Below are 144,179 nucleotides of genomic sequence, written 5' to 3'. Positions count from 1 at the left end.
AGACATAAAGTTGCTCAACTCTTACGCGATGTGAAAACCACAATATGATCACAGTACTGGAGGAGAGAAGGAGATGGCTTATCGAGGAAAGTGGGGACAGCTTCCAAGGCAGGGTATCATTGGAGCTAGGAATATAAGGATGGGTGAGATGTATCTCAAATGTGGAAGTGTGAACAATGATATGACTGGCAGAGGGTGTAGCATAAGTAAAGGTACCGGGGAATGATTAGAGTACAGGAAAGTCAAGCTGACCTTGATGGGGCAGGGACCAAAATATTCTGTGATTTGCTCTTAGGCCAGGTCATAGGAAGGCAAGAGGTGAGTTAAAGAACAAGTAAATCTCTAGCTGCCCAGTTGCCTAGATCTTGTTCTTCAAATGCAAAGGAAGGTCCGAGAGAGAGAGGACAGTCATTTCTATTGGGTCCTGCCCATCTACACTGGCATTGGCTCCAAAACAGGGTTTTGTGAATGTCATCTGTCTGTCTGACTGCCCTCCTGAGGGTAGCCGGCTGTTGGGGTTTGAATCATGTCCCCCACAAAAAGCAGGTTCAGGTTTCCACCCCTGGTCCTGTGGGTATGAACTCAGGTCCTCTGAAGGTGTTATGAGTTAAGGTGTGCCTAGCCTGAATAAGGCTGGGCCTTAATCCATCATGGCTGAAGTTCTGCTAAGCAAAGGAAATTGGATATGGGTGGAGAAGCCATCGGTTGTAGCCAGAAGCCTGAGATCAATGGAACTTGGAAGAGGAAGGAGAAGATGCCACCACGTATGTTGCCATGTGACAGAAAAGCCAAGGAAACTCAAAGATTGCCAGCCAGCCAGAAGATACTGACCCAGCCTTCCAGGCTTTGATATCATGGGCCAATAGATTCCTGTTGTATGGCATTTGTTTTAGCAGCTGGGAGAAAGAACACAGTGCTGAGCTCAGAAGTATTGCTTTGGACAGGGAGTGAGTTTGTTTTGATGTCCCTGGGGAGGGCTGAAAGTCGCCTCTCGTGGCCAATGTATTCTTGCTAACCAGAGCGAAGAGACTGTTGGATCATCTGCTAGGTACCACCAAGGAGACATCATGATCACAACTGACATTTATTGAGTGTTCTCCATGGGCCCTCCATGTTCTAAGTGCTTCATAAAATCTTCACAACAAACTTATGGGGTCGGTCTATTATCATGACCACTTTACCGAGGAAGGAACTGAGGCCCATACAGGTGAGGTAACTTGCCCAAGAGCATTCAACTAGTAAGCAGCAGAGCTGAATCCATTCCGTCTGACTCCAGAACCTGTACTCTTAACCACCTACCTCTATGCCACTTGACAGAGTGAAACCACCATGTCGCATTTACATTCTAGGAGGTTCATTCAGGTACGTTATCTTAAGACAATTCTATGAGACAGGAATTACCTTCATTTTAAAGATGAGGAAGCCGAGGCACAGAAAGAATAAATTACTTATTGTCACACAGCCAGCAAATTAATGGAGGAGGCACATAAACTTACATGTGCCTGACTTCAAACCTGATGTCCTTTCCATTCTACTATACTAAATCTGCAAAGCAAGAGTTGCAGCAGGACTGTTTCTTTTCCTGCCATTCAAGAAAGCGGGCATTGACAGGGCATTTTATTAGCCGTGGCTTCACTATGAATGACCACCAGGAAACTCGACTCCTTGCCTGAAATACAAGGCTTCTTCCCTAGTAGACTGGAACCTAACTCCATCCGGTCACTGTGGATGAGAAATGAATCATAAATATCTGGGTACCTTATTTGAAAAGAACGCTATGCCAAAGTGAACTGGAGTTGCTCACTTTAGAGAAGGCATGTTCATAGTCTTCTGTTAAGTAGGCAGTTCACATAGCACACTTAGCGCAAGGGTCAGCAAACATCTTCTGGAAATGGCCAGATAGTAAATATCTCAGGCTCTATGGAACATATCGTCTGTCTAACAACTGTTCGATTGGGCCATGGGAGCACAGACACAGCCTTAGACAATATATAAATGAATGTGTTCCAATAGACCTTTATTATGGACACCAACATTCACCTATTTTTCAAAAGCAAAAATTATTATTCTTTTGATTTTTTTCTCCAATGACTTAAAAATGCAAAAGCTATTCTTGGCTCATGGGCCATACAGAAGCTTGCGGAAGGTTGGATGTGACCCAGGGGCCATAGTTTGATTCAGAATATGATTTGGCTTATAAAATTTTATTATGCACTTGTTTTTAGAAAAATACTCATCAACTTTTTTTTTTTTTTCGAAGAAAAGGCTTCATTATCTCTCATGGGAATAATTTTATTTATTGTCAAGGAAGAAATAATGCCAGCTGTTGCTATTCAACTTTATGAGCAGAGATGAAAGTTGCCCAATATCTCATCTCATCATGGACATCACTTATTTTTGATAGCCTAGCGCCATTCCATGTTCTTGTAACAACTCCTTGATGTTTCTTGGAACCACCTTTCCCTAGTCTTAGCCCATGTGATTCAGATGGGCTGTCCCAACCTTGGATTTCATGGGTGGACATGTATAATTCAAATCTGATCAATCTAAACAGTTCATCTCCTTGACCACTGCAATTGGTTCAGAAACAGTCATGTTATCCAAGTTGGTCCAATGATACTCAATCCTACACATTTTACTGAACTGAGAAGGAGGAGAAGCTCCCTTTGTTGAGGCTGCTAAGCCTTGCAGGATGAAAAGCTGGAACCAGCAGGGCCTACCCCATGGAGTGAGCTAGTCAGAAAACAAACCAGTGCAAAGGAAAGAGCCAAAAGGTGGAGAGACTTGAGTTCCTGATGACATCATTTGTGCTCTTGGATTCAACTGTGCCTGAAGCTAGGATATTTCCTGGGCTTTTCAATTATGTGAAACAATAAATTCCCTTTTTTTGCTTTTAAAAAAGTGCTTCTTTTAGTTGAGTCCTCTGAATATAGCTGCATCCTAGAGAACACTGTTGAAGATAAGTTCACACTTGTCATACAAGACAGATTGGAGATGAACTTATGGTGATGTTCTGGCAATGCTGACCATTTCTCCGCAGCTTTGTTGTATAGAAACATTCTGTCTGGTGTTTTCATCGCTCTAGAAAAGGTGTTGTCTGACCAGTCTTTAGATTGACTTGCAATACCCCCCTTCACGTTGAACTCTCTCTGTTCTCACTAGAGATGGCATACTCAACTCCAAGGTTTTCCATCCACATTTTTCAGTCAAGGTTGGAAAAAGTCATTTCTAAAAGGCTGTTAAGAAGTTCTTGGAATTGCTAAGGAGCTCTTTAGGCCCTTCTAAAATCCATAAATTCCAGGTCTCGTGATAACTCAAAGAAAAGGTAAAAATTGTGTTTTGGGTGTATGCATGGGAGAAGAGCAACTCTGAAGCCTCTTCCAATACACCTTCTTCTCTCCATTTTCTGCCTTGCCCTGATGGCTGGTATGTTCTCCAGAATTCCCAATGTGAATGGGAATCCAACTTCCACAGCCATGGTGTTGCTGTGTCAGCAAGGAATCTCCCAGCATTGACCATCAGCCCCTCTCATCTCTGTTTTACTACCATTTTCTTATAAGATTCAAAAAGGAAAGAAGAAAAGCCTTCTTGATCTCTGGTGCCCCCAGACTTGTCCTGGTCCTGCTGGTATAGTGGGCTGGGCTGAAAGTGTTGAGGAAAGAGAGCTTGCCTCCAGACATATCCCTCCAGGAGCCGATCCTGGAGGACAGGGCTGGCTCTCTGAAGCATGGAGGACTGGGCTGTGCTGCTCTGGGAACTGCCTCTTCTCTGCAGAGAAGACCCATCTAGCTCATCAGCCACAGCTAGAAGGGGTCCTACAGGAGCCTGCTCTCCTGGGCATTCTGTCACTGCTACAGGAAAGCCCATGTACGTCTTTCACAAGGATGCAGCTTGGGTTTCTTTCTATACCCCCACGACCCACTCCCATGCTCCTAAGGGAGGGCTGGCCAGGGGATTTATCTCAGGTCAGAATTTGATTTTGTAACTTGAGATCCTCTCTCTTCTTGTTGCCACTCATGGCCCCGCCCTGAGGTGGGCAGTCCTGAGGGACAGGCAGGTGTGGCCTGGTTAACCAGGACAGAGTGGTGAAAGAGTCCAGCTTCCAGGTACAGATTAAGGGGTGCGGCTCATCCATCGGCAGAAGTTGACACCCCTTGGCCTCAGTTTTGCCCTGAGTTCAGGAGCAGGATATGTAGGGTGACTGCGGGACAGGGAAGGGTAGACCAAAAAAAGTGACACGGGAGGAATAGGTGAAGGGGGCATCAATGTGACAGTGTAAATTGTCAGTGGCAGACACCAAGTTCCCAGATCCTGGCTGCACGGGGTTCGTAGGTGAAACAGTCGTTGCAAATAACAGGGAAGGAAAAGCCAAATTTTGTTCTGTTCTTCCTGCCCCACTTGTTCTTCCCTCTTGACACCATGGCCTGCAGGCTGCCTTCTGGCTCTTCCCAGTGCAGGACTCCACCCAGTAGGTGGGCTCTCCAAGGCTGATCCCACTGGCTGGCAAGCTAGCTCCACCTTTGGGGCATGTTTTGAGAGATTCAAGAAGTTTCCAGTATCAGTTAGTCAACACCACAAAAACATTGTAACAACCACACAGAACTCAGTGGCTTAAAGTCACAATCATTTATTCCAGTGGACCTGCAGGTCAGCTGGGGTTGGCCTGGCCTGGGTTGATCTACATTGGGCTTGCCAGGGCCTGCTTGACTCTGCTCCACATGTGTCTCATTTAACCCCTGGGACCAGTGGACTAGCCCAGACTTGTTCTTCTCATGGCAGTGGCCAATGTGCAAAAGCACAACGATTATTGGCTAAAGCAAAGCACATGGCCAAACCCAAAGCCAAGAGGCTGGAAGTAGGCCCCACCCAAAGTGAGGAGGGCACTGTAGAGCTACATGTCAAAGAGCACAGGCACAGGAAAGGGTGCAGAATTAGGGCCAATGCCACAACCTATCATTGCCCCCAACCAAAAATTCCTCCTCCAAAGACCTGCTATTACAGCAACTGCCTTCATCAACAACGTGCTGCTGCCATTTGTAAATCTTCTTGCAAAAGCTCCGTCTGTACATTTCCTTTCCCAGTAACCTAATCTACCATCTCCTTTATGTACACCTGCTCTGAGGTTTTTGGGCTGATGGCACTGGTAGTAAATCTCTGCTATTAAAATTATTCCTTTGCATTAAAATATTGTCTGTGTGAGGCCCTTGTGCTACGTAAGGTGTTTATTCACAATTGCTTAATTCTTCGGCAGCATTAGGCAATTTGCCAGCAGACAAAGGGGATGGGGCTCAGGACAGAGACCATTTGCAGAGGGATTTGGTCTACCAGAGATGGGATGGGCCAGTCACCCTGACTTCCCCACTCCAGTGCTGTGCATTTCCCCCACCCTTATTTTCACCACTTTGGGAGAGTCTACACACACACGCTTCATCTGACTAAAGGAACATAAAATTATTTTAGGTGGGCAGAAAATTCCTCAGTGGGAAACATTCAGAAAACAGCAGTTAACTCTGTAGGAAATACCTCCCCGGCTTTTCAGTGATGTCAGAATGTTTGTGTTTTTGTGTTTCTGTTTGGGCACATGGAACCAGGCGGCGGGGTGGGCGGCTGGGTGGGAGTGCGGCGGTCTGTGTTTGTATGCCTGCGCATCGTGCTCCTGTTTGTGCCAATATGCCTGTCTCAGTCACGCTCAGAAATCTGCCTTCTTAGGCTGGAAAAAGAGAGAGGTTTTCATCAGTAGACGATATTATCTACAAATGGTTTCTTTTAAACTATTTTTTAAAAATATGAGTTAAGAGGGAAGCGGACTTGGCCCAGTGGTTAGGGCGTCCGTCTACCACATGGGAGGTCCGTGGTTCAAACCCCGGGCCTCCTTGACCTGTGTGGAGCTGGCCCATGCGCAGTGCTGATGTGTGCAAGGAGTGCCGTGCCATGCAGGGGTGTCCCCCGCGTAGGGGAGCCCCATGCGCAAGGAATGTGCCCCAAAAGGAGAGCCGCCCAGTGCGAAAGAAAGTGCAGCCTGCCCAAGAATGGTGCCGCCCACACGGAGAGCTGACACAACAAGATGATGCAACAAAAAGAAGCATAGGTTCCAGTGCCGCTACAACAACAGAAGTGGACAAAGAAGAACACGCAGCAAATAGACCCAGAGAACTGACAATGGGGGGGGGGGGGAAGGGGAGAGAAATAAATAAATAAATCTTAAAAAAAAAAATGGGTTAAGAGGAATGGACCCCTTCCAGATCCACTTAGGAAGAGGTGTGTGTGGGTGTGTGTGTGTGACTATGTGTTATGCTGTCTTGTGTGCTGTGGGTTGGGAGTGGGGTGCCAATACAGAGCTGTCTTTCACCCCACAACCTCTCAGATTCTATTTCCGCAACTCCTAAAATATGTCTGGTAAATTACCTTAGAAATTATACGGGTGTAGAAGAACTACACATCTTCATGAATTGCACTGCTTGAAATAAAACGTATCCATGTCTACCTAAACATTTTTAAAGGCTTTCCAGTACCTCGTAGTGTCGGTCCTTTATTTTTTCTGGGTTGGCGGGAGTAGGGTGGACTGGCTGGGGTTCTTTTACTCTCTCTAACGCAGTGAGTCCTCCTGTGTTTAAATTCGGTTGGAGAACATACTGGATGGATGGGTTCCCCGGAGGTATAGCATCACGGGTGCCACCCCCCCCCAAAAAAAAAAACCCCCTTGGAGCATGAATGCATAAAGGAGTCGGTAGATTAGGTGACTGGGAAAGGAAATGTACAAATGTACCTTTTGCAAGAAGATTAACGGATGGGAGCAGCAAGTTGCTGATGGAGGCAGTTTGTGTAAGAGCAGGCCCTCGCTGCCGAGCTCATCCGTCTCTGCTGTCACTCTCTCCCCGGGCTGCCTGTGCCTTCCTTTTCCTCCTCCCTCCCCAAGAACCCTGCTTTCCTGAGCCCCAGAGGCCCAGGCTTCCCAGGAGAAGGGGGTTGGGGGAGCAGCTGTTCTGGTTGTCCCATATGGCCTGGGGCTTGGCTTTTCCAAAATGCCTTTGGTAGTCCGCAGAGGCCCAGGGGTTCCCCGTGGCTAAGCCGTCCGGGAAGTGGACCGTGCCATTCTTGGCCACCGCTCCTCCTTGGCCAAATTCTCAACCAAAGTCCCTGCCCGGAAATCATCGTCTTCCCCAAACCTCTGGGGGCTGGTATTAAGATCCACTTAAATTGGGGTGTTAAGATCCACTTAAATTGAGGCCTTTTCAATGTCCAATTCTGTGATCTAGACGCAGCATCAAGGATATCAATGTTAATAGTCGATACACACTGGCCAGTGTTGGCATCTCAGAAGCAATTCCTTATACTCCTGAAATTTCCCCTCTAGTCTGGGACCCAGTGCTTCGGTTCTACTCCTCTTCAATTCCCTTCACACACACACACACACACACACACACCTCATTCCACATTCTCTACCTCAGCTTCTTCTCATTAAAAACAACAGCAGTTACCAACCCCTTCAAACGCATTCAAGACAATGCATACGAATCCACCACTTACGCCATGTTTTGGGTAATTATAAATGTTAGTAAGATGGACAAATATATGAGGAAGTTGTGCCAGTGGTGAATGGAATATGGAATCTTCCATTTTCTTCTTATCCGCCCATACCTAGAAAGTACTCGAGTCCATCACAGACATGAGATCTAGTAATACAGCTTTCATAAGTCTTGGGAAGCACTCCATTCTTTGAGGTGGATATCAAGTTTCCACTTACCAGGGCTACTTGCTAAATAAGCTAATTTATTTCTTACAGGGCAGTCAGTTTCCATTTTAGCTCCTCTAAGTTCAGGAGACTTACAAAGAGATCCCTTCATCATGCTGAGTGTGTTTAGAGTTAAAACCATCTTAGAGAAGTGGATATAGCTCAAGTGATAGAGCTTCCACCTACCATATGGGAGGACCTGGGTTTGATCCCTGGGGCTTCCTGGTGAAAAAAGAAGAGAAATCGTGCCTGCGCAGCAAGCCAGTGCCTGCATGGTGAGCCAGTGCCCCACACAAGTGAGTCATGCAGCAAGGTGATGATGCATCAAAAGAGAGACAAGGGGAGAGTCAAGGTGAAGTGCAGCAGGAACTGAGGTGGTACAATTGACAGGGTAACTCTCTTCCCAACAGAGGTCTCCAGGATTGAATCCCGGTGAATCCTAGAGGAGAGAAAATGAGGAGAGAAGACAACACAGACAGCAAAAACAGCAGGGCAGGAGAGGGGATGGGGGGAAATAAATAAATAAATCTGAAAAAAAAAAAATAACCCCAAAAAACCATCTTAAAGGCTAACTTTAGTCTACTGTTTGTTCATTTTATTGGGGAGGAGGTAGATTGTCTCTTGGCATATCCTGATCTCTGCAGTAATACTGTGTTATGAAAGATTTTCACAGTAGTTTATGTAATTGTGCTGGTAAGTGTACATTTCAATGAACTCACCTGAGTTCTGATGGGACTAAGCCAATGGACGAATGGGGATGAATGGATTCAGGTTGGTAAGGCTTTTGGAAAGTTCTAATAATCCTGTTTCCTGAGAATAATATTGCATCAGGCAACTTCTATATACCATACACTCTTTCAAGAAGCCCCCAGTAACTTTTCTTTAATTTTACAGAGGCCCGGTCAGCGACGTGCCCCGGTTGGTAAAGCAGCCATTGCCTAGTACTAGAAGAAGGGCTGACCCAGGAGTTCTGGCTGCCAACCTGGGCTCTTGAACTTGGACCAAACAGCCTTGAAGTTGGACCGAACAGCCTGTGGCCCATACTCGGTGGGTCTACTTTGCGATTTTGAAAGCACGCCACCAGGCTTGTTGTTGACCTTCGCTTTAGCCTGGCTTGCACATTTCTTCCATTTTAATTTCAGGGCGTGCAACTAAAACAACGGTTGCTGCTCTTTAACACACAAGACTTCTTATTTGTTGCACCTACCCCAGGAAGCTCACGCGTGCACTGAGACCTGGGAGCAAGCACACACACACACACACACACAGAAGTTTTCATATTAGTTTCCTGAGTTCATGGATAAAGTCCAGAGCTGCCAAAGCTCCTACTACTTTGCCATGTCACACTAATAGCTTCCAGATCCCATCACATATTAAATTCATGCGGCTTCAGCGAAGCCATCTATTTAATGCAATTCGCTAAATGCCTGTGCAGCCCCACTGACAGTGACATATTAGTTTTGCAGTCTTTTGCAATCTGATATCTCTGAATTTGCCACCGTACTAAAGATTTGATTAATGTGGTTCCATTTGGATGCAGTAATTGGCTGCGACTGTTGTAGAAAATAATCAGGCTTTCATTCCTTACAAGTGCACGGACATGCTAATGAGAGAGTGGGTTAATTAAGCCCGCGGCAGAAAGCGACAGTTACTGATGACTGTTATGACAAACCACCGACTCGGCATTTGGGAGCAGGACAGCAAATTTGCACTTTATGAAATTACAGGAAAACTAGGACATAAGGAATAAATAGTTACATCTGTTTGGTGAAAGGGGGAAAAAAGGGTGGGGAGGGGAAAAAAAAGAGGGGCTCAAGAGGAAGCAAGAGGAGAAAGTGGAGGCGGGTCTCCCCAAGAACAGGCCCAGGCTTGCAAACTTCAGGAGGCCCTGGGAGAAGTGGGCGCTTCGCATGGAACTTGTGATGAACGGTGGTGCTGGGGAGCAGTGGGGACTTTTTGCAAAAAGACCAGGCAGGAGCTCGGTTGCCTAGAAACAGAGCGATGTGGGACAAGAGAGGGGGAGAGAGGTGGGGAAGGGAGTGCACCTGCTCAGGACCATTCACCTGTGGCCAGCACCGGGCGGGAGCGCAGGTCTTGAGGACGCTTGGCAGGCCATCTGCTCTGCTGGGCTCTCCTCACCTGAGGAGCGGGTCCTTACCTGTCCAGGGCGAGTCAAATGCCTGGGTCTGATTTATTGCCTCTTCAACTCAAGCTCTTCCCTCCAAGGGATTCCTCCTCCCGGGTTTGAATATCAAGTCAAATGCAGACTCCCTTATTTGGACTTGGCAGAATTCTGCCTCAGCACCCACATGGGCCCTCAAACACCTCGGCTCTCCCCAGCCCAGGGACCCAGGCCCAGCATTAACCTAATACTCTTCCATCTCAGTCTGCACTTATCCTTTTCATTTTGTTCTGAGCCAACCAGCATTTATTAAGCACCGACTAGATCTAAAGCACCGGGCGGGGTAGTGAGGAAGAAACAAAAGTGAAGATAACCTGATCTCTGCCTTCAGGAGCTCATGGACTAGCAGGGGAGAAAAGTCACATATTCAAGCCACTAAGAGTAAAAAGTACCAGGAAAGAAGAAGAAGTGAATGCCGGGGAGCTCAGAAGGAAAGAGAGAAACTTCTGCCTGGGCACAGAGGAAGCTTTGTATGAAAGGAAATGAAGGAAAGGGCATGGTAAATAAAGAAGGCAGAAAGAGCCAATGGCGGGGATGGGGTGGTGTGGATGTGTTTGAGGGGGAAATGGGACTGGGCTGGGCAGGCCACCTGAGGCCAAGAGTCTTAAGTGGGGAGCAGATGTGGCTCAAGCAGTTGGGTGCCTGCCTCCCACACGGGAGGCCCTGGGTTCAGTTCCCGGTGCCTCCCCAGAGAAGACAAGTAAGACAGCGAGCTGGTGTGATGAGCTGGTGCAACAAGATGACACAACAAGGAGACACAACAAGAGACAGGACAAGCAGGGAGTGGATGTGGCTCAAGTGATTGGATGCCTCCCTCCCACATGGGAGGTCATAGGTTCGGTTCCTGGTGCTTCCTAAACAGAAGATGAGCGACACAGAGAGCACACAGTGAACAGACATAGAGAGCTAACAGTGAGCACAAGCAAGTGAGGGATAAATAAATAAACAAATAAATAAACCTTTTTTGAAAAAGAGTCTTAAGTGTTCACTAAGGAGTTCAGATTTATTCTGCAAGGGATGGGGCATTGCTGACTATTTTCTTGAGTCTAGAATGTTACAATCACAACTGTGCTTAAGGGAGACTCTCCTTTTGTGTGATCTATGTATCTTTTTAAAAAAAGATAATAATAAAAAAAGAAGTAGCCTGTGGGGTAAACTGGAGAATGGGTTTCTTTTTTTTCCCACAAAATAAATTAGTATAAGTGAGAAAAAAAAAGGGAGGTATAGGTAGAGGTATAGGGAGGAGAGGAGTGGGAATAACCTGGACCCTGGAGATAAGGAAGGAGGCCACTCAAGGGGGCAGGACAGGAGCAGGGGCTGTGGGGATGATGGGGTGGTCCCTCCTCCACCTGGTGACATGACGTGCCTCAGAACAGCTGCCCTTTCAGGCTTCTCTTGAGCTCAGAAGTGGGGAAGAGGGCTCTTGGAGGACGTTTCCAAGGGAAGGTCAACTGGGACCCAGCCAATGACCATCGCTCTGGTGGAAAGTGTCCTCAGATACATGAAAAGCAAAACCTGCATGGAAACCACAGGAAGCCCTGTCTGTTTCATGCTTAGGCAAGGCAGCAGAAGGCTCACTGGGTGGAATACAGTTCCGTTCAACAGAAACCAGGTTCTGAGTAATGGTCTCAAGCAACTTGTTGTTGCTCGGTGGGAAGGGTGTGTCTATGTGGTTAAGTCATTCTTCAGCGTTTACCATCAGCTGTCCCACCTCTTCATTGCTGCCCTCCCCAACTCTACCAACAGTTAGCTGAAGCCATTTCCACATATGAAATGTGCTATCCAACACAGGTCGCCACAGGGGAAGAAGGAAACTTTGTTTGCTGAGAGCCTACGGTGGCCAGTACCACACAGACATTATTTATTGCAATTCCTACTTTACTGACGAGTAATCTAAAGCCCAGAGAGAAAAAAAAAACCCCAGAAGTCCAAGGTCACATAGCCAGTGTGGGGCAGGGCCAAGTTTAAAAACGGAATCTGTCTGACCCAAAAGTGGTGTTCTCGATTCTTGGAATCCTTTTTGTAATAAAAGGGGACTTATTAAACTATGCTTTTCTTGATTAGGTGGAGCAAATGGCTACTCTTGGGCTCTGGTGTGTGAAAAGCATAACAAAGATGGCTGCCCACTCCTCTGCCCAACCCCAGCCCCTCTTCTCATAGCCTCCAGCACAGCAGGTACAGACTGTCTGCGGTGGCATTTAAAAACATGACATCAGTGATTTTTCCAACGTGTTATGTTACAGACTTAAAAAAAAATACTTTTATTTTATTTTTTAAATGCTTTAGATTACATAAATGTTACATTAAAAATATAGGGGATTCCCACATGTTGCACTTCCTCCCTCTCCCACACTTTCCCACATTAACAACATCCTTCATCAGTATGGTACATTTGTTATAATTGATGACCACCTACTGAAGCATGGCCACTAAGTGTGGAATATAGTTCACATTATTTTTACACTCTGTCCTGCACAATTTTGTAAGTTATGATAAAATATACAATGACCCATATCCATCACTGTAACGTCATCCAGGATTGTTCCAATGTCCCGAAAATGCCCCCTTATTACATGTTTTTCCCTTTCCCTCCCCTCAGAAGCTCCAGTGAACTCTGCCTCCACATTAATGGTAAAAGTTCTTCTATTACTAGAATAACAATAAGGCTATAGTAGAATAACTAAGTCTGCTCTAGTCCATCATTCATTCCCCAATCTGGGGGATTCTGGATGGTGATGCCCACTCTGTCTCTAAATGAGAGGGTCTTAGATCCCATGGGGCAGATGGATGGGAATCTCTTGCTTGCAGTTGCAGACTGTCTCTGTTCCTTGGGATGGTCATTGTCCACTCCTTGTTAGTTGTCCTGGCTGAGTCCAATGAACTGGGGAGTAAGTGTTACAGCTCTACTGAGATTCAGGGTCCAACTGGCACATGGACAGCCCAAAGATTTAAGTATGTTATAGGTTTTGAATTTTGCCGGGTTAAAGGGTTCAACCATCCAGCCACATGATATTTAAAAATAGGTTTCACAGGGCGCAGGTGTGGTGGGGTGGCCTTTGCTGTCTGGCTAGAAGGAGGTGGGGAAGCATAGACCCAAAGAAGCTGACTTTAGCCAACAATGGGGACATGTCATCTGCGAGGCTTGTAGTTTTCACATTTTCTGTGTTTGAGCCACCCTTCTGTGAGAGGGCCCCAGGGAAAGGGGAGAATGTACAAGCAAATCAGTCTGTCAGCAAAGCAGGTGCCTAGAGAAATTGCAACAGGCCCCTCTTCAATCATTGGGAAGAATAATCGGTCATTTGTCAGATTAGCTGGAGACTCCCAAACCTGTCAGCCTCCATCGGGGAGGTTCTGCAGCCTGAGCACGGGGCCTGCCTGGGAGTCAGTGATTTAGACTAGAGGGTTTTATGGTCTGAAAACGGCTTTAAAATTTGTTTTGAATTACCCAGAGTACGTTTTAAACACTTAAATGGCCATCTTCGTATTTTTTTGTATTCACAATTGACCTCAGCGAAACTCTTCTCCTCTCCTCCCCAGAGCTTGACCCCCTCCTTGATCTTTCCCTCTCGCTCTTTGGGAGGGCTTCTCCCAGCAGCCCACTGAGCCTTCAGAGAGGAAACCCGGGGAAGCTTCCACCAACTCCGTTCCTCCACGCTCCTAGCTAAGGGGATGATTGGACTCAATCCACCCACTTGCAGCCAAAGGCTCTTTTCCTCTCTTGTTTTGCTGTTCAGTCCATATTTACACCCTGCAGCGAGGCTGTAGATCTGACATCCTGGAGCTACCAGGAAGAACAGATTAATTCAACATATATTAAGTGCCAAGCCTCTTCATGAACTAATGAACGCTTTTCTTCTTACACGAAAGAGGCACCCAACAAATGTTTGATGTTCCATTGGCCCTTATTTATTTATTTATTTAATTGTAGTTTTCTTGAAGATACATAGATCACAAAAGATGTTACATTAAAAAATATAAGAGGTTCCCATTTACCCCACACCCCACTCTACTCCTCCCACACCAACAACCTCTTTCATCACTGTGGCACATTCATTGCATTTGGTGAATACATTTTGGAGCACTGCTGCACCACCAGGATAATAGTTTACACTGTAGTTTACATCTCCCCCAGTCCATTCCGTGGGCCATGGCAGGATATATAACGTCCAGCATCTGTCCCTGCAATATCATTTAGGACAACTCCAAGTCCCCAAAATGCCCCCATATCACATCCCTTCTTCCCTCTCCCTGCCCTCAGCAACTACCGTGGCCACTTTCTCCACGTCAATGCTACAGTGTCTTCCATTACTAGGCACAACAGTTCCATAGTAGAATACCAGTAAGTCTGCTCTCATCCCTATTTTATTCCTCCATCCTGTGGACCCTGGGATGGTGATGTCCACTCCACCTCTAAATTGAGAGGGGGCTTAGATCTCACATGGCTGATGGATGGGATTCTCCTGCTTGCTGTGGTAGGCACTCTTGGGTCCCTGGAGTGGTGGTCGACCATCCCCACCTCCCTCTTAGCTGACCTCCGCTTTATCCACTGGCTCTTCGGACCCCGTCTCCCCAAGTGTTGGGAACAGGAGCAAATTGGTGGTTGGGTTTCCAGCCAGTTCTAGCTCCTCCCCCTGTCCTTTGTGGCACCAGCAGGTTCTGCGCCATCCTCCCGGGCCTCGCCTCTGTCTTGCCACCCGCGGCCTGGCCTCGCCCCCCACCCCCTCCCCCCTTCGGTAACTGTGGAAGGCCTCGCTCCTGTGGGCTCTTAGGGGGTCCTGCACTTTTTATACCTGACAGGACGTCTCCCAGAAACCCCGGAGGGAGGCACCGTTAAAGTGTTTTATGTTGGGGAATCGGTTGGTTTCTGTGCAATAAAAACCAAAGCCGTGGAGCGCGCAAGCTCCTGGGTAATTACTGGGATGGAGGAGATAGTTTCCATATGCCGGGTGGGTGCGTGGAGGCCGGAGCCTGCATCTGTTCTCTTTGTTCTGCCGGAGAACAGAGCGAGGGGGGGGGGGGTCTGACCTCCTGATAAACCCTGAGCCAGCACCCTCTGCCGAGCTTCAGGGAGAAGCGGGGAGCTGGGGGTGGCGGGCGGAGGTCAGAGGGCAGCCACACGGGGCAGAGGGAGGGGCGGCTGGGGAGGTGGGCGACGGCAGTGGGGGAAAGGGGCCGGGGTTGGGGGCGCTGCCCGCGCTGTAACCAATAAAGGGACCTACCAGGAGAGATCAGAGAACCATTCATTAACGAGCTCGTTAAGTGATGGATAGGCTTAATTTTCCTGTCAAATGTGGACTTCCCTTGTAAACATGTCAATTGAGGAAAGTTCAAGCTTGTCACTTGGATTTATGGCTGGAATAACATGTAGGTGGAAGAGAGGGGCAGGTCCCCAGTGGCCGGTGCTGGCGGCCGTGAACCGTGCAGGCCAGGGCGCCCAGGTGCCTGGGGTCCCTCCCCTTTCCTCCTCAGCTGACATAACAGAAGCAGCCCTGAGTTCTCGCACAGCCTCAGAGGAAGGCAGGAAAAGGGCCATCCCCGGCCCGCGCCCGCCTCCGCCAGGGGCTTCCTTTCCCACGGTCCTTCATTCATTCGCTCGCCTCGGAAGCGTGGGGACAGCCCAGTTTCGGACAGGCTCGCCCAACGTGTGGCCCTTGGAAACCACATCTCCTCCTTCTCTGTCTAGTTGGCCTGAAAGATCAAGAGCGGATGATCATCGAAACCAAAAACGCCGTGGGTGTGACATCAGCAAGCTGTCACCTCCTCAGCGAGCTGGAAAATTGCCGGTGGAAGTTGGGGGACAGGTTGGCAGGGAGGTGGACACAGGGGGAGAGGACGGCCTGGAACATGGAGGTGGGGAGCGCGGCGGCGGGCAGTGGCCTGATGGGTGGCCCTGTGGGACGCCCGTTTCTAACGGGCTCTGTTTATTGCTCTCTGTTAACTTAGCCAAGTGCAGCTCCTCTCCCCAGATGTGGGAGAAGCGTGGGCACGGTACAAGCAAGCATCTGGGTAATTGAAAATAGCATTTAAAACGCTATAACCCTTCAGCGTTCTTCTCACCAGGCACTGACTACCTGACTCGGGGTCTGCTCCAGCCCGCGCGGTGATGGCATTTGGGCTGGGAGATGCTCTGCCTGCTTCAGTGATAAAATAGAGTCGTTCTTGTCTGACGAGCTTTCCTCTCTGGCGTGACTGGGGGTGACCTGGGAGCAGGGTCCCATGCTTTGGAGCCTCTGCGTTTCCTGTGACACCCGGGAGAGGGTCCGAGGACAGCAGCTACTGTCCCCCCGAGTGCTGATGGGCTGGGCAGTCCGGGGACTCGCCTCTCTGGGATGGCCTCATCTCTCAATAGCCTTGTGTTCTGAGGCACCAGGGCATCGTTGCTGGGCTCCTCGGCGTAGCGAGAGTGGAGTGGGGGAGGCTTTAGGGGCCAGATTATCTCTAGTTGAAACCACTTTGATGGAAGCGGATGTGGCTCAAGCGATTGGGCTCCCGTCTACCATAAGGACTCCTGGTGAAGGCGAGCTGGCCCGTGCAGAGAGCTGGCCCAGGTGGAGTGCTGCCCTGCGCAGGAGTGCTGGCCCACACAGAGAGCTGCTGCAGCAAGATGACGCAACCCAAACAGACCCGGAGAGACAATAAGAGACACAGCAGACCAGGCAGCTGAGGTGGCGCAAGAGATGAGCCTCTCTCTCCCACTCCAGAAGGTCCTGGGATCAGTTCCCGGTGTCACCTTAGGAGAAGACGAGCAGACACAGAAGAACTCACAGAGAATGGACACAGAGAGCAGACAGTGAGTGCAAAACAACGAGGTGCAGGGAGAAATAAATAAATAAACCTTAAAAAAAAAAAAAAAAGAAACTGCTCTGAAAGCCCGGCCCCTGGCAGCATGTGTCAAATTGGTGTGTGAGTGTGTGTGTGTGTGCTAGGGACACGGGGCCAGGTGTCTGTGAACTACAGCCCTCCTTCGGCCTGCCTGGTTTCTCCTGCTGTAATAAATCATTCCTGGTTTGAAAACGTGCTACACGTGGAAGTCCACATACAAGTACAAACTTCTGCAATGACACCAGATGTGTCACAGTCAAAATCCTAACACAAGGGGGTAAGCAACAATTTCAAGCTTCCCTGGGAGCTGGCCCTGCTCTGACGTTCTTCTAATTTTTCTTCCTCCAGAGCTGATTTGTACAGGTTTGCTTCCATGCTGATATTCTCAAAACGGGACAGTAACAACAATGATGACAATACTGGTAACTCTCTCTCTTTTTTTTTTTTTAGCACTTAGCATGTGCCAAGCACTCTGATAAGTATTCTGCAAACATCTCCTCTAATTCCACGACAAGCCCACGAGTCATGCCCGGCATCGCGCAGGTGTTGGGGGTAGAGCCGGGCCAGTCATGGGCTGCCGGACTCCAGAGCCTGGGGCCACTGACCGCTCCGCTCATTACTCTAGAACGTTCCAGGGCCAGGTTCATTTTGTGCAACTGCACTGCGTTTGGTGTGTTGGCTGTCAATTTGTCTCCACGGCAAGATCTCGGAGCACCTAATGGTAGGGATTTCCTGAAATATCTTTAGGTTCAGACCCACAGGACCATTTTTCTTCCTTCCCTAAGTGCCGTGCATAATAGGAGCTCTACTATTACTCTAATGGTCTCTCGAATTGAGCCTCTGGAAAGATGCCAGGGCAAGTTTGGACACAAGCACAAACCCAGGTGGAAAGAGTCTTGCGGGGGTGGGGAGTGGGTGGCTCATCCGTCACAGGGGGCCTCCTCTTGGCAGGTGACCAGATCCTCACTTTTCCTTCATGAAGTCAGGGCCGTTGAATCCCTGGATGGGTTCCCCCATGTGCTGGAACATTCTAGTCTGCAATGATTGGTCATCATCGTCATCATTATCACAGTCATGGCCATCATTTATGGAGCACCTACTACGTGCCAGCGACGGCCCTAGCTGCTTTACGCACGCTCTTTATTAATCTTCACAATGACTCTATTGAGTAGGAACTCCTGATATTCATGGAAAAAGAAACTGAGGGGAAGCGGCTGTGGGTCAATCAGTTGGGCTCCCGCCTACCATATGGGAGACACACGGTTTGCATCCTTGTGAAGGCAGACTCGCTCCCAAGTGCCGTGGAGTGCCGCCCAGCCTGCAAGCACCTCGGAGGGCCAACTCAGCAAGGTGACGCAGCAAAAAGGGAGACAAGCAAAAATGCAGAAGAACACGCAACGAACAGACACAGAGAGGAGACGGCAAGCAAGCTGCAAGGGGGGGGGCACGGAAATAAATAAAAATGAATACAGACACAGAAGAACGCACAGTGAATGGACGCAGAGAGCGGACAGCACGCAAAAAGTCGTGGGGAGGAGGGGGATAATAAAAGCAAAAAGAAACCGAGGCTGAGAGAAGGACCCTTTCCCAAGGTTAGGAGGGAAAATCTGCTCATGCCTAGAGCCGGTGCTGATTCTACCAAACTCAGCGGCCTCCCGTTCTAGATCGTGCCACTCCCCCATCCTCTCCCGTCTCCACGATCCTCTTATCCAGATTTTCTCTGCAGCACGGGCACTGCCCGAAGGAGAAACGAGCACAGAGCGCAGCCCCCCTGGCTGCTTTTCCCTTGGTAAAGGGGCCTTCCATTCTCTGACTTAGTGTCAGAATGCACAACACGCGGTCCTGCTCGGACAGGGCAGGAGGGGCCCAGGGCATTCCTTCTCTCCCACGTGGCCAAGCAAGCGGGCACAGTCCTGCCTCACTTACAGGTTCCTTCAGCCGGGGAGGCACCTTGGGGCTTCTAGACACACAGCCCTCAGGGCTCTCTGAGAGCCTGCTGGTCCCTGGCTACCACCCTCCTCTCTCCCAGCACCTTTCCTTCTTGAGAGACCCCCGGGATCTTTGCTTTTGGAGAAAGAAGCAAGAAGGTGTGTCCTGCGGTTAGCAGGAGACAGCCGTCAGCCCTGCTCGGAGCTGTGTCCTTGAGTCCTGGCATTTTCGTGGTAAGGAAGGCTTGGATCACTGGGCCCATTTCAAGGAGGCGGGGAGGTTTTTGAGCTTGCGTGAAACCCTGCGCTGGAAGCTCCCTGCTCCGCCGTGCTGGCACGAGCCCCTGGGAACCAGCGAGTGAGATGAATTAGAGGCCTAGAGCAACATATCTGGTTTCATGCAATTTGGTTGCTTTCTATTACTTGCTTAAAGTTCTGTGGAACAATTAAATCTTGAAAGTGCCTTGTGAGCTCTGTAGGTCCCCTTCTCCTTCAGGTTTGTTGATGAACTTCACTCATGAGAGCAAGACTTTTAAAAAAATTTTTAATATTTAATAAGACCATTTGGACAGGACCCAAAACAGAAAGGAAAATTGCAGAAAGTGGGAGAACACCCAAACCAGGACAATAGGCCGTGTGGGTGGGAACCCTCCCATCAGTCCAGGAACAGTCCTTCTCTAGGTTGTCTTTGAATCCAGGGAATTATAATGGGCCTGGTAAAGAAACACCTACGAAAGAAGGCTGGTATTTCCGAGTGCCACTGGATAAAAAAATAGACTGCCTCAAACAAAAAAGGCTTGAGGACCCTTTAAGAAGGCAGAGGTAAAAAACAAATGGACATAAAGATTGTCTCGGGAGAGGATGTGGCTCAAGCAATCGGGTGCCTGCCTCTCACACGGGAGGTCCCGGGTTTGGTTCCGGTGACTCCCAAAGAAGACAAGCTGACCCAACGAGCAGATAAATGAGCAAACACAAAGAGCAGACAATGAGTGGAAACAATGAGCAGACAGATGAAGGAACCATCTCAAAGTGGGGGTAGGAATCTTTTTTTTTTTTTTTAAAAGGATCCTCTCCCTCCCTTCCCCCAAGCACAGCTACCGATGACGGACTTCCCAGTACACATTGGCAACACAACCTTGAATGTGACTTGTAACTTTCTGTACCAGGTAGTCAAGCTGAGTGTCTTAATCAACTCTGGAGATTTCCGGAGTAAAGCAGACACCGAAGGGAGAAAAACACCACCAGCAAGTACTTATTTCATTTTTCTGACCATCTCTTGGCAAGTCGGTCACTCATTCTTCTAAAGATCTGGCTTCTAGAGAAAGGCCTCTGCTGAGGAGACCCTGAGGGAATTAAACCAGGACTGCTGCCCGAGCTGCTTTTATAAATTCAGGTTAAAAGGTGCTTTAGAATAATAAACTAGGAGAGCCGCCTCCTGGCTATCCTGGAAGATGGGCTACCAGTCCACTCCGTTTCAGCACAGAGGTGCCCACAGGACCTCAGAGCAGGTGCTTTAGGACGGAGGGGGAAGCCGAGGGAACCAGGAGAAGGTGGAGGAAGCAGCAAACCCTGAGCTGTGATGCCCTTACATTCCCAAGCCCTGAGAAAGAAGAATTTGAGCTGCAGCCCTCAATACATACAGAGTAGCGATACGTGGTGGGGGAACGTGGCACATCTGCCTTTTATTGGTTTGGAATGAAAAATGTCTTTAATTAAGGAGTGGAATTGGGCCCTTCAGTCTAGCTACATGCTATGTACCTGTCAAACCTGCTTGATGGAAATTTCGTTCTGACCTCTGACCTTGCCTACATTAACCAAAGAATCCCTGGGAGAATTCAGAGAAACCACGAGCACCTGGGGAAACTGGAATTGCCACTTCTGGGTACCTACTCCTCGTACAGAAATACCGGGATGCAAAAGACCCTTCCATCCTCCCCAGCCAGCGTGAGTAACTTCCAACACAATCCCAAGCAGTTTGGCTCAGGGGTGGGAAGGAAGTGTGTGCCGGGGTCATTGTTGAGTGTGGCCTGAGACGTGAGCTGGGAAAGCCTGATGACCCAACAAAGCTGGAAAAACAAGGAAAATAGTAAACGCTTAAAAATTAAAAACGAAGAAGAAAAAAAACAAAACTAGACAGGAAAGCGCTGTTGAAATACTCCCATTTAAAACAACCCTCCCCCCCCACCATGGGAAGCAGACGTGGCTCAACTGATAGAGCGTCCGTCTACCATATGGAGGGTCCAGGGTTCGATTCCCAGGGCGTCTTGACCCGTGAGGTGAGCTGACCCACGTGCAGTGCTGGTGCGCACAAGGAGTGCCGTGCCACGTGGGGGTGCCCCTGCGTAGGGGAGCCCCACGTGCAAGGAGTGCGCCCCACAAGGAGAGACGCCCCATGTGAAAAAAGTGCAGCCTGCCCAGGAGTGGCGCCACGCACCTGGAGACCTGACGCAGCAAGATGACGCAACCAAAAAAAAAAAGATGCAGTTTCCCAGTGCCACTGGATGATGCAAAGCAGGCGCAGAAGAACACACAGTGAATGGACACAGAGAGCAGACAATGAGGGGGCGGGGAAGGGGAGAGAAATCTATAAAATAAACCTTTAAACAAAAACAAAAAACAAACCTCCCAAATGAAATCCCCCAATGTGACCCCTCATCCCTTACAAAAAAAAAAAAACAAAAACCTTCTGTAAAGGGTGTAAAGGAAAGGAAAATCCTTCTGTTGAGGTGACAGCTCTCTGCCTGAGACACCAGGAAGCAGTGAGGCTCGAATGCATCTTTATGGAATTTTACAAGTCAGAAAAGAAAAAGAGTCCTCATATGAAAACACTTGTTTTCTCCTGTGACATGCTAGCTATATCAGACCCTGAGTTGAGTTTCTGGGCTTTTCCCATTTTTTTTTCCAAATGCCTCTCAGCTATACAATAAGTTTAATAACTGAGAAGAAGCTGGTATAATTTAATTTGTTCAGTAATTTTCTGAATTAAACTTGTATTTCTTTTATGATTATTTGCAGGAAATTGTTGACCGATATTTTTCTCTATCAAATTTGGTACCAGGCATCACATAATAGCCAGTAGGACTAAGTGCAAACATTTACTGAGCCCTTACTCCGTGCCACACACTCTTTCTAGCACTCTACATATATTAACATATTTACATGATACAATAAACCTATATGCCGCTTAAATTTGGTTCAGAATCGATCCTACCATCTTGCAGGGCAGTAAATAAAAATTTCATAACGTCATAAAAGCAGATGGGTAGCGACACAATTGGGAAGATGGGTAGAAGCTGCAGGTGGATTGTGACATAGTGACAGAACGTATATCGTTCACACAATCATCAATTCAGTTGATGGCCAAACAACCAATGGACATTCAGATTCATATACATCCTACCTCGGGGGAAAATGGGGTCCCTTTTCATCACTGTGGTGTCAGAGCCTGGCCCACATCTCAGAGAGAGAGTAGGCAAGAGCAGAAGCCGCCACCTTTGCTTCACCCAGATTCTCCATGCCTGGTGGAAGTGAGCCATTACAGCCCTGTGTTGATCGATGGGCCACAGAGATGAATGCGGGCCTGTGTCTAAGGAGTGATGACACGGCAGCTTCCGCCACTGGGCTACTGTGAAGGAGGTTTATTTTGCCCCCTGTTCTATCTGTTCTCCTTGGTCAGGTATTTTTGCTCTTAAATCAAAACATGAAGGGCAAAGGATTCGTCGAGTCAAGGAGGCTTTGATAACTCACTCTCTGTTCCTACACCAAATTAAGTTTTGGAGACGATGGGAAAGAAGGAGGATCAAGAACTTTGGTGTTAATTGTCTTTGGGCTTGGCACAAAGTAGGACCTTCATTCAAGTTTGCTGAGTGAATCAGCACATTTCTTTCTAGTCTACCCTGGCATTGTAGTAGCAATTTGCTATCTTATTATGTAGGTTCACACCCTGTTAGTATTTCTTTTAGTTAATATAATGCAATTAGAGTATAATCGTATCCGCAGCTTCCAGATCATGTCAATAAAATAAAAATCATCCGAATGCCAGAGCTAATGAAAAGTGATGGAAAGCAGTTTAATGCGATGAAATGCTTGGCTTGAGGTAATGAAAAAGTTGGGGAGTGAGAAGAATAGGAGAATGGGAGAATCAGATCTTTGACTTCTTCTGAGACTCTGGTTTAAGTGCTCATGGACTCAGGGGTGCCTTACTTCTGCAGTGCCTCTGAAGAGGCTTCATTCTTTTACTGTTTCTCAAGACACAATTTTCCATTTGGGTGCGTCCAAAAAGTGGTCTTGGGGTTGATAACGGGAAGATGGAGATGGAGATCTAATTCCAGCCCTTCTCTAAACGGCTGTGTGTCTTAGGCAAGCCTTCGAACCTCTCTGAACACTTAGGCCTCACCTGTAAAACAAGGAGGATGCTTTGGATGATTTTAAGGGTATTTGGGGCTATAGTTAAGTTTCACGATACTACGATTTCCCAGAGCTGAAGCCAAGCTCTGAGGCATGTAATGTGGCCCCCATTTTTTTTTTTTCCGCCTGAAGCAAACCCAGAAGTTTCCACACAGCCTGAGGATCAACACTTCAGCACTGTGAACTGGCAGGTGCCACGCACTGCAGGCATCCTGGGAACCGGACAGACGGGGGGACGGGTGGGGAGGTGTAGGCGAATACTTGCTCCAGAGTTTGTGGAATCTTTCTGAGGCCTGGGTTTGGAAAGCGTCCCCAATTCTCCAACCCCTGCCCCAGCCTCTTGGCTCACCCTGATTTCTCTACCAGACCGGTCAGTGGGTGGGAGATGTGGGCAGGTAGAACATTCTGGAAGCGAAGCCTCACCAGGGAAGAGGAAAGAGCAGTCTGAGCTCCAGATACAAAACGGTGCATCTCAGGGGCTGGAAGGCATCCTGGTGGAGGCCCTCTTTCTGGCAGTCCCGTGGAAAGGTGCAGTAACGCCTCCAGGCCCTTGTCCAACGTTTCGATTCTTCGGTGTCTCCAACGGGGCCCACAAGAAGCCTGTTGTTTGGGACTTGTTAGGTACGGTGCTGGTGGTGCAACTCGGAGGAAATAATTAACAATTACTTCTGAGGAGATGCTTCCAGCCGGAGCCGTACCTTGTGGTGGTGCATACATCTCGCAAAGAATTGTTATTTAAGCAATAATCCTTGAGAAATTGGTCGTTACTGGCGTTAAACGACTCAGCCCATTGCCAAGGATGGTTAACGCTCTAATAAACTGGTCATTAACTGCAGTAACAATGAATTTCGAGGGGATTATTGCTATTATAAACCTTAATCAATGGTTTATAACAGCAATAATGTGGTCCTTTCTCTTAATGGTAAGTAGGGCAGCTTGCATCATCACCTTGAAAGTGCTTTTGTGGTGGCCGATAAGTCAGAGGGGAGGCCGTGGAAGGGCCGCCCGCTCTCCAGGCGCGAACCGGGGAAGGCGGCACACGTGGCGGGGGCTCTCGAATGTCTGTGCTCTCTTCTCCTCGGTCAGAGATGGAACGAGGAGCTGGGGATTCTCCTCCAACACACACCGGCTCCTCCTCCGTCACGAATGCTGTGAGGCATCGGGCCAAGCCATTGGCAAGGGACTCCCCGGCTTGCCTGTCCTTCCTGAGACTCTGGGCTGAAGCTGTGACTACGTGCAGGCCTTCTCTTCAGGGTAATAATAAGGAAGAAGAAATGGCCTCCTGCTCAGTGGAGCAGACGTGGGGGGCGGGCTATAGAACGAGCACTGGGCCTGGGTCAGCTGCAGGCTCTGCTTTGCCACTTACCTGTTGGGTAACTCGAGGTAAGTCGCTTCCCCTTCACCAGCCTCCAAAAGGTGGAGCTCAGAGTAAATGCCTCCTCAGGTACCTTTCTTTTTTTTTTTTAAGATTTATTTTTTTATTTATTTCTCTCCCGGCCCCCATCCCCCATTGTCTGCTCTCTGTGTCCATTCGCTGTGTGTTCTTCTGTGACCACTTTTATCCTTATCAGCAGCACCGGGAACCTGTGTTTTTTTGTTGAGTCATCTTGTTGTGTCAGCTCTCTGTGTGTGCGGCACCATTCCTGGGCAGGCTGCACTTTCTTTTGCGCTGGGCGGCTCTCCTTACGGGGCGCACTCCTTGCGCGTGGGGCTCCCCTACATGGGGAACACCCCTGCGTGGCAGGGCACTCCTTGCGCGCATCAGCACTGAGCATGGGCCAGCTCCACACGGGTCACGAGGCTCTGGGTTTGAACCTTGGACCTCCCATGTGGTAGGCAGATGCCCTATCCATTGGGCCAAGTCCGCTTCCTCAGGTACCTTTCTGGTATCACAACCCTCTATGGTTCTTTGAATAATATTGACATTTCCTGTTAAGTACACCGTTGAAAGAATAACAACTTACGTAATGCTTGGTGCCATTCTTAGTTGTTCACATATATTAACTCGTTAATCCTTGCAGTAACCCTACTTCAATGATAAAGGACTCTGAGGCAGATGAGAGTGAGAATCTTATCTGAGCCACAGAGTTCATCTGAGCTAGAGGCGGGATTTGAACCCAGAGAGTCCTGAGTCTGTGCCCTTCCCCTGTTCCACTCTACTGCCAATCTAGGGGCCCCTCTTCACTATCTAGTTCAGTTCTAACAACCTGAAGAAGCCCAAGTTCAGGCTCTCACATTGGTTTTACAAATGAGGAAACCAGGTCTCTCTGAGAAGTGAAGGACCTGCTTGAGTTAACACAGGGGCTTCCTCCTCCAAGAAAGGAAAGGGGGCAAATGCATACTCCCAGGGGGTGGGAATCCTGACCTTTTATTCCAGGCTGGCATTGCTGAGAACACCTGGGAGAATGGACATGGCAGTGGACTTGGGGGGCAAGGGCATTTAGGTTTCTTATTTTTAGCTTCTTAATTACAGACAATTTAAAACACATACAGAAGGATAGTGTAATGAACCCCCACATACATTAGCTTTAACGATGATCGTGCCGTGGCCCCATCGCATTTCATCCAACCATCCTCCACCTGTGTCCACCTTGGATTCTTTCGGACTAAACTCTAGACATCGTACCATTTCACCTGGTATCACTTAAGCAGGCATCTCTGACTGTCAAGCTTCTTAAAAACAACCACCCACAATACTCCTATCAGACCTTAAAAATTTTAAAGGAACAATAATTCCTTAATATCATCAATGAGCCAAGCAGAATTCAGATTTCCCAGATTGCCTTCTAAATGCATTTGGGTTTCCTTCTTCCTCCAGCTACCCATAAGCTCTGCGACCTAAGCCAAATCCCTTTCCCACTTTGTTCCCATTTGCTCAGCTATAAAATGGGACGTACAGTCAACGTCCCTCTCCTTCCTGCACTGGACGGTGGAAGTTGGGGGGGGGGGCTGGGTGGCCTTAGAAGAGCGGCATTTCTCACTAGGCCTCACGGCCGTGTTCGGAGTCTCCTCTGCAGACCACTGGGAGGAAGCTGAGAAGGGCTGCCCCCGTGGCGTGGCCTTCTGAGTTTGGCCTTCTAATCCGGCACACTCGAGAGAGCTCTGTTCTGGAGAATGGAGGGCATGAGGGCCATCCTTCACAGCAGCCCTGTCTCTCTGCCAGGCAGTCTGTGTGCAGAGCAAAGTGCATCTTTGTGACCTTTCTCTAGGCAGGGGAACAGAGAAGGTACTGGCCGCACTTACACCAGCAGAGAAGCGATCCTGCCTGGCCAAAGCCAAGCACAGTGAGAGCTGGCCTTGGGTACCCTGTGACTCCGTGCCATAGTGACCGTGGACTGAGAAGGCCTCCCCTGCCCTTGATCCCTGGGTTATAACCCCTGGGCCTCCATTTCCTCCTGTGCCACGCGAGAGGGCTGGGCTTGCTAAGCCATAGCGGGTGTGGGCTTTTTCAAATGGTATTTTCTCCTGAGATTTATATATGCCTGTGCCCATGGGAGTTACCCCTCTTTTTCTGCATTTCTTCTCTGCACCGCCCTCCTTGCCCCACGTTGGGAGTTTTAGGGCTAGAGGAAGGCCAAGTTCTCTTGACGAGCCAGTACCTTGGGAACTTGTGGTTTTGCCAAATTTGTCCACTGCCTTTCCAGCCCTGCAGGGCTAAGAGGAGGCCATCTGCTGGAGAGAGCGCGACTCCCGGGGTAAGGGATTGGCCCCAAGTGACCTCTGCTGGGGCTGTCTCATCTAGGGTTTTCGGGGAGCTTCGACTTTTTTCCATTAAATGCGTTTAACTGGGTGACTTGCCCTTTGGGGTGATTCATGAACACGATGAACCAGGACGTTGCAAATAGCGCCGCTCTAACTATGGGAGAAACCGCCAAGTGTCTGCTGGAATTTTCTGTCCTGGACTCTTAGCTGGGCTGGGGCCCAGGCAAACTGGCCCAGTTTCCTTGTGAGGCTCTTCCCAGATGGACACGACGGGGGCGTTGCCGCAAACGGCTCCCCTGGGCGCTTTCAGCCTCAGCGCCCAGCTGCCGGGGGTGAGGGGTCTCCGGGAGGCTCATAGGTTCAGGAACGGGTTCTTTCTTCCCCTAGGTGGGAAAACCTGTGGGGCTTATTCAAGGGGCATATCTCCAGCTCCCACCCCTGGCTAACTCTCCTTCCCCAAGCCCCCAGGGCAGGGCCTGGTTTGGCATGGTGGAGCCCCGTGCCTTCTGCTAGCTCCTCCACGCTCTCACCTGGCCTCCCACGGCTCCCCTGTCCCCAGCCTGGGGAGAGAGGAGCCAGTGAGGCCAGGGGCACAGGCAGGGGGTATCAAAAAAGACTGATCTGGAATCAACTGAAAAGTTTACTCTGTGCAGCACTGAAATAAAAAAGCTCATTCAGAAAGTTAATGATTTATTTTATAGTTTCATTATCAGGGTCACATTACTCAATAGCATTTCAAACATGTCATTTGTACAAACTATGGTAATTAAAATTTATAACATACTTCATCAGCAGCATATGAATCTTTTAGCCGGCACTCTGCTGTCATATAAACAGTGTAATTTCAGCTGCAATTCACCCTTTATTGGCTCTCATTTGTGATTTAACAGCCATCAATGACTGTGCTATAAAGAATAAATTAACCATCCGTAAACCTTATGATGACAGGGACAGTCAAATAGACTTAAACGCCTTCCGCCCAGCTCTCGGCGCCGACGGGGGAGCAGGTGAACCCAGGTACAGCCTCCCTCCACACCCACCGCTCCTCTCGAGGGGCTGGCTCCTGGTGGGTTCTGAGATCCCTCTGGCTGCTGCTCACAAGTGTTTTGTCTTTTCTGCTCTCAGGGTAGGGAGACGGAGGGAGAGAAGCCCTTTTGCAGACCTCCTTGGGATTTCTGTACCCAGAGAGGGACTTGCCAGCCCTGGACTGCCCAGCAGTTGTCAGATGCGAGCACTCGGGCTGTGAGGGGGCACTGCAGAGCTGTCGCACGCCTGGCTCGGAGCACCGCTGGCATATGGCAGCTGCGGCCAGAGATGCTGAACATCCTGCCGTGAAACCTATTTGTTCTGCCCCTGAGGCCTCTAGCTTCTCCACTGAAAATGCCCAGGGTCCACCGTTCTCCTTCTGCCGGGAGCAGCCTGAGCCCAGAAGGGCCTTGCCTGGAGCCACATCGGTTCTAGGGCAGGGGCAGAAGGAGAGCCCAGGACCGGCAGCCAGCTCCTGGGGCAGCTCTGGCTTGCTTGCAGGGTGTCCAAGTGAGGATGGCTTGGGGCCCCCCTTGCCTGGGGGCCTCGCCCAGAGGCGCCCTCTTGGAGAGGGTGGGCAGGGCCATCTGGCTCGGCCCCATGGCTGACACTGCGCACAGCTCATAAATGCACCGGATTGGATTTGTTACCCAGACGTCTCCAAGGAGCCTGGGTCATGCAGGCCAATAAAATTGGCCTCATAAATTCATCCTGACATGCAGGATTACTCCAGCCTGCTGAGGTCACCTTCCTGCCCGGATTTATCACCAGCCTATGGGCTAATAATCCTGTTTACTGAGTGTTTCTCTCCTGTCCCTCCACTTCCTCTCCCTTCTTGGTCAGATCCTGATCAAAGTGTCCCCCTGGAAGCGTGTGGAATAGAGGAAGGTGCTTATTTCCCTTTGGTTGAAAACAGTACTTTGGTCATTTTTTTTTTTTCCTGAAAAGTTATTTGCAGTCGTGTCAGGTCAGGGCCCTGTTTGGAGTTTTGGCTGAAGAAGGGTGGTGGGTCTCCCAAAGTCCTAACTGAGCTTGTGACATTAGGTAAGAAGTGACGTGGGACATGTGCTGGCCCTCTGGCTCATCACCCCCACTGACTGCTCATCAATGTCAGTCTCTGCTTAAGATTTTAAAGAATTTAGTGTTTCTGCGAAAAGGTGGCAGACCTCCCATCCCATGGAGTGATGGCCTGTGTCCTCCCTTCTCATGACCAGAGGGTGTTCATGGCAGCTAAAGGGGAAAAGGCCCCCCATGGCTTTGAAAGTCCCTCCCAACCCTGAGATTCTCTGAACCTGCTTTTTAACCTTTTACAAGCTTCCAAGCCTCCTGCTATGGTTTCAATGATCCAGAAAGATAAAAAGTCGAATTGGGGTTGCTCTTAAGATGTGTCCTACATGCAACAAGTAGCTGGACCATGGGGCCTCCTGGCTCGGTGTCGCAGTGACATCGCTGGGGCTAAATGCCTTAGTGAGACCTTTCTGGGGATGTGTGTCTGAGATCACATACTCAACCATTACCCAGTAAAATCTTTCCCTGCATGAAATCGGAGGCCCTGAAGCATCATGGAAATGGAACCAGGTCCCTTTTGCAGGCGAACTTCAAGGACGACTTACCCTGGGTTAAAGACCCATGGGGACGTGGGCACCTGTGTGAACTCAGTGGCAGTGCTCCATATTATCTGTCATCAAATTAGCCAGCGTTTATTGAATAATTTCCCTGTGAATTTCAAATTAGCCCGTCCCTGCCCTCCAGGTACTTATAATCAGTCCAGTGAAGGCTCGGAATCAATTATCTAGCTGATTTTGGCCTAACAATAGAGGTACAGAAAACTATAGTAAAACGCTGGTGGGAGATAGTGATTTCACCGAGGGGGAAATCCTGGCAGTGGTTTTGGAGCCGGGCATTCATTTATTCAACCATCCAACAGTTCCGAAGCCCTGCTTCTACCCTGGCGCTGGCACCCGTCCGCTTGCAAAGTTTTCTTGGCTGGTGCTTTGGGGCCAATTGCAACACAAGGCATAACCCTTTTCCAGCCCAGTGACCTTTCTCTGCTCCCTCTCTCCAATCTCTTGCCCACCCTGGGCTCTCGGCCAGCCCTGCTGATGTGGCCTGAGAGAGCCTTAGGAAGACAAGGCGCGCTTCGAGAAGCTGGGCCTGCTTCCATTCAAAGGCCGAGGAGGGCTGAGTCGTGCAGCCACGCAGCTGCGCAAGGCCTGGGCTGTCACCAGCCAAAACCAGCCCCACAGGAAGCGCGAAGCTGCTTGCTGCAGCCCAAGGGCCTGCTTCTTCGCATCTCGTGATTTCTGGCTGCGGGGTGAGTAGGGATTGTGGGAGAATCTGCCAGGCTCCAGCAGAGGGAGGAAGAAGAGATGGGGAGACTGGGGCTTTGTCCTGGGGAGACAGGCCAGGGCGGCTGCTGGTGGCCGTGGCCCCGGAGTATGCCAGGCCCCTTGAGTGCGCTTTCAGTCGCCACCTCCGTTCCTGTGTGCTCTTTCTTGCCCTCTTTCACTAAGGCTTCCAAGGAGGCCAGAAAATAAGTGGATTATTTTCTAGGGCTAGGCACCTTCACATCGGCTGCCTCATTTCCTTGTCACAACGTTCCTGAGAAGTGGCTAATTTTATCTCCATTTTTTTTTTTTTTTAATTGCTGGGGCAATCAGCTTAGGAAAGGTAAGCAATGGGGTCAAAGTCACAAACCTAAGTATTTGGACCAAGGCTGACCCTAAAATTCAGGCTTTTTAGAAATCGTGCCGGGCAGCTTCCAAACATCAGGCGTGGGAAACCGGCAATATGACATCGAGAGGCTTGGCTGGTTCCAGGCCTGGCCAGGGGCAGAACTGGTCTTGAGCTTGGAATTTCTCCCACTTGACGAGGCTGTTTCCCACCTGACCCTCTGGAATCACACTAAAAGGAAATACTTGCCCACCCTTGGACCGTCGCCTGGTGAATAAAACACTGGGGAATTTGCTTTGGGAAGAGAGCAAATAATGCCACTGTAGATTTCATGCAGACGCGTATTTTTGGGTTGGAAATAAAGCTGACTACTGTCCCTGGGTTCAGTTGGCCCAAGGCCAGAGTCATTTCCGGGCACAGCCGTGTGCGGACTGAGGTGGAACTTTAAGGCCTTGTGTGCACCTTCCTTCCCCAAGGACACGTACGGCCAGAGGGCCGCTGCTGGCGGTGGATTTTCACAGCCCTGGCACCTGCTGGTGTCGCCAGCCGAGATCCCTGCGTCCTGCGATTGCCCGAGCAGTGCCGTCGTGCTCTGGCACCTGCTGGCCTGCCGCAACGTCTGCAATGAAAGGGGCTAGGTGTGAAGAGTCTTCTGTCAAGCACAACGAGACAAAAACCAGATACAGGCAGGTGGTTTGCTTAGGCCTGGCATCCACCAGGGAAGAGTCCGTGGCTCAGAACGCCCCTCCCACCCCCACGCGTGGGCGTGGGGTTAGGACTCACAGGGTCCTGCGTGTGCTCACGCCGCGTGGGCTCGGGGGGCGGTAAAGAGAGACGGCCAGAGAGCAGGGAGCCCCTGTTGTGCCAGCTTGCTTGCCGGGAGGCTCCGCTGCACTCAATATGGAAACCGTTCCATCCTCTTGGGCACCTGCTCCTGGAGTGGGGGCTGCCTTTCAAAGGGGACAGTGTGGATCACACGGAGAGGAGGCATGAGCCAGGGGTCTCAGTTCCAGACCTAGTTCCACTGCCCACTACCACCTGCGGGACCTCGATTTCTCCCCTGCCTCGATTTCTCCACTTGTGAGTCAAGGCACAGCAAAGCTCCGTCACGATATGCAGGAAAGGCATTGTTTTTGGAGATGAGGAACCCCCTTATTTTTTTTTTTAAAAGATTTATTTATTTATTTCTCTCCCCTTCCCCCCTACCCATCCCGGTTGTCTGTTCTCTGTGTCTCTTTGCTGCGTCTTCTTTGTCTGCTTCTGTTGTTGTCAGCGGCACACGAATCTGTGTTTCTTTTTGTTGCGTCATCTTGTTGTGTCAGCTCTCCGTGTGTGCGGCGCCACTCCTGGGCAGACTGCACTCTCTTTTGCGCTGGGTGGCTCTCCTTACGGGGCGCACTCCTTGCCCATGGGGCCCCCCTATGCAGGGGACACCCCTGCGTGGCACGGCACTCCTTGCGTGCACCAGCACTGCACATGGGCCAGCTCCACACGGGTCAAGGAGGCCCGGGGTTGGAACCGCGGACCTCCCATGTGGTAGACGGATGCCCTAACCACTGGGCCAAGTCCACCGCCCCCCCTTACTCTTGTGCTCAAAGAGTTGTGCTCTTAATGGCATAGCAAAATGGGTTTGTAGTCATCTTGTTTAGAGACACCCGGGGGGGTGGGGGTTCAGAGCAGCCCTGTGGGTGGGACTGGGGCCGACTCAGGGGCTCCTCAGAGAGAGGCCACAGCCTGCACTGAAGCTGGGACCGGACTGGGGACGACGGCCTGGGTTTTGCCTACAGGGTCCCATGAGAGGACTTTCATTTGTCCTCTCTTATTTAATCTTCCCATTAATCCCGTGATGTAGGGATTCCAATTTCCAATTTACTGGCGAGGAAACTGCGGCCCAGCACGACGAGGCGATTTGCTCCCCGGCCCCTGTCCAGGTCCGCAGAGCCAGGAGTCCTGGCAGCTGCTTTGCAGAAGCGCTTTGCTTTGGATCAGCCCAGCAAGCACACTCGAGGCTGGAGCCCAGCTGCAGAGGTGACCTGCCGGAAGAGTGATTTGAAAAAAATCAATCAATAAAAGGCGCAGCACAGGGAGGGATTTCAAAGCCTTCCCCTAATCAGGACAGATAGCCTGCTACCCCTCAGAACGCAGCTCTTGCCACCAGCCACTGCCTCACTGGCTCTGAAATTTATGCGGGAATTTAGACAGAGAACACAAATCATCGTAATCTCCCGATGAAAGATCACTGTCTCTGCAAATGCATTACCTGCTTGGAAGGCGACATGTTAAAAAATACTGATAATATATGGGCACGGGGAGAGCGATTTCCATGCCCGGGCTCCTCCAGCTAAAATACGCACACCTGCGCAAAAGGCAGCAGATGACAGAGTGAGCCACCAGGGCCCAGGCGCTGCTTCCGCGTGGAGCTCTGACTGTCACTCCCAACAAAGGACTGCACAGCACCGTCCGAGCCACCCGTCCTCACCCTGGCATGGGGCATCTTGGATGGAGGAGGCTGGCATTTGATTCCATCCTTGTCACCCAGGATCAGAATGCCTCTGGGGTTCATAGCGGAAGGGCGACCTGGGGACTCCCTGCTGGAGGAAGTTGAAAGGATGAGGAAAAGGAAATGCCCATCATCTTCTTTTTTCTTCCACGCCCCAAGACTTGCCTCACTCTGCAGGGCCCCTTCACGTGGGGAGGGGACCCAAAGCCAGCCCACGGCTTGCGGGCCGCCTTGGCTGGAAACGCTTTCCCCCCATGGAAAGTCAGTTGCTCCAGGATATGGCAGGGTGGGGGAGCACGCGGGGGCTTGGAGCCAGGCCGACCTGCTTTCTCAGACTGTGGCTCCAGCTCCCTCCCCCCCACCCCCAAATAACTGGCAGTGTGATTTGGGGCCCATTATGGGTCTTTAAGTCCCGGCCTCATTCTGGGCCCTGCTCTGCCTCCCTCTCTCGGCCCCGAGGTACTTGGTATTATGGCTCAAGGTTGCATCTTGGTCTTCCACCCGCTCTCTCCTACCGCAGCGCGGGTGCAGTGCCAAGGCCAGCTTTCCTACGCGCCTCCGCTCGGGAGAGAAGCAATTCGGTGTCTAATGGGCCTGCGGAACAGGTGCATCCCTCTTGCTGTAACGATTACGGGATAAACAAAGCAGAAAGAACCCAAACCCAAGTACATTGTCCTAAAGGGGGATATAATCCTTCGGAATGGCCGGGATGTTTACCCAAGCAACGGAAGGGAGAAAGGCAAGAGGCGCAGATGCACGGGGACTTGCGCCCCCGTGTCGCGGTGGGAGGAGTGACCTCCGCTGACCTGGCTGCAGCTCCCGCGGCGGGTGCTGCAGGTGGAAAGGGGGTGCCGGCACGTCTTCTCTGCCATTCTTCCTTCTTTCTGGACAGAAAGGAAAACGAGCCCAGGAAATGCTCTTGCCACAGAAAGGCAAGCTTGGAAGCGTCTGGGTTCACGGCCATGCTCAGGGGACCCATCTGAAGGCAGAGGGGGTGTTTGTCAGAGGGTGGCCTTGAGGGGACCCCAAAGGCCTGTCTGGAACCATGACTGTGCCGGGCTGCCCAGTAACGGCCTGGAGGAGTGGTGCGGGCTTTCCAAAGCCGCCCCGGAGAGGAGCCAGCCTGCCTCGAAGGAAGCTGTGCGACAGGTGTGTGGCGCACCTGCCCCTCCCCTTCCTGGACCCACGTCCCCGCCCCAGTCATTCTCCAAAAATGACTTTTGGCTCCGTGCCCCCGGAGCATAAAGCCAAATGCCTTTTGTGGGATGGGCCTTCTTGTCACATTAATAAGCTACAGGATCAACGAACACAGCCCCTGCTCGCCCCGCTCCCCTCTACGCTGATGACCAGATGGGAAAGCGTCACCGACGATACCCACGCTCTGGGGCATCTTTTGTGCCTTTCAGTCTGGACCCCTTTCATTTTACCTTTTCCTCCCATGGAGCGTAAATGTCATTAAATAGACATGCGGATGCTAAATCCCTTCCTTCGGTGTGGTAATGAGGATAGGAAAGAGGCAAGGAAGAAGAGCTGTGAATAAAGGTAGTGAATGTCAGATCAGGGCGTGGGATGTGGGGAGGCGAGGGGCAGAGTTAAATGAAAATTCAGAACTGAATTTTGAGCAGATGTGAGATAGCATGCATGCAAATATGAGCACTCATTTATTCATCGAAAAATATTTATTGAGGGCCCATTATGTGTCAGGCACAATAGATAAGCCATAAGCAAAAAATGGATGTGTCTTTGTCCTCAGGGTGTGTACAGAAAATAAAGAATCAAAAAAACACAGGGACTGTAAAATGTTAAGGAAGAGCAGTGCCTGGTCCTGTGAGAGCACGAAGTGTTGGCATTGGATCACATCAGGGACATCATAGAAGGTTGCCTGGAGGAAGTGATAATTGAGTTGAGATCTAAAGTATCAATAAGTATTCGCTAGGTGAAATAGAGAAGGAAGAGGGTCCTATTCAGGTAAGTAGCATGTGTCAAGTCATAAGCAGCAAAAGCAAAGGGCTGGGGGAAGTGGATGTGGTTCAATTGACTGAGCTCCCACCTATTACATGGGAGGCCTGTGTTCTATTTCTGGTGCCTTCTAAAGAAGATGAGCAAAACAGCAAACTGACACAACAAAATGACACAAGGAGGAAAACATAATGAGAGACACAACAAAGCAGGGAGTGGAAGTGGCTCAAGTGATTAGGCGCCTCCCTCCCACGTGGGAGGTCTCAGGGTCTGTTCCGGTGCTTCCTAAAAAAAAAAAACACCAGCACACAACAAACAGACACAACAAATGCAAACAACAAGGGGGTGGGGAGAAATAAGTAAAGAAAAAAAATCTTAAAAAAACCCAACAACAAAGGAAACATTTAAAGCACTCTTACAAGTCAATTAGAATAGCACAGATAACCTCGTAGAAAAATGAGCAAAAGACACAGGCAGACATTTCATAGGGAAGACAATATACGGCCAATGAGCGCACATAGAGATGCTCCACGAAATTTGTGATCAGGGAACTACAAATAAAAAGTCATAGGGAGATTTACTTCCATTCGATTGGCAGTGCTGCAAAGGCTGACACTACCAAGTGTGGCAGAGCCTGAAGGACACAGGGTCCCCTTCAGCCTTGCTGGTGGGAGCACCGACAGGTATAACCGCTTCGGCAGTCAGCCTGACATGATTTCCTAAAGTCAGACATTCCTTTCCCTTAGAATACACACCAAGGAAAAAAGGGAGACGATGTGATGAGTGACCAACAGGAAAACTATGGTGAACTATGGTGAACTATCATGACAGGTGACAATACGGCTGAAGCTGAGTAATACTATGTTAAATAAAAAAAAGCAAGTCCCCCAGGAATACATGCAGTATGAGGCCGTATTTCAAAGTTAAAGACAACTGCGTGATTTTCAGGAATGCACACATATGGACTAAAACTCTATAAACAGTAAAGCCAGGGAACGATGCACCTCAGCTTCAGGGTGATGGGTGGGAACCAGGAGGCTGAAATGGGGGTGACCATATGGTTGGATGTAGAGTCATGTCACATCCTGGCTCTTGTTTCAGTAGTGGGTTTGTGAGTGCTTATTATGCTGTAAAAAAATACTTACGGAAATAAATGAATGAATAAAGAGCCAGGCCATGTGGGGCCAATGATGGCAGTGGGTCATTAAGTCAATGTTATGATGGATCCAATTCTGTGCCTAGTATTTAGAGAGATGATTTTTTTTTTCTCTGGACACTGGGAAGAAAGCTGTGTGCCTTGAATGCAGAGAGAGATTGGGGTGTGCGAAGGAAGGTAGAGCAGGATCTCACAGGATTTGGGATTTATGGTTAAATTTATACTTATATTTCAGAAGATTCATTCTGGCCGCACTGTGGATATCTTATTAGAGGTGGTAAAAGAGAATGTGGGGAAAGTCGTTTGGGAGGCTATGAGGTTATGCCATGAACTGAGGATTATGACTAATTCAAGTTAAAAAAATGCCTGGCCTTTGGAGAGACCCTGAAGAACGGGTGCACCCCTGGGGTACAGAGAGGGGTGAGTGCTGGGAGGTGAGGTGAGGGGTGAGGGCTGGAGAGGTAACAGATCATGTAATGTAAAAAGCCGCTTGGAGTACTCATGGACGAGTCTATGTGTGGACATGTGCTTTCACTTCTCTTGGGTAAATAACTAGGCATGAACTTTCTGAGGTCTAGGGTAAATGTAAACTTTACAGGACACTGCCAACACATTTGTCAGACCGGTTCCATTATTTTCCACACTCATCAGCAATAGGAGGGTTCCAATTGTTACATGTCCTCACCAAGACCTGATGTTGTTACTCTTTTTAATTTTAGCCTTTCTCTTTGGTATGTAGTGATATTTTGTAATGGTTTAAGTTTTATTGCAATGATGACTAATATATTAAGCATCTTCTGTGAAGTCTCTGGTCAACTAGTGTTTTCTTTCATTGGGGTTTTTGTCTCATATTATAGAGTTGTACGAGTTCTATATATATATTCTGCATGCTTTTCCATATATAAATATATATATGTAATTTTCTGCCAATTAGGTTAAAATCTTTTCCTTTTCATTTTTTGAATGGTGTTCATCTAAGAACACAAACTTTTAATTTTGATGAATTCTAACCGATTAAGAAATTTTTATCTATTAAGATTTTCTCCTAGAAATTTATAGTTTCAGCTTGTACTTTTTAGGTTTATGACATGTTGATTTAATATTTGTGCATGATGAGAGGCAAGGATTGAGGCTCATTTTAAAAATATGGATATTTAATTGTTCCAGCACCAATGCTGAAACAACTATCTTTTTCCCCATTAAATTATATTGTCATCTGTTTCAAAAAATAACTATATATGAGTGGGTCTATTTCCGGACTAGATCTTTGTGTGAATCAATGTTAGAGATCATACTATTTTGATTACCATCGCTGCATAATAAGTCTTAAAATCAGGTAATGTAAGTCTTCCAAAGTGTTTTCTTTTTAAAAAACTTGTTTTGGCTATTCTAGGTCCTTTAAATTTTCATATGCAGTTAAAAATCAGCTTATCAATTTTGATAAGAAAGGTCTCTGTGCATTTTGTTTGGGATTGCTTTGCATCTGGAGCTCGATTTGGGTAAGAACTGGCATATTAATAAGATGAAGTCTCCCAATGCATGAACATTGTATATTTCTCCATTGATAGAGGTCATTGGTATAGTTTTAAGTACAGTCATCTTACATAACTTTGTTACATGTATCCCTAAATATTTCAGATTTTATACTGTTATAAATGGTGCTTTAAGATTTCGTTTTCAAATTGTTCCTTACTACCATGAATATTATAGTTGATTTTTATACATTGACCTTGTATCCTACAACCTATTTGTAAGTCAAGGAGTGCCAAGGATTTTTGGCAGCCACCAGAAGCTAGGAGAGAGGTATGGAATAAATTTTCTTTTTGAGCCTCCAGAGTGACTCAACCCTCTTGACATCTTGATTTTGGACTTCTGGTTTCCAGAAATGTGAGAGAATAAATTTCCATTATTTTAAGCTACCCACTTTGGGGTAATTTGTTCAGGAGAACCTAGGAAACCAACACATGCTGTAATTCTTATATTTTATTCCTGTATGTACTTGTGTATGCCTGCTTTTAAAATTATTCTTTATCACTGTTTTTTTAAATTGATTAGATCATCATGTACTTTTGAGTTGTTTTCTTTGTATTTATTCTGCTTTGAGTTCAATGATTTCATCAAATTTGGAAAAATATTTGGTCATTATTTCTTCTCCTTTCTTCTGATTGCTTGATTTTTTTTTTTTTTACCAAATCTTAGAGCTCTGTTCACTTTTCTTTTTCAAGCCTTTTTTCCCTCTCCATCCTTTAGCTTGGATAATTTCTATTGCTATTTTTTCAAGTTCACTGATATTTTCTTATGCAGGGTCTAATGTCATGTCTAATCTAAAATGAAAACTTTGTTTAAGATATCATATTTTTCATCTTGACAAGTTACATTTGATTCTTTTAAATATTTCCTTTAATCATCTTTGAGTTCAGGTTTTCTTTAAAATCTTGTGCATATTTATAAAAGCTATTTAAACATTTTTGTCAGCTTGTTCCATTATATCTTTTATTATTTCTAGATCTGTTTCTATTGCCTAATTTTTCCTCCTGAATATTCCTCTCATGTGTAGTAATTCTTGATTGGATGCTGGACACTGTGAATATAATGTGGCCAAGTGTCTAGATTTTGCTGTTTTCCTTTTTAGGGTGTTGAAGTTTGTTTTGGCTTACAGTTCGATACTGTAAGGATCAACTTGATGCATTCGTATTTGATTTTAAACTTTATAACACTGGATTTAGAGTATTTTTTTACTCTGGTTCTATTATAATTCTACTTATTTGGTGTGGCCTTTATGGAATCTCTATTGAGAACCCTGAGTATCCAACAAGGTCTTATTCTTTGCCTGCCTCATGAAGTCACATCCTTTGCAAGCACAGTTTAGTATTCAGCCAAAGATTCAAGGGGACCCATATGCAGATTTCTGTAACTCTTTCTCTGTATAGCTCCATCTTCTCTTGGTTCTACCTTGAAAATTCAAGTCACCTAGGATCCCCCAACTTTGAGCTCTGTCATGTCAACTCAGTGAAACCACTGTGCTCTGCTAATGTTTTCCTTTTTTGTAAAGTAATCCAGAAGGTACTTTCTGACAGAGTTGGGGCGACGGTAGGCTTACCTTGTTTATTTCCCTTCTCTCAGGAATTGCAGTTTTAAGATGCCTAATATCAAAGTTCTGAAAATAATTTTTCACACAATTTGCCCAGTTTTCTAGATGTTTATGGTAGGTGGGAAAGTCCAGCTCCAGGTAAGTCAACATGATTCAAAGAAGAAGTCAAACTTTTGAGTTCTGAGATTCAGTAGAGGACCCTAAGCCTTTGAAGGGAAGTGAGGATCAGCCAGCAGAAAGGCAGAAACTTGGAAGAGTGTTGTATCATAGAAACCAAGGGAGGAAAGCTTTTTAGAAGGGAGGAGTGTACAACTATGTGGAACACTGCTGAGGAGTTAGGTAAAATTTAGGCTAAAAATCATCCCCTGAATTAAGTAAGCTGGAACCCACTGGTGGTTTTAGAGAGACCTGTTTCCAAGGAACACATTGGAAAGTAGATTGTAGTGGATTGAGGAATGAGTGGTAGGTGAGTTTTTTGGTTAAAGCCATACTAACTGTTGGAACAAATAAATACCAACATTTCAGTGGCTTCCCAAAATAGAAGTTAATGCATTGCTTTCACAACGGCTACAGTTTTGGGTGTTCCTGATCACTGGGCAGCTTTCCTCCATAATATGTTCCAAAGAAGCTTCCTCCTTCCTTTTTATTGGCTATACATTCCCTAGTGGGACCTTATGTTGCCGTTGTCTATGTCCAACTGGTCAAAGGAGAAGAAGCATGGAGAAGGCTACTTCTTAAAGCCTTTGTCTAGAAGTGACACACATCCCTTCTGCTCATATTCTATTGGTGGAACTAATTACGTAGCACACCTACGTGCAAGGGGACTGTAAATATTGTCTCTCCCTGGACAGCCACTGACTCTAGACAATGGATCTGGTATCTGCTGGACAACAAGCCTTTACTATCACTGCAGAGATGATGCTTTTGAGGAGTTTGCTTTGAATGGCAGGAGAGCGAGTGGTTCAAAGCTGGATAGAGGTGAGGGTTCAAAATTTCTTTTTTGAACCCAAGAGACTGATTCCGCGCTTGGTTTAAAGCTATTGGGAAAGACCCAATTCAAAGAGAGAGGTTAAGCAAAATGACACCGTGGGACAGCATGACAGTCAAAACTGAACTACAAGGATTGGCCTCAGGGAAGATGGGCAGATTCTGTTATGTTGGAAGGGAAGGAGTATAGGGTGGAGGCAAAAGTAGGTCTGCATATTTAGTAATAGGAGCACAAGGAAATTCCTCTCCGCTGTTTTCTGTATTCTCTGGGAAACCAGAGATGAGTTAAGAAGATGATGTGGGGAATGGAAAGTTTGAGGAGAGTGAAGGTTTGAAATCATTCATCTAGGGACTGTACTTATTATATGGTAGGTGCTCAATAAATGTTTGTGGAGTTGACTGATAAGTACATTGTCCTTCCTATGCATGCATGCCTGCATTCATTTATTTATCTAAATATATATCTATCTATCCTATCTATCTATCTATCTATCTATCTATCTATCTATCTATCTATCTATCTATCTATCTATCTATCTATCTATCTGCCTCCCCTTCCCCCAGCCAGTTGTCTGCTCTCTGTGTCCATTGGCTGTGTGTTCTTCTGTGACCACTTCTATCCTTATCAGCAGCACTGGGAATCTGTGTTTCTTCTTGTTGCGTTGTCTTGTTGTGTCAGCTCTCCGTGTGTGTGGCGCCATTCCTGGGCAGGCTGCACTTTCTTTCGTGCTGGGCAGCTCTCCTTACGGGGCACACTCCTTGCGCGTGGGGCTCCCCTACACTGGGGACACCCCTGCGTGGCAGGGCACTCCTTGTGCTCATCAGTACCACACATGGGCCAGCTCCACACAGGTCAAGGAGGCCCAGGGTTTGAACCATGGACCTCCCATGTGGTAGGCGGATGCCCTAGCCATTGTGCCAAGTCCGCTTCCCCTTCCTAAGGCTTTTAGCACAGCATCTGAAGATCATGATGCATAAGCAAGGGCCCTTGCCTCCGCTTCTGAGAGGGCACCCAAAGCTTGCTGTGAGTCCAGGTGCCGTTGACCAGAACTCATTAAAGGGTGAGCCCTCTTCTGCCACACCTGGATGAGCCAAACCATTGAATTCCTCAAGATCCTCAGGCTCGTTAGAGAAATTGTACCTCCAACAAGAGGCCAGGGACACATTTTTCACTTGCTGCCGACAGCAGTGGAAGCCCTGCATTGTGGAGGTGGAGCTTGGCCATCCCTTCTCCTCTTTCTGCTGCCTCCAGCATAGAGAAAACCAGACCACAGGGCTAGCAGGCACCTGCTGTGTGTACTTAGGATCAGGCCATGAACCTGAAATGAATGAAATAAAAGGTGGGCCCTCGGCCAGAAAAGAATGAATGCATCAAGCAAACATTCTGGAGCCCTCAGAAGAGGCGATCTCCATCTCCTTAGTGGGCCACTGCCCTCTCCATCCTTGTCCCTGGTCACCCACCCCTCCCGTCCTCTCCTTCTTTTGCCCCCTTCTCCCCCAATCCGCTTCCCTCCTCCTCTCCTCGGTGCCCCCCGTTTCTCTTGGCTTCTCTCACTCTGACCCTGAGAAGGAGCGTGCGCTGCCGACCCTGCAGCCAAGGGCTCCGGCAGCCTTCCTAGTGCCTGCTGTTCCCTGTTATTTTCATTTCCCTGTAATTCAAGGGGACAGGTGAGATGTGCTTCAAAACACTGTAATCATATTTTAAATGGAAATGAAATGTGTGAATTAAATGTAAATTACAGTAGAATGGAAGGACAATCACTATTAGTTAAGGTCTGACACCTATTTTTGCAGACCTTTCCCAAACGCCACAACTTGTTTCCCCACACGTGTGATGAGAGGTTGTAATTATGTGGCAGCTGCTTCTGCAGTTGGGCCGATGCTAGTTACTGGATCATTTGTGCAAAGGGGTCTGGATGTGGGGCTGCGGGTGTATTTTAAATAGATATGGACTGCTGTTGGTACTATAAAATTACCCAGAAGAAATGATATTTTTATTCGAGGGCCGTGGAAAGAAACCGTTTCTCCCCCTCTTGGAAAGGTGAAGCAGTAATATAAAGGGACACTTTTGTATAGTCAATTTATTTACGGATTCTCCATTTGCTTTTATATTGGAAAAATATGTGCTGTGCCAATGAGTTGCAATTTTGCCCTCCATCTCCATCTGCCTCCTTCCCACCAATGCTGAGAGCCTTGTTTGGGTCCCGGGAGAGCCCATGTTCCTTGTGAGTAGCTATTCACGGAGCATTTTTCAAGACAGTACTGGCTCTTTGTTATAATTCCTGGGATGACGAAGGGAATAATTTTATTATCTATCTATCCAATGCCATGACAAACAGCAAAAAGGATTTTTAAGACATCACTCAACCCCAATCAGCACAGTCTCTTGTTTTGTGTGGACAAATGGCTTAATACTTTTTAAAAAATTTCCAAGTCATTTCTTTCAAGTTGTAGAACGTTCCAGGATATGGGTAAATCTGGATCAAGGGGATAAAGACCGAAGTCCGCGAAGATCAATCAATACTCATTACAAAGAGATCTATTTACATATCCAGTGCTGATTCTAGTCTTGTTTGCATCAACTAAACTTCACTGGCTCCTTTGGAATCAGTCAGCAGATAATACACATTGACTAATCACGTGTGCCATTGAATTTTACAAAACTTGCATGTCTGAGGCAACAAGGATTCAGGCTTGGTCAATATTTAGTTCTCAGGGACACTCGTAATTAAGGTATAATGTCTAACCTGTGATAAGCAGAGTTTCTGATGGAGGATTCTCTGGAACCCAGCCAATTCTTCCCCTCTGCCCTGAGTCTCAGAACAAATCACCTCTCTTTTTCTAGACCACTGCCAAGGGATCTAGAACTGTCCTCAGACTGCCCTCCACATCACTGCCTAAGCTCACCTTCCAAATGCAGCTCCGAGCATTTCATCTGCCTACTGGTGAGAAATTTCCAGAAACCTTGGCATGAGAGTTGTGAGTCCCCGCTGTAGCCACACAGGACTGCTCACCCTTCTCTGAATACCCCCAGGTGCTTTCCCTTTGCTCAGGCTAGCTCCTCTCCTTTGACTGTCTACTCTCACCTCCTCTACCTGGTGAACCTACATACCTGCGAAGTTTTCTCCGGGACATGTCCTTGCAGGTGAAGTCTTCCCAAACTCTCTGCTGGCCAGACCAAGCACTCAGCTGCTGTGTTCTCAGGCAGGTTGCAGTTACTACACCGAATCACTGCTAACTTTATACATATCTACCTCCAGATCCATTGAGCCCACATCAATATGCCTGAGACAATGAGAATGTCTTCTGCCGACCTGGATGGTAAACCAGGAGAAGACTGTTTTGGTGATGGTCACTTCTCTTTGGAGAATCAGGTGCTAAAACAAATAGACATGCACATAAGCCAATTTTTGAATTCCCTAACAGTTTTCCTTTCTTGATGGCATCATCCATCTTCATCTTTAAATAAAACACAAAACTGCTGTACATAACAAAATGTAAACCACACTGAGTGTCTTCCTTTTGATTGCCTTATATCTACCCTTGCCTTGTTTATGTTGGTGTTGAAACTAAAGTTAGTTGGCAGCATGTCTTCTAAATGCAAATCTCATCATGGCACTCACTCTCCTGCCACAAAACCTTCAGGCTTGGTGATAGAAAGGTTTGTCAGAAGGGCAAAAAGTGTAAAAGGAAAATTTCCATAACCTTGGAGGCCTAGTTAAAAGAAAAGATCAGTGGTCCTGAAGATCTCCTCACATATCCTTATTTCTGTTCTATGAAATGGAGAAGGCATTCGTATATCCTTCTGTATAAATGAGGAAACAGATTCAGAGGGTGATATAAATAAGAGAAACTAAGGCAATGAAAGCTTATGTGGTAGGTTCACGGTCCCAGAGTCACCCAGCAGCCATGGGGCGCCTGAAATTTCTATATGTTGTGGCATGCCTAACAGATATCAAAGTAGCAAGTTTGAGCCAATGGATTTGATGCACATCTGATGAGAACCATTATTCCTATGTGACTGATTATTAGGAAGTCTGAAAGTTTGCACAGAAGATAGTAACTCTGATTGATATTGGGGTGCAGGGGTGAGTGTGGTAAGGGTGAGAGGAGGCGCGAACAGTTCTTGCTGTAAGATCTCTGACCACACAAATACCATATTGCCTGTGTCAGCCTCCACGTCACAAACCAGAAAATAAGGAGTAAAGGGACCTTCTGACCTGAATTTGAAGTCAAAAGGGTGCCACCAGCTCCCAGAAAACTGAGTCATCAGACCAACTCTTTCTATGAATACAACCAGACAGCCTCTGAAAACCTGGGACTTACGCTGGTAAACCTGGGTCTCGTGAGGGCTCCCTCAATTTGTGCAGAAATTCCACCAACTGTGACGAGTTTGATTTAGTGTCAGAAAAGGGGTTTGAAACAAGTGCATTTTCCTTATGACTCTTTTAACATCGGGATAGAAGTGGAGCTGATTGCAATTGATTTGTATATTCGGCATTTTGTGTGGAGTATCACAGCCTGTTTTATAGGAAGATAGAAACAAAGAAGGAGAAGGGAGAGAAATCGTTTTTCTGGAAGTCGCAGGACAGAGAGTACAAGGAACCTCATTTTCTAGAACAAGACTTGGCCCTCCAGATTGACATGGCTTTGGATCCCTGCTCAGTCCCTTACTTGCTGTGTGACCCTGTGAGTTGCTGAAGCTCCCTGAGCCTTGGTTTCCCCATCTGTAAAAGGACAATCATAGCAGGACTTAGCTCATACTTGTAGTGAAGATTCACTCAGATAGTGCATATTGCTGATGCTCAATAAATGACAGCAAAAAGAGAAAAACATAGAGGGGCCACACCCTAGACTGCTGTAAATCCACAAAGATAAGGTCCCAGAGAGGTTTCCAGGAGGTCAGTAGTCAAATTCTAACATCACTCTTTCTGGGACTGAATCTTCAAAAAGATGTGAAGAGGAAGCTCTATGCTCTGTGGTCTCTCTCCCACACCCCCATTGTCCAGGTGATTTTGTTTCTTCTAATTCATCCCCCTCCCTAAAACCCGCGTCCAGGAAAGGGCCTTACTTCTTAAAGTGTGACAGTCTAACGACAGTTAAAAGTGCGTCCCATAGGGGCAAGCTCATGAAAGAGTACTTAAAATATTTGGAAAATGTGTAGAGCTCTTTCTAGTTTGAAAGCGCTTTCAGCCATATTACTTCATTTAATCATCGCAACAACTCCATGAGTTATAAAAGTCAGGCATTATTTATTCCTATTTTAAGATAAAACGCAGGCATAGAAAATCAGCTCTACAAAATTCACAGTTTCATTTTCACAAATATGCTTTGAGGTGGGCTTAAATGACTCATCAAAGATCACACAAATAATAAAGTAAGTGATGGATCTGGGACGTGATTTTGTTGCTTTCTGAATCCAAGTTTAGTGTGTTTTATTTAACAGGGAGGGAAAGATCTTTAAGACAAATGACTACAGTGGAACTTCGGCATATGTGAAGAGCCTAAAGAGTGGAAATACTTTGAGGAGAGGGGGTCTTGTCCTGTGCCTCTGCTTTAACATGCCACAGAAGCCCAGGCTTCTCTGGGAAAGACCTACCCCTGCCCAAGACACAGAATGCCAACTGCGAGTGTTCTTGCTTTCTCTTGGTCTTAGGTGTCCGAGTGAGTCTGCCTCCTCTTCACTGTCTCCTCCTCTAAGATGCTTGTATTAGTTATCTATGCTGCATAACAAATTACCCCAAAACTTAGTGACTTAAGACAAAACACATATGTGATCTCACAGCCTCTGTGGGCCTGGAATCCAGGCATTAATTGCCTGAAATGCTGCCTCTTGGTCACAACTCAAGGTGGCAGCTGGGATTACAGTTGTCTTGAGGCTCAGATGGAGGTGGATCGACGTTCAAATTCATTAAGTAGCTATTGGCAGGAGTCAGTTCCTTGGGGACCTCAGTTCCTCAGAGGCTATTGGCTGGGGACCACCTTCAATTCCTTGCCACCTGAGCCCCTCCATTTGGCAGCTCCAACATAGTAGATGACTTCACCAGGGTGAGATGGAAAGAGCAAAGGAGAGCAAGACAAGTCCTAGTCTTTTGTAAGCCAACCTCAGAAGAGACACCCCAACACTTTTGCTGTATTCTGTTCATTAGCAGTGACTCACTAGGTCTGGTCCACACTTTAGGGGAAGTGATTTTACAAGGGTGTGCATATCAGGAGGTGGGGTTCATTGGGGACCCTCTTAAAAGTCTGCTTATGAAAATGTCTTTGTAGGGAAGCCTTCAGGGTCCATGCTCCTTTCTAACAACTTCCTTTGCTGATTTCTAGTCTGTAATCGGTCCTAAAACTTTGTGAAACAGTCCTGAGGGTGTTAACCCAAATCAAGTACCTGGACAACTGCCTCTATAATGGAGCATGTTGAATCAAATCTAAAAGGCACATCACCAATCTCCAAAGCCTCACTGAAATGAATGAAAATGGGTATAACTCAGCAACAGACAAGCCTTCAATTCTTTCTTGCTTTCGTTTACTCAAGTGGCTAAGATAATACATGAAAGTACAGGACAAGTTTTTTAAACCAATGGTCAGGGATCTCTTGTTCTCATGTCACTGCCCCTCCTCATTGCCCCCAGCACCCTTCTGCAGAGGTAAAGTAGGCTCAGTATCCAGGAATGTGGATGCTGGTGCCAGCTCTTCCATCTTCCCAGGGGGCACTGGCTGCGGACCGAAGAGGCATGCCCTGGTTGGCCTGGCCCTGCAGATCCTCCCATGGGGACAGCTCCTGGCTACCTTGAAACAGGACAGCATTGTTTCTCAGGAAAGTTGGGTCCTGTGTGCACAGAAACACACCACTGCTTTGGCAAATTCACTTTACTTTCATTCATTTAATTGCTTCTCTCAGCTGTTTGTTTTACAAGGAAGTCGTTTCATTAGTGCTACCAAGCCCACGTGCAAACCCAGTGTGCTCAAGCCTTGGGTTGATGTCAATTTTTCTTTTCAATGTGCCAGGCACTGCAGGGAGCATATAAAGCCCTGTTGGTGCCCTCTAGAAGATGAGTCATGGTATGCATTGACTACCACGGGACTAGGGATTTCATTAAGCTTTTGTGTCTGTGTCACTTCATTATTTAAAAGCTACTGATGGCTCCATGTTTGGGTGTGGGAAATGCCAAGCTCACTGGCATGACATAGGCCTTTCCCAATCTGGCCCCAGTCTGCTTCTCCAGGTCCTTTACGGATGGCTCGTTCCAGCAATCCCAGTATGCTTTTCCTTCACTTTGGAATGAATGCCTTCCCTCCTTGATCCCCTCTGCCCATCTCTGCCTGGTAGTTTCCTACATGGCCATCTTCCAAGGTCAAACTCAAAAGTCAACTCTCCTTTGCAGTTTTCCCTGACGTTGTTTTCCACTCTAGGCATGAAGTCATGGGTCCGCAGTAGCTGCTATCAGCACCCCATCCATATGCCCTTGGCATTTACCGTTTTTTGGACATACCAGCCTGGCTTCCAATGGCCAGTGCCTGCAGTCCTTTTTCTGAGGGCTTTTTTTGGCCACCAACTCTGCTCATGCACAGGGCAGGTGAGAAGTATCAGGGATTTATATTCTCAGAACAGCCTTCTATCAAGGACTGGCTGGAGTTGGTAGATAAATAGATCAGCTCTCTCATTTGTTGGGTGAGGTTGCTCAAAGACATGTGTTCTTCACTGAGTTCCACCAGAGGTCTCCAGTGGAATTAAACTCTACCTGTCTATAGCTGTGACTGGCTTGATGCATACCTCAAAGATGCATACTTGAGGCATACCTCGGGCATATTGCAGGTTCAGTTTCACCTCAATAGTGTGACTATCACAATAAAGTGGGTCACATGAATGTTTGGTTTTCTGGTGCATATAAAAATTATGTTTATACTATACTATAGTCTTTTAAGTGTGCAATGGCATTATGTCTAAAAAATGGGCATAGTTTAATCAAAATGCGACAAAGAGACACAAAGTGAGCACATGCTGTTAGAAAAATGGCTCTGCTAGACTTTCTTGATGCAGTGTTGCCACAACCGTCAATTAATAAAAAACCACAGTATCTGTGAAGTACAATAAAGCAAAGTACAATAAAATAAGGGATGCCTGGACAGCCTTTGGTGGCTTCTTTTCCTTCCCTCTCTCACTTCCCCACTCTTAAAAGTCCAGTGTTTTCTCCAATCGTCCTCAAGATACTCCATTTGTACTTGAATCCTTGCTTCAGGGCCTGCTACAGGGGGAATATAAACTAAGTCATTTATGTTAGTTCTCTCTCTATAAACTTATTACAGCCCATATTACACTGCATTTGTGTGTTGTCATCATCTCCCTGCTGCACCCTGACCTCCTTGACGACTGCGATGGTTAATTTTATGTGTCACCTGGACTAGGTTATGGTGTCCAGTTGTGTGGTCAAACTCTGGCCTAGATGTGGCTGTGGAGGTATTTTTCTCGATGGTTTTAGCATCTACCATCAGTTGACTTTAAGCAAAGGAGATGACCCTCCATAACGTGGGTGGACCTCATTGGATCAGGTGAAAGCCGTAAGAGGGAGTCATTGAGGTTTCCAGAGGAAGAAGAGATTTTACCTCAAGACGACACCATCTACTCCCCTCTGAGTTTCCTACCTGCTGCCTTCCTTAGATTTTGGATTTGAGACATCTGCAACATTAGCTCTTACTGGAATTTCCTGCCTGCCAGCCTCAAACAGAGATTTCAGACTTGCCAGTCCCCATAATCACATAAGCCCATTCCTTAAACAGATTATACATAAACACATACACGTATATATTATAGTATCTCTCTCTCTATCTATCTATCTATCTATCTATCATCCATCCATCCATCTCTATCCTCTATCTTTCCATGCATCCATGCATCCATGCATCCATGCATCCATGTATCCATCCATCCCTATCTATCTATCTATCTATCTATCTATCTATCTATCTATCTATCTATCTATCTACCTATCTATCATCTATTATCTATCTATCTACACACACACACACACACAACCTGTTGGTTCAGTGTCTCTAGAGAACCCTGACTAATACAAGGACAGAAACTGCCTTGTCCCTCGCTGCATCCTGGTACTTAGTTTCTGGCACATGCTCAGTGCTTCTACTTTTATTTAGTTGATTCTCATATACTCCCTTTCCTAAATTTTAAATTTTAAATTTTCATGGAGCTGGTGGGGCCTAGACCCCCTTCTTGCACCGAAGAGTGAAGTGACCAGCCAGACCATCTTGTCAGCACTGCCGCTGGGTGCTCTGTCCCTCCGATGTCGTTCTCAGCAGTGGGCTTGCCCAGAGTGTCGGGCAGCCAGATGACAGGAGTTGTCTGTTCCGGTCACTCTTCATGACACTGTGAGGCTGCTTTTTGAATTTTGTATTGTTGCATTGGTCTCGATTCGGTACAGCATCTGATCCCAGCTCTGTCATCCTGATTCTATTGTTACACATGAGAAATTAGGAGGAAAGTAAATGAGAAATTGGAAATAAAATCCCATCCTGCAAAACACTAGTATTCCAGGGAAAGAAAAGAGGACATATCTGCTGTGCCATTCTGGGGATAAATTAGATGTCTGCTGAACTATTCTTGCATATACTCACTGGTCACATTTGGGATGTTGGAGCAGGATTTCTCACCTTGCCTGGGAAAGGCAGAGAGCAGTGAATGACTGATGGGAAGGATGGATAAGGTTCTCTGTAGAAAGTCTCTACTGCAGTATTAGAGACTGTGACGATGTCTTGCTCATTTTTTTGTCTGAACTACTTCACTTAATTTTCATGATGAGAGAGGACAAGAGGCTAGGAAGTGGTTCACCAAGCTGAGCATCAAAATCCTTTTGTGTCATGTACATCTTTACAAAGGGAGAACCCCAACCACCTCGTTAGACATGTCCTGGGGATGTCTGCTGAGCCCTGCAATTAAGGGCAAGGTCTAGGAATTGCCAGAAGTCACCCAGAAGGCTGGGCGCCTGCCTGTGGAACTTGAGAAGGCTTCTGATGGGGCAGGAAGATGACAGCCGGGCATTCTCCCAGTAGTACTGATTAAACCCCTCCTTGCTTCAGGCTCTGCTTCTGGGGGAATACAGTCCATGTCAGCTGTGTTTGTGCTCTCTCTACAAACTCATTACAGCACGTATTACATTGTATTTCTGTAATGCAATTCTCCCTTCTCCTTGAGCCTCTGTGTGGTTAACATCTGTGGACTTCTCACTCTGGAGAAGTCTAACTAGGTCATCCTCTGAAAATGGACTCCTGCTCCAGAGAAAGGGTTTTTCAACAGCAGGTCCTCACTGAATTGTCACACAGCCTTGGGCACAATGAAAGAACAGCGTGGAGCATATGAGGGTGTGAGGTTGCCAATAGTATTTTCTGGAAGACTGTGCTTTGTTCTGAGACTCATCCCTTTTTTTTTTTCTTTCAATAATTAAGATACCTTCCTCTATTAAAAAATGTCCTTACTTGGACAAACAAAAATTGGCAACCCTATCATTTTCAGCATCCTTTAAAAGGCGTTTTTTAAAGCAGCTATTTGATATACAATAGATTTGGAACTGATTTAGAGAAATAGATTAAATATCCAAAGAGTCCTCATCTAAACCTGACTTTTCTGTTTTCTTTCTTTTTTAGTTTTTAGGAGGTACTCGGGTCAGGGATTGAACCCAGGACCTCATATATGTGAAGCTGGTGCTCAACCATCTGAGCTATATCTGCTCCCTAAGACTGAGTTCTGACTTGCTTTGGAGAAGTACGCTTTGCCGCACATGTGCCTTGGTTTCCTTATCTGTATAAGATGCAGGCAGAGATGGGCAATTTCACATAGGCCAATGGAGAAAAGTCATTATGAAAGGAAAATCCTCTGGGAATAGGGCCTAATCGTTGAAATCCATGAATGTTACCTTATATGGCAAAAAAGAAATAAAAGGGTCTTTGCAGACGTGATTACGTTAAGGAGCTTGCGGCAAACTGTCCTGGATTAGGTTGGCCCTAACTGCAATTCTTAGAAGAGGAAGACAGACGGAGGTATTTCACATACTGAGAAAGTGAAATGAAGATGGAGCAGAGGGAGATTTCAAGAGGCTTGCCTTGAAAATTGGAGTGATGTGGCCACAATCCAAGGAATGCTGGTGGGAACCAGAATCCGGAAGAGGCAAGGAACAGATACTCCCGTAAACTCTTTGAAGGAAGCATGACTCTGCCCAAAACTTGAATTTGGCTCATCAGTACTGAATTTATGGACTTTTGGCCTCCAGGACTGTTAGAGAATACATTTCTGTTGTTTCATGCACCAGGTATGTTGTAATTTGTTACAGCAGCTCCAAGAAACTAATACACGAATCCTGACTGTAAGCTCCTTTAGGGAAGGCATCCCGCCTATATTTATTTTGTCTCCCCACCGATGTCTTGTCTTTTGCTCTGCCATACCACTGATGGGGTTGTCTGGGCACCTTCCTGCCATTTAAGGGCAAACATCTGCAGAGATTTCCAAGGGCTAACCAGAATCTAGGGGACACCTCGTTCGGGTCTTCCACAGTTTCATCTCTGGAAGCTGGAGACGGTGTCCTTGATGCACACAGAGCGGGATGCTCTTTCCAAAGCACTGCTCAGGACTTGCAAGAAGTCTGTATTTTTAGCAGATAATGGGCTGAGAAATGGGAGTCCTCGCAGCATCCCCTGCTAAACGGAGCTGCTCCTTCCCCAGGCCAGAGGGCTGTGACAGCAGGCAATTTTTTTTTTCTTGTCTCAGGTCCCTTCTGAGTTAGTTTGTTTTCTGGTTTGCCGTCTGGCCTGCTAAGTGGCACTAACCTGTGCACTGTATGTCTTGTCTGCAACTCGTGGTGAGCAGCCAAATGAGAGTGCGAGCAAGCAGGGTGGGAGTCGCCTTAACCGGGGGTCTTGATGGCTGAGCAGGAGTCCTTTCATACCCAGCAATTTGCCTGGTGTCGGAGATAAGAGGATCGGGGGGCTCTCCCAGCCAGGCCCCTGTCCTAAGCCCTCCCCAGGGACCCGACCTTTCCCTCTAGATAGGGTCAGCCCAAGAAGGTCGAGTTTCAAGGCCGCCTTTCAAGCCGCCCTGCTGTTTCCTCCCCCTTTCCCCCCTTGTTTCCAAGTGCCGAGCCTTGTCAGAGCAGAGGGGACCATCTGGTTAGTCCTTGTTTACTGCACACCCTGCCAGTTTGAGCTTATTAATCATATTTACTCAAGTATCTTAATTACTCCCTGTCTAGCAACTTGCTTTGCACTCAGCTGTTGACCCCTCTTTTTTTTTTTATTCCTTTCTATCATTAATCATCGCGGCGTCGCGTGGGTAGAGGAATTCCTGCAGCTCGGATTTCGCTGGCACCGCCACCACTCCCACCGAGGAGCGGCTGGAGCGCGCGGCTGGCTCCTGACACGCTTCCTAATTAATCCGCCGAAGATCAGAGGCGCCCTGACGGAAGCCGAGGCCCGGGCGCTGGGCCCGCCCCTCGGCGCTCTCCCCGTGTGCGCCTGCGCCTGTGGGCGTGTGCGCGCGCAGGCGGGGGCGGGGCCGGGGCGGGGCTGAGCGGGGCCGGCGAGGGGCGGCCCGGGGAGCGGCGCTGCCCGGATCTGCGCCTGCGCTGCTGCTGCCACCTGCCTGCCCGGGCTTGGGAGAAGCCGTGTTTTGCCTCTTCCTTAGGAAGTTTGCGAGAGCCCTGCCCCTTCTCTTCTGCCCCCAGAAACCCAGGGAGGGAAACAGGTTCTTCGGAATCTTGGTATTTGGGTTAATGAAGGCAGGAGGGGGCTCAGGTTTTCCCTTCCGGTACCCCTGGTCCTTGGGATCTGGATCCCGGAAGCAAAAGATGCTATAGGCCGGCAGTGGGGCTGAGGTCTGCAGATGGCGTTTCCTGCAGCCTCAGGCTCCAGCTGCACACACACACACAGCGCGTGGAGAACCCCAATGCTGAGGACCCGTGAGCCAGAGCAGGGGAGCCTTTCTAGTCTGGCCTTGGGCCCCTTCTCTCTACCTTAGGGTTACCTCAGGCTCAGGGCGCCCCTCCTTTTTTTCCCCCCAGCAGCAGCCAGGAAGCGAGGAGCAAGGGCTGTGCCTTCTTTCTTTTTGCTGGGCCTGAGTCTCCAGGCCGAGACACCATTAAGGAGGATAATTTGTTGATCCAGGCTCTCCTTGCGTTTCAGTGCAGAGTGGCATCGTTTTCTTTATGACCTCGTAAAGTCACAGCCGAGAGGCCGATTTGGAAAACAAACTGCCTCAGGTTGACAGATAATTAGATACAGGGGACATATTATATGCCTTTGCATATAAATGTGCTCAGAGGCGTGTTGGTTCATCTGAAGTTGAGGTTAAAGGCGCGCCAGGTATTCCTGACACATCAGGATGTATCTTTTCATACAGTCTCGGGCGCTGGGTTGGTTTTATAGCCCTTTCATCCTGGTGCTGACTGATGGGGCCGAGCACAACCCAACCTGAAAGGAAGAAAGACAGAGCTCTCTTACCCGGGAGCCTCCGGGCGTTGTCGCCCTGTGCGCCCCACTCTCTGCCCGCCGCCTCGTCTCCGGGAAAGCGGCTGTTCTGTGGGCTTAGATTCCACAGTCAATGACTCATGGTCAAAGCAGGAGGGACAGGGATCCTGTTTTCTTTTTTCCTTTATTTTCCTTTATTTTTTATTTTTTGACAATTAGAGGCCCGATTAACTACGGTTATAACATAGGGACCTTTCAAGACCGGGAGAGCGGATGGAAGTCGACATTTTCCAGAAGGTGCTGTGTACGCAGATACCCAGCACCGGCAGCCCGGCCATGCCATAAAAGGAAAGCTCGTCCTTTCCCTGGAATCCGCTCTGGGAGAGAGCAGAGCTGGAGCATTTAGCAAACCAGGCAGTGGGGCCAGCCAGGCCTTGCTTTTTCTTTTAGCTTCAGAACGCTTTGGGCTGGGCAAGTGTCTGTTCAAACACAAAGTTCCAGTTAAAATCATCCCCACTAAAGTGTTAAAAGCTTAATTTAATGCCCCTTGGGAGTAATTTCAATTGAGAAGTAGCATTATAACTGGTGACTAAATGGATGGGTTTGGCAGTTAGTCATCTTCTGTTTGGGCAAGTCACGGAATCCCTTTGAGTCTGTTTCTTCCTCTTAAAATATGGATTAAAAGTCCTTACCACCTTGTAATGCTGGGTGGATTAATTCAGACAAAACATGTAGCATAGTGCTTGACATAGAGTATTTAATCGACGGTAACTATTTTAAATCTTGACTGTTAACATAACTAATGATAATAAAAATGATTAGAGAAGAAAATGACTCAACTCAAAGGCAAGAGCCCAGGGTGGCGGAGGCTCTTTGACGAGGCACGTCTTCTCGGCAGCTGTCAGGCTGAAATGTGGAGGTAGCAGCCAGCGTTGTGCTGCCAAGGGCCCTGAACTCTTGGGAGGTCTGGTTCCAGCTCTGCTGTGACCTTGGCCTTGGGCTTCTCACTCTGTCTCTCCCAGTCTTAGTTTCCTCATCCGTAAAATGAGGGGCCCTCTACGGGTCTGCCAGGGCAGCTGCTTGCGTCCATGACTGGTGTGAGGGCATGTCCTGTGGTGGCCCTCTCTCTTCCTCAGCCGTACCTCTGGGCAGCCCCTGCCATCTCCCTGACCTCTGGAACAGATCTGCACTCCTTTCCATGCCAAATTGGAGGGCCAGGGGGGCCTATCAAGAAGACGTTGGAGAGGTGTTTGACCAATTCTCTGCTTGGAATTACCTTCCTCCTTAAATCTTGCCATGGCCCTATTAGAAAAGCTGAATGAGAGACAGAGAGGGAGAGGGAGAAGGAGAAGGAGAGAGAGAGAGAGGGAGAGATAGAGGAAGAGGGACACAGGGAGAAGGAGGGGGAGAGGGAGAGGGAGAGGGGAAGAAGGGGGAGGAAGATGGGAAGAAGGAAAAAGATAAAAAACCCCACAACCCAACCCCAAGCCCTGTTGAAGGAGATGATATAAACAGAGTTGCTGTCACTTTGATGAATTCAATCCTCTGTTAATTAGGATGAATCGACTTAAGGGTTGTCCCAGCAGATAGTCCTTTCCTCCTTCCCAGCAACTTGTAGCAGAGGAAGGAAGCATGAGAGGAATCGTGTTCTGTTTCTCGCCTGGTTGTTGGCTTCTCTGTGATAAGGCTTCACTAATTCATTACAGAGCAGGTTCACCCCAGTTTCCCCCAACATGTGTTTGTCTCTTTTCAGCTGGATCTTGACATTGGACTACTCTCTGGGTAAAGGACTAGTTGAACTCCACTACCTCCTGGAATATTCTACCCCCATCCCCAAGGTAGTCTTCCAACTTGACCGGGGAAAGCTTGGGTGGAGGAATATAAGGACAGCCCTCTCTCTGGCAGCCTTAGCTTTCTGCAGCTACTGCCAGGAGCCATCCCTGTGAGCCACTTGCTATACCTCATGCCAAACTACTTATGGTCCCTGGAGCCTGAAGTTCCAGTTGCCTGGTCTGCAGTCTATTTGCCGAAAGGTGAAGATTTTTGTATTCTTCCCAAGGACTTGGAAAGTCTGAATCTAGAGAGAGTATTCCTTGAGTGATAGTAGCTTGGCATTTCACAATACTGGACTAATGAGACACTATAATGCCATGGCATTCTTTTCATTGCCTCTACAGTGGAAGTTTTCCTTGTTGATTGTATGGAATGGGAAGTTAAGTAAGAAATGAGTTATTAGCCAAGCTGGGCCTGGGTGGGCAGGGTGTGAGCCTGATAGAAGAACTCTCCTCCCCCTGGCCCAGGGAGCCTTGAAAGCACACCAGCAGAGGGATTCATCTTCACTTTCCCCCTTAATTCTCAAGGGTCCCATCACTCAAGGTGAGGGCGTGCGTTCTGCAGGGATTGCATGACACTAGGAGGTGGGCTTCTGACTGGGTGTCAGAGAGAGCTGAGTTATCAACAGAGGGAAAAAGATCTATCAGAATTCTCTAAATTAATCTTCCATACCAAGACTAAACACCATGGCTAGATGAGGCCAGAGCTCTGATGTCCCTGCTCTCTCTTGACTCACTGAGCTCCACGTACAAAATTATAGGCACTAATACCAAATATTACTACTGAAAAGGCCTGTCTGTAGTCGCTCCAGAGTCGACTCTTGACAACTTAGCAAAATCATCACACCTGGAAAGGACTTCCTTGGATTGGGCTAGAAGAACAAACTAATAAACTTGTAACCGTGCCCAGAATCAGGTCCGCTGACTCCTCCCTGCCCGGGGATTCTCTGTGCTTGCTTGGATTTCATCTTGTCCTCTGCCCACAGGCCAGAAGTGCCCTGTCCCCACTATCACCCTTCACAAGGAGTCCAGTGTGGGCCAGGCTGAGCTTCCACACCTGGAGACCTTGACCTCGCTCTTCTCTGTTTGTCTTCACTCAAGGGAGCCTACAGGGTAGAGGCACATTTTTTCTTAGCAGATTGGGGCCATTGGTGAGCTAGAGGGAGTAAGGTGGGGAGAGAGGAAAAGAAAGGGGAAGCAAGGAAAGGATAGGAGAGAAGAGATGGGAGGTGGAAAGGGGCACAAGGAAAAATAAAAGGAAACATTTTTTAAAAAAGGAGATTAGTGAGAGAGAGAGGGAGAGAAAGCGGTTTAGATGGAAAGGAAGGAACATAGAAGAGACACAGAAAGGAAATTCCTAAAGTGGAAGCGAGCATGCCAGGGAGAGAAACGAGGAGAAAGGAGTGGAGAAGCATGGGAGAGAAAAGGGAGAGAAAGACCAGAAGGGAGAGAAGATGAGAGAAAAAGCAGGGAGGTGCTGGGAGAAAATCAAGGGAGGGTGGAGGCAGAGGAGAGGCAGGAAATGGAGGGAAACAAGGAGAGGAAGACAAGGGAGAGGAGAGGGCAGGCCTTGGGTGGAGGGGGAGAACGCTGAGAGAGAAAAGACTGTGCTGTGGATTATTGTGTGTTTGTCATCTGGAATGGTATAAGCTGTAGGTACAGCATCTCCTGCCCATGATTTATGGTCCCTGTCAGACGGCGACCGTTCTTTGTCTGCTGTAGCGTGGAGGATGAATGCATTGCTGTCACCCCAGCCTGGCCAGCCTTTCTCTCTCTCTGCTCTGAACGCTTGCTCCCCATTTCACGCCAGTGAACATAAACAATCTTTTGTAAACCTGACAGTCACACTTGCTTCTTTGGAAACATAAAGCAGAAATGTATGACTCGGCTTTCATTACCCAATTTCCTACGCTATATAAAAACACTCAGGAAAGATATGTAAGTGGTCACGGAACCCGGGAAATTGGAAGTGTCCTGGAGGGAAAAAAAGGGTTGAGGCAGAGGAGGGGGATTTGGGGGCCGGCGAGGAGCTGGGAAGGAGAGGAGATGATGCGTCTAACCCCACCACATCCTTCCCAGAAAACGCTGTCTGAAAAAATGGGCCATCCAGACACATAATTATATTACATTTCTGAATAATAGACATTTCCTGCCTGAAGTGTGGCTTTATTATTATTTTTCTTTTTTTTTAACCCAGAGTGCAGTAATGGAACAGTCTGGAGCGCCAAGCTGGTTGATGATATTGCTTTGTTTTGTCTCTCTTCTTCGGCTTCACGTGTTCCTTCTCTACTAGCCATTCAGCAACCTCCACCGAGTCAGGAGTGGAACTTATTTGTAAAGAGCTCTTAGGGTGCAGATTGCTGTGATTTCTCAGCTGGACAGGCTCAGCCCGTGAAAGCAGGAGCCACAGGAGAGGTTCTGTAACCCCTGCCCGACACCTGGAGGCTGCCCCGGTGAACAGGTGAACCCTACCGTCAGAACGGAGGTTGCGTGAACGGCCTCTGAAACCTGGCCTTTTCCTTAGGGATCGCCCCTCTTCCTGTTTTCAGAGGACCGTGAGGAGAGAACGGGGCTTTGCACAGCCCAGGGAGGGGCCACAGCCACTGTCTTGCACCCAGTGTGGGGGGGTGATCCGTGCTTGGAGCCCTGGGTGCTTCCTTGTCCTGGGCTCTAACCTCAAAGGCCTGGGCCAGCAGGGCTGCCGGTGAGTTCAGCAAATGAGCTTCCTGGCGCTGTGGCTATGGGAGTTGAGCGTTGTGTGCTAATTATTGTACTCATTCCCCACCCCCCCAACTTCTTTCAGATCAAAATCTTTGAGAGGCATGAATGGAGGTGCTTTAGTCTGTGCAGGTGCTGGTTTTGAACAGGGGAGGGCCTCGCAGTGTCCGCTTAAGGGGAGGTGACTGTGAGCTGCATTGAGCCTGAGCGGCTGCGATTGCACCTGCGAATCCAGCCTTGTCAACTGACTCAGAGACGTGGACGAGTCATGCTGCTTCTCTGATCTCAGCTTTGCCAGAGAGACTGATGCCCATCCACCAACCTATACCTCAAATACACACTACACGTTACCTACATAATATTGGACATAGTTTCAAGGCTGGAATATTATAATTCAAAAGAGTTTTGAGTATCAACTGTGTGCCCAGCTCTATACTAAGTTCTCTTAAGATGCTTGCCCTCAAGATGATTTTTGTTTAATTGGAAGGTTTCCAATAGGCTAATACCTAGACAAAGGTATAAAGTTTGACCAGAAAGAGCTGCTTTGGAAATGCATGTGGCACGCCTCCCTGTCGTCCCTCTTTCACTCTACCCATGTCCAAGTTCTGTTCATTATCCTTTCAAGGCCATCTTCCATCTTCCATCATCCATAAAAATGTCCTGCCCTCTCCAACCCAGGCCAAGTGGTGTTTTCCTCCCAAATGTCCAGAACTTTTTGTCCGTTCCTACTCTTTGGTAATTAATTATACATTGTCTTGTGCCGGCTCTCATACTACTTTCTTATCTTCCTGTTTAATATCTTGAAGGGCAGAGATTTTAAGCATGTCCCTTCCTCTGAGTGTCTTCCACAGCAGTCAATGCAAGGGTTTGCAATCAAATAGATGCTACCCATTTTGGAAAACATAGATCCCAAGAATTTTTTTCAGATTCCCCAATTTGCTTCCAGTAAATAAAGGCATGTGTAGTGTTATTTTTCCCTAACAACATTTCCAGAAGGAGGTAGGTTTAATTTTAAATTACAATTTCATCATGTATTTGGCTCACTCAATGAGCATTTATTTTTTCCAGAGAAGCATAGTTTTTCTAATTCCAAAAGAATTAGAGTATGCATGGTGAGGCCTAAGAATCAGAACCCAGCTTGGAGATTTGGAAGGGGGGATGGCTAGGCTCACCCACTGGCTGAATGACTCCCTTTGGCCAGCAACCTCTTGAATACAGAATTCTCACTTGTACCTGAGTAAAGTTTTCATTTTCTTCTGGTTCTGGGACTGTGGGTTAGTTAGTGGTTAGAGGAAATAACTAATGAAAACTCCAGAAAAGCATCTGTGTAGTGGGTAGCAAACATCTGTTGATTATTTGAAAGCTGCATGTACCCTTCGTGTCTCATGAAGCCTTCCTTGCTTACGGCTCACCTCCACATGAGGGTTTCTTTCCTCTTTCTTACCCATAGTCAAGCGAGGCCGTGGAGTGTAGTAATTTCACAGGCTTTGCCTTCAGACCTGGTTTCAAAGCTTGGTTGCACCATTTTTCAGCTGTGCAGTTTAGGGCAAATCACTTCTTTGAAGTTCAGCTTCCTCATCTGTAAACTGGGCAAAGTACTAAGCCATCGATTAAACCTCCAATGCCTGTTACAAAGCAGGCACTTAATAAATGGTAATTCCTTTCCTGTCTCCCTCACCTCCGACCAGCGCATCACCCATCTACGGGACTTCAGAAACCTCAGTGCTGGCAATACCTGAAAAAATCACACACAGGTGGTTTGCCGAGCACTCAGAGCCACAGCGCACAGACACGGCGATTGACTTGGATGCCTTCGGAGCTCTGGAGTTCGTCAGCGCCCTGCAGGAACCACCTCCCTGTCAGTGCTGGGCGTGTGCAGTGGACAAAGTAAGCAAAGTGAGACGAGTTTAAGACCTGCCAGGCAGAGAACAAATGTCGTTGATCTTGCTGATACCATATAAAAAGCAGGAAAGTGAAGATTTAGTTTGGTCCTATGGTGATTTATACTCCTTTTGCCTCACTCATTAATTTTCACCAGGATGGACATTCGTTGGCCCACTGGGGAGAAGGGCACCTACTCACATAAGTTGCTATCCTACGTCATGAGGGAGCCTCAGAAAAGGGGCTTCTCATGTGCTCAGGAATCGGAGGAGTGGAAAGTAAAGAGGGAAGCGTCAAGGGGAGCAGATGTGGCTCAAGTGGTTGAGCACCTGCTTCCCACGTGGGAGGTCCTGGTTTGGGTCCCTGGTGCCTCCTGAAAAATGAGCAACAAACAACAAGCAAATGAATGAAAAAGCCAGCTCAGGGGAGCCGATGTGGCCCAGGGGTTGAGCACATCTTCCCAAATATAAGGTCCTGGGTTCAATCCCTGGCCCCAATACCTAAAAAAAAAAAGAGAGAGAGAGAGAAGAGTCAAGAACATAGTTGGGTTTCACAGGAGGAGAGCCCAATATATGGAAATCATTGTCCCTCATCCCTGCCCCCCCCCAAAAAAAAAAACAAATAAAATTGGGGAAGTTATCCTGACAACGAACGAAAGCTTCCTCCCTTTTAATCATTCCTAAAAGCAGCCAGCTCCCTGAGTGGGTATACTGAATAATCGCGCTCTAGCCAGTAGATTCTCCTATTTCATAGGTCAATCTTGGGAGACGGAATCTGGGAAGAAAGAAAGATGCCATAGCAATGTGCTGCTATATGACTTTAGGGTGACAAATCCCACTCCCAACTACCAAAAATGGAGGGTGTTTGCTCTGAGGACTTTTTGATGATAATGGCACCAGCGTGTTTTAGCAAGTTGGCAAGCTGGGTCTCCCTTAAGATCCCGCCTGGAGCCATGAAAAGAGATCTGCCCAGGTGTCTCAGCCACACCTTCGGTTTCTAAAGGCTGAGGCTGACCAGTCATTGACAGGCCAATGGAAGAGTTCCCAGGGCTCAGTGCTTGGGATGGGGCAGCTCAGTCCAACAAGCTTTACAGAGGCTTCCTCCAACACTCCTTTACTATCCCTCTACTGTGTCAGGCATTGCACCAAAGCAAGAGATGGCAGAGAGTTTCCCAGCAGGGGAAGAAAGTATTGGAATGAGGAAGTGGGGGCCAATTACTCCAGCTGGCAGAGAGCTGACAGTAGGAAAATATGGCAGAAGATTTCTATCCCTCAGCCACTGCACCGATGCTCAGGGGACACCAGAGGGCAGTGACCCTGTAGCAGAAGGACACTTTTTAAGGCATTGGCCCAGAGAGAGGCAGGTGCCCGGATGTAAGAATGGGGTCCAGGGTGGGACCAGCTGTCAGGGGTAAGGGGGATCGCCAGTGATCAGACCTGAGGTGTAAAGTCAAGATCACACTAATGGCAAGTGAGACCTGAGGCCGGGTCCTTGAGTCCTGACCGAGACCATCTTCCATCTCGCTCGAGGTCCCTGAGTGGGGAGAGGAGAGCTGCGGAGTAGGCAGCCCCGCTGGTCTCAGGATGCCCTGAGGCTTTCATGTGGTGCTGACTTACGAGATCCTTGGCAAAGGAGGGGAGAATGCAGGGAGGAGGTGTGAGGAGCAGGGAAAAGCCCATCCGCTCAAGCAAGGATCCCAGGCATCTCCCCCCAGGGATTCTACTCTTGGGCCGCCTATGAAAGGCAGGAAGCCTCCTCGCCCCCGGCTGCAGGGCAGAGGGGGCTGCCCTCCAGGCTGGCTCCAGAGGGATCCAGGTTCGGGCAGATCCAGCTGCAGATGCCCACTGGGGCCCTCCCTGCCCTGTACCTCCCCCCCACCTCCTGGAGGTCCCCGGGGAGCGCTCTATTCTCCAAAGCGAGGCAGGCTCCTTCTCCTCAGGGGTTCATTTCAATGTTAATGAGACTAAGAAGGTGGGGAAAGTGGCTTTCTTCTAAAAATTCCATTTCACCCTTCCTTGCTCTCTGAGCATACCTCTCTGATTTAGATTCGCTGTGTTTAATTAAAGCTTTGTTTTCTCATCCCCCTTTGCTCTTCGCACTCCTAAGCCAAATCTTCCTATTTCCCTCTGCTTGAGCAGACTGTTTCCCGCAGGCTCTCTTCCTCCCAGCCCCTCGGCACCTCTGGGGCCAGGCAGAGTTAGATTATTCTTTCTAGAAGTTGCCATGGGTGAGGATGGCGGAACCTTCACGAGGGAAACTTAGAGGTCCTAGAACATCACTTAGGTGCATGTGCACTCTGCTTTGCCTAAACCTGAGAAACCTGGTAGGAGAAAGTGGAATGCATGAAAAATTCATTGAGAAGGGAGGAGGGTTTCCCAATGGGTGGGGGAAAGCTGGAATAGGAAATCAGGGAGCCGTTCCTTTTCTGAAGGAAGTGCTCCTTCCATTATGTGGGGGTTCACAGCAGGTTTCCTTTCAACTGCTTGCTCCTCTACTGCATTTAAACTAGAATTTAATCAATACATTTCCACAAGGCCCATAATAGCCACTATTTATGTGCTAGGCGCTGTGTAAGCTCTTGCACCTCTCCAATGTCATTTTCATTGAAGCTTTACATTACTTTGTCTGTTTTACATACGAAGAAATCAAGATGCTGAGAGGTATGCTTCTTGTCTAACGTCATACAGCTTGTACATAGCAGAATTGAAATTTGAATCCAGATTCGGCCAACCCCCAATTTTGCATTTCCCTCACTATATCCAGAAAGGACCCTTGAACCGTGTATTCCTGAGCTCCACAGCTTTGTTCTGATTTTCCAGACTCCTCCAACAGGGGAGGGATGAGAATGCTAACTCTGAGGTCTTTCCCAACCAGAAATGCCAACTCTTCTAAGAGGAAGTTGTGGTGGTAGCAGCAAGTTCCAGTCACGACTGGGTAATCCGACAGGGTCACAAGCCAAATTTGTGGCACATCTGAGACTGGTACCCGGGACTCTTGGTGCTTAGGCTCCACTTTTCTATGGTGACCCTCATATCTCTGAGTAAACTGAGGCATGCTTGGTTTTAAATGCTTTCTATACGTGGGATGCTCAAATGGGAAAGAACTAGTGTTCCTTGCCCACTTCCTTCACTGATTATTTTTTCTTCTTCTTTATTTTCTTTTAGATATTACGTTAAAAAATATGAGGTCCCCATGTACCCCTCACCCTCCTAAACCCTCTCCTCCCACATCAACAATCTCTTCCATCATCGTGGCACATTCACTGCACCTGGTGAATACATTTTGGAGCACTGCTGCACTACATTGTAGTCTACACTCTCCCCCAGTCCACCCAGTGGGCCGTGGCAGGACACACAAAGTCCAGCATCTGTCCCTGCAGCACCACCCATGACAACTCCAAATCCTGCAGATGCCCCACATCACATCTCTTCTTCCCTCTCCCTGCCCTCAGCAGCTACCGTGGCCACTTTCTCCACATCAGTGCTACAATTTCTTCCATTATTAATCACAATAGTTCCCTAGCAGAACACAGTAAGTCCACTCAATTCCATACTCTATTCCTCCATCCTGTGGACCCTGGGATGGTTATGTCCAGTCCCCCTCTACATCAAGAGGGGGCTTAGATTCCACATGGATGATGGATGCAATTCTCTTGCTTGCAATTATAGGCACTCTTGCCTCCCTGGTGTGGTGGTTGACCTTCTTCACCTCCCTGTTAGCTGGCCAGGGTAAGTCCAAGAAACCAGAGGGTAGGAGCCGCAAGTCTGCTGAGGCTCAGGGCCTGGCTGTCACGTGGACAGTCCAGAGATTCAGGTCTCCTGAGTATACACCAGCCCCAATGCCGACCACAGGTCTGGTAAAAGTAACAGAAGAGGCATGTGTAGAAAGGTCACATCTGAGTCCAACTCCATCACACTCAGGAACACAAACTCCAAAGTAGGACCAACTGACATGGCACTGAACTCCAGAGTCATCTGCCATGACCATAGAACTTGTGGGTCTCTGTAGCCCTCAGAAGAACCAGTACCTGTGTTTCTATCTACTTTGGCTATCTCTGGCACCCTGCTGAGGTGTGCATAAGCGTTACCCCTCTGATGACCTCCCAACTCTTTTTTGGAGACTCATAGCCATATAAACTCATTTGTCCTTTCCATTTCCCCCTTTTATCCTAAGTCAAAAAGCAGTTTTTAACACTGATATTACATGTAGGCTGAGATATTCTGCCAGTCTGAGTTGACCCTTTTATTCAAGGTCTTTTTCTGGTGACATCATCAGCTGGTGCTTGGTAGTAGTCCCTCAGTGCCAGGGAGTTGTATCCCCAGGAGTCATGTCCCACACTGGGGGACTTCGCTGATTATTCTCCAGCTCAGGACTGTCCAAAAGAAATATAAGAGAGCTACATGTGTAAAGTTAAATTTTCTAGTAGCCACATTATAAAATGTGAAAAGAAACAGGTGAAATTAATTTGAAGATTATATTTCATTGAGCCTAATATATCTAAAATATTATTTCAATGCATAATCAGCATAAAAATTAATGAGATACTTGACACTCTTTTTCTTTGCAGTCTTCAAAATTCAACAGGTACTTTTTAACTTATCGCATACCTCAGTTCAGACTAGCCACATTTCAAGTGCTCATTGGTCACGAGTGGCTAGTGGCTATTGTACTGAAGCTCTCAGCTCTAAGTCGGAAGCTCTTTTGAAGGCACAATAGTCCACATGGTGACAGGCTCTTTCCCCTGGGGTGGTTTTCTTGTTCCTCTCCAGATTCAGAAGGGAAGAGTTGGAGGAGCCAACAGGTGCATCCACTTCAGTAACTGACAATTTCCCCTTCTGCCCATCAGGTATTCCCTGGAGAAAGCATCTGAGCACTGACACCCACCTTCTCCAGCAAAGATGTGCTGCAATGGGAGAGGAGGTGGGCCTGTGTGTACCTGTGGCTCTTAGTGCAGAAGGCACGTCTGGTGGAGATTACAAACTGCAGCTCAGGAAATTGCATCCCATTACTATTCTGCATTTCTGCTTAGACAAAAGTTTGACCAAATTTTTATAAGTAGTAATGGCAAGCTCAACTCACAAGAAAACTGGTGCGAGAGAGTTTTGTCTTGAATGTCCCTATTTCCCATGTGAGTTTGCTCCTCTCCTCTGGCCATGAGGTGCCCACACCCCAGCCTAGTGGGGGTCTCACCTCCACAATGCTCTGCCAGTCAAGGAAACTGAAGCTTCTTTTTTAAAAAATGGCTGTTGGGCAGGTTTGAAACACAGAATGTAGGTAGCAGCCATCTTTGCTCTTGATCATGGCCATTTCCACATTGAATTCCCAGTGGTTTGAGGCTTTTGGGGAAAAAGATCTTAGCTTGGCATAGGAAAATGGAGGTGATGTGATATGTAGAATTGGCTTTGGAAAAGGAAGGAATGGACTGGAAAGATGCCATGGCTCTTGTGGAGATGATCATTGTCCGCTCAACTCTAGACCATGGTTTCTTGGGCTCTGGGGTCCCTTTGTGACCGACGGTGGGGGCAGTGCATCCCCAGACTCTAAGGCCAGCAGCCATCCCTGGACAGGAACAAAATACGGGACTCTAGGCTAAGAACCTTGATTTAGCTGCTGGTCCTGCTTGAACTTGAGCAAAATTGCAGGGGCCCTGCCTGTTTCCTCTGGGGACTCCCATTTCTTTTGGTTCCAGGTCTCTTCCTTATCCTCTCAGTGCTGTCAAGGACTCATGTCTTGTCCCTTATAGAATTGGTGTCCAAAACCTGGATTTAGCTCCACTTCAGACTGGAAGATGAATTCTAATTTTACCTGGGTTTTGACAAAGGGAAAAGGGTTTCATAGACACAACCGAAACAGCAACTGTGTTTTATGAGTGCATTTTAGACAGCATTATGCATTCTACGCTTGATGGATAAGGGAGAAAAGGTAAATTCTTTAGGGTGTCCTGCCTCTCTGGCAATGGAAACAACAGATTCCTTACTTAATTTTGTAAGGAACAGATTCCTTACTTGATTTTGTGTCTACTGGCTCTTGCTAGCTGCAGTCCCGGAAGGAAAGTGATTGGCCAGCCCCTGGTAGCATCTAGTTTTTCTAGTGGCGTGCTAGCCACTTCCTTGGAAGTTAGGAGCTGGTGTCGCTGACGTTTTGGCGCAGTCACGTGGGCACAGAATCAGCCGTGAGGGGGCCCTTGCAGCGGTGTTTGCCCTGGCCTGGACTCTGCCTGCTTCCTCCTTACCTTGGTTCCTACCACACCGCCCCTCACACACTGCTTCAGCTGCACTTCCTCTCGCACACCCGGCGTGACCTCAGCTCAGGGCTGCCTCTGCTCCTGCCCTTTCTCTGAAAGCCCATCAACCAACATTGGCAAGGCCCACTCCCTCACTTCCTTCAAGTCTTTCTACAAGCTTCCCAGTGAGGCTCTCCCTCACCACACCCTCCTCTCCTCCACGCCAAGCCCCACAATTCTCTGCCCTCTCACTCCGTCTTAGCGTTTTTCACGGCACTTATCAGTATGCCATTGGCATATGCATTTACTTGCTTACTGTCTGTGTTTCCCACTAGAACGGAAGGTCAAATGAAGGTAGGGGCTTTGTTCGGCTTATTGCTGTGTAGACCATAGTCCCTGGCCCATGAAAAGTGAAAAAAGAAGTTGAGTGATGAATCAATGAATGAGTGAACACATCTGGGTCCACATTCCACTGTCTGTGACATCCTTGGCTGAGTCTGACTTCTGCTCAAATATTTTCAGGAATGGCGAGCTCACCACTTGAACATCCATGGTGGGATAGCTTTTCGTCACGAAGTTATTTCCTATCTTGAACAAACCTCTCGGGCTCTGTGTGGCAGTGTGGAATAGTCAAAAGACACCAGACTCTTTCCAAAAAGACAAGTCTGGATACTGAAATGATAAGGAAAAAAGCAACGAGTGGTGCTGGTCTCAGTCCCATGGTCGAGTTCCTGTGAGCTGTATGAAAATTTATTTTATCTTGCTGACCTCGGCTTTCTCTTCTGTAAAGTGATGTTGTACGAACGAGGTGGAGAGAGTTTTCCAAGCCTAGAACAAAAGCCTGCTAGAGAGGACGGTATCTGAGAGAAGTAAAAGTTCAGCCTAAATATTGAATTTTAAAAGTGTCCCACCTGGTGTGTGTGTGTGTCTGTGTGTGTGCATGTAAGCACACAACTGTGTCATCTTGCTAACTCAACCTGGATTGAAAACTCTGCTTGGCCAGGGGCCGCGTCATCTGTTTCTTTCTTATTACACCATCAAGCCCTGTGCAGAGAACTGGACCAGCTCAAAGGTTGTTAACTGACTTAATTTAAGCGCATGAGTAACTGTGCATTTATGTAAAGCCTTTCTCAAAGGCGTGCTCGTTGCTTTGCAGATAATGGACTTATTTATCCTTAGAGCACCTCTGAGGCAGTTACAGGAGGGGGGCGATCAGATTCATGTAATAAATAATGTCAAGAACAGCATGAAGCAAACGTAGCTTGTTCCTCGGAGGTTCTGGAGACATGAGATGGGCCCAAGGTCGTGCATGGAGTTGGGAACCAGACAAGCCTTCGTGCTGCAGTGACCGGGCTCATGTTTTCCAGCTCTTGTGCCGCCAGGGCCTGCCTGAGTGTTCCCACTTGCCACCCCCTGCCCGGGGCTGGCTCAGTCCCTTCATGTGCACAACCCTAGGCACATTCCATGGGATGTCAGGTGTCGTTAGGAACCCATGACCCAATAAGGTCAGGAAATACTTGGTTTCACACAAACGGGTTTCATTCCTGGAGGATCTTGAAGACCTTTGAGCAGGCTACTTTGTACTGTGGATCTCCAAGGGTGTGAAACTTCCCAGATTTACTCGTCAATGGAAATTTCCCTCCGTAGGATCTCAGAGGGTTAGTGAAATGCTGAAATGCCTCAGAACTTCTCTTACGGAGGGTGATTTCTAGGTGTAGAGAAACTCTCCTTAAGTCAGCGTGGGGTGTGGGTGACTCTGGAAGCGTGACAGGTCTTGGGTGCGGAGGCAGCAAGAGGGAAAGCTGTTCTTCACGTGACCACCATTTCTGTTCCTGAAAGGAGGAGGAAAGAGGACAGAAGTGGACAGAGAAGGGGAGACCCCAGGAAGAGGAGAGAGGCTTGGACTCGGTGGAGGGAAGTCAGTGTCAGAGAGGCCCAAGGACACTGAGGAATAGTGCTGTTTGCTGTCCCACGTCAAGCTGTCGGTGCCCTGGTGCAGGCCTCCCGGCGTTATTTCCCTCTCCCTGAACCTCGAGATTTCAGGGTGACCTACCATGAGCACGCATGCTTTGTGGATTGGCGTGTGCGTGTGTGTGTAGGGATTGGGAAAGCACTCTGTGCCATCCCTGAACTTTTATGGACAGGGACTAGACAGCGCTAACAGAAGCAGGACCCTGAAGCAGAGGTGACCACGGGAAGGTCAGCCCTTGGGTGGTCCCATAGACCTTTGGGACGGCTGGGGCACCATCCATGAGCTCTGCAGGGGCGAGTGGGCGCCGGCTGCACCTGGGTGAGGTGTAGGTGAGGATTAGATTACTACTGCCTACTGACCTGTCATTCCAGGCTCCAAATTACCTTCCCCACCAGCCCAGGCACCTGGCCCCACAGTAAACACACATTTTAAGGTAGGGATCCTTTTCTCCCTTAGGAGTCTGTTCTCCAGAGTAAACATCCTTAATTCCTTCCACACGTCTCGTACACGACCCGACTTCACACATCCCAGCCACCCTTGCCTGGACACCTTCTGGGGGCTCACTGTGCCTCTTAGGGTATGGCATAACGCAGCAAGTGTGATTCGACCCTCGCGCCTTACATCGGGGTCTCTATGTCCTGTGATCCGCACCTTCTGCTTCTATTAAGGAAGCCTAAATTTGATCCAGCATTGTTCTTAGCAGCCACATCGTGTTCTTGGCTAACATTGAACTGGTGGTCAACAGTAATACTTTTCTGGCAATAAACAAGTTTGCCCTTTCAGTTACAGCTGTTATGATTGTGTTGTGCTCCTGCCACGTGGCTGAGAACTGCTGCATTTCAGGTCACCTTAGCTGGTGATTACAGTGTCTATCACATCATTGGGTGGTGGGGGATGTCTTCAAATACATACACAGGTGCGTAAGCAGGGGGCACTATGTGCCACCTTCAAGTGTGTCTGGACATAACAAAGTGGTAATTAGCAGAGTCAGTCACGAACAACGTAGCTCTCTTCTCCCCGCACTACACAGTTTGGTTGTCAAGGCTGCTGATGCACTGGTGAGAGGTGCCACGTGGACACACAGGCAGACAGATGGCCGTTGTGGCCTGGGTACTGAGACCCCATCTCCAATATCCTTGACAGTAAAGGCAGCCACAAGTGAACCAACACAATTCCTCCAGCGGTAGGAAATAGGGCTGGCGAAGGGAGAGCATGGAAAAGCGGTGGTGTTAAGTGAGCTTCTGCCTTGTGAGGGGAGTGTTGCATCTCCCGATGGAAGAGGGTCCTCAGGTGCGGGTAGTGAGGCCTTCGTCCCTGGTCGGTGGCTTTGGGGGACAGTGGAGTAAAGGTGGAGAGAGGAGAGGGAAGGTGTTTCTTCCACTGCTCACTAGCTCTGCGACCCTGGACAAGTCAATCTTACTGAGCATCCATTTCTTCATCTGCAAAGTGGATTTTCCAGATTGGATTTAGAGGACAATGGGAAGGTGGAAGCAGGGTCCTGATGCCCTAGAGAAGCTGCAGCTTAGTAACCTGGCATGGTGAACTCCCCTCTTAGTTAGAGTCCTGGTTTGGGGAGACAGAGGTCCATCCCCTCACTCCTTCAGTGTCATGTGCACCCCATGGGGGTTTGGGCTCATGGTGGGGCTGTGGGGCCCTCAAAGAACAGACGGCAACCCTGCCTTCATCAGGCTGCAGAGGAGATGAGATCTGCACATCGATAACCATAAGGCAAGGTGGAAAATGTGAAGAGCTGGAAGAAGCAAAGACATCGTGACAAGGGAAATTCTCCTCTGAGGGGGAAGGTGAGTGGAGTGGGAAGGGAGGACTTTTGTGCTAAGCCTGAAGGATGGGTGGGAGGTGGACATGTGGGGAACAAGGAGGGGGCATCCTTGAAAAGGGAGAAGCGTGACTCCCGCTTAAATGTAAAGTGTTTTCCCGTAAATGATCTGACTCAGACCTTGCTCCAATAACAATGACAACTGACGTTACAGAGCGTTCTGCAGGTTAGGTGCTGTTGGAAAGACTCTATTCAGTAAAGGCAGCCCGGCAAGGCCTGTAGATCTGCTCAACAGCGTGCCAGGCTGTGGGCAGGGAAGCTGCGGCAGATGATGTTGAAAAGTCATTTCAGGAACTTAACCTTAATTCTCTACGCAAGAGTTGCTGTGTAAGGATCCAGTTTTCTAGAAGAGCGAATGGATTAAAGTAATGAATCCATCGCTCAATCCGGCCATTCATTCAAGACAAACTTAGGGAACACTTAAATGTGCCGGGCACTGGAAACTTCCCAAATGAGTAAGGCCAGCCCGTGTCCTCCCAGCTGCCAAGGTTCAGCTCAAAGAGGCCCACTTCAAGAAGCCTTTCCTCTTCTGTCCATGGAAAATCACCTCTCCCTTCTCTCAAGTTACTCGTAGCGCCTAAGGCCTTCCTACTTTCTCATGTAGCTCACTATCTAACAATGGAAGAAAGAGTCATAAATGGACTCGATTTGGGGTGGTAAGGGGTGCTGGTGATCTGCCCAAGGTCTGATGTGAACAGAGAGGAGCGGCCACCAGACAAGTGAAATCTGAAGATGCTGGGGTGTTGGGGGATCAGCAGGAGGTCAAAGGTTGTCACGGCAGAATGTGTGCGGCAGGGAGTGAGGAGAGATCAGGCTGGATACAAGCAGATGGAGATCGGATCACAGAGGGCCTGTGTGCTGTGCTGAGGAATTTGGACTTGAGCTGAGAAAATGACGAAGAGACACTGCTGTCTCTTAGACAGGAATGTCTTGGTCAGTTTTGGCTTTTCCGTGGAAGATAAGAGCAAATACCAGTATTGTTTCTGGAACTGTTTAGGTATTTTTGCAATAATCCTCACAATGAACTTTTAAGGTCAGTGCAATTATTATCTCTACTTTACAGATGAGAAACTGAGAGGGTTGGGGCAGAGTCAATGGTGAGCTAGCCCAGGGGTCAGCAAACTTTTCTTGAGCCCAGGTAGTAAATATTAGTAAATATTTTAGGCTCTGGGGATCATGGGTCTTTGTGGCAATGACTCAACTTTGCCATGGCAACGTCAAAGCAGCCATAGACAAAGGTAAGCGAATGACCTTGATTGTGTTCCAGTAAAACTTGAATTTGTATTCCATATGATTTTCATGTGTCAGGAAATAGTACTCTTCTTCTGATTTTTTTTCAATCATTTACAAAGACAAAATGCATTCTCAGCCACAGGGCCTTATGAAAAATAGGCAGTGAGCCAGATTTGGGCCGTGGGCCGAAGTTCGCTGTCTGCTGGGAGAGCTCCTGGGGAAGGGGGACGGGTGGCAGGGGAGGAAAGGATCCAGGACAATATGGAGAAAACCCAAACTGGAGGGCAAGGAAGGCCGCACAGCTCCTTTGTGAGCCAGAGGCCCTGCCCTGTGTCCTCTAGCCAGGTGCACGTACCGTGATGGGAGCAATTCAGAACCGACATGCGCCGTTCGACCCCCTTAGACCTGAGCTGCTGCTAATAAAAGAACATTTGCAAGGGCAGCGTTAACAAGCAGTGGCTTTCACTTCTTCCAGCTCCCGCCTGCCCACCCCGGGCCTGGTGGTAATGAAAACACGTTTACACAAACACAGAGGTCACGGTCGCGCAGCCACCCTCGTGGTAAAGCGTTTCCGAATACTAATAGTTCTCATTTAATGTGAAATCCAGGTTGCATAGGAGAGCTTAAGGTGACCCGAAATACCACTCTAAATTGTGCAGCTTTATAAATAAAAAATCATTCTGCCAGCTAAGTTACTCCAGTTTTCTGCATCCATGTTGGAATCGGAGAAAACAAGAAGTTTGAAACTGCATCGGAACAGAAATCTTAGGGCACTGGTAGTGTGGTCTTAAATGTCGAATACTCGAGAAGAAAACTTGGCAAAAGGCTCTGCCTTGACCACCAACCCCACCAGCTAGCACCCTCCTCCCCCCGCCCCGCTATGCTCCTTGAAATCTCGCTCTAGGTACAAGAGGCAACCTTTTCTTGGGTATTAATCACTGTGGGAACTGCTTGGGTAGGTGATAGTTCATGGCTACCTTTTTTTTTTCACTTAGCCATTTTAAAAGGACAATTCTTTGACATTAAATCCATCGAAAGTACTGTGTAACTTCTACCACTATCCATTTCCAGACTCTTTTCATTATCTTAAACCAAAACTCGAACTCACTGAGCAATAGCTCCCCATCCCCCCTCTGCCATCCCTGGTGCTTACATTCTGCTTCTGTCTCTGAATTTGCTTATTCTAAATATTTCCTGTAAGTGAAAGCATATGATATTAGTCCTTTGTATCTGGCTTACTACACTCAACATGATGTCGTCAAGGTTGATCCATGTTGTAGCATGCAAGAGTTTCACTTCTTTTTCGGGCTGGATAATACTCCACCTTAGGGATATAACATGTTTTGTTTATCCACTCATCTGTTGATGAACACTTGGGCTGCTTTTACCTTTTGACTCTTGTCAGTGATGCTGCAGTGACACTGGTGTACAAGTATCTTTCCAAGTTCCCACTTTCATGGCTGCCATTTTTGAGCATTTGCTACCTGCCAGGCACTTGGTTAAGCCCTCTGCAAGTGCACGATTTTTGTGCAGTAGGTTGATGCTGATAATGATATGAACTAAGTAGGGAATTGGAAGACATAGGGGTCTTAGGGAATGTCTAGCTCAAGTATTTTTAAATATTAACCTTTTTATCAGTAGAATCCTCATGTATATAAAAATTTACATGGAACATCAATATATAAGACATATAAAAGAAGAGCTGGGATAACCTGCACCATAGGCCCTGAACTGTCCAAGTGGTTTCCAATCATGAGTCCAAGTCTTCTTTTTTTAAATTTCTTAAAATTTTTAATTTTTTTTCTTTATTTATCTCCCCCCTCCCCAGAGTCATGGGAACTGAACCTGGGACTTCCCACATGGGAGGCAAGTGCCCAACAGCCTGAACCACATCTGCTTTCTGTAGGCTACCATGTCTGCTGCAAGCCTTCATTTTAAAAGTTAAGATGCAGAGGCCCAGAGAGGTTAAATGATTTTCTGAGGAGTGCACAGCTCTGGTTAGAGGCAGTTATTTTTCAGGTCGGGTTCACTTCACTCTACAAAGAAATTTCTTATCAGCAGTTCCTAAAGATGACTCCAAATACGGGCCTGAACACTTTCATGGTAGCCAGCAGCCCTCGGCCCCCAGTAGGGGCAGTTGGTGAAATGGAATTGACCCTGGATTAAATGATAGCAATTTGCGTTTGAGTCTCAGCTGCCATGTACCAGCACTATGACCTTGAGCAAGTAACTACCTGCTCTTAGTCTTGGTTTTCTCATCTGTAAGTAGGAATAATAATAATATTTGTTAGGAGGACTGTGGAAGTTTGATATCATTTATGAATTCCAAAAAGAGATAGAGATTATGTTTGTAAACTGGCCTGTTACTCTGGCCATGATAACCCTTTGATTGTACCAGATTCAGCTGAGATGTCTGATTAAATTATGTTAAGATTAGGGCTTTGCTTCAATCATGTCATTAGAGTATGACTCAGTGTTGAGTCCCAGCCCCCTTGGAGGGCTGATAAAACAACCTCTCCCAGGGAAGGAGATACACAGAAAAGAAGAACATGGAGGAAGAGAGGCAGCTCCATAGACACGGCAGAGGAAAGAATTTAGTTTTGATGCTGGAGCCCTGGAGGGAGGGAGAGGAGACATTCACCTGAGAGTTCCCCGCTGACCTTGTGAAGCGAACGGAGCAGCTGAGCCCAGAAGGAAATAAGCCCTAGGAAGAGAGACGAGCCCTCCAGTCTATAGCTGATATTGGAAGGGGCTGGGCCCATGGAGCCTTAAAAAGGAGAGGAAAGGTGAACCCTCGCAGACATTGCCCGCCATCTTGCTTCAACATGTGGCACCAGACTTTGGGTGAGGAAGTACCTCTTATGGTACCTTGAGGACTCTTTAGGGCCTTGAGACTGCAAGCTCAAATACCCTTTATAAAGGCCAACATATTTCTGGTACTTTGTATCAGCACCCCTTTTGGCTGACCAATACAAGGATCTTTCAAAAGAGTATGTGAAAACATTTTGTGAGAGGCTATACTTAAGAATACAACTCTGATTCTTCTGCATAGCCTGTTTGACTGCTCAAAAGAAGACCACAGCTTGTGCCTGTGCAAGAGAGAGTCATGCAGGGTTTTCAACCAGCCCAGTTTGTCTTAACCCAATTGCACACTCAGCATCTAAGGATGGGCTTTCTGTGGCAGGCCAAAAAGAAAAATCCTGCTGCATTTCCATCCTTGCCCTGCACCCATCTTTCTAACTCCCACTGTGTCTCCCATCTGCCTTCCATTCAGGCAACTGGGAAGGAGAAAAAGATTCTTCTTTTACCCTCGACTTCCTGGGCAGCATTCAAGAGTTATGGGCTTTTTCTTCCCCAAGAAAGCAACATTATCCTCAGCCTTCAAGGGTGAGGATTCCTGCATGTAACAGGACTGAATAATGCTCTTCCTCTGTCTTTCCTACTGGAATTTAAGAGGACCCTGGAGCAGCCGAGTTTATTAGGGCCCATAAGAACTGTACTATAACCAGGACACCGCAGCCATAAACCTGCACCTTGAAGTTTGCAACAAATCCTGAAATGGTGAACTAGGACGAGCTCTTGTCTCTGTCAGCAGAAAAAAATAAAATAAAATGAAGGGAGAAATGCACACTCAAGCAGAAAAAGATAGCTGAGAAGGGAAGGCAGGAGGAATGAGAAAGAAGCAACAGCAGTGAGGCTATTAATGACGGTAAAATAATAATCATGGCCCCAAACCCCACAACAGCACAGAGAAGTGGGTGGTGTGTCGACACCTCTCTGGGGAAGTCACCTCCGTTGTAGGATGAGGCCCCGACTCTTGAGAGGAGCGGGGAAGGATGGAGGAAGCTGCATGGACACACATGCCTGCCTAACAGCCAACAGAGTGACACCAGGCAAGCAAGCAAAGACCTGGTGGCCCATCTGGGCAGCCACCCCCAGTGAAAGGGCCATCGGCAGCCTCCCCTGTGGGAAAGGGCTGGACCTTTGGTGCTACTCAGATGGCCAAACTGACTTTCCTCCTAATGTCCTGAGTTTCTTTAGGGCTGAACAAAGGCCATGGGCTTTGTCCCTGGTTGAAAAGAGCAGAACAAAATCAGAGCCCATCCAGCCCAGCGGGACGATGCTTTCTCTTGGTGGGCCAAAGAGCATTTCTGTAGCTAGCACGAGGACACAGTCCTTGGCTGGGTGCCTGCTTCTGCCCCACTTTACCAGCATGGCAAGCCCTGTGAATCAATAGCACCAAATCGATTTCCCTCTTCTTCCTTGTAAGCAGAACCCTGATTTTGTCCGGGTGACAGAGTGTCCAGTTCATCTCCAGGCTCTTTGGGAGCCATTTGAGATGATTCTAGCCAATGAGATAAATGCCTACGTTTGTTGCAGGATTCTGGGGCAACTTTGGTTGTCCTTACCTAATTTTTCTTCCCTGGACTAAGGATGTGATTTCTGGAGCTGCATAACCTTCTTGTGACCATGGAGTGAAAGAGGGCACAAGCCATCACCCTTAAAGATGACAAGGCAGGCATTTAGAAAACCAAACCAGTACCATCCACCTCTGGCCTTCTTTGGCGTGAGAAAAATAAACACTTCTTTGTTGAAGTCACTGTGGGTTGAGTGTTTTTGTGCTTGCAGTCAAACTCAATCTCACCTGGTATATTCAGGTAGAAAGGACCTGGCACTTTTTTGTTGTTTTAACTTCCAACCTTCCTGCTGCCCCTTTCATAGCTCATTAGACTTAGTTGCCAAAGTATTAAATAACCCCAACATTCCTTAATCTGTACAACTGAGCATCCTTGGGCTGGGCTGGGCTGGACTAGGGCAATGAGAGAATCTTCCAGGGCCCAGACTGGCTCTGAACTTGCACCCTCTATTCCTAGCCTGTCGTTTTGCCCCTCCGTCAGACTCTGCAAGGAGCTCGGCTCTCTCAGCCTAACATTTTGTGCTTTCTTCTTTGACACCACCTCTGATCTAGAGTGGGTTAAATTTTTTATTGATTTATTTTTCTTTTTGTGAGTGTGCAGGGAGGAAGAAGAGGGAAAATAAATTATACATCTCCCAAGATACAATCTGTAGTTAATTCTTAATTAGGACTGACAGATGCTTCCCCTATAATCCTATTCCCAACATGTTCTGTTTGCTTTGTTTGGTGCTGGAAGATATATTGTGACACAGTAATGACCTTTCTAAGCTTGTCCTGGAAGTGTTATTGGCATTCTAATGATTTATTGCATGTTCCAGTTGATTACAGGGCCATTTGTCAACATTTTATTTCTCTCTCCATAAACCTGTCTCCTGTGTCACAGACATTCACTGGCATGAAATTTAAACAAATACAGTATATAGCTCTTATTCAACTTCTGTTTTCACTTGAAGTCTCTGGAGAAGGCCCATTTGGGCCAAGAGAGGTCTTTTTAGGACCAATGCTGCGTGACTTTCACAAGGTAGGAGTTGTCCTCCGTGTGTGCGGCTGGGGATGATTTTCTTTCTGTTGATTTGCAGTTCCTTGGATTGAGTATTTTTTTAAAAAGTTGAGTTGGTCAGGCCAATTACTTATGTGGAATCTGTCTCTGGGCTTAAGTGGTCATTTTTTGCCTGTTTGCATGCAAGGAAATGCATGGCTGGAAAAGGAGGTGTTGGCCTCTCTGAACCAGCCAGTCCTGCAGATTTACCTCTGAAGCCTTTACAACCACAGCCTCACCACACAGGTGACAAGCCTGAGCAAGCCCAGGGGACATTCCGAGAGAATATGAGCCATGCCATGGCAGCACAAAGGCTTGTCCTATTCCCAGCTCGCTGCGTGACCTTGGGTCTCTCCCATCTCCTCCACAGCCTCAGAGTTACAGGCTACTTTGCTTCATGCTGTTCTCGACATTATTTATGACGTGGGCCTGATCACCCCCATCCAGTAACTGCCTCACAGAGGTGCTCTAAGGATAAATAAGCCCATTATCTGCAAAGCGCCGAGGACGCCTTTGAGGAAGGCTTTACATAAATGCACAGTCTTGTGCTTACAGTAAGTCAGTTATCAGCCTTTTGAGCTGGTCCACAAGGCACAAGGGACTGGGGGATGGCATGAGAGAGCAGATGCTGGTCCCCTCTCCTTTTCCATTGGAGAAGGCATGACTATTCATCTGTCTGCTTTTACACACTCACACTGTTGGAGAAGAGTTGTTAAAGCTAAATATTCAGTCTGCACAGGGTCAGGGCTGAACTTTCCTCAGAATCCTGTGCATCTAGTAGACTTTTGTCCTGGGCCATGGGATGTTCTCTCTCAAGATAGGTGGTGAGGCCAGAAAGCCAGGATTGCTCTCCTGTGTACTCTAGGTGTCCCCACATGGGTTTCCCACAGACATCTCAAAATCACTGGATTGATAATGAAACTCATCATTAGCTTATAGGTTTCAGTTCCCTGAAAACCGCCCTTTCTTCTTCAATTATCTTCCTCCCTGAATGACAGGAGGATCTGCCTGGTGCCCTAGTTGGAAATCTGAAACTCTTCCTTGTCTCCATCCTTTCTCATATCTTCCTCAAGTCTGCTGGATGCTGTGTCCTATATGTTTATTGGCCTGAACCTCTCCCCATCATCTCATCTGGTCTCAGGCCCTCATCATTCTTCTCCTGGGCCATGAAGATGGGCTCCTCATCAGTTGGGGGTAGCGGTGGCAAGCAACAGAAACACAATCTTGCTCTCATAAAACAGGCTGTGAACTGGAAGGATACTGGGTGTTCACAGCACTGGTGGGAGGCTAGAAGTTCATGGCTAGAAAATAGCCAGGAGTTAAGCATTCTCTGGAGGGGAAACATTGGAACCCCAGCCAGGGTCACTGTTCTAATAAGCTATTTCTGTATAACAGACTACCCCAAACTTAGTGAATTAAAATGATTTTGCTCATGAAGCTGCAATTCGGGCAGCGTTTGGAGGGGACAGCTTGTCTCTGCTTCACTTGGCATCAGCTGGGGGGCTTGAAGACTGGGGCCTGGAGTCATCTGGAGGTTTCCTCGTTCACACATCTGATGGCCATACTGGCCGTCAGCTGGAACCTTTGCTGCGGTATTATTGCCAGAGCATCTACACATGGTCACGCCATGTGGTCTGGGCTTCCTTGCAACATGGGTTCCCAGGGGGAAGCTGAGAGAGAGACAGAGACAGAGAGAGACAGAGAGAGAGAGAGAGAATTATGGAAGCCATTTCTTTTCTTAGAACATTGTCTCCAAAGTCAGGCAGTGTCGTGTCCCCTGCATCTATTCTATTCTGCAGGGGCGATAGACTCCGCCTCCTGATGGGAAGTGGCAAGGTTCTGGAAAAGCATGTGGGACTGGAAGTATTACTGTGGCCATTTTTGGAAAAATGCCATCTGCCACAGTCTGTGAAAAGTCTGTTGTTTAGTTACCCTCTCAAAATTCGTAGTTCCTAGAAGGGAACGTCAGATGGGCTGTGCCTCTCTGGAGCCTGCCTCTTGGCTCCTCCAGAGTGGTCAGAGGGACACTGCTGCTCCTTTGGTGATAGGTGGGGGAACTGTCTACTTCCAGCACTTCACAGAACGAGGTGTGCTCCCCAAAGAGAGATCAGGGTGCTAATAGGAAGGTTGAGAGGGAGATGTGGAGAGAAATAGTGAATGACAGACAGCCAAAGCATGACAGATATCTTCTACAGCCTGACTGCAGATGTGTCATTCTGCCTCCTTTAAAGTCATTACATTGAGGCAGTGGTTAAATTCTATTGAGGACATGTAACCCCTATGCTTAAAAGTCTCCAGTGTCTCCCCATGATCTCAGATTCAGTGCCCACCCCCCTAGCCTGGCATAACAGGCACCTGAGGACATGGCCCTTGCCAATCTTTCCGGCTTTCCTCTGGCCACAGCCCACACAGCCTTTGCTCATCTCTGGTGCTCTCTGGCTCTTCCTCCAATTTGTCTCAGTCTTTCCCTCTTCTGAGGTTTGGTACCTGCAAACTGCAGGTCCTTCTGCACTGAAAGTCCTTCCTCTGTACTAATCAGCCAAAGGGGTGCTGATGCAAAATACTACGAATTGGTTGTAATAACTTGGGGTAGGAGCTTACAGATACCAGGCCATAAAGCATAAGTTACTTCCCTCACCAAAGTCTACTTGGAGCAAGATGGCTGCCGATGCCTGCGAGGGCTCAGGCTTCCTGGGTTCCTACATTTCTGGGACTTACTTTTCTCTGGGTTCAAGATACCTTCCTTTCTGGGGCTGACTTCTCTTTCCTTTGTTGTGCTGACTTCCCAGGACTCCAGCTTAAGTCTTAGCATCAGACTCCAGCATCACAACTCCAACATAAGAAACCCCTCGACTCTGTCCTTGCCGTGCCTTTTATCTGTGAGTTCCCACCCAAGAAGGTGTGGGGACTCAATGCCCTAATCATAACTTAATCATGCCCAGGTGTAGATCAGATTACAAGCATAATCCAATATCTATTTTTGGAATTCATAACCATATCAAACTGCCACACTCTCCATCTTCATATCCTGGGCTGGCTTACTGGATTGTATGCATTTATACAAGTGTGTGCATGCCCAGTGCCACTACCCCTGTGAAGTCTTAGTCTACCGTTAGCCCAGGCTGAGTTGTGGTCCCCTTCTCTGTGTCCATAAACCCCAAAGCTCTACTGCACTCTGTTCATTGTTTTTTCTGTTTCCTCCGTTCAAGAGGGGAATACTTGAGGGCAAGGACTGTGGCTTGGTTTCCTCTGAGTCGCTCAGTTTAGGATGCTGCTGGGCACGTAGTAGTTGTCCAAAAACAAAATACTAACTGATCATGAATGAAGCCATAAGATGGTCCAGATTCTGTTTGCTAGTATGACTGCCTAATGCTGGATGTCATGGTGGGAGGAAACTTCTGCAGCTGAGCGTTGGAAAGCCAGATGAGAACTATCCATGGAAGTGTGTTAGCTGTGCACAGTAGCACTGGAAGGAAAACCAGCTTGATCCATGTTACCAGCCCACCAAAGATGTTGATGCTGAGGGTTTGGGGTCAGCCATAATTTGGGCCTAGGTGTGGTTTCATTATCCCAATAGAAACAAACTCCTGAATTTGCAGAGAAATAGCAAACCGATGTGCCTGTCTTACTTTCCCAGCTGCTTAGACAAGTATTACACAACAAGTTGGCTTAACAAGAGGAATTTTTTTTTAAAGATGTATTTTATTTCTTTCTCTCCCCTTCCCCCCTGTTGCCTGCTCTCTGTGTCCATTTGCGGTGCACTCTTCTGTGTCCCCCTGCATTGTCAGGTGGCACCGGGACTGCATCTTTTTATTTTTGTTGCGTCATCTTGCTGCATCAGCTCTCCATGTGTGTGGCACCACTCCTTGGTGGGCTGTGCTTTTTTCACGCAGGGCAGCTCTCCTTGCTGGGCTCACTCCTTGTGTACAGTGCACCCCTATGTGGGGGCGCCCCTGCTTGGCATGGTACTGTGCGTGGGCTAGCTTACCACACGGGTCAAGAGGCCCTGGGTATCGAACCCTGGACCCTCCATACGGTAGGTGGATGCTCTATCAGTTCAGCCACGTCTGCTTCCCAACACGAATTTATTGTCTTACGGTTGCAGAGGCTGGAAGGCTTCCTGGGGTGGTAGTATTCTGGCTGGATGGCAATCCTTGAGTGTCTTAGATTTCCCATCCCATGGAGATGGGAAACCTTTCTCTTCCAGGTTTTGTTGACTTCCAGCTTCTCCCTATGGCCTCTTTTTCTTCCATGTCCCATTACCTTTGCTGATAAGCTGATAAGGGCTTCAGTTATATTGGATTAAAGCCCACCCTCATTTGAGTTTAGGCACATCTTAACTAATAACATCTTCAAAGGTCCTATTTACAGCTGGGTTCACACCTACAGGACCAGGGGTTAGGACTTGAACTTGCCTTTTGTAGGGGACCACGATTCAATCCCTAAAGCCGTGTCACTGGGAAGGAAAATAGTTTCTTTTTCCTATGTGTCTTTCTGATTCAATTGCTCTCTTCCTGTGACTTGGACAAGCTGTGAAGGAAGGCAGGGGAGGTCAAAACCGATGGGGAGAATGGAGATGAGTTTGGCAAGTGGAGGGCAGAGACTGACTGCTTCTTTTACAGAGAGGCTCAAGGTGGGGTTAAGCCTGGGGAGCACCGGCTTTAGGGTGGGGATGGGGAGGGGAGGCACAGGGGAGAGAGATTAGCAGGGCTTTAGCTCCTTTTCCTGGGGACACATTTCTCTCCCATTGCTGGAGCTTCAGTGCGAAAACACCGCCTTGTTAGAGATGCTCACACAAGCCGTGTGCAGACACGTGGACGTTTGCCCCAGCTCTGTGTGGGTGGCAGCAGGATCTGTGCAGGGAGCAAGGATGAAATCTAGACCTTGCTGAAGGGGACAGATGGGGTGAGGAGAGGGGCATCCCCGAGAGCCCCAGAGGCTGCAGTGCTCCCAACCCCAGAGCGAGCTACACGTAACGTATGGCTTAATTTCCTCTCAAATTAGACACTTGATAAAAAAAGTTATTATATCTGTCAAATTGCCAGGGCATTTTATGGGAGTGATAAACTAAGAAGCACTGCTTTACAAACCTTGATGGGATGTTTCAGTACCTGGAAAACAATTTTATGGCCGCCCAGGCTACTAACAAATTGCAAATACTGATTAAGCCATAAAGTTACAACAACATTAAAATATAATGAGAGGTTATTGCACGAGGGAAGGCTCTCAAGCATCAGCCACAGCTGCACTTGCCGACGAGCTGGGCTGAGGCTTTCTCTGGAGAATGAGGCATTTCTGGTCTCAGCAGCCCGTTCAGGGCCAGGCCCGTTCAGGGCCAGGCCCGAGGTGCTCTTTCCTCCAGGGCAGTGCGGAGCCCAGAGAGAAGCTGTCCTCCCTGCAGGCACTTGGGGGCCACACGTGGACTACGAATGTCATACTTCTTGGGAGCGCAGGATGGAAGATGAGCAGAGGGTCCTGTGCCTGCCCCTCATCCCTGGTACGCAGCATCCTCCCCGATCCTCGGCTCTCACTCCCCTTGGAGGTTCTACTCACCATGCAGTGGATTCCTTTGCTGTAGGCACTGGAGAAACCAAATGGTCAGAGTGCAGCACTTGTCAAGGACAGATGCAGTGCCATGTACAGGGAAATAAGACCTGATAACTGTCTCCAAAGAGCTTGTCATCTAATGAGAGAGGTACGACATATGCCTGGGAAGATAAAAATACAGCAGGATTTACTAGGAGTTGGCCCGGCAATGACATGAAATGCTACTCAGGGGAAGAGGAGAAGTTGGCGTTATCACCCTGATTCTCTCTGCCTCTCTCCACTTCAGTCAAGCTGAGGGTTTCTTGAAGCAACCATTCATATCTGGATCATCTTGGAGACCAGGGCCCCCGAGTCCTGGACCAGGCCAGCTTGCTTGTGCTCCAAGCATGCTTTAGGGGGCCCTCCCTGTTCCCGAGTACCTGGCATTGCCCAGGAAGCATGAATTTCCTTAGCTGTGGCTCCCCTCGGGCTGAGGTCATTTGTTGGATTCCTTTGATCTTAGCACCTTAGCTCTAGTCTTCACCAGAGAGGTCTTCCAGGAAGTGGTAGGCCAATTCTTCATTTACGGTTTCCTCTAAGAAACCCGGGTCACAGGATTCTGAAGAGCACTCAGGTGTTCTATCTCGTGTCCGGGGAAGACCAAGATTTGGAAGTGAGTCCGTGTTGCCCAGGTGGGGAAGGTAGAATTGAACACTTCCATGGACCACGGGCAATGGGTCAACAGCAGGAGAGGGGAGTCTGGAAGCAGTGGGAGATTGTGGGATGGCACGACTCCAGCTCTGGAGTTAGCAGCTGAGGGTCTTGGGCAAATTATTTAGCATCTTTATACCTTAGTTTCCTCTTTCATATTGATGTGATATATTAATTTTTATTATATTTATCCTCTTTTAAATTATCTACTCGTCCAGTTGTTGGAGGATTAAGTGAGTGAATATATGTAAATCCCCCACAGCGGTGCCTGGCACATAGTAGGCCACGAAGTAATGCTGTTTTGCCATCTGTAGAGCATCTACTATGTGTTAGGCTCTCTGTTTGTGCTTTACCTGAATTATCTCTTGAACTTTCATGATAATCCTCAAAAAATAGTATTAGCTCCATTTTATAAATGTAGGAACGGAAGCTCAGAGAGTTCAAGTCATGTGCTAACAAGTAGTGGTAGAGCAAGAACTGTAAACGAGGTCTATCTGAATTCAAAGTCCATGCTCAAGAGGTGATAATTAAGACCACCTTCTGGGACCTTTGGTGTCCTAAGCCTTGGGGCAGACAACTCTCCTTATCCCTTGTACCCATCCTCTCTAGCTTGGCACCTCTCTGCTGGACTTCAGTTCTGGGAGCAGCTCTAGCTCCTGGCAGTTGCAGGCCCTGGCGTGCTCAGTCATCTGGTGTGCCTCCTTATGAGAGGCTCTCCACTCCTGGTCTAGTTCCTCAGGCATTTTACAAAGGACAGAAAGCCCGGGAAGCGGGCTCAGGCTCAGTCCGGAAGGGGCTTAGGCTAGAAGCCTAGTCAGGAGCCAGGCAGACCAACTTTTGGACTGTCCTCTTGTGGGGCGAGGAGAAGGCTTAGAGGACAATGACAAGCTTGGAGGACAATGTCAGCCTGTCCCAGGGGGTGGGGTCAGGCACTGAGCCAGTCACCTATGGAGTAAGTGACGTAGTTTGCTCTTTTGGGGTGTGGTGTGGTAAATAGGCAACAAATGGAGCAATGGTACCCAGAAGCCTCTATTCAGGCATTCTAATCCATTCATAACGTATTCTTCTAAGTGGTTCCTGAACACCTGTGAGAGGTCATCAGTATACAAGGCACTGGGCGTAAAGGATTGAATGAGAGGGGTGGGTGCTTTCATGGCTGTTGGAGTAATGGACCACGGTAGTGCTGGGTGCACGTACTTTGGGTTGAGCTCTGTCACAAAGGCAGGTGGAGTTCTAGGGCAGTGGGGGGAGCTACCATGGAGGCTCCAAGTCAGGTGAAGGAGGTTCTAAGTCCAAGACTGCTGCTGAACTGCCCAAGGCAGCCACGATTCGGATAAGTCTCCAGTTTCCTTTCTTTTCTCTTTGGATTGCTGTCTCTTGGTAGGAAAGTATTAATGATGATAAATGTGTGTCACACATTACAAAAGGTCACCCTGGCTCCATAAGGCAGCTATCTTTGTTGGTTCTATTTTATAAATTAAGAGACTACAACACAGAGCGGGGATGTAATTGTGACCAGTGTTACAGGTTTAAAATAGACTCTCAGCCCACGAGGATGTGGCTCCCATTGAGCAATGACACTTCATTGTTTGTGTTTCTATTCACTGGCATATTCCCAGCATCCAATCTTCTACATGGCAGTGGGTGCACTGAAGGTCTGGCTACATGAGGGAATGAGACACAGATTCTTTTTGGTTCCCACACATACGGCTTTTTCCCATGTCACCCACTTCCTGTTAAGGGCCGGTGGTCCAGGAAAGAGCATCCGTGGGATACAACATTATCCACGGAAATTCTTTCTTCACTTGTCCAGTGAGGGACCCTTGTCTGCCCAAAGCCCGCTCTGCTGGAGCTCTCCAAGCTGCTTCTGGGGGCGGAAGTGTCGTGGGGGTGTGAGGGTGAGACTGGGGACCCTGGAGGTCAGGGAGGGTTGGAACACGCAGGTCCGACTGAGGGGGAACAATCCTTCTAGCCATTTCAGTCCCTCGGACAAGGCTTCGTGTGGCCCAGCTGGAGTCCGACGCAAACAAAGTAGCCTTCTCCATGCCAACAAGAGTGGAAATAAGATGTGTCAGCAAGACAAAACCTCTCCTTCAGGCCCCTCCGCTGTACCTATTAGGAGTGAAGTCAAGAGGCTGCGGGTGGCGGTGGAGGGGCTCTGGCTAAGAAAAGGGGGCTATTAGCGCCGACACACTGGGCTGTAATGGAAAATGTCACCTTTCTCATTCCTTTCAAAGAGTCACCTGTGAAATGTTTTCTGATACTGCTGCCCCGCTCTTAGTGGGTCATTCTTCCTCTCAGGCACCTTGGGAAGGGGGGGGAATGGGAATTACAGAGAAGAGGCCAGCATGGAACATCAGTCCCCCTGCCCCGTGTATTCTAGAACCCAGGGTCCAATTACTCAGGGAGCGCTGACCTTACACTTGTCCCCGTTCCCCTGACCACGGCAAATGGATCTAAATGTCTTCATTCACTGCCTGTGCGTTTCCAGAGGGCAACCGGTAAATGCCTGTTCTACCCCAGAGGTGGCTGCTGGTCGGCCACAGTTAAGTGCAGCCCTGAGAGCAGGTGGTGGGACATCTGAGAGGTGACACCCAGGCTTCTCAACTACCAGGCACTTAAAAATTTTTTAAAAATATTTTTAAAAGATACTTAGATTACATAAAATGTCACATTAAAAGATATAAGGGATTCCCATACGCCCCACTCCCCACACCTCCCACTTCCCCCAACATTAACAACTTCTTTCATTAGTGTGGTACGTTCATTGCAATTAATGAACACATTTTGGAACATAGCCACTAAGCACAGATTATAGTTTACATTGTAGTTTACACTCTCTCCCATTCAATTCTGTAGGTTATGGCCATATATATAATAACCCGTATCTGTCATTGCAATGTCAATCAGGACAATTCCAAGTCCTGAAAATGGCCCTGTATTACACCTCTTTGTCCCTCTCCCTGACTTCAGCACCTCCAGTGGCCATCTCTGATATATCATCAATGATATAATTTCTTCCATTGCTAGAATAACAATAAGTCTATAGTAGCCCCAATCCTGAGGATTCTGGGATGGTGATGCCCACTCCACCTCTAATTGAGAGAGGTATTCAGTCCCATACAGCTGATGGATGGGACTCTTGCTTACAGTTGTAGACTCTCTCGGTTCCTTGGTGTGGTGGTTGTCTATTCTCACCTCCTTGTTAGCTGTCCTAGGTGAATCCAATGAACTGGAGAGTAGATGTTGCAATTCCACTGAGGCTTAGGGCACAGCTGGCATATGGACAGCCCAGAGATTCAAGTCTCTTGGACGTACACCTACCAACTCCAGCACCAACTATAGGTTCAAATAAAGGGGACAGAAGAGGCATGTGTAGAGAAGTCACATCTGAGTCCAACTCTGTCACACTCGGGAGCACAAACTCCAAAGTTGGGCCCATTGGCAAGGCACCAATCAGGCATTTTTAAATTTTATTTTTACTTTCCAGGGCACCAGTCACTGTGTAAGTATCTTAGTGTGGTCTGTTTGACACATCTTCCCAAGGTGACAAGGGAAATGTAATTTGTAGACTTTACAAATCAAAGTCAGAAGAAGATATGTTGATGACTAAATCTCTTAGAGGTACAACTGAGCAGCACGGCCCCTGCAGGCTGGTCAGAGAAGAGCAGAGCTCGTTGGGTTCTTCTTTCTTTTACCTTGTACCATAGCTTCATGTCCACATACCTCTAAGGAGCTGCGTGACTGTGGAGATGGCCTTTTGCTTTAACACCGAGATTTTTTAGCACTAGGCAGCCTAATCCTGCGAACCTTGGTCCCACACAAGGCAAGGACATCATGCTTCCCCTATGGGTAGATCCAAGCCTGAGTGGAAACAGGATAATCTTAGCAATAGGAATAGAATCTGAGCCAGCACCTGCAATGCCCATCATTTATATGTAAAGCCTCTGATTTTCACAGCTCTTTTACTAGGATTTCACTTGCACTGATCTGTCTCCTGCAATAAGATCACATCTACTTGCTGAGATATTCCAAGGTTTCATTCCAGAGTTTGTTAGACTTTCGTACATTATTGTTTTTTTAAAATTTATTTATTTTTAATTAGAGAAGTTATAGGTTTACAGGAATATCATGCAAAAACTACATAAAATACTGAGTTCCCATGTACCACTCTATTCCCATATACCACTCTATTATGATCATCTCGCATTAGGGTGGTACATTTGTTGTGATTGATGAAAGAATGTTTTTATAATTGTACTATTAACTACAGTCCATAGTTTACATTAAGGTTCACTGTTTGTGTTGTATAATCCCATGGCAGTGTGCTTTTAATTTATCTTCTAGTAGCATATATACAACTTAAAATGTCCCCCTTTAATCACATTCAAATACATAATTCATGGTGTTCATTATACTCACAATGTTTTACTACCATCACCACCATCTATTACCAAAATGTTTCCATCACCCCAAACAGAAATTCTAGTGCATTGTGTTTTTGATTATCCCACATTTCCACCCCCCCTAAGACTTTTATCTCCCAATTTCCCCTTCTAACTTTCTTTCTACATGCGGGAGTTTCCAGTCTTCAGCCAATCCCCTCTTTTGCATAACCCTAGTTTTCCCATTGCTTTCAGACTTTCTCAATCTTCATAGCAAGTGGTATGTGCTGATTTAATTTGGCCCTGGAATAGTTCTGGCATCTCTTGGTATTCCGAGCCAGTGAGGCCACCCAACCCTCTCTTCAGGGTCTCATTTCAATCCCAGGAGCGAGCCTCTTCTTTCCCTTGTCGGAGGCAGCTGATGGGCTTACCCATGAGTGAAGTGCTCAAAGAATTCTGAGTAAAGACTTTGATGGTGGTGGTGGGTGGTGAGCCCTGAGACTCCTCTGTCACATTTGCTGTCTTAGAGGTTCAGGCTTGTGCTCATTCTACATAGAAGAATTATGATCACAGACCCAAAATAACTGGTCCAAAATCTCATAGTTAACCAAGGTGGGATTCTAAGCCAGGTTGACCTTGCCAAATTTCTCCCCATTTTTGAGATGAGAAAACAGAAGCCAGAGAAGTTGAGAATAGTCATCTCACAGGGACAAGGGTAGCCACTATCAACAGGAACCATGATATTGAGATGACGGTATTTGTGAAGGTTTTCATACCCAAGCTTAGTATAAGAAATTCAGAAGGGCTTTCCCCCCCCCCCCCTTTTTTAATTCCTTTTTTTTTTTCTTTTTACTGGTCAGGACAAAAAGAAAATACAAGTTGAGTGGCGCCAGGCAGAAAGGGTTCTCACTACAGCCCAGTAAGAGTAAGAAAAAAAAATTCCATTTAAAAGTAATGTAACACTTATTAATGCCCAAAATGCTCAAAATGAATTGATTTTTACATGTGCTAAAATGCATTTCATCTTGATGCAGACATGATGCAAATAGGTGTCTGCTCGGCAATGTATGAAGCTAACATTGACTCTTTTTGCAGGCTCTGCTTGTACTTGCTACTGTTTGTGTCTTGGGCAGGGCAGTGTTTAGAGAAGTCTCTGAATAGTACCTTGCCAGTACTTTGTTAAGGTCAGTGCCTAATAGATTCTTTTGGATGAGGGCATGATTACTTGGTTGGATAGTGTAGCAATTTGATATGGTGATAAATTCCAAAATTAGGTTTTGGATTATGTTTGTAATGTGGTCTGTACCTGGGCATGATTAAGTTATGATTAGGGTTTTGATTGGGCCACGTCATTAGGGCGTTGAGTCCCCCACCCCTTGGTGGGTGGGGACTCACAGATGAAAGGCATGGCGAAGGACAGAGATGAGGGGTTTTGATGTTGGAGTTTGATGCTGAAGCCTTAAGCTGGAGCCCTGGGAAGTAAGCTCACAGAGGAAACAGAAACAAGCCCCAGGAAGAGAGAAACCTTGAGCCCAGGAAGAAGCAAGCTCTGGGAAGAGACGAACCCTGAACCTAGAAAGAAGCAAGACCCTGAAAGAGAGGAACCCAGGAAGCCTGAATCCTCGCAAACATCAACAGCCATCTTGCTCCAACACGTGAAAATAGATGTTGGTGAGGGAAGTAACTTATGCTTATGACCTGGTATCTGTAAACTCCTACCCCAAATAAATACCCTTTATAAAAACTAACCAGTTTCTGGTATCTCGCATCAGCACCCCTTTGGCTGACTAATACAGATAATTTGGTTCTCTTTCAATTTTGTTATTTTTCATTTTTAGGAGGTACTGGGGATTGAACTGAGACCTTGTACACATGAAGCAGGCACTCAACCACTGAGCTAGGAGGTGCCTGTGCAGAATAGACTAGAGGAAGGGTGATGGTTTGAAGCTGTATGGACCCTAGAAAAGTATGTTCTTAAAGTTAATCCATTCCTGTGGGTGTGGGCCCATTGTAAGTAGGATCTTTCAGTCAATACGATCTTAAGATGTGACCCACCTTAGTCAGGGTGGATCATAATCCACCTACTGGAGTCCTTTATAAGAGAATGAAATTTGAAGAGAGGAAGCCATGGAAGCAAGAAGCTGAAAGCAAGGAAACCTGGAAAAGAAGGGAGAACCCAGCAGATGCCGCCATGTGCTTTGCCATGTGACAGAGGGGTCCAGGATTGCCGGCAGCCGGTCTTTTGGAAGAAAACATCACTTTTAATGATACCTTGATTTGGACATCTTTCTCAGCCTCAAAACTGTAAACATGTTAAGTTAATAAATCCCGATTGTTAAAAGCCAGTCCATTCCTTGGCATCTGAATTTCGGCAACCTAGCTGACTATAAAACAGGAATGTGCAGTATTGTGTGGTCGTTCCTGGAGATTCCAAATTCTTGCATGGTTCAAGCAGAGGGCCCCAGGCTGGCAGTCAGGAAGCTTGGACTTAAGTTCTCTTTTCTGTTGCCATGGGTCCATATGCCCTTGGATACGATGGTTCAAACCAACCAAAAGACATGGTTTTTTCATATATGAAGTGAAAGTGTTGGGTTAAATGATTTGTAAGGCCCTTCCCTGCTTTTTAAAAATGCTCCACTGCATGGCTTCATTCAGGCCCCTTCCCTTTTTGTCCATGGGGTCTCCTAACTGCTTCTGTCCATGTCCCCTAAAATGCATTCCATGTTCCTAACCCAGAGTGATCTTTCTAAGACCCCACCATGTCTTTCTCCCTAAAACTCTCACACCAATGGGAAAAAGACAGAACTCCTTGTTGGGGATATAAATAAGGATATAGAGATTGTAGAAAACATAATTATGAAGTGTGACTTACCAGCTATATACGGAACTATAGTCCACAAAACCAATGTGCCTATTCTCCAAAGGGCCAGTGAAACATCTACAAAAACTGAACTTTTGCAGTAGTAACTTTCTCAAAGTAGAAGTTTATTGTCCACATTCTCTGACTACAATGCATGCACATTAGAATTTACTGAGAGAATAATACCTGTTAAACTCTTTTAAAAATTAGGATTAAAAAATTCTGGGAAACTTAAAACAACTTTTTTATTTTTAATAACTGAAGGGTCAGAGAGGAAATCAAATTAAAATAGCAAATTATTTAAAATCCTTAACATTTTGACAATACTACATATCAGAAGTCATGGGATGTGGCAAAATGAATTTTTAGAGGAGGAGTCACATTCTTAAATGATTTTATTAATAAAGAAATAAAAAAAATAAATGATCTAATAGTTGAACTCAAGAAGTGAGAGAAAGGAGACCAGGAAAAAGTAAGAGGTAGGAATAGGCAAAGAGAAGAGCAAATAGTAATGAATTAGAAGGAAAAAAGAGAGTAGGTCCTTAATAAAAAACAAACAAAGAAACAAAAAACACAGAAACTAACTCTGATAAGAATTAGTCAGAAAGAGGGGAAAAACAGAATTATATCACATCAGAAATGAAAAAGATTGCATGTATTAATTTCCTATGACAGTTGTAACAAATTACCACACACTTGATGACTTAAAGAAACGCAAATTTATTTTCTTACAATTTTGGAGTCTAGAAGTCTGAAATTAGTTTCACTGGGCTAAAATTTAAGGATAGGCCCAGCTGCTTTCTTCCAGGGGCTCTATAGGGAAATTATTTCCTTTCCTTCTCTAGCTTCTAGAGACTGCCTGCATTCCATGGCAAATGACATCTCCTCCCATCACTCAACCTCTTTCTTCTGCCATCACATCTCCTACTTTCTCTTGCCTCCATCATGTAAGGATCCTTGCCATTACTAGAGACCACTTGGATAATCCAAGATAATCTCTCTATCTCAAGACATTAACTTAAATGCATCTTCAAGTCCTTTTGTCATATAAGGTAATATTCACAGGGTTTGGGGATTAGGGTATGGATATTTTTTGCATGGAAATTGTTCAGCCTATCACATATATTCACATATATAATCAAATATTTAAAATGGTGAGTATATAGTTGAAACTAAGAAAATAGTATATGCAGCATGTTTCCAATATAGCTGAAAATCTAGATGCAATGGTTTCCTTCCCCCGAAGAAAATTAAAATGTCCAAAATTGACTCAAGAGTATGTGAGGAACTTGAATAGACCAATAAATCCTTTCTTGCACCAGAGGCTCACCAAAAAGATACCAGGTCTAGAATGTTTTGTGGGCAAGTTCTATCATATCTGTGATGGAAAGATAATAACCAGATGATATAGACTTCTCCAGAGAATAGAACACATGGAATATCTCTGGCCTCATATTTTTTGACTCTGGTAACAAAACTTGGCAAAGCTTCCCGATGGAAAAATACAGAACAATTTCACTTGAGTAAAGATTCAAAAATCCTGAGGAAAACATGAGGAAATCAAATGCAGTAATATATTAAAGGAAAAATATGCCATCACCAAGAAGACTTTATTCAGGAGTGGTTATGTAAGCGTAGGTCAACATTAGGGAATTTGCTAATGTAATTTTTAATGTGATATAATTTATTTCTATAATAGATTAAAGGAGAAACATGTATATAATCATCTGGTTAGGTGTAATGTAGAAAATTCAACATCCAGAACTGGAAATAATAATTAAGAAAACTTTAGTACAATATGAATAGAAGGAAATTTTTTAACACAAAAGAGTATCAGAAACCAACAGAAATCATCATATAAATACTGAAAGAGCAGAAATGGATAAATCAAGACTTCTTTCCATTATTGTTGTCATTCAGTATTATTCTTGAAATCTAGCCAATGCAACAATACAAGAAAAGAAATGTAAATAACAGGTAAATATTGGAAAGTAAGAGCCAGAAAAGTACATTATTGATTGAAGTATTATTGCAAACCTAGAAAATCTAAGTTAATTAAATGAGGATCTACTAGATGCAATACAAGTTTATTTAATTCAAGTATGTTGGCTGATAAGAGACAAAATTCAACAGCTTTCCTATGATTAGCATTAACCAATTGGAGGCTAAGCATAGGAAAATACCTTATACACGAGTGACACTAGTTGCTGGAAATTAACAATAACATGAAATATGGCAGGATTATATGAAATTATTATAAAAGACTATTGAAAGAACTAAGGGAAACCTTAAAAAATTGAGAAACATACCACATTCTTACTGAGAATATTCATTATTATAATAAGTATATCTTACCCCCATATTAATCTATAAGTTTATGGAATGCCATCCAAAATCTCAGTGGGAATGTTTGTGAACTTTACATTTTACTTCTAAAGTTCATCTTGAAGAGCGAATACATAAAAATAGTTAACGTATTTTGGAAAAGAGGGAACAATGAAGGTATGATTTACCTTGCCATCTATCAAATATTCTATTAAGTTATAGCAACTCAATTATGTTGTATTGGCACAGGAATTGATAAATTTATTTATTTATCAGAGTTAATTCTGGAAGGATTTGGGTTTAAATTTTATTAGACAATATAGGAAAATAAAGATCTGGGCACAGATCTTTCTACAGATCTTCTGCAGAATTATATCAAGGATGGAATCATTAAAAAATGGACACACTTAATGACACATGATTACATACTTTTCCACATCAAAAGACTTCAAAAAAGAGTTAATAGAGAAACAACAAATTGAGAAATTATACATTGTGGGTGCTGGCAAAGATTTGACCACCATAATATACAAAGAACTCCTACAAATCAACAACTAAAAGATAAATAACTTTAACATGATGTTAATTGATGATTCACTGTAAAGGGAATACAAGTTTCTGTTAATGTAAGAAAAGATCTTCCACTAATGAAAAGAAAATCATATTAATTGCATACGATCTTACTTTTCACCTCTTAGAAACAATGGGAACACTTAAGATTTGAGAGTGTCTGGAAATGTACTATTGGTGGAAGTATAAATTGGTTGGTGCAATCATCTAGAAAGGCAATTTATTCTTGTGTATCAAAATTTAAAATGTGCATTCCATTTGACCTAGCAATTACACATCTAGAGATATATTCCGTGGAAACAATCTCACAAGTTTGCAAAGATCTGAGTGCAATGTTAACTGATACATTATTTGTAATAGCAAAGAATTTCAATGGGCGTAAAGGTCTATTAGTTAAGGATTTAGTTTAATACATTACGACTAGTTCAAATCTTGATGGACTGGGATCAAAGATGTGCCTAAAATTTGCAGGGTCAATGGCAAAAGAGCTACAAATAAAGGGCTACATGTCTTTAATGCATAAAAAGTATAAATTAAGCTAATGAATTGTTAAAATAAAAGTATTTTAATTGTCTTCCTTAATAAGTCAACAAACAAAAAGGAGTATGGATTAAGCTATTGTTTTGTTTGGCTGAAAGTTGGTAAACATCAAACTTGACCAAATTTAATTGTTCTTGTGCATGTCTGGGTGTGCTGTTGCTGTGCCAGTGATGTTTGGGTGAGTGATAAAAAAAAAGACACTCCTGATTCATAGTAATTATGTATTTATTCCATAAAATTAATTTTTCTTGTCTTTAGTGAACTTACTACTTACATTGTTATAATTAAGAGTTTCACACAATTTGTGTTTTATTGATAACAATGCCATATTAGACAACCTTTTTTTGAGTCATTGTAGTTCTTGCATTAATTAATTTCTTTTATTAATTTCTATTTGGAGAAATTTTGCTTGGCTGAGGCAGTAGCAACTAGACTTGTTATGTCTTCAAGCAATGCATAGATGCAGAAATGAACCATGAATTTTATACATCTTGTTCAAATGCTGAAATGGGTTACATATGATAAATTATCCTGAGTTCAGAAAATATTACAGAGTATATTACTTTCATTATATAATTTGCTTTTGCTTAGGTCTTGATTTTCAGTTTTTTAAAGCAGTGTTTAGTTCCATCCCAGAAATGTAAAGAGTTGGTACCACATTTTACACATATTACAAACATACATAAATACAAAGCAATATGAATTGTTTAATAAGGCAAACTATTCCTCGGCCACTATGTGCAGCTATTGTAAATATCATGGTTATTTGTGAATACCTCTGGAACCATGAGTTGGAGCACAAAAAAGGAGAGGAAAACGAGCAAGTGGCTCAACTGGGAAACAATACTTCATTACGCAAGAATCTATGGCATTCGTGCCATCTGAGAGAAAGGATTTTGCTGGCCAATTTGTCCTTTCTCCTACCTCAGGGCTTCAGGCTCGCAAAGCCTCTCTGTTTTCTTTAAGCAGTGGCACAACCCACAAACCTTCCTGACATTTGGCTGCAAATTTCTTGGATTTAGAGGACAAGCCATGTAGAGGGGCACTTCCTGGAGCTTGCCTAGGGTTGGGCGTGACCTTGGATGCTTAGGGTGATGGATTACTCTGTGCCACTGCTAAGGGCTACATCATGAGCAACCAAACCCACATATATATATATTTTTTAATAACTTTATTTTCAATTCAAAAAAATAAAGTAGCAGAAAAAGGCAGCTCAACAAGTTATGGAAGCTTTACTCTGAAAAAGTTCTGCCCAAGCACTTTTAATTCCAAATACTAGAAAGACGCACAGATGAACACAGATTAGTTAAATGACATAGTCAGTGTCTCCTTATTGATGAGAAAAATGAAGAAGAGAAAAAGTTCCTTAATCATATTCATAACTCACAAAACCAAACCCCTTATTCTTTTTTTTTTTCACCTTTAGCATTAATATAGTACCGATTTGGCTTTTGCTACAAAAAAACATTACTAGGCTGTTAACTATAGTCTATAAATTACATTAGTTCTATTTTCCCTTGTATGTTTTTCCATATTTTTTAAAAATAAATTTCATTTTTTGTGGATTTGTGATCTGTGGAACCTTCTAAATTAGCCAAACTGGCTCCAGTGGCTGCAGCACAGTTGATGGCCAGCTGAAAGAGGGGAACCCAGCGCTGAGGCTTCGGATGGGCAGTCAGGCTTGGCGCGGGAGCTCGGGAGCAGTTGGGACATAGGGATGGGACCAGCCCAGGGACAGGTAAGTAGGCAGACAGAGCAGACCAAGGCAGGGCCCTGGCCACAGAGGCTGCTTTGGGGCCGGACTTAGGCTTTAGCAGGGGGAAATAAGCCCAGTCACCTGGGTGGACAGGCATATAAAGGTGGGTGCAAGGGGAAGGGGGAGTGGTTTGGGGAGGCCCACCTCCCCTACTCCCCCACAGGCCACGCTTCTGGGCCATCCTCTTCTGGGGCAGGGCTGAGGCTGCAGCTACCTGGGAACTACCGAGGGAGGGTTTGCCCAATGTGGGGCGTTGGCGGGACCCTTAAGCTGTGAGGACACTGGAGGGGTTGTGAGTTTGGGAATGAAGAAGAGTTACTCAGACATCATTTGTCTTTTACACTTGTCTGGAGACTTGAGTTAGGTAATCAAAACAATGGATAACACCAAACAGCGACTATCGCGTATCTGGCAGTCAGTGTGCTAGGCCCTTTTGATATGTTGGACAAGCTGAACAGGACTTTGGATTCTGAAATGCTTTTCCGAGGTGTGTGCAGGGCCGATTTCCTGGGTGTGCGGCCTGAGCGGTGGTACCTGGCCTCCCGCTCAGAAGGGCCCACACTTGGTTTAGTGTTCTGTGGTTGCCATCTTGAAATTCATAGCAATTGTTGAACCAGGGTCCCTGCATTTTCATCTTTTCACTGGGCCCCACAATTATGCAGCAGGTTCTGGGAAGGTACCATTCCACCACACCCATTCCTTACCACCACTGGCCTTAGACTCACTGGTGAAACCTACACTTGCTTTCTCTGGGCTCTTCAGACAAAGCACGTTACCTTTGACTTAGTTGTACTTCATTTCAGAGCCTTCCATTAGGGCATTCTGAGCTCCTAGTGTTCTCAAACCAGTCTGTCAAACTGGGGGCAAGGAGGTGGTGGTAGGGAAAGGGAGGGCACTGGCTTGTTTATTTAGCACAGAGAGTGTCTATGGAATATTTAATACCCAGTCACAGGAGAAATTGAGTCAGTTATATTAGAGTTACTTAGGTTCATTACCAAACCATAGCTTCTTGAAGACAAGTTCTGATTCACCATTATATTCCCAGAGTATGGCACATAGTAGGTATTTTTTTAAAGATTTGTTTTTTATTTCTTTCTCTCCCCTTCCCCGCCCCACCTTGTCTGCTGTCTGCCCATTTGCTGTGTGTTCTTCTGTGTCCGCTTGCATTCTTGTTATCAGCACCAGGAATCTGTGTCTCTTTTTGTTGCATCATCTTGTTGTTTCAGCTCTCCGTGTGTGCGGCGCTACTCCTGGGCAGGCTGCACTTTTTTTCACATGGGACGGCTCTCCTTATGGGGCGCAGTCCTTGCACATGGGGCTCCCCTACACGGGGGACACCCCTGCATGGCACGGCACTCCTTGCGCGCATCAGCACTGCGTGTGGGCCAGCTCACCACACAGATCAGGAGGCCCTGGGTTTGAACCTTGGACCTCCCATGTGGTAGGCGGATGCTCTATCCATTGAGCCAAGTCCGATTCCCATAGTAGGTATTGACTAACATTTTTTCAATCAACACGTAAGTGATGCAGGGAGGAAATAAACTGTAATTGATGGGGGCAGAAAGGTTGGTTTTGCATTTCTGAGGAGAAAGGCGCAGAAGAAACTTCCAGCCAGTGTTGTGCCTCTAGGATTCAGGCTTTCTGCATGAGACATCTGAGTACAGAGCTTTCCATCTATGGTGAGTCTGAAGCCCACAGACAAATGAGGGGGGACCTGCCATGATGTAGAGACCCCACTGGCAGCTGGCAAGAATTTCTTCTGGAGGACCCCAAGCCTTCCTCATTACTCTTCACACACACATAATCTCACTTCTCTCAGCATTCATCTGAAGTGGATGGCCAGGGGTTCTTCATATCTACTTTATGGAATGGAAACGGAAGCAGGAGAGAAGTGAGACTCACTGGAGACAAGGTCATAAGCTGGGGCCGCATCTGGGCAGAGGTTTAGTCCTCTGGCCTCCTGGAGATGTGGATCCTGAGGAGCACGCCGCTGGCCGTTCTTTCTCTCATCTGAGGCATCTCTTCTCATTTCCTCGGCTGCGCAGAGCCTTCAGGACGTGCGCAAGGCGAGGGGGTTTAGGTCTTGCCATGTTCCCGATGACAAGGCGCATCCTTCACCTCCCAGCCACCGAGCATTTGGCTTTGAACGCGATGGAGGCTGCGGGGGCCTTGGAGATCCCCGGGGGTGGCAGGTGCTAGGTAGTATCATAACATCAACCTTTGTCAAGCAGAACATTCACTCGTGCCGCTGATGCGGAGCTCCCCAAAGTTGAGACAGAGGCAGACCTGGCTCAGCGGTGTCTTTACACCTGGCCGAGCCTCTTAATGGCATCTCCGGCCCTCCCCCTGCCCGCAGCAGGCCACCCCGCACAGGCTGCTCACGCCTGCTCGCGTCGCTCTCCTCCCCCTGTCTTCTTCGGCCGGCTCCTTCCTCCCAGGCGTTCGCGCAGCAAGTCATTTTTCTGGAGTTGTCATTTACTGCTCTGCCTAACTGCTACATTTGAGCGTGGCCGAACTAATGATGCAGCAATTAAGAGTGATTAGGGTTATTGATAATAAAGAGACTTCATAAACGTGATTAAATGCATTCATTAATGAACGCGTTGTGGGTGTTGGGGGGTGTGTGTGTGGGGGAAGATGGACTGAAAGGTGGAAAAGAAAGGAAAAGAAAGGCAACTCCATAAATGCCCAAGTGTGGATCTGAAGATGACGAGGAGGGCCGAGCTATTTGGCAGGAAGATCAGTCGTCCCTACGGGCTTGGATTTGAAGGAAATTGCAGAAAAATTGCTGTCCAGAGCACGTCATTCATTTCTACACAAAGCGGGTGCGGAACAGGAGCTACAAAATGCAGAAACGGAAAAGCCCCAAGAGTCCCCTGAAATGGTCCAAGCTTGAGATGCGTTTTGGTCCTCTCCCTTCCTGGGGGTTGAGCAGCAGAGGTTGTTACTAATTGACACCAGCAGAACTCTCTCTCTTCCGTTTCCCTGGCAGCTCAGCTCCCTGGCATAAGAAGGGCTCCTCTGATCACCTTGCTTGCTGAGGATAACGGGGTCACGTTCAGTACAACCTCTTTTCTCTTTGTCTCAGCAAAGCTTTGGAATGCTGGGGAGATGGAAGATGGGGTTCTCACTCCCCAAGCCACCCCTAGAAACCGGAGGAAGCCCTTCCAGCTCATTTCCTTCGAGGGTTAAGAAAACTGCTTTAACGTAGACCTCCGCTTAGAAGGATGACAGGTCGGAGAGGAACGCCTCCAAGTCTAGCTCTGCTTAGCTCCTGCGGCTTCCAGGTGGCTCAGATAAATCTGAGCTCAAATAAATGGAAAGGGGGAGGCTTTTTAAGAACAGAAAAATTTCCCTTCTTAGAAGAACCTCCGAAACTCTCCGCCAGCACCCACGTGTAGGTGGGCTGTTGGCTGCTGGCACCGTGCTCCTGCCCCAGATCACCCACCCTTGGACCTCCCAGCCAAGCAAGTCATCAAGGCTCTGCTTCCTGGCACCAGGAATTTCTCTTAAATCAACCACAGGCTTTTCAAATGAGTTGCTAGTCCCCTCTTTCGGCTTCTGTTTGTCTGAATCAGGGAGATGGCATTGTGTTCCTTCAGACCACATCCTGGCCCCCCCTGGGGTCCCCTCTGGTGGGGGAAGGGGCTGCTGTCGTCTGTGCCATACTCTCTGGGCCTTTTGTGTGCAGAGGCCACTCCGGGAAGAGGTGTCCACCTGGGACTCATACCGCTCGCTCTTGCACCAGAGCCACAGCTGAAATGTAATATCGGAGCACTTCTAAGACATTTACATGACCGTCGTGCAACTGATACTTTTGAAGAAAGATTTACTAGGCACTGAAGGTTTGTGAACGCCGTCGAAAAGAGCCCTCCACCCACAAGTGTCCGTTGTTCTGTCAGTCAGGGTGTCTGTCATGCAGCCAGCAGGATTTATGGAGAAAACTCCGGGTGTTGACTGCTGTGCTTAGGGGCTGGGGGAATGGACAGTAATAAAAAGCAGCCGTGGATCTCATCTCCTGTTTAATCCCCTTTGTGGCATCTCTCTCCCGTGGTCTCTATTCACCGCCTTTCCGGGAAGCCCTTTGCATCTTCAGGGAGCTCAGACCATCAGGCAGCTCCTCCCGCTGCTGAGACGCAGTCACTATGACCTACAGGTAACCGTGAGGTCTCTCGGGCACTTGGGCCACTCACCTCCCTGGGATGGCTATCAGAGCGAGCCCTGTTTCATACGGGCTCCTCTGGTGGGGAGGAGACTCGCCGAGCTGCTGGCGGTCCGATTCGCTCGCTCGACACTCATCTGTTGACCACTCTGCAAGGGATGATGGGGGAGACAAGACATAGCCTCATGAAGAGGCACCATAATATTTAGCAGCATCGTGTTAGCTCATCAGTGACCCACAGAGCATCTGGAAGGACAGAGAGGAATACAGTATGGATCAAGTGCGTTAAAGCTTGCATGCACTTTGACCAAGAATTCCACTTGTAGGAATTTAACCTTAGGAAATAATCTTGGAAAAAAGATTTCTGTGCAAGCTTTTCATTGCAGCATTATTTGTAATAGCTAAAAATTAGAACTAAGCATAATATCCAACGATAGGGGAATGATTAGACAATTTTGCTTAAGTCTATTTAATGGACTATTATGCAGCCATTAAAAACTGAGCTTTCAAAAAGTGTTCTGAGGGCATGGGGAAATGCTCATGATGGGATCTTACAAGAAAACAAACAAACAAAATGCAAAACTGTATTACACAGTTATATATATAACTTCCTTATGCTTGTTTGTTTGCCCAAATTTACAGTGAACATAAACTGCATTATTTTTTTATCATTAGAAAAACTCAATCCATGTTTTTTTTTGTTTGTTTGTTTTTATGGTTGATAGAAGAAGGGAAGACCAAGATGAATGGGAAGATACGGCATTTGTAATCCAAGCAGAGGTAAGACTGAAGAACCTGACAGTAATTATGGTTTACTGGTGCTCCACTCTTAAGTCTGGGGCGGGGGAAGGGGAAAACTGGGTGAGAAGAGGCTAAAGGGCAATGAGGATCGTTCAGAAAACTCTTTGAAATGGTTCTAGAGATGCCATGTATTGGACAAGGACAGGCTTTTGCTGTCACTCCAGGTAGCAGCCTGGCAAGATGGAAGGCTGGGAGGAGACCTGTTAGGGTGCCCTCACCAGGTGTGGAAAGCTTGCCCTGCAGCTCTGCTTTCAATACCTGGCCATCATGTCCTAGGGTTTAACTTCTTCTAACTTAACTTGAATTTAACTGAAATTTGGGGACTGTCAATTCTAGCCTGAGATGTGCATTTCAGCATACCTTGCCCAGAATGACATCCATCTCCCTGTGGTCAATATGCACCCATCTTCTAGGGCTCACTTCCTTCAACCCCCATCCCTCCAGTGTGCTCTTGCTATTCTCACCTTCTGTAGCACTTACCCCTTACCTGCACTCCTCACATAGGGCCTTCAATGATCAGTTACCTTCATGCAGGTATATCAGACATCTCATTTATCTAGATTCTGAGGCTTTGGAGAGCTGGAACTTTGTCTCACAACTTTGCTCTACTTGAGTGAGTCCCACATGACCCCACTCTAGTAATGGAGCTTCAAAACTGGAGGCAATGTCAAGATGATCCTGCCCAACCTTGCATCTTATAGGCTGTCAACCATTCTCAGAGAGATTTGGTGACTGTCTGAAGTCACATAGTGATGGATAAGATGTAATTCATTCATTCAGAAAATATTTAGTGATCCCATATCTTCTGGTTTCAAGATCAGGTCACTCAGTAAATATCTATTGGGTTGTTGATTGAATGAGTGATTTATTGATTTCATTTCTGAAGTAGAATCTCAGATTTAACTGTAATAAATGTTTTGAGCACCAGTTATTTCCCAGGTACCTTATATACAATCATCATCTCTATATTCCTCACATCTATCCTATGGCATGGGTTTAATCCTCTAATTTATAGATGAGAAGATCAAAACTGATCAGGATAGACAACTTGGGCATGGCTGCACAGAGAAAGAGTGATAGAACTGGAGTTCAAATCCAGGGCTTGTTACTCCACATCCAATGCTCTTGCCACTATCACATCTCCCAGACTATCCCAGAACTGGAGGTCAAATCACACGTGTAACTGTAGACAAAAATTCTTGGCTTTCAAGGTCAAATACTATCAGTTCTTCAGCCATCCAGCAAAGTTCTGGCCAAAAATACCTGCAATTAAACGTCCTGTTGAGTGCTGACTGTAAGATCGTTTTCTTGCTAACATGTGAGATTTGTTAACATGCTAACATGGCATTTTGTTCAGAGCAGGGAAACAGTGGAGACCTGCTTTTCTATGGCGGCTTTGCATCTTTAGCAATTAGGTCTGCAGTCTAGAAAACAATAGCAGTCAGTCTGTAGTAGGAGAGAGAAAGAGAAAATTCTATCATGTCAGAATAATGAGAGCTGTGATTTCAGCACTTACTGGGTCAAAGACACACACAATGTGTTATCTGTAATGCTTTCCTCCTGACATTTGGGGAAATTGCATTTATGCAGAGGATGGGATGTTGGACTATGGTACTCCACTCATGCCACTCAGAGTTGATGGACTGCAGTGCCTCCTGTCATTGCCTTGCCTCGGTACTGCTCTAGGAGAACTGAGGCACAGCCAAGCCCGGGGTGGACGTGGGGTCCCCCTGGCTTGTGAGGCCCTGCTGTTCCTGCTGCTGCTCCAGCTGTAAGGAAAGAGCCCAGAAGCCTTGCTCAGGGCTGCTGTTGGCTAGGGGACCAGGTATGTGCACGGTCGCCTCTTTGGGGGTTCTATGTGTGCAGAACGAGGCTCTCTTTCCCAACCCAAGAACTTCTAGAGCCCCTTTCCCTTCCAGTCTTCCCCAGCTGTTTGGGAAGAGTGCTGGGTAAGTTTGGATCCCCCGATTCCTGTACCCAGAGGCCCACGAGCACCAAGAGAAGGTGACCTGTTGCTTAAGGCTGGTTCAGCAGCAGGGAAGGGGCTCTTTCCGCTTCAATGCTCCTCCAGCCTTCCTCCTGCCTCGCTGCTCTCTCATCTGCGATGGCAGTGATGAAGTGATGGATTATCCTGCCTCGGATGTCCTGTGTAGTTTAAAATTTAATCCTGCCGCACAGTGAGGGGCAGATGGAGGAGCAGGTGCGTACACACAGACAGACAGACAGACAGACAGACAGAGCAGGCCCAAGCTGGGTGGAGGCTCTTGGTTGAAGATGGCCCTGTTTTGCCCCTGGACCTAACATTTCAAAAGATTCCTTGCTCTGCACTCAGTCTGTGAATTGTTTTCTTGTCCGGCTCAATTGGGGTGAACTAGCGGTTTGTTAAATGGGCCTGACAGCACATCCCACCTCACCCATTCCTCAGAGCCTGGAATTTTCTGTGGCAGTCAAATGAGGCCGTTGGACTGATGAATAGCTTTCGAAAGGTTGTAGAGCAGAGCTCTTTTTCCAAATGAAATCTTACCCGGGACCCTTTTGTAAAACACAGATGAAAGCAATGAGCTGATTCTCTGGCCACTCGGATGCTCTGCTGTCTGGATGGCAGGGACAAGCCGTGTCCACCTGTGCAGGACCCCTCCGGCATCTGCTGGGAGCCCTAGCCGGCCATAACGCTCATTTCGAAGCCCCTGGACCAGATGGCGAGCGCAGGAGAGACAGGGGCCCAAGGCCATACAGCAAATCGGTGGCTGATTTGGGTGTGTGAGTTGGGTTTTCTACACCCCAACACGGCAGCCACATCGATGCCTCCTGTCGCCCTGGAATCAGCAATCAGCTGAGAACAGGGGTCCAGGCCAATGAGAGCCAGCGACACCTGTCCACTACCTTCTCCCAGAGCTTCCTAAGAAGTGGCAGTATCGGCTTTTCTGTAGTCATCCACCTCCCTCTGCCCCTACTGCCGAGCCTGTCTATATTAGGAAGGAGCTGCGGACTGGGAGCTGAGAGGGGTCAGGATTGTCAGTGTTGGGTCAGTGTTCCTAGAGAAGGAAGGAGGAAAGGGGGCTTCCACCACCCCTCCAAGCCAAGTGAGGTGGACCCCACAGGGAAAAATTGAATATTGCTATCTTATTCCTGGTTGGATTTCTTACCAGAGGGACTTGCAGGTCTGCATGAGGGAAAAGGGAAAGAGAATTGGAGATGGAAGGGTTTGGGGAAAGGGTGGCCATGCAGCAGCCCATCCTTCCACCACTGGCTTTGCAAGTTCTTTTTAGGTCAAGCGGGCGCAAGGGGTGAGAGCTGGCCGTGTACCATCTTGCCTGTACCCTAATTTAAAAAAAAAATTTATTTATTTCTCCCCACCCCCTTATTGTTTGCATTTGCTGTTTGTTTGTTGTCTGCTGGTCTTCTTTTCAGGAGGCACCAGGAACAAAACCCAGGACCTCCCATGTGGGAGGGAGGTGCCCAGTCGCTTGAGCCATCTCTGTTCCCTGCTTTGTTGCATCTCTCATTATGTTTGCCTCAGTGTGTCTCTTGTTGCATCATCTCGTTGTGTCAGCTTGCCACGCCTGCCCATCGCGTTATCTCACTGTCTTAGGAGGCGAGGCACCAGGAACCGAACCTGGACCTCCCGTGTGGTAAGTGGGAGCTCAATCACTTGAGCCCCATCTGCTTCCGCATCCTAATTGAGGGCGGTGTTCTTAGGGAAAGGGACCCAAAAGCAGGAGCTTGGGGGTGGCCTACAGGGCAGGGGCTGAGGGGATTGGTGTGGAGGAGGATCTGTAGGATCCTCCAAAGCCCCCCACTTTTCCACACAGAAAACAATGACTCCTGATTGGCCCTGAGCATAGAAGCAGTGAAAATCAATGGGAATAGAACTACAATCACGGACTGGTAACGAGATGCTTCCTCCCTCACACACAGACCTTTTCCCCATCCTCTCTCGGGTCCTTCGCATCCCAAGTAGTGTCAATGAGGACGACTTTAAATTGGATGTAAAGCTGAACTTGTAAACTGAACTGGATTTCCTCTTCAGCCTTTAATTACGTAAATTGAAAATATGCAGAAATATTGCATGAGCAGCAAAATGAACACCACTGACTTACCACCAAGCTTCGCTAGTGGTCAATGCCCTGGCTTAGTTGCCTTATCTGTGGCTGTATATTGATCTATGCATCTATCAATCTCTCCACCTAGTATAAAGTAAATTGCAACATTATGACACTTCACTCCTAACTACCTGAGCATGCATGTCCTGGAATTAAGGATATTCTTCTTTATAATCGCAAAACCATTATCACACCTAAAGAAAAGAATGAGAATTCCCTAATGTCATCTGTAGTTCATCTGTCTATCTATCTATCTATCTATCTATCTATCTATCTATCTATTTATCATCTATCTATCTCTCCCCCTCCCTCCATTGTCTGCTCTCTGTGTCCATTCTCTGTGTTTTCTTCTGTGACTGCTTGGTCTTCTCATTAGGTGCTCCAGGAACTGATTCTGGGAACTTCTGGAGGGGAGAGGTGATTATTCTCTTGTGCCACCTCAGCTCCCTGGTCTGCTGCATCTCTTATTGTCTCTCCTCTGTGTCTTTTTTTTGTTGTTGTTGCATCATCTTGCTGTGCCAGCTCTCCATGTGGGCCAGCTCTCCTATGTGGGGCAGCACTCCTTGTGGGCCAGCTTGCCACATGGGCCAGGCTGCCTTCACCAGGAGGCCCTGGGCATCGAACCCCAGACCTCCTATATGGTAGGCGGGAGCCCAATTGCTTGAGCCACATCTACTTCCCACTTCCCTGATGTCATCTGAGAACTGAACCAGAGTATCCCCCCCCTCCAAGATGGCTCCCTAGTCTATTTGCTCATCATTTTTGCTTTTTGTTTGCACTCATGGTCTACTCATTGTTTTTGCTTGTCATCTGCTTGTTGTTTTTTGCTTGTTGTCTGCTTGTCTGTTTTTGTCTTTTTTTAGGAGGCACTGGGAACCAAACCTGGGACCTCCCATGTGGGAGGCAGGCACTCAACTGCGTGTCTCCCTCCCTGCTCATTTGGTTTTGCTTATTGGTTTTGCTCATTGTTTTTGCTCAATGTCAACTTGTTTTTTTGCTCTTTTTGTTTTGTCTTCTTTAGGGGGCACTGGGAACCAAACCCAGGGCCTCCCATGGGGAGGTGGGTGCTCAATTGCTTGAGCCACATCCGCTCCCCTCCCTGAACCAGACTATTTTAATCAGTGACTAGAAGTTTGTGAAATCTGCTTGGGAAGTCATTAGCTCATCGGAGAGGGGTACTCAACATCTTACAGTCTGAGGCAGTGTTTGGAAGAAACAAATCTGTTTCATCCTTATATCCCAATGAATTGAGACTCCATAATAAGTTAGTTATCTCATTCGAGGCCCGGGGCACACAGAGGTCCTGCCCTCTTTGCTGTAGTGATTGTCCCCCACACTTCAGGGGAAGGTCTTTCTTCTGCTGTTGTGCAGCTCCATCCTTGGCTGTGTCCTGGTGGAGAGCAAAGGGGAGAAGGAAGTTGATTATGGATTTTCCTCTCCATTCATTCCCCTGAAGAGGGTCATATTTTGTGCTATATCAAGGCACATCCAGATTCTATCCTGCAGGACCAGGGGGACTCCAGGAAGTAGGCAAAGACAGCTTTAGTTCACTTGCACAGGCAGAACGAGCTATAGCCTGGGCCTCCTGTGTGTGTGCTAGAGTATGCAACTGTCAACAAGGGCTCTGAGAACGAGTGATGGGACCTGATGGGCGGGCAGGACATGACGAGGAAGAATCCAGGACGAGAAGCCTTTGGAAAGGCAGGTGCTGAAAATGGGTCTGGAGGTGGCGGGGTCCTCTCACTGGGCCTCTGGGATGGGCCTCTAGCTCATGGGGTGGCTGAGTTCCTGCTTTTAAGGAACTGCAATTCTAGCCTGGTTCCTTCGAAAGGGCCTCGGGTGACTGAGCAAAACAAGGAGAGATTCAGTGACAGAACGGGGCTGTAGGAATACGGCTCACGTGCAGGTGTCAACACAATGCTCCAAAGCAGAGCTAAACCAGTCCTGAGCCCCAGGGCAGCAAGGCTCTTCCAGCCCCTGGCTCTGGTCGGTTCCAGCCTGGAGACCTGGAAGGGCTGGGCCCACGTGTGGGGTCAAGTGACCCCACTGAGCGGGGAAGAGGAATCCAGGGTGATGTGGGTAAGAGGGCAGGAGGCTGCTGTATCAGGGAATAGATGAGGTCCATGGTGACTTTTACCTTCTATGGGCCCAGCAAGTATTTAACTGGTCATGCCCTGGGATAGGAACTATGAGGGAAAAAGAGAAGGAACTTAAGACAGAGGGTACCTGAAACTCAAAGACTCTACCTTCTGCTTAGCTGGGAGAAGCACCCACCTCAACGCCTGGTGCCTATCTAGATAGATGATCTAAAGGTTAGGTCGCCTCTCCCCTCCCTAAAGGAAGTTGGGTTGACCGTGGTTATTTGAGGGGATTTCCACCAGGGAAGTGTGACTTCCTTTCCTCTCCCTTCCACCTTCCTGAGCTGGTCTCCAAAGAGGGCCCCAACAAATCCCACCTCACAGTACTCATGCCCTCGTGCAGCATCCCCTTCCGTGTTTAATCTGAGAAGCCTCACGAGTCACGGTAGCCAATAGAATGTGGTGAAAGTTCTCTGTGTCAGCCCTGGGAGCTTCCACTGTTGAGCTTTCAGGAATCCAGAGTCGCCACATAGGAAGCCCAGCTACCCTGTGGAGGAAACCCACGGAGAGACCACATGGAGAGACCATGTGGAAAGTCCACGTCAAGAGAACAAGGCCTTGAGATCACACGATGGAGAGAAAGGCCCTCAGCCTGCGTGACAAGCTGAGGCTGTCTTCCCACCTTCCATAGCAACACCCCAAGCACGTGGAGAGGTCAACTGGGCCTTCCCAGCCCGGTCAAACCCCCACATGATGGAAACCAGGTGACTCCTCCTTGAGAACTACCCCCAGCTGAGCTCAGTCAACCACAGAGTCATGAGAATGAGCTCCCCAAGTTTTGAGGTGTTTATGCAGCAACAGAGCCAAAATAAGAGTTCCGAAAGCATATAGTTTAGAGCACAGGCTTGCCATACAACACCCATTGTGCCGGTGGGAACAGGGAGGAATTAACCCCAGCCATTGCGTCTTCCTGACCCGCCATCCTCCTGATGAAAAATCCAACTTCCACGAGAGAAAACACACACCTCATACAGGGCTGGGCGGTCCATGACATGATGAGCCGATGGGCAGGAGAATGATATTTGGTGGTGGCAGTGGTGACAGTTGATGTTGTCTATCTCTAGAGACATCTCACCTGGAGCTGTCCCCGGAGAAGGATGGAGACACCTTTCACTGCACAGCCACGGGGCCAGTGGGGAGCGAGCGGCAGAGGGCCGAGCCTGCCCCAGGCTGAAAGCAGCTCCCAGGGGCTCCTTTGAGATGATGAAATTGACTCATGGTGATGAAGAGCGGGCAGCCCTGTCCAGCCGCCGATCTTTTCCAGGCAATTATTTGGAAGTAATGAAAGCGAATGCATGACATTTAAAAAGAAACTCCTCTGTCAGCAGGAAAGCTGCCACATTTCCCTGCGCCTGGGAGAATACGCTTAGCTTGAAATAATGTTCATTTTAGCCAAGTTGTAAATTACAAGTGGGCTGGGGTCCGAGGGGATTTATTACTGTTCGGAAAGAGGTTATTGGGCCTTGTAAGCGGTGGTTGCATATGGTGCGTGTTACAAAGTGGCTGTGTCGTGAAGTTTGCAGCGAGGGAAAGTACCTCGCGTGCTTTCTTTTTCAGGCTTTCTCTTTTTTTTTTCTTTACAGCTCCTCTCTGGAGGCTTCTTAGTGCTAATGTTCTTCAGAAACACCAGCGATGAAGGGCACAGGGCTGCAATCTGTTTTACCAATTGTTGCTTGGATTTGATCTGACACTATTAATGACAAAATGACAGCAGGCCTGTTGGTAAGTGGTTTGGCTGGGCTCTCAGTCCCCTGGGCTGGGGGAAAGCCTGAAAGCTGCACTTGTAGAGGTGCCCCTGGCACGGTGCCTGAGCTGGCAATAGGGCTGATACGGGCACTGTGCGCAGTGAAATTGAAGTGGGTTGTATGTATGTGTGGTGGGTGGAACTGGAGAAGGACTGAAAGGATGGCGGCACCCAACAGCTTCTTTTAACCACACTGATGTCCCTCTTCTTGAGAAGGATGGAGGCAGCCCCCGTGTCGCCAGTTTAAAACAACTCTCTTTTCTGGGGTAACCCCATACAAGATGATCCTTGGCTTTGGAATCAGAAGTCCTGAATTTGAAAGCTGGTTCTGCTATGGACTCTTTATATGCCCTCAGAGAAGTGTGTTTTGAGCCTCAGTCTCCCCATCTGTGAAATAGGAACTTAGGAAAAACAAAACTGCCCTCCTAGTCTTGCCACCTTGCCTTGAGCCTTGACCCTTGACCCGAGATGGTCATGCAGGGCTGGGCAAGATGTAGGGTTTGCCTCCAAGAATGTATGGTCTGGTTGTAAACTGTAAATTTTGTAAGCTGTAAAGGGCATGCACATGCTACTCTTGTTTCATGGCACATTGTATAAGCTTGCTACTGCCGTGTAACAAGTTACCTCAACTGAGCAGCTTAAAAGAGCCCTTTTATTTTTGTCAGTTTCCATGAGTTTGGTCAAGGGTGCTCTTGCTCTTTGCTCAGGGTATCTGCAGGCTAAATGAAGCTGCCGGCTGGGGCCATGATCTCACCTGAGGCTTGGAGTCCTCTTCCAGTCTCATTTAGGTTATTGGCAGAATTTATGTACTTGTGGCTGTAGGACTGACGTGCCTGTTTTCTTGTTGACTGTTGGCTGGGGTTCACTCTCATCAACCAGAGGCCCCATCGACCCCACCTTTGGTCCTCTTGAAACATCAGTGCTTGCTTTTTCCAGGCTGGCAGGAAGGTGTCTCTCTGAATCTTTAACTTCCTATAAAGGCTCACCTGATTATATCAGGCCCACCTATGAGAATCTCCCTTTTGGTTAAACTCTAAGTTAACTGATGAGTAACCTTATTATGGGAGTGATATCTCGACATAGTCACCTTTCCTGCCCAAACTCATGGGGAGGTGAATTATGTGAATATGATCAAACATTAATTTTTTTCCTCATTTTCCTCATTAGCAAGGTGAACTTGGTCATGTCATTGAACCAAATCTGGGCTCATTTATTCATCTTTTTGAACACTGGAGAAACAATTGAGTTTGTTTTTAGAATTAAATAAGATAAATATCCCTGGACAGGATTTTTAAAAAGTGATGCTTCCATAATTTGTTAAGCTGCCTTTTGTTTGTTATTTTGTTTTTTTGAAGTTAAAATAAAGTTTGAAAACAAAGAAAGGTCCTTGACCTTTATATGATGTCAGGCTTAGTTCTTTCTCTTCTCTTTCTCCCCACCAGACTAGAGAGCCATTTGCTCCTTTGGTTTCCTATAGTCCCACAGGTAGCCCTTCCCTCAACAGGCTGGAATTAACCCTTTTCTTTCTTAGAATCATCAGAGAAAGACAGAGCTGGAAGGGCCACTGGGTATCATCCAGTCTGGCAGTTCCTATGAGAATGAGCTAAAGAACCACCATTTAAAGTTTTTTTTTAGTATTTTATTTCTTATTTTTAAAACTATCAGTATTATTTCATTTTTTAATGAATTGTATTTGGCTATTTTGTTGGCTTCATTTTTGAAGAAGTTTTTGATCACAGAAGGGTTACAGCTATGACAGGGGACGATTGTTGGTACAGGGTGTCAGTGATGAAAGATGCATGGGAGGAGGGCCACCTGGGCATACATATAAGGCATATAAATGTGTTCAGTTGTTCATGGGACATTGTCACGGTGGGTGGAGATTCACACAATAACTGAAAGAATATTGAATTCCCATCCTGGGGAGATCTGCCACATTCTCTAATGGAACAGCAAGAATTCCCTGAGTACAGGGGCAATGACTAGTGAAGGAGGATGGACCATTGATAGATCCTTGATATTGATGACTGTGCTTATGAACCTTTACTCTTGAAATAGAAATTCAGCTTAGTAATATAGGGTGCCTAAGAGTTACCTCCTGAGAGCCTCCTTATTGCTCATATGTGGCCTCTCTCTAAGCCAAACTCAGCACATAAATGCATTACCTTCCCCCCAGCATGGGACATGACTCCCAGGGATGAGCCTCCCTAGTACCAAGGGATTACAACCAAGGACCAAAGGGGGAAGAGGTAAAAGACAAAAGAGTTTATATGGCTAAGAGACTTCAAAGTGAGTTGGGATATCATTCCAGAGGTTACACTTATGCATGTTTCAGCAGGATCTCATTGACTGCCAAAGTAAATACTACCTCAAATAGTGGGGCTTGTGAGGGTGAAGGAAACATCCAGACACTATAGTCAGGGTAGATAGCTCAGGAGTTTGATGCCTCACCAGTGGACCCTACTTTGGAATTTATGCTTCCCTTTGTGACAGCATTGGATTCAGTTGTGGTTTCCTTAACATGGCTCTTCTGACCCTTCTATTTGAACCTATAATTAGTACTAGGGTTGATAGGTATATATCCAAGTGACTAAAATCTTTGGGCTATCCATGTGCCATCTGGGACCCAAATCTCAACAGAGTTGTAACACCTACTCTCCAGTTCATTGGATTCACCCAGGACAACTAATGAGGAGATGATCATGGACAAAGACCATCCCAAGGAACTGAGAGAGTCTACAACTGCAAGCAAGAGAGTCCTGTCCATCTGTCCCACCGGATCTAAGCCCCCTTTCAATTAGAAGTGGAGTGGTCATCACCTTTCCAGAATCCTCAGGATTGGAGAATGAATTATGGACTAAAGTAGACTCACTGATATTCTAGTATAGACATATTGTGGTTCTAGCAATGGAAAAAATTACATTATTGATGTGCAGGCAGTGGCCATTGGAGCTTTTGAGGGCAGGGAGAGTGAAAAACAGGTGAAATATGGGGGCATTTTTTGGGACATGGGAATTGTCCTGAATGACATTACAATGACAGATACAGGCCATTATATATTTGGTCATGGCTCACAGAATTGTGCAGGACAGAGTATAGACTATAATGTAAACTATATTCATGCTTAGTGGCAATGCTTCAATACCTGTTCATCAATTGTAGCAAATGTACCACACTAATGAAAGGTGTTGTTAATGTGGGAAAATGTGGGAGATGTAGGGAGTGGGGCATAGGAATCCCCTATATTTTTATGTAACATTAAAAAATATATATATATATTTTTAAAAAATCACCTGGGACCTTGTTTAAAATACAGATTCCCAGGTGATCCTGTTTCAGTAGGTCTGCTTTTGCATCCAGGAATCTGTTTTTTTTTTTTAAGTGAATGCTTCCAATGAATTTGGTAAGCAGCTAGGTTTTTAAAAACAAAAACAAAACAGCAGAAACCTTCAAATCTGAAGCCCCAAGAAATGCTTCGACCTGGCTATGGTGTGTCGCTTGCCTGCTTCGGAGCTGTCTCGGACTCCCAGCTCCTGCTTCCACCGTTCCTTCGCCTTCTCCTGGAGTCTACGGGAGGGCTGCCAGCAGTGAGCTTGCAGGGCCACCCAGGCCTCAGGCAACGGGTCGTGGCCTCGGTCCCAAGGACCCCTCTCCAGCCAGCCCCTGGGATGGCCTCTGGCGTCCTGCTGGCTTCACCTCTGCAGTGTCCTGGAGACTTTCCCAAATCTCACATCGACGCTTCTCCCAGCCACATCCTGAGTGGCGTGCCGGCCCAAATTGAGTTGTAGATGTGAATTATTTAGAGGCACAGGTGGAATATTGTTGTATCAGTAACACAGACTATCCCTTTGTGGCCTTGGGGCGGTCTCCGTTGCACCCTCCATCACTATCCTCTCTCATGAATAATGGAGGAGCTGAATTACTCTGCGTGGGGAGGATTCATACCCTGAGAAAACAAGGTTGCTCTGAAATTAATTTTCTGGACTAAAAGAGTGACAGGAAATCAATTAATCGCGTATTATTCTACACGGAGACAGAAAAAAGGAAACAGGGGAAATGGCTCCGGCCACACGTCAACAAACGCCCAGTGTGGTGGAGGGGGTTGTTGGGTGCTTACCTCAAATGGGCAGCCCGGGGTGTCCACGTATCCTGCCTGGGCGGGTCTCCAGACGTGCTTTTGAGGGCTTTCTCCAGGCTGCTTGGTGGGCACACATCTCCTTAGTCACCCCTGCCCACCTACCTCCCTCAGCCACCTGTCCACAGCCTGTTGAGCCTCTGCTCCCTGTGGCAGCCCTTGGAGAATTCTCCAGAAGCAATCTGCTCTCCCCAAGGTGGGCTCTGTGAAGAGATGAGGTTTTCTCGGCCCACAGCGCCTGCCTGTGTCTTCTTCTCTCCCTCAGGAGAGCCTCTCGCCCTTTGGGCCTGCTTTATTGACTCTGACCATAACTGAATCTCAAGTCAAGGTCTCATCCACTTACTCTCTCTCAAGTTCAAACGCCCTGGAGAACAGTGAAGTATTGTCTGGACTGTAGCTCCCCAGAGCTAAAGCCAAAGCTTCAACACTGGCCTTTCGAGAAGCCAGTCATTCAGTTTGCAGACCTAGGTCGGTGGGGCGTCGGACGGGGACGTGTCCTGCCCTCTGAAACCCCTGCCCTCTGCAGGTAGCTCTCGCCGGCCAGTTTGTAAAAGTGGCACCTTTTGAGTCTCTGCGCGTGGGTGGGGAAGGAGGCTCCACGGACCATACACCACACAAAGCCGTTCAGGGCCGTTTCCCTCCCAGGAGAGCACTGTTCATGGTGAGGCCCGTGCTGTGGCTCCAAGAGGGTCCAGCCTCCCTCCACGGGGCTCTGCAATTCCGCTCTGCCCCCCACCGAGCTGACCCCCAAATGTCCTTGCACTCTGGGGGCGCTGGGGAGGAGAGCCAGACAGGCCAGACAGCTGGACGGGCTGTGGGACGCCGGGTCCTCCGCCCCTTCTCAGGGCGTCACCCGAACACGAGGGCATAACGAGCGGGTCAGCGCTGGGGACTCGGGGAGCACGACGCTGCGGGCAGAAAGGGGACCAACAGTGGCATCGGTTTTCAGGAGGAGGGAGGGTTTTTAGATCTGCAGCAAGAAGGGTCCCCTGCCCACCATGGACTTCTGTTATTCCACTGGAGTTGACATTTTGCGGGGTTGAAGGCTGAGCAGGTCTGAGCCGTCACGCCGGTGTGTGCTTTCGGCTGCTGATCCCCCTGCACGTCGCCCTGCACTGAGTAGGAACAAATGGCCTGCTTCTCGGTGGCTTGTGTCCTGACACGCGGCATCTCGCCCCACGGCTGACATGGGACACGAGTGTTGCCTCCTGGGATTCTGAACGTGCGGCCTCAGCACTGCCATCCCCGGGGCAGCTGACAGGCAGGCGGAGGGCGCGGTGACTCCGGGGGACGGAGGGGCTGGGCTCCGTGGGGGGCTGCTTGGGGGGCGGGCGCCCCTGAGGTCGGGTGACAGGAGATGACAACGCCGCCCCCAGGCCGCCAGGCTGAACTCAGGGCGGCAGAGGCCAGGTGAGGGAGCAGCTGGGCCACCACTTCCTCCCTTGGAGGAGCACCTGCTTGGGACTGCAGATTGCTTAGGAATCTAATTTTTCTCAAGTAGTCATTTAAATTGCACCACAGGAGTTTTCCATTTAAAGGAACCGGATGGGGCGGTGGGGGTGGGGTGGGAGGAGGTTGGTACACGCTTGGGTGAGGAGAAATCTATTTTTGGCGATCTGGATTTTTTAGCCCTCCCCCTAACTCTTGCTAAGTTATCTGCTGTTTGCGTGAGAGAATCGCTGCAGCGTGCAGCGTCTGCAGCGCGGGCCTTCCCGAAGGGGACGCGGCTCCTGAAAGCGGGCGTGGGCTGCCTGCTCCAGGGCTCTGCGGGAAGCAGCCCCCGAGGCCCTCGGGCTCCTGCTCGCAGAGCCCCGGAGTCTGGAGAGCTCCGCCTCCCGGGTTCTGCTCCTTTCCTGGTGGGGGCGCAGGAGACCGAGGCTCTTCCGTGGTGGGATCAACTCTGATCCCTGCTCGGCAGCATCGTTTGGGTTGGGGTTCCCTGCCTGGTGGCCCGTTTTGCCCTGATGAGGTGTCTCAAGGCGCTGTCGGCAAATCCGACAGTCAAGGTGACATGACCTGGGGGTACCCTGGTTTCAGACTTGATGAATTGGTTAGATAAAGGGGTGGAGGTTTGGCTCAGGGTTAGCTGTGCGGACCGGGCTCTCCCAGAGCCCCCCGCTCCGTGGAGATTGCCAGGTGTGGAGCCGCCCTCTCCAGCTGGGGCAACTGGAAACCGACACCCTCGAGCTGCCCATGTTTATTGACTTACACCTGGACTCTATTTAGCACCTCATTAGAAAGGTGAAGCTCTCTGGCTGCCTGCTTCTCTCCCTCTCTCCTTTTTTTAGGAGGTTTCAGGGATTGAATCCAGGATCTTGTACATGAGAAGCAGGCGCTCAGCCACTGAGCTACACCCGCTCCCCAGTGAGAGTTGGTTTTATCCTTGGTCCGTTTTGTTTTTAGGAGGTACCAGACCTTGAACCCGGGACCTCGTACATGGGAAGCAGGTGCTCAACCACTTGAGCTACATCCACTCCCCTCTCCTTCTCTCGGCATGCTTTAGAGACTTGCTGAAATCCCAAGGCTTTGAGAACAGCTGCTCAAAGTCATGCAGGGCTGGGATGGGATGTGGAACTAGTGAAGGGGTGGACAGGGACTTCTGACATATAATCAACCAATGGCGGAAATCGAAAAATAAACCCAGAAGTACTGGTGGTAATAGTGCCTGACCCATGAGCTGCATTTCATGTCTTCCACACACACTGATTATGTGAGTGAGGAAGAGATGACTATTCCTTTTATTTATTTTTATTTTTATTTTTTTAGTACTATTACATTTTTTAGTCAATTTTTTTAATGTTACATTAAAAAAATGAGGTCCCCATACACCCCCCACCCCCCTCACCCCACTCCTCCCCCCATAATAACCTCCTCCATCATCATGAGACATTCACTGCACTTGGTGAATACATCTCTGAGCACCGCTGCACCTCATGGTCAATGGTCCACACCATAGCCCACACTCTCCCACAGTCCTTTTATACAGATGAGAAAACCAACTCTCAGTGTGTCTGAGTGATGTTGCCATAGGGAACCCAGACCTCTTGCTTTTCTATTCACCACAAATGTAATGGGGCCTGGTAGCCTGTGTGTTGATCAATTTCTTTTACAGACCCTAAGTAAAGACCAGCTGAGGTTTCCTTCCGCTTGTGCTCCCTGCTGATTGATAGGACGAGGACAGAAAGACAGCCATACAGCCAGACAGTCTTTCTACCGATTTGGTCCAATAGACACAGGACTCACATCATAAACGAGTCACAGGGCTATGGAGATCAGAATTGGGCTTCCCAAAGAACGAGCTAGAAAATAAGAGTTCAAGGTTCTGTCAGTTGGCTTCAGTCTACCTCTTCCTGTTGGCCATAAGAAGTAAGAAAAGAAATGATCACGTCTAGAGTACTATTTATGTTCTAGAACCCATGCCTGATGTTTCACTTCTATCACTTAAGCATCACAAAACACTTTTTTTTTTTTTTAAGGAGGTGCTGGGGAGTGAGTGAACTCACAACCTTGTACGTGGGAAGCAGGTGCTCAAACCACTGAGCTGCACCTGCTCCCCATAGACAATATACTTCTAAGATAGGTAAAATCATACCCATTTTACAGTTGAGCAAAGTGAGGCTCAGAGGGTTCAGGTGGCTGGTCAGTTAAAAACTGAAGCGAGTGAGAGCAACCTCAGTGTTGCTTGCCTTTGTCCCAGCCCCTAAAGAATAAAGTTGTTCGTCTATAGACTTAATCGAATCCGCTGATAATGTTGATTTTGCAACCATGCTGGCTGCTGTGCAGGCCTCCACCTCTCCCCACCAAGGCCCTTTCTGCAGGATGGAGAAGCTGATTCTGCAAAGGGGGGGATGTCAGGCCCTGTGTGTGGAGGCATCCCTCTGAAAGCTGGGGTGAGAATAATATCTAAGTGTCATCTAAACTCCGTAAGCTTCCTGGTCATGCCCCAACTACCTTTTATTGTTAATGACCATTTTATAATATATTTAAATAAGAAATATATTGTCTTAAAGTAGAGTTGAAAGGAGGCACAGTTATAAATGATGGAAAGAACATTTGTAAGTTCTCCTGACACCAATTGTTTACATCTTGAATCTGCATCCTAACCAATTGTGTGCATATGGGCAAATGAGTTGTCCTCTCTGAGCCGCAATATCCTGTCCTTAAGAAAGATATAATTTTACCTTCTTGTCTTACTTAGGTGGTGTGTGCATTAAAAGACATAATGCATGTGAAAAGTGCTCCGTGATTTGTAAAGTGTTACACTTAAATGGTGGATAACGCTATATACTTTTTTCTCATTTGCCTTCTTGGTTTCTAGAAAAATGAAGAGAACTCTGCACATTCTTCCTTAGAGTCCCCCCACCCAACTATTGCCTGTGCTTTGAGATAAAAACGTTACCTAAAGGAAAAATTCTTTGCAAATGCACAAAGGCATCTTTAGACAACAGTGGTTGTCCACTAGCTACTTAAGTTGGGTAAACTTTTAAAAAGCTATAAGATGCCATGAAGTTGAAGGCAAGGAGCCCTTGGCAGGATTCTTTCCTAATGAGTGCTGTGAACACTAAACTGAGACCGTTGCAGGGTTGCATGGCAGTGGAATTGTTTGCTGTGAGTCTAGTAAACACAGCCCATAGTGTGAGATCTGGCCTCAGCTTGTGTGGACAAAAAAGTTGTCCTTTTATTGTCCTCCTCCATCAGTCCATCCCCGTTTTTCTCTGCCAGCCCACCCACTGCCATCTGAAAGATACTTAGAGTAATTTCCCATTGCTTTTTCCTGGGAAAGCTATCAGCCCTTGCCTGTTTTTTTTCATGATGATTTGGCAGATGGCTGATATTTCTAGCACTCAGCATATGCTTTCCCTGGGAAGGTGAACAAAGAGGCTGCTTGATAAATTAATCCAGAGAGAAGGGTACACTGTTAACTTGGTGCCACTTACGCTTGCGTCCATGGCGGAAAACCCTGCAGGGATTCAGACACTTTTTCTAGGGTCTAAAGATTTACAAAGCTTTCTGTTTGGGCTGGAGCTTGTGATGGGGCTGAAATGCTAAGGTGGCAATGAAGAGGAAGAAACCAATGAATGGAATGAAGTTGAGGGCATTTTGAGCCTCCCATTCCCCCTTCCAGGTCATCCTTTTGTTCGAGATGAATCTAAGGTTAAGGAATGACTGAGAGCATCAAGTAATGGTATTTCAGAGACCTGCAGAATCCGACTCCAGACTCTACCCCTCAGAATTTCATGCATTCACTCATTCATTTATTCATTCAATAAATATGTATTGAGTGCTTAATATGTGATAGACCCTCTCCTACGTGCTAGGGATATAGCAGTGAACAAAAGTGAGGACAACAAACAAACAAAAAAAACCCCTGTTTTCTTGGAACCTATATTCTAATGCAGGGAGGCAGCATAAGTAAATATACTGATGATGGAACAGCTGTAGAGAAGAAGAAATCAGAGTCAGGAGGATAGAGAGTGTTAGGTTTGCTAGGCTGAGAGCAGTGTATGAGAAAGGGGGTGACTTTTACAATGGGAATTTATTAACTTACAGTTGTGAGGCCATGAAATGTCCAAATCAGGGCCTCATCAGGACAATACCTCTTTCTTGAATACTGGCTGTCCATGATCTTGGCAAAGCACATGGGGCATCTGCTGGTCTCTCCCTTCTCTTCCGGGTTTTGTTGCTTCTAGCCTCTTGCTCTCGTGGCTTTCCCTCTCTTTGTCTGACTTTCGTTCTTGTATACAGGTCTCCAATAAGAGGATTAAGACCCACCTTTGGTGAGATCCCATTCACCAAAATATCCTACTTACAGTGGACCCACACCCACAGGAACGGGTTAACTTTAAGAGCATACTTTTCTGGGGTTACATACAGCTTCAAACCACCACAAGGAACGTAGGGTAGTGCCTTTTTTTTTTTTGGTGTGTGGTCAGGAAAGGCCTCTGTAATGGGGTGACATTAGGCAGATGCCTAAAGGAGGTAAGGGAGCAAGCCTTGGAGATACCTGGTTAAGATAGTTTCTGGCAGGTTGAACAACAAGCGAGAGCCCTGGGCGGGAGCCTGCATTGAGGGAAACAGGGAGGTCTGTGGCTGCAGCAGGATGGGTGAGAGAGAGAATGGTGGCTAGGTCCCTAGAGGCAATGGTAAAGAATCTGGCCTTTTCTTTTGAGTGAGATGAGAAATGTTGGAGAGTTTTTAGCCACACAGTGACATGATCTGACTTCTGTTTAAAATGATCCTTGGGCTCCCACATTGATAATAGATGGTAGTGCAGGAAAGAACCTATTACTAAATCCGGGGGAGAAATGATATGTATGGAGCCAGGCTGTCTGGCATAGAAGTAGTGAGTCAGCTAGCGGAGATATGTTGAAGGTAGAACTGACAGAATTTCTTGATGGACTGGAGTGTGACAGAAAGAAAAGAGACAGGATGGCTCAAAGGTTTTGACTTGAGCGACTGGAAGAATGGAGCTGCCACTTACTGGAAAGGGGAAACCAAAGCCTACTCCTCACCCCCAACAGCCTTGCCATGCCTCCTTTTTCCATCATCTGGCTCACCTGACCTTATAACATCCATCTCCTGATGACTGGGGAAAAAAAATTAATAAAAAAAAAAAACTAAAAAAAAAAATTTAATAAGATGCTAATCCGTGAGACATCGTAAATCCCAGCGTCTTGTGGTGGCCTTACGTAGCTCTTTTTTGGCCTCTAAGCTCTGGGGCAGGTGGAGTGCACCTGCGCAGCCCCCCTCAGGCCCCTGCTCCATTCCTGGCACCAATAAATTAACTTCCTAACTCAGAAAGGGGCTCTTTGAACACCTTCCCCAGGAGCTGTAAGCCACAGTGAAAAGAGCACAGACCGGCTCTGCCTGTGGAGAACTTCCCCAAACTCTCGGCCTCAGTTTCCTCTCAGGTAAGAGGAAGACATTATTTCCCGTCTTACTTTCCTCACAGGGTTGATGTAAGTACCACGTGAGGTTACCCAGGAATTCAGGATATAAATGGAAAAAAATGTAAACGCCCTGCCATTTGGGACCTTCACACGCAGAAGTACACACGAGTGTCTGTGTTTTGACATCAGCATGATTGGCATCTGAGCTGCACACATTCTTTTTGAAAGCAAGAGAAACAAACTGACTTGGACAAGCTCTAAAGCTTTCCTCTCAGGAACATAAAGTGTTCAGGAATGAGTCAGTCTCCCAGTTAATGCTATGGTAGCCTTCAGGCCAAAGAAACCACTGGGCATTCCTGTGACAACGGTGAGGTATCGTTTTACAGTCGACAGGAATCTGAGGATCTAACAGCCATGCAAGAACTGTAGCAAACTCCTGGGGATCTGGAACGCTGTGGTGAACTCTCTCTCTCTCTGTAGGTGTGTTTGTGTGTTTGTGTGTGTGTGTGTGTGGAGGGACGGCTGAAGCCCGGGGTGGAGATTATTGTGTGGGTTGTCCAAAATCTCCCAACACTTTACATCTCCTTAGGTGAGGTGACAGCAAAGCGGAATGAGCAGTGCTTCTGTGGTGCCTGAGAATCTCATTTGGGGGGCTCATTTCTTCTCTTTTAAACTTTGATGAGAAGAACACAGACTAAAGATTTGACTTTTTCCCCTTTAACAATGCACCTTGCTAGGCAAAGTAGCTGAACTCCCTAGAGGAAAATGAGTTTGCAGTCTGAAATAATGAAACACTCAAAGGGCACAACCAGTAAAAAGGAAAGAAAACCAGACTCTATCAACTATTTGAAGTAGAATTTTTGGAACAGTTTGACAAAGAATTTAAAAGAAGCAAAATAAACACCCAACTGGATTAAGGAATATATTAGCAAAATGCAACATGAAAGAATAATCGTAAAAAAGAAATATGTAAAAGTGCTAGGTATGAAAAATTTATTGGTTGAAATAAAGAATATACTATATAGGTTAAAAAAATCAGGATGGATACATAATAAAGAACATAGTATATAGAATAAAATAACAGTGAGAGCTGTGAAATATGAGACTGAGGACTTCTCCCTCAAAATGCTAAAGGAAATGGAGTCCAGAACTATAAATGTCAATGTTTGTTTAATAGGAGTTCCAGAAATAAAGAACTTGATCTATCCAATGGTAAGCAGAAAAGGTTAGGATAAAAAGCATTAAAAATAACAGAAAATGGAAAATTAAAGTAAAATAGAGAATAAGACCTAATGCAAGAGTGATTATAATAAATATAAATGAATTAAATAAATTAAAAAACAAATTCTAAGACTGCATTCAAAAAGACCAACAATACATTGCCTAAAGGAGACATATTATAAAAAAAAGATACAAGAGGGATGAAAGTAAATAGATAGACAGAAAAGATATTCCAAGCATATATAAGGAAAAAGAAAGCTGATATAGCCTTCTTAGTACCTGATGTGTTAGAATTCAAGGCAAGAATATCACGAGGGACAAAAGTAACTTTATTATATTGCTGACAGGAATCATAGAATGAGAAGAAAAACCAAAAGTGAGAAGAAGTAGTAGGTTAAAAAGTTGAACTGGTTTGTAATCTTAGGAGAAGGCATCTGTGGGAAGATTTCTAAATCTGGAAGAGTGGCATCAACTTGAGGCTTAGAATGCAACCTGGCAGCTCTTGTCTGAAATTGAAGTCTGAACCTAAAGATTAAGCCAGAAAAGTCTGTTTGTTTTAGGATCTGGGGACTGACTGAGAGGATCTCTTTGGCCAAGGGGTTGAACTGGAATATAAATAAGATGCAAATGGTTACCACTGGGCCCTGTAAATGCATGGATTTCTAAAGTAAAATCTAGGATTTGCCTCTGTTGCATAAATGCCACCACTGTAGCCGAACAAGCTTAGTGCACATAACAGCTGACTCTTGTGATTTGGCAAAATTCACTGAAGTGGAGGAAAAAGAAGTATCACTTATCAGGTAACTACTGTGTTGGCCTATGGGATAGATGGAGGCTGAGCTGATAGATGGGGCAATAAGAGCAGTGATACACATGGAGACCCACCCATTTACAGACATTCCTGTCTTTTTCATCACAAGAGGTTAGGAAGAGACCCCAAAGAAAAGGATTAACTTGACCCTCATGTAAAAGGTATCATCAACTGGCCAAGCCTAGTTCAATGGCTACACCATCACATGTGAGTGATAATCAGTGGGCATCCTTCCCTTCAGGGTGGCATTGCAGGTGTAGCATGGCCAGGTATGAGGAAGGCACCTGCATTGGTCAGGATTCTCCAGAGAAACATAAATACAACCTTGGGGGTTGGCAGGTGCAAATTCCACAGGGCAGGCCACAAGCTGGAGTCTTCAATGAAGGTGAAGTTGGATTCCCTCCCCAAGGGAAGCTGGCTGGCTGAAGCAGAGGAAGAAATTCTTCTTTCTGATTTTGAAATCCTCAGATTAGTCTTAAAGACCTCTGGCTGATTAGATGAGGAACTCCTCATTGCTGAGAGCATTGTCCTTTGTTGATTGTAGATGCAATCAGTCATAGCTGCAATCAACTGATTTTCTATGTAAAGCCATCTATGAAAAATCCTCACAGTAACAATCAAGCCAGTGCTTGATTGACCAAACAACTGGACACTATAACCTACCAAATTTACATATGGAATTATTACAGCACCCAAGACGAGAATGGGTTGAGAGAGCACTCAAAAAATGCAAGGAGGATATTCCTTCTCCAGGCTACTGCTGGAAGTGGATCTCTGCTTGTGTAATAGGAATATGGCTGAAAAAATACTGAAGCACCAAGCCTAGCCTAGTTTAACCTGTTTTGAGGTTAAAAGAGATAATTTAAGGCTGTTGGGCAGTCTAGATTTTTCTGGATTTCTTTGTGGTGCCTGATCTTGAGTCGCACATAAGTTAGTCATCAGTGGACTCAGCCAGAGGAACCTCATTGCAGAAGCATCTGGGTGAGGGAGGGACTCTTAGGGCTAATTTGTACCACCAGGTCTGGAATTTGCCTTTTCACCTTTCCTGGCATGGGATCAACGAGGAGGATCCAAATATAATGATCTGTGGATTTAATTTCCTAAACAAACCAAATGAACACAAAGTTTGACTTTTTCCCCCTGAGTTAGGCATTTATTTGCAAAAAACGTCTTGCAGAGAAATAAAAATGAAGTCCCATATACTTGTATCTTTACTGAATTAGCTTCACTACAAGGTATAACACGGCTTAAATTGAGGCTTTACTGGGTAATCTAGTGTGGTCACTGCCAGTTCTCTGAAACGATGAGGACACAGCTGACAGCAAGTCAAATACAAAAATCCTCTCTCCCACCCCTAGATCTGGCGAACAGGGGCCTACCTTTGATGCAACGGGTGAGGTGACCTGCCAAGGGTCACACAAGCAGGCCGTGGCAGGGCAGGTGTGATTGGGGTTCAATTGTCTTCCTCTTTGGACTCTCTACTAGCTCTGCCCCCTATAGTCCATTGTATTCCACTAATTAATTCATCACCCATCATACCATTTGCATTTAAAAACATGTCCATTTATATATAATAAACATGAGGACACTCTTGCTTACACAGAAGGCATATCCAGTGAGGGACTGGAAGGAGGCAGGCTGGCTTCTGGTAACCCTGCTACCAAAGGCAAACTCCTTGTGTCCAAGCCTCGAAGTCCCCAGACCTGCAATGACACTTGCCAATTACAGTGACTAATTAATATGTCATTGGCCTCTAATCATGAACCCCGACAGAGACAAGATTGGTAATGATGAAACCATGGAAATTAATTCACAGCCATTGACATACTTTTCCTCTACCTGGCTAGGCTCACGCTTCCCTTCCTTTGGAAAGGCGGAATTGGGATGTGTGCAAGCAGGGAAACAAAGACCCAGCGGAAAAGGAGAAGTTCTCAGAGCCACAGCTGAGCTGGGAAGAATCCCCTTCACCAAGCAAGTGGCCCCAGGGAATGGGGGCGCTTGAAGGAACCAGAGAGCCAAAGACCTCCCCAACCCCAGACTGATCAAAACTGCATGCGAGGTTTCGAACAAAATGAAAAATTATGTGACTCAACGGTGAAACAGCGAAAGGGGCTAGGAGTCAGGACATGGGGAGCAGAGCCTCCTTCTTAACTGTTGACTGTTCTAAGCTGTCGCCTGTTTACCCTTGAGGCAGACATCTAAAATCCTGGAGCCTCTGGCCTGTGCAAGTGGGGAAAGCAGTTTCCTGGAGAGTCATCCTCAACTCCTTGTTCTTTTTCACTCTCCTCTTCTCTTCTGCCCTATGTCCCATGGGTTCGACCCCTGCCCGCTCTGGCAATCCTCCTCTCCCTTCCTGCCCCGTGGCCACTGCTCTGCATCAGGTGCTTGTGATTTCTAATTTGCACTCCTGTAACAGCTGCCCAGAGGCTTCAATGCCTACAGTTTCTCTCTGAGTCATTCCGATCTCCACACTCATAACAGAAGTAAAAACAGTAGTCCTAATGCATAACTGCATTGCGTTCTCTAGCAGTCCAAACTCTCCTGCAGGCCTCCTGGGCTCCCTCGCCTCAGCTGGACCGGGTCATTCGGTCCTTCCACATACCTACCAGGCCCTTCCAGCTTCCCCTTTCTTCGCCTCCCAAACCTGCTGCACTTTTATACCCCGAACGATCTACGTGGCCTTCTCCTCCTGTTTGGTCATCTGTTTGCCCTACTTTCCTGCATGAAGAAATCTTCCCTCCAACCCAACTCAAATGTCGCCTCCTCTGAGCCCCATCAGCCCCTTGTACATTTCGTGGAGGATTTAAAACCAGACGTCATCACTGCGTCTGTGGCTGTGTGTTCTGCTAGTCTGTGAGTTTCTTGAGTCCAGACACCGTGTCTTATTCATTCTGATGTCCCCCTGAGTGCTTAGGCAATGCTTGCTGGAAGACGCTAGAATGACATTCGCTGATTTCTCAGCAGCTCCTCAGCGCTCTGGGAATCTCACGTGGGTCCCCCTGTGGGCTGCAGGGAGAATCAGCCCCTCCATCTGACGTGACGCGCTGCGGCGAGGGTCCTCCAAGAGCCAAGGTCAGCACAGCAGAGGCAGCCGTAGGTGCTTCCTGGTGCTCAGGACACGTGCACATCAAGGTGTCCCGCTCCCCACGCACGCAGTAAACAAGCCCGAGTGAGCCCTTGGGCAGCACGAGGTCCCCAGACCATTTTCTTCCCTTGCTGCTAAATCAGTTCAAACCAGCAGGTACTGACTGAACAACAACTCTGTGACACGCCGGGAGCTCTGGAGGGACACAAAAGGACTCCCACGTTCCTTCCCCCATAGTATAGAGGATAAGGCCAGGAAAGGAAGGGTTTCAGGCTCCCGTTAGGTAGCAAAGGAACGGGTTAATTTCCAATTGCTGCTCTGATAGTTAATTTCCACACTTAGTGGCTTCAGAGATTCCTTATCTTACAGTTCCAGAAGTCCAAAGTATGTCAAGGAGTTGATGGGGCTGTGCTACGTCTGGAGACTCCAGGGGAATCTGTTTCCCTGACTTTTTCAGCCTCTAGTGGTTACTGAAATTCCTTGGCTCATGGCCCCTTCTCTTTTCAAAGCAGTAAGTGCGTCTCTCTAACCCCTGTGCCCCTTGCACATCCCCTCCTCTGCCTCTGCCTCCCCGCCCCTCCCCCCTCATGGATAAGGACCTTAGTGACAGCGTTGGGCCCACCCAGATAATCCAGGCTCATCTGCCCATGTCAAGATCCCTAATTTTAACCACACCTGCAAAGTCCCTTTTGCCACGAACACATCCACAGGCTCCGGGGATGAGAATGAACATCGTGCAGGACCATTTTTCTGCCTGCCACGAGGGCTAGGGACAGGCTAATCTTTTGTTAACCAGAGAGGATCCCTTGTCAGTACCTCCAAGGTCAAGCTCATGTACGAAGACATCCTCCATCCTCAGGGCTTCTTCATTTTATGAAGAAGGTAATGGGGTTCCAGAGAGAGAGAGTGACTGCCCAGACTACACAGCTTGTGGCTGTCTGAGCTCAGCCTGGAGCCAGGCTCTCTGACCTTGACTTCTAAGATCCAGCTACTCAGTGATCCAAGAACGCAGGCCAGGGGCCCTTGTCTCAACCCTCTTCCTACAGGTGTCATGACACCTTAGCCGTTCACGTGAAGTTGAGCCTATTTTCCGAGTGTGGATAAATCCAGCTCCCTCGGTCAAAGAGGAACAGATCTATTTTGCAGTTCTGTGTCTTACTTCCTTGGAGATGCTTGTATTTTCAATGCCATTCCAGTGGTCAGAAGAAGTTCCAGTCTCTTACTCCGTAGCTCTGCAGGAGGTTTGCACCCATGGGGATTTTCCTCTGCACCCTCAGAGGACCCTCAGGAGTCTTGGAAGGGACCAGGGTCCAGGAAACCCGGGCTTCCCAGCTTACTCGAGCTGACAGATTGCACTTCCTGTTCGCTCAGCCATTAGCTCCTGCCTTCTGTCGCTCAGTGCCCACACACGGTCTCCCCACAGACTCCCAGAAACCCTGCCTCCTGCCCAGCCTTGCCACTCGGGTGCTGCTCTCTGCTGGGAGTGACACCCCTCTCTGCCTGCCACTCCCCCCCGTTGTCTGACACTAACTCACTCAGAGGCTTGCGTCGGGGGCTGGAATTTTGTCGTTGCTATGGAAGTGGGAACCAGCTCAGCCTTCCAAACTCACAGAGTGTCCAAAAACGCACGCAGCATCTCGAGCTGACACACCACTGACAACCTGTGATGACGGGGATGTACTTTTGAGTGTCATCTTGACAAGGAGCAGGAGCCTCTAGCTGCCGGCCCATCCGCCTGGCCATCTGTCTCCCAAGATTGTCTGCACGCACTGGCTCTGCTCCTGAGCCTGCGTGGCGGGGGTGCTCGTCCTCGCGTGGCCCGGCCGCCTCCCGGGGGCGAGGAGGGAGAGCCCCTTGTCAGCGGGAAGGTTCTGTTGGGAGGAAGGTAGGTGAGGGCTCTGGGGAAGCTCAGCGTTGCTTCTGGGCTTGGGCAGCTCAAAGGCCACGGGTGGGCATTTCCACCGGGTGGCAGAGGGCGGGAAGCCAGAGCTCCCGCCTTGTTTGCGGCCTGCAGCCACAGCTTTCGGGATTTCCTCGGCTCTTGGAAAGGCAGCCCTTTGCACTGGGGAGGTGCCAGCTTTTCCAGGTGGTGCTGGGAGGGCTGCCCAAGCCCAGTGGATTCCTTTGCTTCCTGCCTCCTACTCCCCGTGGGAGGAAGGGCTGGAGGATTTGCTGGCTTCGGTGGACTTCCCAGCCAGCTCCTCATCCTTCATGGTGCAGAAGGGTAGTTTGAGTGAGTTGGAATGGAGAGAAGGGATGGGGAGAAAGGTGCAGAGAAGGGCAAGATCCATGAACACATCGTCAGCACACACACATAGGGGAGATTGGCCAGATTCCAACTTGCACCTTCAGTCCTGGGTGAGAGTGGTCTCTCCCATAGGCCATATGCACATTAAGATGTGGATCTTCACTTTCCATCTCCCACAATGCCTACCAGAAAGGTACATGGTCCCAGAGGCCAGGCCTCTCTAAAGCCCCATTTCCCCAGTCTACCAAACTCTCTAGACCTGATTCATCTGTGAATGGCTTTGGGAGACCCCATGGTCTTTTGCATTCCATCCACTCTGAGCTGATTTGTCTTCGATGATTTCCTCTCTCATCTCCCCTTCTCCCCACTCTTCTACCTCGTGAATACGGAGGCTAAGCTTGGTGCATCTGACTCTTGCAGAGTTCCCAAGGACTCTGCTTAGTCAGGAGCTCGGCCTGGCCAGTGTTGGCACGTCTCCCATGTGCCGACTGCTTGGCCACTGCTGGGGAGGATGGCTGCTGTCTATCCTCAGTTGGGATCCAGAAGTGCAAGTCATCAGTGCTGCATCTCCAAGATGACAGTTCTCCTCCTGCTGCTGCGAGGCTCCCAGCCCCTGCGATTATTAGCTGATAAATATTTGGCTTGTGTCTTCTCCTAAAATAATCCTCACACTTGATGATGGCTGTCAGCCCTGGCTCTGAGATCTAATTTGAGCCCACGTGTCTACATCTGGTACCGCGGCTCTTGTGTGACTGGTGGTCTTTCATGGAGGAAATGAGAATTGTGCTTATTAAATGCTGGAAGAGGTAGAAAAATGTGGAAAGCCTGACCCGCGTAAAACATCGCTCGGGCTCAAGCTGTCGCTATCCTGTTGGGCTTTTTGGCCTCTCATGGCCATGTCCTCTCACCATCTGGCAGTTGGATAATACAAATTTATTTCATCAACCTGAGCCAGGCTAAGCATGGTCCTAGCTCAGTGGTTCTCCAAGTTGTCCCACAAAAACCCTCTGGAAACTGTTCACGGGGTGTGCTTCCAAGCAAGACAGTCCCTCTATAACCTACATTTACTAGGGGATAAAGAGTGACATAGCAAAACTCAGCTAGGCAACAGAAGCCAAAGGGACAGTGGACTGTAAGAACTAGGGAAAAAAGAAGAGGCAGGAGCTTTGGAGCAAGTCTCCCAGACACTGCTTACCTAACATTTTCCTGGTTTTAAAATTTTCCATCCTGATTTCAGTGAGAAACAGAACAAAATCTTGCTAGTTTAAATGAGAGAGAGAGAGAGAGAGAGAGAGAGAGAGAGAGAGAGAGAGAGAGAGAGAGAGAGAGAGAGAGAGAGATTATTGGAAATTAATATAATTGAAAGAAGATTTGAACAACCATTTCTGGGCACTTGCAAAATGACTTCAAGGAACTCTATCCAAATTGCTCCTATTAAAGGAACATAATACCAATTCTTTTCAGTTATTATGTCTCGCTTCCAAATTTGAGGTTCTTGGAAGAGGTAATTATACTGAGCCAGCCCTAGTCTGATGGCTACCCCTCATCAATCAGCAGTGGCTCAGGGGATGTCGTATACCCCAGGGAAGGAAACACTGTGGCCCAGTGCCCATCCTAAGAGATATCTAGGGGGAACTCTGTGAAGTTCTTCTGCCTGAGACCAAGAGGCATTTCCACTGGGCAGCTGGAGGCATTCATAAACATTTTGAGACCTGCAAGTTTTCAGCAGATGTTTGCTGATTGTAGCTACATCCGAGGAATTTCTTTAAGCTGCAGAGATCTGTGTAAAGCAGGGCAGAGCAGCAGTAGTTGAGATTCTGCAAATATTTATTGAGCACATATTATGAGCACTTGGAATACAATGGCGGAAAAAAATCCCGAGTCCAGCCCTCATGGGCTTACATGCAGAGCAGGAGAATGATGTTGTTTGAAGACCTCACAAAAGGTCTTGAGAACTTCCCTAGGTCCTATTGGAGCAAGGACTTCACTGAGTAACAATACATCATAGGTGTCTATTGTGGAACCCCTCTCCCTCACTCCAAATACTCAATCCATCATCTAGTCTTATCAATTTTACCTACTAAATAGCTCTTTAGAATCTCTCTACTTCTCTCCACCTTCTCCACCACCACCACTCCTTGAATTAGAGTTACCATCAGCCACAATTCAGCTGCTCCACCATCCTCCAAACAGGTCTTTGCAAATCTACTCTGTCTTCCATTCATCCATTGTGCACATGGCAGCCACAGCCATTTTCTTTTATTCACAATGGAAATCTGGTCATGTCAGCACCCCTGTTTTAAGCTCTTCAGTAGTTTTCCCACTGCTGTTAGGATAGAGGCCAAATAACTGAACAGGCTGGAAGGCCCTCTGCAGCCTGACCACTGCCCAGCTCACCAGTCTCCTCTCGTACCATGGTGCCTCAGTTCTCCAGGCTGTGCATGTGTCATCTCAGAGCCCCTGTGCAAGCTCTTTCCTCTGTCTGGGCTCTTCACATATTAAACACTATTCAGTTCTTCATATAGTTAATTGCTCCTCAGCTAAAAGGTCACTTAGTGGGGAAATATTCCCTGACACTCCTTCTCCCACCTTCTCCCACCTCTGCCATGTGCTCCTACAGAATAGCGCTCCTTTGCTTCAGAGGGGTTTTCATCAGTGGGTTCACATCAGTCTCCTCTACTTGACGATGAGCTTCCTGAATGTAAGGGGCTTGGCTGTTTTTCCTCACACTGAATTTCCAGTGCCTGGCACAGGGCCTGAGCACCATTTAAAAGAATGGATGGACGAATGAATTAATGAGAAGGAAATGAATTATCCCCTATGAGAACTTGACCATTATCCATCTCAATGAGAGCCACTGTGTTCTTCTAGAGAGAACTTCAGAGAACTCTAGAAGCCCACATTGCTGGCCACTCCCCAGGGCCAGTGGTGCACCTTCTCACAACCAGGAGGAAGCTGAGCAGTTGAGAAGACAATATGCTGGATGCCTAGTGGGTGACCAACAGATACTTGTAGAGGGAAATTTACACCGAGCTGGGTTCTAACAGTCCAGACCAATGTTTACTGAGGCTGGGCATCTACCGAGGGATTGAGCTGCTTTAGGTCCTGGGGTCTTGAAAAGACAAGGGATTCTGTTGTGAAAAATCGGGTGGTGCAGAGAGGACGAGAACGCCAACTGTGAGCACTCATCCGGCAACCTTCGAACTAAAGGGCCTCTGTCCTTTCTGAATTCGCCACACTAGCTGTGCAGGGGAGGAGACTCAATGAGATGAACTGCCCTACCCTGGGTTCTGGGGTGCCTCCTGCAGAGTAGCCTGCCAAGGGGGTGGAGGCTGGGACAAAGGGGCAGTAGGGTCCAGCCTCTGGATCCTGGTCTATAAAATGGTACTAAAAAATAGGGCCCATCGTGAGGATTAGAAAACGATGGGAAATTGAATTTCCAGCTCTACAACTATTCAGGTCTATTTAATTACTCCTGTTAGAGGTTTAAAATCTTCTTTAGATTCAGTGGTCCACTCTGCTGGAAGGATTTTGCCATCGCTCTAATGAGGCCCAAAGTAATCTCAGACCCAGGGATCTTTCCTGCTCAGAGCCACGGGGCCTGGCCTTTCTGCGTACCTGCCTCTGGCTGCCCCGGGCTGTCTCCTCATCTCCATTTAGCATTTTGATTTGTGCAGCTTTGCTGAGAATCTCTATTGCAGCTTGTTGACTTATCACTCATCCCAATAAGTTCCCGTTCTCTCTCCTCCTGACAGCCTCGCCTAATGTACTTATTCATTCAATTTAAATAAATCGAACATGGGCCTATGACAGCCGATAAGTGAGTCACACAAGAACAAACAGAAGAGAAAGCTCTGCAAATAGTCAAATGTCAAGTAAGAATGGAAAACTGTCCCCACAGCTTCAACGAACCTTGGATGTCTAATATTTATGGCCAATTGATGTCATTAGAAAGTAAATAAGCCCTCTTATGCTGCATTACATAAGATTAACTGCAAGCAATGGAGTTTAAATAGCAGAGATAAGTGCAGATGGAAATAAACCTGTTTAAAGCTAGAAATATTTGATGGGCCTCCTTGCTGCTTTTAAGATAATTGATCTGTATATCTGTATTGAATCTCACCATAAAAGCTTTGAAGAGACTTGTGGCAAAGCCTGTTCAGACCCAAATCACATTTCTCTAGGGCCACCCAGCCAGGGTGAGGGCCTCTCCTAAGATGAGCTCCAGGGCTGGGAACTGCAAAAAGCTGGGAAGAATCAGGAAAGGCTGGCTGTGGGCTGCCCATTCCTATTTCCTGAGCAGCAGTTAGAACTGAATGACCAGTGGTAGGGGTTGAATCTGCCATAGGCAGGAGGACTGAAGGAGCTACAATGGTTTAGCTTGGAGAATAAAAGGGTGGCGGTGGTAGAGGTGAGGTGCGACAACTAAGTCCCTCTTGACATTACTTTCAGCAATGTTATGTAAAATAGTGCTTCTAGTTGCAAAATATCCATGGTAAAGGGCCAGGTACTTTGATCTGGTTTTGTTTTTAAACATCTATTCCTTTGATGCTTGACTCTACTCTTCGTGACCGGCAGGTAGGTCGCATCACTTCAACTCACCACGCAAGTCGGACAACACCTGAGCTGGTCTATCCTGTGTTCAACAAGGTGAGTCCACTGATCACGTGCTTCCCGTGGGCCAGTGTCCAATTGCTAGAACCTTCAGCCCCCTTTTACTCTCAAATTAATACTTGTTCAGGAGAGATAAGAGTTGTGGGCCAGTTGTGGTCTACCTACCGCTCTCTCTTTGAGCAGTACTGATGCAGAAGACTCGTTCTCTCTGTCCTCAAGAATCCTGAGGGAATTAGGCCTAGTGGGTGCAAGCACAAGGAGACCTGCTTCGTCCCAATGGGACAAAGCATTTCCCAACAGTTGTAGGAGAGGTGTAAGAAAGTGAATTCCAAAAAATTCTAAAAAAGTTTCTGTAACAATATAGATGATACCACATTGCTTGAGCAGAAATGTAATTTCCATTGGTTTGAAGCCTTGCATAGCCCCCTTGCCCTGGGCAGGCTATAATGTACGGACAGCTTACAGAGAGCAGTGACTCGTGTGGAGGTGGGGGGGTGGTGGTCTGTTAGGATTGTCGTCATCTGTTCACGTCGGCATCTTTTGAGTTGTTCTCATTCCTACTGGGCCTTCAGCCTTTGGTCCAGGCAGCTCTCTGCAATGTCATCCTGGTCCCTGCCATGGGACCTCATCACGTTTGTTGACTGCCTGACTGGCCGGAGCATGCTCCACTGCTTTCTGGACCAGGAAACTCTGTAAGGTTTTCTGGGGTACAACTGCCTGCATCCACCACCCCATCTTGGGCTCCTGCTTCCAACAAAATGCTCTGGGGGAGTGGATGTGGCTCCGGCGGTTGAGGCCCTGCTTCTCACATGGGAGGTCCTGGGTTCGGTTCCTGGTGCCTCCTAAAAAAGACAAAAACAACAAGCAAATCAACAAAAACACCAACTCAGGGGAGCCGATGTGGCTCAGTGGTTGAGCACTGGCTTCCCACACATGAGGTCCTGGGTTCAATCCTTGGCCCTGGTACCTCAAAAAAAAAAAAGATGTATAAAAAGCAAAAGCTCTGGCTTGGTGAGAGTTGAGGGGAACATGGGGATCCTGCTGGGACCTTTTGCCTTTTGGCAAGTGGAGGCGGGCAAGGTGCAGGGACAAACGCCTTCTGTCTTTGGTCTTTGCTCCATTCTGAGGGCCTGTCATCATCCCCCAGGACTGGCCCAGTAGTAGCCCCTTTTCGGGGACACTCCAGCATCTGCACTTCCTTTCTTTTCTTTTGGACTCATGGTTCCTTCCCCTCATTTTAAGAAAAGGTAATTTTTTTTGGTAGAAGTAACCTGGGTCAGACTAATCTGTCATATTCTTTCAAATCTTTTAACTCATGGCCTAGACATTGGCTTTTGAAACTTAAAAGCCAGAATTGGACTCTTGTTCTGTCATCTCTTTCCTGAAGCAAGGGGTATTTTAAAAGGTTGGCTGTTAGCTGTATGGGGTGAGGGTCCCAGAGTTAGAAGAATTCTTGAGAATGTAAACCACATCAGATAACATATTTAAAAATTTCCTCTACTACATAGTCAAAACTAAGAACAGATAGAGTGGGCTGCCTTGGAAGTCCTGAAGACTCTTGAGCAATGGCTGGATAATCCCTGCTGTAGAGGAGATTCCAATCCCAGTTGCTGGGTTAAGAGGTTCTGGAAATCCATGACTCTGGGGTGGGCAAAGTAGATGCCGTGTGGAGGAATCCAAGGGAAGAAAACGCATTTGGACGTGCTGGACACTTGGGCACACAAACCACCAGTGCTGGAGAGCAATGGCGGGTGGCCAGGCATGGCGCTGGGCCTCTGCCCTGAAGGGAGGAAGGCTCCGCAGTCCTCCTCCTCCTCCGTGGGGGGACATTTCTCCTAGGCATTCAATATATCTGTATTTTGCTCCCCTTCAAATGAGGGATTCCCTGTTGGAGAGGATTTAGGTGTTTCAGTTTGTCGTCTAGCACCAGGCCTGTAATTGGCACTCGGTCAGTATTAATTGGAGATGAAGATGGCATCCCCATACCCCTTTGTAGAGACCTCAGTGATAGACGACTCATCCTCAGGTATCATTTATATTATTCAGGTATCCCTTAGAAAGACTGATAGCAGGACCGAGCAGCATCTGCGTTGTATGTGTTCTATGAACACCACATTGTACCCCTTTTCTATCAGCATGTAGCCTAGTCCCCTGCTTGTAGTAACTATATGGGATGAGGTACACATATGAGGAGGAACTATAAAGTGAGGAAGATCATTCACCCATTTGTAGTGGCACCTTCTATTGATTAAGACAGACAAATGATTTCTCTGTTGGTTATATATCTACCTCCTTGTTTCACCTTAGTAATTGGATGGTTATTTTTGAAAATTAAATCAGTAAAGTGCCTGGCACAAAGGGGGTAACCGTGCTCCTTGCATATTCTATCTGCAGAATCTACTGGAAAGCTGGTGTGTCCTTCTAACAGATGGAATGAGCAAGAGACAGTGGAGAGACTCTAGAGAAGGGAAAGCAATGATGAGATGAGATTCTATTATTTTGGTGACTATTTTAAAATACATTCTCCCAAAGGAAGTGGCAGAGACATGTGTATAGTATGACAATATAAAAACAAAAAGAGAAAATCCAAATCAAATATACGTCTACATGTGTTTGTATATGTGTGTAAGAGCCTGAACAGAGATGAAAGAATACATACTTGGCTGTTAGCATTGTTTGCCTGATAGGGTAGAACTAGGTAAGGGATTGGGGTAGAAGAATGTTGTCTTTTTATTGGTAACTTTGTATGTTTTTATATGTTATGATGAACCTATATTGCCGTTGTAATGTACATGGTCAAAACAAAAAAAATAGGAGTCTACAGTGAATTTTCTAATTTGATGACTTTGCTCAAAATCTGTGAAAGCATTGTATTTTGAAATAGTTGCAAGTAGTATAAAAATACACTGACATAGCTTCTATTTATCGGTTCATCTACCTTTCAATCTTTTAATGATACTGATGATACTAACCATGGGTTTTATAGGCATGAATGTTTCCTGGGAATGTCGACAAGAAAAATGTTCCCAGGGTCATAACGATAGAGCCTTAACCTCTCACTGAAGAGATGTTGCCAGGCTGACACTTTGCCTTTAGTTTGCATGGACTCTCCTGAGCTATGGTCCCCAAATCTGCATCTGCAGAGAATCACCTAGGAAGCTAATCAAAACCATAGATTTCTAGACCCTGTACCTAAACCTTCTGATTCATTTGGCCTTCCTGTTTGGTGCTGGTATTTTTAAAACATTCCTTGGATGACTGTCACATGGAGGCTAGTTAGGGATCCTGACTCTATGGGACTCAGAGGATTCTCGCTGAAACCTTTATTCAGGAATCTTCTCCTTCCTCCGGAAGCATGATTTTCAGGATAGGAAATTCTGTGTGCATTGAGAATACATAAAATTTGTAAATAATAATATGCTTGATTAGGTGCCCTGAGCAGAGGATGGTGCTGATGTAAACCTGACGGAAAGGCCCTTGTGGCTCACGGCTGCCCCAGGTGGGGTATCTGTAGAGGAGGGGCCCACGTACCCTGGCAATCCTTGTGTGATGGTTGGCAGCAGATCTGGAAGAGATGGGCAGGGGAGAAGGGGGCCAGGCTCTGGGAGAATGTGAGATTAGGTTTGGCGTTTTAAATGCAGAGACAACCAGCATTCCCCCGACAAATTCTTCTAGCACTTGCCTAGTCCGACTGCCCTAATTATCTAGTGACAACTTCAGGCTATTTAGACTTTAAGTAGAGAAGAAATTATATTGGGATATTTCTCTTTGGAAGCTTCCCGACAGGCAATTAAAACGCATTGGAATGACTGTGAAAAGCCTGTGCTTGCTCAGATGTCCCCGGTATCCCCGGATGCTTGCCGGTTGGAAAAGAGTTGCCTCTGGGCCCCTGGGTCTCTTTTGACATGCTCGGGTTTCAGCCTTGGGTGTGTTGGGGCACATCTCTCACTGGAGTGGGTTTTTACTAAGCACTCTGCAAAGCCATTGGCATGACTGCGGTTGTCTTGCTGATCTGGGGAGCAGGGCCCTGAGCAGAGAGATGGGGGTCCCAGGTCAGGGCTGGGACTTTGTCTGCAAAGATGGGGGACTGTGTGAGAGTGCGTGTTGGAGGGACAGGGGCTTAGAGGTCCAGGCGGGACCCGCAGACAGCTGCGGTGGCCCCACCTTGCCCCCTGCCTCGTTCTTGGTGTGCCCACTGGGCACCCTCTGCAGACCAAGAGCGTGCCAAGGCAGCGTGGCTACCACTCTTTGCAACCACGGAAACGTTGGCTTGATCTTTCCTGTGTTGCTTTCGAGATGATTCATCTCGGCGTGGCTGTGTGTTCCGGCTCTCCATAAAGGCAGGTGCATGTGTCCGTGTGCCGCGCTGTCAGGACTGTTAATGTAAGCGTCTGTTTTACAGCCCAAGTGACAGCTGTATTGTTCTGGCAGGGTTACAGCTCTGACATGTGGAATCAATCTTTTTAACCTGTCAATTAATCAGCGGGCAGCTGTCAGCTCGGCTGAAAGGCCTGAAGGACAGTGCCCTTTCAATGGATTATACTGGGGGCACGGCAAAGTAAAATTGAACACTTCAAGCTTCAAGGCGCTCTTGCTGCATTCAAAGCCAGGCTTCACTCTCACTTAAAGGAAACAGACTCTGGCTCCCGCTCAGGCTCCTCTCGAGGGGGGTCTAGTGCAGCACCTGGGTGCAGAGCGGGGACTGCGTTCCTGTGGTTACTTTACCAGGTTCGATAGATTCATAGAGGGGAGTCGCCATACGTGGCCAGGTGAAACTCACCTGTACTGGCTCGCCAGGGCTGCTTGTTCCTGATACCCAAAGGCAGCGGTGGACAATGGGACGCTTGGTCCTTAGGAGAATTTACAGAGTCTACTAGAAAGAAACTTCTTTGTTAAGCCAATGTTTATGAAGTCCCTCTTCTGTATAGGGCGCTGTCCTAAGTTCTCAGGGTGAACACACAGCAGAATCTAACAGGGCCGCCTCCCCTCTTCAGCTTTTATATTAAGTGGGGGAGATCCAAGCAGAGAACAGCATAAAGGGATAACTAACAACTTGACAGTACCCTCTGTAAACATTATTTATTGAATGCTTGAATAAATGTGAGCTAGCATATGCTATTGGCCAACAGCTTGTTACTAAAAGATAAAGCCCTGAGCAGTTCAGAAGAGGAAGAGGAGCTGAGATCCGAAACGGCTGGTCCAGATCCCAAAGAAAGGCTGACCAACAACTCATTGCGTCTACGTTCGTTTTTATTTCCCTGCTGGTTTTGCTTGCCAGTCTATAAATACCTCGCCTTCTCTATTCCTCCATTACTTTCTTCCTCCTACAAATATTTATTTAGCACCTAATATTGGCAAAGCCTGGTGCAAGGTACTGTGAGGAATACAAAGATGATTCAGACAAAGTTGGCTTGAAAAAGCTTCAAAGCTTCCGCCACGCTCAATCCTGGGGAGAGAAACTCCTCTCTCCTTTCTCACCCCAGCGAGTTCTCAAATTTGCTCAGAGTTACTCAAATTCTTAGTACTGGACAACTACGTGGCCATTTGTAATTTTTCCTCATGGATCCTGGAGTAAGAAGTGGGTTCCCTTTGCCTAAATGACAGGAGAATGCTTGGTTAGAGAAGCACATCGACCGGTCTCTGTCAGTAAGTCCTTCATTGAATACTGCAAATTATTTCTCTCTAACCCAGCATGATTTTGAGTCATTCATGTCTGGGGTGAATCCCGGCTCTGCCACTTAGTAATTGTGTGTTAACTTGGGCAGATTTCCTTGGCTCTCCGAACCTTAGATTTTTCATCTCTAAAATGTGGATAATGATGTTCGGCTTTAAAGGGTTGTCATGAGAACTGACTGAGATGACAATTGCAAAATACCCAGCAGAGTGCCTTGACATAGTGCACAGTCCATGAATGATGATTCTACTTTTTGTCATATTTTTTAAACTTTATTTTGTACATTTAATAATTGAAAATATAAACAATGATTAAAAAGGAAAAAGAAAACACAGGTGAATAAAAATGCACATTTCTCAATTAAATATACATATAATTTTTTTTTAAAGATTTATTTTTTTAAATTTATTTCTCTCCCCTTCCATTCCCAACCCCCCGCCCCGGTTGTCTGCTCTCTGTGTCCATTTGCTTCGTGTTCTTCATTTGTCCACTTTTATTGTTGTCAGCGGCACAGGAATCTGTGTTTCTTTTTGTTGCATCATCTTGTTGCGTCAGCTCTCCGTGTGTGCGGTGCCATTCTTGGGCAGGCTGCAATTTCTTTTGCACTGGGTGGCTCTCCTTACAGGGTGCACACCTTGTGTGGGGGGCTCCCCTATGCGGGGGACACACCTGCGTGGCAGGGCACTCCTTGCGCGCATCAGCACTGCGCATGGGCCAACTCCACACAGGTCAAGGAGGCCTGGGGTTTGAACTGTGGACCTCCCATGTGGTAGATGGATGCCCTATCCACTGGGCCAAGTCCGCTTCCCTAAATTTTTTTTGAATCATATGATATGTTACATGATATATTTGGTTCACAGTAATGCAATCATACAGTATTTGTCCTTTTGTGTTGGGCACGCTTCGCACAACATAATGGTGTGTTTTTTTGAAGGAAGAAAACATGGCGGACCTCTTCAGTCACTCCCTTTGTGCCTTTCTTGGTGATTGTTTCATAGTTGGTGCTCATAAGGGCTTTACAATCATATAGTTGAGTGGCTGGTGAACCTGCAATCTGTTTGCTTTTGTGACAATTCCACTCCAAGAGTGGGCCCTGATCATGGAATGAGTCCTAGCTGCAGGTCTGGCTGCTGTTGATTGGCCTAACTCTTCTCCTGGGGCTTTTCTGGAAGTCATCCCTTATTCTAACTGGGGCTAAAAGCAGTAGCAGCCACTGTGATGCCCAGGTCAATTGCAGATCACCTGAGAAGTGAGCTTAGATGCTGGCAAACATACTGTCCAGAGGGCGATCAGCCCAGCCTGTCCTCCCTCCACTGCATGGTGCTCAGCATCTTCTCCAAGCAAGCACACCCGAGCCTGTTGAGGCTGACATCTGAAAGCTGTCTTCTTGGTCAGATGCCTGTCTGTACATGTTGTGGGAAACTGGCTTACCTGTTCCTTGTTGTAAACGCTACACCTGTTCTATTGTAGATGTTGCAGTTAGATGTTGCAGTTGCTCCCTATTATTGTAGACAACGTTGCAGTTCTAATAGCATACAGCTGCTTGGTAGTTTCCAATAAATACGAGGTGGGAACTAGGGTTGAGGCTCTCAGTTCCAGAAGCTGTGAGACCCCTGGTCCCATCTTGATCTCCTGTCTTGTGTCTTTCTCTCTGACCTTTATTTTGTAAAGTTCTGGATTGCCTTGCCTTCGAGCAAACCTATAGCTGAGTTGATCGCAGCTTGTACAGTCCAATGAGAGAGGAACTGGGAAACCATATCCCTCCTAGGAAAGCTTATGTGCCCTTCTGTCTTGCAGAAATGGGAGGAGCATCTTGTTAAACCATTTTGACAGCATGACTGCTCAAGAGGGCAGTGGATCTTCTCTCCAGAAGGACAAGGAGTCAATGGCGCTTCTGTTTCTACTCTTGTAGAGGGGTTGGAGGAAAGCATGGTGGTTCAGAACGGCTGGTTGGTGTTATTGGGTGTGTTACTGGATCCAGCCACTAGGGGCCGGATTTTCACACTCTTGGTTACACCATAGAGTTGGCGACGTATGACTCGGTGCTATAACTCTATGGCTGAGTGTACGTATTCATGTGGATGAGTGATGGTTGTTATCAGGGGCATGTTTATTAGCTGCTATATGGTATTGTTAGCAGGAGATGGATTTTCGGTCCTGACTCTGCTACTTCTTGGCTCCCCGATCTTCAGCAAACACTAAGCCTTCTGAGTCTTGATTTACTCATTTGTAAACTTGGTTTTATTTTACATGGTTGATTTGAGTGTAAAATGAGATAATACATAGAAGTGCTTTGCAAATCTTTAACTTCTCAAATCATTATAACAACTAATAGCACTTTATTGGGCAATCTATGATGTTGCCATGAAATTGGAGAGGGAAAAGAAGAAAGCAGGCAAATTTGATTTATGGACCAAGGTGGCAAAAAGCTGTTTGCTGATTGACGAGGGATTTATGGAGAATAAAATTTTCAGCATTATCAAGTCTTTTTCCAGAAAAAAAAAAAAAAGGTAATGAATAAGAAAGAGTCGATGAAGGATCTGAGAATCAAGGGAGAGACAAGATTGTGGAATAGAGAGGTCTACTGGAATTTTATGGAGGCCACTGGCAGAACAGTTGCCCTAGTGGAAGTGTGGTATATGCTTTCACAATCTGGGTCTAATGCACCTTCTAATGATTTTAACTTCTAGGTGGATCTCCATTCTTAAAATTTGAATTTGGGCACCTGAATGATAATTCGCACCACAATCGATTCAGCAAACAGTGAAGATGTTGCAACCGCTCGTGAGCACCTATCAAATGCTGGATAGTGTAGTGGGCTCTGAATTTCACAAAATTGAATATAATTGTCTTGCCCTCAGAAAGCTCATGGTCCAGTGGGTGAGGCAGCCGTGTACACACATTATTTAAATTTAATATGTGTGTGTAATGCCAGAAGTGCACAGAAAATGTAGTGCAGATGTACAACTCATTTGGCATGGGAGTGGAGAGGTGGATTTTGAAGAAGGGACAAGATATTCATCAGGCGAGCAATTGCTTTCCAGGATAATGGTTGGAAATATCTGAAGTGAAACATGATTCTATATATTCGGATGGGGCATTAAATGAAAATAGGCAATGAGTTCCAAAAGGAGGAGCAGAGAGTAGCTCCTGCTCCAAAAAGCCCATGCTCAAAACCACCTTCTCGAGATGCAGCTTCCATCTGGCTAGGAGGCTTTTTGATTTCAAGTAAGTCTTCCAGGTGAAGAAAACAAACAAACTGCAAGAAACCATGACCAAAACACCAGAGATCCCAAAATGAAGTGTATTTTCTGTCAAACCATGGCTTTCTAGCCCAGGGCAGGTTGTTTCGTACTAAATGAGACTCTGTTTCCCACTACACACTAAGAAAGGGATCTGAAGTTCATGATGAAAAATGATAGCCTGCCCTTGATAATGAGTCCAGAGGCCCATATTGCTGCACCAATTGTAAAAAAACAAAGTACAAAACTGAGCAAAACTCTTCCCGGTCCTTCTTCCTACCCCTTTGCTTTTTAAGAAATATAGTCAACTAACACTAGGACTGTAGGCTCCCCAGACTAAAATAATTAGGGAGATCCAAAGACCCTAAGTTTTGCTTTTTTAAAAAAGATTTACTTATTTACTTATTCCCCCCTGGCCCCGAGATAGCTCCTTATCTCTCCGCTCATTGTTTTGTGCTTGTTGTGTGTTTGCTGTGTCTGTTCGCCTTCTGTAGGAGGCATTGGAAACCGAACCTGGGACCTCCCATGTGGGAAGTGGGTGCCTAATCTCTTGAGCTACATCTGCTCCCTTATTGTTATATCTCCTTGTTGCATCAGCTTGATGTGTCAGCTCGTTATGCCAGCTCTTTGCATCAGCTTGTTGTCTGCTTGTTTTCTTTAGGAGGCACCAGGAACCAAAACTGGGACCTCCCATGTAAAAGGTAGGCACCCAACTGCTTGAGCCACATCCACTCCCCCTAAGGTATTTTTTTAACCACTTATACAGTAATGATTATGTTCCTATTTGTACTATGAAATCAAATTAGTTAGTGAAAGTAATTCATGGTGGTGGCAGGAATAGGGTCCACTGCTTAACAGGTTTTCACTTCTGTAAATATTGTTTACTACAATCATCTTGGTGCTCTGATTTTGAACTACTGATTTACCAAATAGAGAACCCAAATAGTCTCCTCTCTGTCTCTATTTTTTTCCCTTCTCTAGCTCTCTTACCTCTCACAGTCCTCTTGGTTTTGATTTTCTCTTTTTTCTTCTCCTCTTTCTTCCTCTTTCTCTTTTCCTTCTTTCTTCCTCCTCCCTCTTTTCCTTTTCTTGTTTTTATAAACACAGGTGCATAGGATTGAATTATTTCTGTTCTTATTGTGCCACTCAATACTTTTTTAATTATATAAATTTCAAGTAAATACAACATGTACAGAAAATTGCACAACTTCTAAGTGTGTAGCTTGATGAGTTTTTACAAAATAAACAAGGAACCAGCACTTGCATAAAGGGACAGAAGATAATCTGAGCCCAGCCAGACCCCTCGTACCTGTTCCAGTCACAGCCTTTCCCCTGCCAGGGGGAACCACCATTCGGGGTCTCAGCATCACAGATGAATTTTGCCTGTTTTTGATATTTACATAAAGAGAATTTTGCATTATGTAATATCTGTGTTTGACTTCCTTCACTGAACATATTTGTGAGATTAGACCATATTGTTCATCTGTTTTTATTGCTATAGAGTATTCCATTGGATGACTATCCCAGAATGTGTGTGTTAATTCTACAGTTGATAGGCATTTGGGCTGTTTTATTAATAGTTTAGGGCAGTTACAAGTAGTGCTGCCAGGCCCATCCTACAGAGATCCTTCTGGTTAACATTTATATGCATGTCTGATGAATATGTACTGACCAGTGGAATTGTCACATCTTAGGATATAAATACTTACAATCAGCTCTAGGAAATATGACCCACGTGTTTATAAAGTGGTTGGTTGCACTACCAGCAATGTATGAGGGTTTGGTTTCCTTGCCAGCTTTTGGCATCATCAGCCTTTACCATTTTAGCTTTCCTGGCTGTTCTTTGTGGGACTCCTGCCAGCCGCCAGCTACTTGGTTCCATCCAGAAGCAGGATTCAATACTTTGTTTTAAAAAAATCTATGTTACTGCATGCTCTACTCCTGCGTTGCCTCTAAGTCCATAGGAAGTCCCTAGTGGTGGACTGTTCAGTTGTCCCCAGTTCCCAGCTATTTCCATCCATTCGGTGATGAAAATGCTTATTCTTCTATGTACTAATCTGCCATATTGTTTGCCACAAAGGCTGTGACAGTGTATCTGCACAAGGGCTCATGTTTCTCCATATCTTTCCAACATTTATTATCTGATTTTTAAATCTTGGACATTTGAATAATTATAAAATGTGGTGTAATAACCAACAAAATGATGATGCTAGACCAGTCCCGTCCCCCAAACAAGGAGTATCTTCAACTGCAAGCAAGTTTGCCCCATAAAATCTATATCCCCCTCAGCCTGAACCAGTCAGAGTGGACATGACCCGAAATCCCTCAAGATTGAGGAGTGAACCAAAACAAGGGGGAGTGTAACCACGGACCAAAGCAGATTTACTGTTATTGTAGTTATCTTGTGTTATTGGTGTAACTTGCAACATTGATATAAAAAAATTTAAAAAAGAAAAAAAACTTGTTTTAATTTACATCTAATCATTAATAAAGTTGAATCTCTCTTTATATATGTTAAACTCTTGAATTTCGCCTTCTGTGAATTCCATACTTATATCCTTTTTCACTTTTCTGGTTGATTTGTGAAAATTGCTTGTATATGCCAGATGACAATCCATTTGTTAATTTTCAACATTGAAAATAGCATCATCCTCTTTCCCACTCCTCTGTTCATGGAATGGAATAGTGTACTCAAATCCACAATTTCTTTTTTACATTATAATTTGTGCTTTTGAGTTCTTACTTAAGAGTTCTTCTTCACTCCATGTCACAAAAATATTCTCCAAAATTTTAAAATTAGATTTTTAGTTTTGTCTTTCTTAGGTCTTTAATTCATCTGGAGTTTTCACTGTTTGTGGTATAAATCAATAATCCAACAGGTTTTTTTTCCTTCTTCTTCTCATATAGCTATGTAATTTCCAAATACCATCTGTTTAAACATCCATTATTTCCCCACTGGTTTGTGGTAACATTCAATTATATATCAAGTTTCCATAGGTAAATATAAATTTTTGAGCTCTTTATTGTGTTCCGGGATTTGATTTATCTATTCCTGCTACCTTTCCTATTTTAATTGCTCTTTTTTATTCTCAAACTTGATATAGCTACTAATGAACTTCTATTTTTCTATATACGTTAAAAAGAAGTTTGTATAAAACCTTTAAAAATCCTGTAATTTTATTCAAAATTGTTTTGAATTTGTAAATTCACTTGTTTAAAATTGGTGTCTTTATGAACACTAGGTCACTTTATCCATGAAACATGGTATGCCTTTCCATTTTTCTCATAAAAAAAAATTCTTTTCTTCATAAGATCTTATGCATTCTTCACTGGTGTAAATGCTAGAAACTATGTGATTTCTCTTTTAGGCTGATGTAGCCAACCTAAACAAATGAGAGAATCCGATGCACTGTAAAGAGAAGCACCAGTTTTCTCTGCAGAGAATGTACCTCATTAGTTGCTAACCAAAGATCAAATCAGGTAAGACTGAATTTTCAGAGCAAGGAGAAGTTCCTTCCTGGCCAGAAACTTGAGATTAGTCTGGAAAACATCAATTTAATTGAAATTTTCAAATTCCCTCATCTGTCTGATAGAAATGATTGAGAGAAAAATGTTATTCCCTTTCCCATGATAAGATAATAAGATATGTTTTCCTCATTCTTAAGCGTTTCTCATATTCTAAAAATTTGAGACATTACAACTTGTCAAGCTCTCTGGGGTGCATTTTCTTTTCTTCTCTTTCTTTGACTAGAGCCAAGTGGAGGGTGGGAACTGCTGTGATAATCCTGTTGTATTTCTTCGGGCTTTGGAAACTGTCTCTCCTCCCCGTTTATTTGTCCCTTGGGCTTCTCTCCCTA

The 144,179-nt window shown here is 46.9% G+C and overlaps 1 long non-coding RNA gene across 1 annotated transcript; it reads left to right on the top strand.

Moving 5' to 3' along the window:
• The first annotated feature begins 29,982 nt into the window (after positions 1-29,982).
• On the top strand, positions 29,983-131,444 carry LOC131276542 (uncharacterized). Its single transcript, XR_009184000.2, has 5 exons — positions 29,983-30,113; positions 100,342-100,396; positions 107,723-107,922; positions 108,242-108,380; positions 131,371-131,444. It is a non-coding gene; the product is annotated as an uncharacterized lncRNA (long non-coding RNA).
• Positions 131,445-144,179: the final 12,735 nt, after the last annotated feature.

Source organism: Dasypus novemcinctus, chromosome 29 (genome assembly GCF_030445035.2).
Source record: "Dasypus novemcinctus isolate mDasNov1 chromosome 29, mDasNov1.1.hap2, whole genome shotgun sequence".
Classification (NCBI taxonomy): Eukaryota; Metazoa; Chordata; class Mammalia; order Cingulata; family Dasypodidae; genus Dasypus; species Dasypus novemcinctus.
Note: the sequence above shows the minus strand (reverse complement) of the source record. Positions and strands in the feature narration are given on the sequence as shown.